Below are 144,179 nucleotides of genomic sequence, written 5' to 3'. Positions count from 1 at the left end.
TTTCGTGACAAAAGGGACCATAGATCTTTGGTCACTTATTTTCTCCTTATGTTTAAGTAAATCCTTTCTATCACGCTTAAGTGCTTTCTCCTTACAACTACGAACGAGTTCGCAAGGGTATTCTTTTTCACAAAACCTTTTGCTATATATGTTAGCCTGTTCCTCAAACTTAGCTACATTCGCACAATTTCTGCGCACACGTATAAATTGAGAATATGGTATATTATTGATCCATTTTTTAAGATGACAACTATTATAATGGACATAGCTATTACTATCAACCTGCTTTATATATGTGCTGGTCTCTATCATTTTATTTTCTTCGGACCATTCAGTAGTGTCAAGTAGCAGATCAAGGAACTCAATCTTATTTTTATTAGTTTTAGAAGTAAATCTAAGATTGTAATTGTTAATGTTAATATCTCTCACAAAGTCATTAAAAATATTTTCATCACCGTCCCACACGATGATGATATCATCTATATAACGATTATATCGAATGATGTTCTTCTTATAGGTCAGGTTAATCTCAGGATTACATTCTTCCCATTGTCCCAAGTATAAGTTAGCGAGGCTGGGAGCATAAGGAGTCCCCATTGCAACCCTGCATAACTGGACATAGTATTCATTTTGGAAGACAAAGGTGTTATTACTCATAACTAGTTTAATACTGTCTAGAATAAATGTACAAAAACCTTCATTTAAAGAGGTGTCATTATCAAGGTAATATTTAATAGCCTGGAGGCCTCCCTCATGGGGAATAGAGGTGTAAAGCGCCTCTACATCTATAGTACACCATCTATAAGTATGTTTCCACTCAAGACCCTCTAGCATCATGAGGATCTGGGTAGAATCCCTAGTATAAGAGCTAAGTTTTATCACATATTTTTGTATATGAAGATCGATATATTCTGACAAAGATGAAGTAGCCGATTTAATCCCAGCAACGATGGGACGTCCAGGGGGTTTGATAAGTCTTTTATGTATTTTTGGCATGTAATAAAACAATGCCATAGGGGGATTATCATTTACAATATATTTGGACTCACTGATGGTAAGGAAACCATTATCAATACCAAATCTTGCAAGAGTCTTTATTTTATCGGTGACAAGAGGGGTGGGATCAGCCTCCAACTTGCGGTAGGTGGTGGAATCATCAAGGAGCCGATAGGCTTCCTCAAGATAGTCCTCGCGGTTAAGGATGACTATCCCACCCCCTAAATGCGTTAGCTCCTAGTATGTTGAGAAATGTTGAAGATCATAAAGAAGGCTGGTTAAAAACTGCTAATGGTTTTTTTCCCTGCAACAAATGCAAGGTGTGTAAATTTGCTGACAAAGAGAGATCCACGTTTTGGAATGCTGAACACACCAAATCCTTTAAGATTAAAAGTAGGATGTCCTGCCTTACCACACACGTTATTTATATGCTTATGTGTAGATGTGGTAAGAAATATATAGGCAAGACAAAAAGGGTTTTAAAATTGCGTATATTGGAGCATACCAGGAGCATTACCAATAAAGTGCTTTCACACAGTGTCCCGAGACACTTTGCTACATGCTGTTCTTCAGATCTTCAACACTTCTCCTTTAAGGCATTAGAACACATAAGCCTAGATGAAAGAGGTGGCGACATCCTGATAAAACTCAGTAAAAGGGAGACATTCTGGATATACACTCTAAATACCATGTCCCCTATGGGTTTGAATGAGGGGGTGGACATTGTACCCTTTCTGCACTAATGGCTGTGTGTTTGGATCTCTTGCACTGGTCCCGTGTTGCTGTTGGGTTGCGGCCCCTTCACGGTACCTATAGTGCTGAGGTCCCGACACTAGGTCTGTGCAGCTCAGTGTACACCTGCCTCATTAACCATTGCTGCTTTATTATTATTATAATCTTTATTGCTGCTAATTGTATGTTTGTATAACTCTATATATAAAGTTATGAAAATTTGCTGCTATGTGATATTTAACAATATCGAAAATGTTACGTTATACTAACATATGTATTCTTTCATTTATTTTTCTCCATCATAGTTTGCCTCTTATCTCCGCTATTAGTAATCATCCAGTCATTTTTTAATATGTATTTTTGTATCTTATGTGGATATAGTATACGCATTTATTCGTGTATATATATCTCCTATATATTTGGCTACATCTGTCACTCAAAGTGGGTGTCTGTGTCTATAACGCTCTGTTCCTGGACTTTCCTCTTAATGTGTGATTGCCTTCATCTGTGCTGAACACCTTTCTGAGAAATTAACCTGTTTAAAACAGGTGATGGCAATCATACATTAAGGGGAAGTCTAGAAACAGAGCATTGTGTCCCTCCTGGAGAGGGTCATGTTGGGAGGTATGTGACCGAGAACCAGCCCAGTGAGCCCACAGACAGTGCCAGACACCCACTGCCTTCCCATGTTGCCCAGCACTGCTACTCCACAGCCACCAGGTGAGCGCCCCCCTCCCGCGATTTGCGGCAAAACCTCCCCCCCCCCGCGCGCCCCTCCCGCGATTCGCGGCAAAAACACCCGCTCCCCCGCGACCCCCCCCCTACCGCGATTCACAGCAAAAACACCCCCGCGACCCCCCCTCCCGCGATTCGCTGCAAAAAGAACCCCCCCACGACCCCTCCCGCAATTCGCGGCATAACCACCACCCCGCGACCCCCCCCTCCCGCGAATCGCGGCAAACCTTCCCCTGTGACCCCCCCCCGATTCTCGGCAAAAAACACCCCCCCCGTGACCTCCCTCCCGCGATTCGCGGCAAAAAGAACCCCCCCGCGACCCCCCCTTGCACGATTGGCGGCACCTCCCCTGCGACCCCCCTCCCGCGATTCGCGGCACCCCCCCCCCCGCAATTCGCAGCAGCCCCAGGATTAAATGGCACATGCAAAACACTCACATGGCTATGGTCGACAATGAAAAAGGTTGACATGAGTTTTTGAAGATTTATTTTTAATTTTTTTAATTTTTTCATATTCATTGTCATGTGTCGACATGGACACCAATGAAGTGGCACACTTATGTCAACATTTACATGTGTTGACCTTTCTGTGTTGATTTTTTCTTGTGGCGATTCGCGTCACACCCCCCCCACCCACAACTCCCACTCCCGCGGTTCACGGCACACACACCTCCCCCTCGATTCTCGGCACCCCACCCCGTGACCCCCCCTCCCGTGATTCACGGCACCCCCCGTGACCCCCCACCTCCCGCAATTCGCGGCAACCCCCCACCGAAACCCCTGTGAACCCCGCCCTCCCGCGATTCGCGGCACCCACCCCCGCTCCAGAATTAAATTGCACATGGAAAACACTGACATGGCTATGGTCGACAATGAAAAAGGTTGACATGAGTTTTTGATGTTTTTTGTCATTTTTTGAATATTTTCATATTCATTCTCATGTGTCGACATGGACACCAATGAAGTGCCACACTTATGTCAACATTTACATGTGTTGACCTTTCTGTGTTGATTTTTTTCTTGTGGCGATTCGCGTCACACCCCCCGCAACCCCCCCTCTGGCGATTCGCGGCACCCCGGCACCCCCCCCCCCCCCCACGACCCCCCCCCTCCCGCAATTCGCGGCAACCCCCCACCGGAACCCCCATGAACCCCGCTCTCCCGCGATTCGCGGCACCCACCCCCCGCAACCCCCCCCCTCCCGCAAATCGCGGCACCCCCCGCGATTCGCGGCAGCCCCAGGATTAAATGGCACATGCAAAACACTGGCACGGCTATGGTCGACAATGAAAAAGGTTGACATGAGTTTTTGAAGATTTATTTCATTTTTTGAATGTTTTCATATTCATTGTCATGTGTCAACATGGACACCAATGAAGTGGCACACTTATGTCAACATTTACATGTGTTGACCTTTCTGTGTTGATTTTTTCTTGTGGCGATTCGCGTCACACCCCCCTGCAACCCCCCCTCCCGCGATTCGCGACACCCCCCGTGACCCCCCACCTCCCGCAATTCGCGGCAACCCCCCACCGGAACCCCGGTGAACCCCCCCCCTCCCGCAATTCGCGGCACCCCCCGTGATTCGCGGCAGCTCCAGAATTAAATTGCACATGGAAAACACTGACATGGCTATGGTCGACAATGAAAAAGGTTGACATGAGTTTTTGAAGTTTTTTTTTTTTCATTTTTTGAATATTTTCATATTCATTCTCATGTGTCGACATGGACACCAATGAAGTGCCACACTTATGTCAACATTTACATGTGTTGACCTTTCTGTGTTGATTTTTTTCTTGTGGTGATTTGCGTCACACCCCCCCCCACCCCCCCTCCCCCCCACAACCCCCACTCCCGCAATTCACGGCACACACACACACACCTCCCCCCGCGATTCTCGGCACCCCACCCCGTGACCCCCCCCTCCTGTGATTCACGGCACACCCCCGCGACCCCCCCTCCCATGATTCGCCGCAACCCCCGCCCCGTAACCCCCTCTCCCACGATTTGCGGCACCCACCCCCGCGACCCCCCCTCCCGCAATTCGCGGCACCCCCCCGCGATTCGCGGCAGCTCCAGAATTAAATTGCACATGGAAAACACTGACATGGCTATGGTCGACAATGAAAAAGGTTGACATGAGTTTTTGAATTTTTTTTTTTTCATTTTTTGAATGTTTTCATATTCATTCTCATGTGTCGACATGGACACCAATGAAGTGCCACACTTATGTCAACATTTACATGTGTTGACCTTTCTGTGTTGATTTTTTCTTGTGGCGATTCGCGTCACACCCCCCCTGCAACCCCCACTCCCGCGATTCACAGCACACACACACCCCCCCGCGATTCTCGGCACCCCACCCCGTGACCCCCCCTCCCGTGATTCACGGCACACCCCCCGCGACCCCCCTACCATGATTCGCCGCAACCCCTGCCCCCGTAACCCCCCTCCCGCGATTTGCGGCAACCCACCCCGCGACCCCCCTCCCGCGATTCTCTGCAATCCCTCCCCTCCCCCGATTCGCAGCATCCACCCCCCCACAACCCCCCCTCCTGCAATTCGCGGCACCCCCGCGACCCCCCCTCCTGCAATTCGCGGCACCCTCCGCGACCCCCCCTCCCGCGATTCGCGGACACCTAAGTTGCAATACAGGGCATCTTTCATACAATTCTAACCATATTTCTCATATACAAACGTTCACAAATTAAGGGGGCGCAGCCCCTTACGACGGTGTGAAGAGCGCCCGTAGGGCGCGATGAATCACCTAGTATATAGATATATTTTTAACTATAAATATTTTAATTGTCTTTATATCTTTTGTACTTTGTATATTTTTTGTACATGTCTTTTTTCATATTGTATATTTATGATTAAATAATATTATTGTTTAATGAAATGTATGTAACTCCAACTGGGGCGTATATTTGTTTTTGCTGCCAGTTTGGATACTGTTAATTTTATGTGCCTTCACTCTGTCTCTCCTTGTGCATGAATATTACGTGCAATTAGTATCAGCTGTTTGCTTTTTATTGATTGAGCCGGCGTAGATAAAAACCCCTACCATACGTACCTTAGACACGCCTCCTGACGAAGTCATCAGTGACGAAACGCGTTGGGGCGTGGTCACACGACGTATCAGATTCTGATCTTGTGTTACCTGTCCGTCTTGAGTCCGTGTGCCGAGAACGCCGCCGCCGCTGTGTCCATCTTGCCGGTCTTCTGGATGTCCTCTGGGGTCCGCGCTATCCGACGATGTATTGACGGTGATTCCCGTATATGCTGACTATTGTTTTCTATCATGTACGTGAGCCTGCACTTTTCCCAGTAAACACTGTTTCATATCTTGCTCACCTGTGCGCTCCTCTTTTTTCTTCTGTTACATGTGTTCTTACTGAGGCCGTGACAAAGCCTCGAAGAGTGAGCTGCACTACTAATTGAAGACAGGTTCCACAGTTATAAGTATTACTTTGCGCATTTCCTATTGTGTTTGTGTATATATATATATATATATATATATATATATATTCAGTACGCAATCCCAATTTTTTTTTAAATGTATGTCTATTATGTATATATTGCTTAAGCTAATTAGTCATACTTATATGACGTATGATGAGGCGGTTCTCTACTGGCTATTTGTGGCATAGTGCACTCAATATCACCCATTAGATATTGTGGCATTGCGTGTGTTTGATTATAAAACCTTTTTTGCTAAATATACATTTTTGTAGCCTTTGACCCTAATTATTCCGATATTTAGCGGAGGTTTGCGTTCCATTATTGTGGAACGCATCACACTTCCTGTTATCTGTGCTCCGTTTTTTTCATATATTTATGTGTTCGTTTTCTTGATTGGCGCTTGCCTGTTAGGGCTCTGACAGGCAGCATGCCTCTCTAGTATTCCCTTAGTAGCGTTTTTTGGCTAACTTTTGCCGTTTTTCGGCGGGTGCGTGCGTTCCAGGGCTCTGGAATGCATGACACTTCCTGATTATACCTGTAATTCTTCTCAGCGCCTAAGGCGCCCGTCACTTCTGGGGCTGGCGTGCGTTCCAGGGCTCTGGACTGCACAATACTTCCGGTATTGCGCTAGCTGACTAATTGCTGTTTTTTTATCTGGTTTTTAAGCACACGATGCTGCAATTTTCTTGAGATACTAATCGCCACTGTAACTGGCGACACACATATGATTACACTAGGCCAATTGATTATTTATGGTGTTTTTGGCCACTTCCTGCATTCAGCCTTAGCAGGAAGTGGGAGTGTTTGCCAATTAGCACCTGTGTGCTATAAATGGCCAGTGGAGAAGCTGTCTGGTCACACTGCCTTGTGCCTCCAGTCCTTTGGATATTTATTGTCTTGACAAAGGTCCCTGTTGAGGATCGAAACGTCGACTCCAGCTATGACTGAATAAAAGTTTTTTGCTTCAACCCTGAAAAATTGCCTATGGTGAGTGCCTGCTTCTACAAAATTATCGTTATATTTGGGACTTAATTGCCTCTAAAAGTGGAGCACCGCCGAGTTGAACCAGAGTGTTTTGAGTGCGGTATCCCACACCTGCTATATATATATATATATATATATATATATATATATATATATATATATATATATATATATATATATGCAGGGTTTTTGGGCGGCACTCTACGGTTTTTACAGAGAAATCAAACACCTGGACACAGGTACGTTCAGTTCAACGTTTCAATCCTTCCGGATTTTTATGAAGAACACCGGAAGGATTGAAAACGTTGAACTGAACGTACCTGGGTCCAGGTGTTTGATTTCTCTGTAAAAACTGTAGAGTGCCGCCCAAAAACCCTGCATATTGTTGGTGGAGATTTGTCCCTACCTGGGAAGGCACCAGGGTGAGTTCAATTGTCTTATGTGGAGTGCCGACCCGACGACAGATATATATATATATATATTCAGTACGCAATCCCAGCGGTCAAAATACCGACACCGGAATCCTGACCGCCAAAATACCGACGAGGGGGGGGCTATGGATCGCCCACCTTGCGGGCTCGCTGCGCTCGCCTCGCAGCAGGCCTGGTGCCACGCTACACTCAGCACACTATTTTATTCTCCCTCTATGGGTGTCGAGAGGGATAAATTGCCGGCATTGCGGCGGTCGGGATTCCGGCGTCGGTATTTCGCCCGCCGGGATTTGGGCTCCATCCGATATATCTTAATTTGCACAGGCATACAAAAAAAATTGTAGCAAAAGGCATGTACCAAATATAGCATGTTCAAGTTCTGTTTCATTCAATATATTAGCATACAGTCAACGTATTGACCCTCAAGGGGCCTTTTTTCAAGACAAAGACAATGGGAATGTCAGTACATTAGGCAGGCTAGAGGTATACTGCTCAGCCTATCCCCAAATATACCCACAGTGATTAGAGTGTACAAGTTGACAAAAAACAACTGTGCTGAGAACAATTAGCACTAGCGTCCTACCAATGGAACGCATACTTTAATGTTATAGTTTAAAAATGGCAGGAAGCTGCACTTACACATTAGCCAAACTATTGTATAGGGCATGTAATATAGATAAATATAGGAGCCTCCAGTGGAGTGTTTATCCAGAAAAGGCCTCGATAAAGGTTCATAATGAACAAAAAGTTGGCATCGAAAAGTGGCATGCAGAAAAGAAGAGCATAGAGATCACTGCGCTGCTTATCCTCTCACAATATTAATTGACAACGGTACTGTCCCAGTATTACGTTTCAATGTGGTTCTCAATGTGATGACACTTCTTTAGTTTTGGTAAGCACTTTCTCTTCATACATGAAAAAGAGAAGACAACAACAAAAGAAGACCATCAGGCATGATTTCTCACATGTGTAATAAAAAAATGGTTTAGAGCAGTGGTTCCCAAACTTTTTTGCATCACGGCACACTAGATTATCAGAATATTTGTCACGGCGGATTCAGTATTGAATCCCGGCGGTCGGGATCCCGGCGTTCAGAATCCCGACGCCGGAATCCCGACAGCCGAAATGCCTACAAGGGGGGGACGTGGATCGCCCCCCCCCCCTTGCGGGCTCGCTGCGCTCGCCACGCAGCGGGCCCGGTGCCTCGCTACGCTCGGCACACTAATTTATTCTCCCTCCAGGGGTGTCGTGGACACCCCAGGAGGGAGAATGTGCATTTCGGCTGTCGGGATTCCGGCGTTGGGATTCTGAACGCCGGGATCCCGACCGCCGGGATGGTAACTGCATCCCGTCACGGCACCCCTAGATGCAAAGTTTGCCAAAAAATTGCGTAGAATCGCATCTGATTGTATGCCTTAAGGTAAGGCATACAATAACAAAATCGGGCGCCCAGATACTACATAAGTACCTTTTTTTTTTAATGTGCAAGCTATATATATTTATAGATAACGTAGGCTGACGGCACTCTTAGGTATTTCTACTTGAAAAAAACACTCTGTATAGGCTGCCTGGATAGCCACCAGCCTATGTTATATATTTCTACTTTATGGATGAAAGCTGAACTATTGCATGGAGTGCATGATATACACACCCACATATATTGTATATACAAACACACACACACACACATATACGTCTGACCCAGCACTCTAACCTTCTACCCCCTCCCCGCGTCATACCCCCACTCCTCATATCTCATTCTAGCAGACTACTAGGGGCCCTTTAAAAATGTTGCTATGAGGCCCACAAAAGTCTAGTCATGCCCCTGTGTATGGCAGTCTCCGTGCTGCCTGAAGGGATGTTTGGGAGTGTAACGCATGCTGTGAGGAAGCTGGAAGCCAGAAAGAGCATACAATCCCCATGGGTTTCACGGGGGTGAGACGCCCGGGGGATATATATATATATATATATATATATATATATATATATATATATATAGCGCTTAATAGCTCAGGATTGTGCTAATCATTGTTGTTTTGGTTTATCAGACGTTTTTTCCTGATCATCACCCCTAATATTCATATTGTGGAGAGTGCTTTTGTGTTACCTCACAGTAAGACTTTTTTGTTTATATATATATATATATATATATATATATATATATATATATATATATATAAATAAATAAATAAAACAAAGGGGGGGTTTGTGGCCTTTTTTCTGTGCTAGTGTGGGGGCAGCACTTCTATAGTGCCTCGCTGTTAATAAAGGCACAACAGATACAGATAGAAGCAAGAAAAGGAATAGGAGTGTGCCCAATACAGTTTTTTCACCACAACAATTGCACACTGTTAAAAATCTGTATTTATTACAGTCATTAATACATAAAAACTTTCAATTTAATAATATGACTAAACATAAAAATTTGATCAGTAGATCCAACAAGATGATCCAACATCAGAATGAAGCTTGTACAGATATGACCCTACGCGTTTCGTCCGTTAGGACTTCCTCAGGGGTGATCTGGATCAGGGATCACAATCAATGTTGGGCGGAGAAGCAGACACTCATTGGTGAATGTGAACAATCGATATAGAGTGTATAATCTCCAGGCCAATTCTCAATGATATAATTCAGTGAGCCAGATGTATCCCCAGTCAGACTACAGTATAGCTATGATTTCTCTTTACCTTTATATAGAAGAATCTAAAAAAGGGATTTTTGTAAGAACTTACCGTTCGAATCCCTTTCTCTGATATGGTCCTGGTGACACAGCTCAACACTGGGATGTAGGAGGGTCCGAAGGAGCCAGGCACCTATCCTAAAGCTTTAGAGGGTAGGCTCCTCCCCTACTGCATCCCTGGACTCTTCAGTTCAATCTTTCAAAGCCACTGGAATACATTAACTCAGTACAAACGCCTGCACATATTAAATGCACATCTTATAACAGTAACTGTTAACTTTTAACCATTTTAACATGAACATCATGAAAATTCTGGCATACTTACTGAGCGTAAGGGAGGGATCGCTGTGTCACCAGGACCATATCAGAGAAAGGGATTCGAACGGTAAGTTCTTACAAAAATCCCTTTTTCTCTTTCAATGGTCCTGGTGACACAGCTCAACACTGGGACGTTCCAGAGCCGGTCCTTTGGGAGGGTACGCTCAGGTCTGCAGCTCTCAGCACTGCTCGCCCAAATGATGCGTCCTCCGACGCAAACTCATGGAATCTATAGAATTTGGCAAATGTGTGAACAGATGACCAAGTGGCAGCTCTGCAAACCTGCTCAGCTGTGGCCCCATGTCGAACCGCCCAAGAGGTGGCAACAGACCTGGTGGTATGCGCATTAATTCTGGCCGGTACAGGCCTACCCGCTTTGGTGTATGCAAATGCTATCACAGATCGCAACCACCTAGCAATAGTCTGCTTAGATGCAGGCCAACCAATTTTATGTACGTCATACAGTACCAACAATGTGTCAGTCTTTCTGACACTCTTCACTCTGTCCACATATATGCGTAAAGCACGCACAACATCCAAAGTTTTCAACTTGTCCCTTTTCTTAGAACCCTCTGGGGGTCGAAACACAGGTAGAACTATCTCCTGATTTAAATGGAAGGCAGAGACTACCTTCGGTAAAAACTGAGGCACTGTTCTCAGAACAGCCCTGTCATCATGAAAAATTAAGAAGGGAGATTTGCATGACAAGGCTCCCAACTCTGACACTCTTTTAGCAGATGCTACTGCTAACAAAAAAACTAGTTTCCACGTGAGAAACTTAAAGTCCGCCGACCTTAAAGGCTCAAAAGGTGCCTTCTGAAGGCAATCCAAAACCAGTGACAGGTCCCAAGGCGCTACTGGTTGCTTGTAAGGGGGTTTCAATCTAGATACCCCTTGTAAAAAGGTTTGAATCTCCGGCAAAATGGCTATCCTTTTTTGGAAATAGATGGACAAGGCCGAAATCTGTACCTTCAATGATTGAAGGCTTAGGCCTGATGAAAAACCATCTTGTAAGAACTCCAACATTCTTGCTAACTTAAAGTGAGATGTGTGAGCCTTTCGCCTCTCACACCATCTGATGTACGTTTTCCAGACTCTATAATAATTTGCCGAGGATACAGCCTTCCTGGCTTTAATCATAGTCTGTACTACTGCCTCAGAAAATCCTTTTCTTTTCAAAATGGCGGCTTCAATAGCCAGGCCGTCAAAATCAATCGATCGGAATCCAGGTGATTGAATGGGCCCTGTCTTAGCAGATCTGGTCTCAGAGGCAGACGCCACGAGTCCACAGACAACCTCTGAAGCCTGGAGTACCAGGACCTCCTTGGCCAATCTGGGGCCACAAGAATCACCGGAACCTTCTGGTCCTGTATTCTTTTCAAAAGTCTTGCTAACATTGGTACTGGAGGAAATGCATAAAGAAGATCCCCCTGCCATTGAGAAGTCATGGCATCCACTGCCTCCGCTAGTGGATCCCTCATTCTGGAATAGAACCTGGGCACCTGATGATTGAACCTGGATGCCATCAGGTCCACATCCGGGGTTCCCCATTTCCAAGTGATCTGTTGAAACACCTGCGGGTGTAGGCTCCCTTCCCCTTCCTTGAGCTCCTCCCTGCTCAGGAAGTCGGCTTCTATATTCTCTACTCCTGGAATGAATATAGCCGATACAGCTGGAACATTCTGTTCCGCCCATAGGAAGATTCTGGAGACCTCCCACATGGCCAATTTGCTGCGTGTACCTCCCTGGTGATTCAGATACGCCACAGCTGTGGCATTGTCGGTCTGAATCCTCAAAGGGAGGTTCCTTAATCTGTCTCCTGCCAAGGAAATCACTTTCCAGACAGCTCTCAGCTCCAAGATGTTGATTGGTAACGCTGATTCCTCTGCCGTCCACAGGCCCTGCAGCCTGAGATCCAGGACTACTGCTCCCCATCCCCTGAGGCTGGCATCGGTAGTTACTACCAACCAGTCCCAGGTCTGTAATGACCGACCCCACTGAAGAGAGTCTACTTCTGTCCACCATTTCAAGGAGTCTCGAGTGTCCGAAGACAGCACTATCATCTCGGACTTCATGGTCAGAGTGTTTCCTGACCATGCTGACAAAATGTTCCATTGGAACTTCCGAGAGTGGAACCTGGCAAATTGAAGCGTCTCGAATGACGCCACCATCTTTCCCAGGAGCTTGAGGCACCTCCAAACCGAAATGCTCCGAGCCCTGAGAATCTCCTGGACTAAGGTGACCAGGTCCCTGGCCTTTTCCTCCAGGAGAAATACCCGATGTAGATGGGTATCCAGTATGACTCCCAAGAATTGGAGCCTCTGTGACGGAACTAACTGAGATTTTTGCAAATTTAAAATCCAGCCGTGAGCCTGCAAAAAATTGATGGCCTCTGTCAAGTGCCTCTGAAGCATGGCAGCTGACTCTGCTTTGAACAGGAGATCGTCCAAATAGGGTATTACTGTGATTCCCCTGAGCCTCAGCCCCGCCGCCATTACTGACATTATCTTTGTGAATACCCTTGGTGCGGTTGCTAGCCCAAAGGGTAACGCCCGGAATTGTAAATGCAGGTCTCCTATGGCAAACCTCAGCAAGGTCTGATGTTCCGGATGTATAGGAACGTGCAGATATGCGTCCTGGACATCCATGGACGCCAAAAATTCCCCCTGGTCCAGACTCAGTAGTACTGACCGTAAGGACTCCATTTTGAAGTGGTCTACCCAAAGATGAACATTTAGGGATTTCAAATTTAGTATTGGTCTGAAAGACCCGTCTGGTTTGGGCACCAGGAACAGCGTGGAGTAAAAGCCTTTTTTCCACTCTGCCCTGGGGACTGGAGTAACCACCCCTTTTTCCAACAGGGAATGAGCCGCTCTCATAAGAGCTGTGCGAAGAAGCGCCAGCTTTGGCAAGGATGTGGGGATGAACCTCTTCGGAGGCGGCCCTCTGAAAGGGATTTTGTAACCCTGTGTTATAATATCTAACACCCAGGCATCCTGGCCTAGAGAAGCCCAAGCGTCCCTGAAGAGTGTGAGACGCCCCCCCACTTTTATCACTGTCGGGCATATCCCCTGACAGTCATGCGGAGGGCTTGTCCTCTCCTTTTGTGGCAGGCTTCTTGTGAAAAGAGCCAAATTTGGACTTTTGTGTCTTGCCTCTAGAGGACTGAAACCTTCCCCTGAAAGACTGTCCTCGAAAGGACGCACCACCTCTAGGGGAGGGCCGAAAGGACGGCCTAAAAGCAGAAAATCTAGACGTCTGCTTTGCTGAGGAGGCCGGCAGAAATGTACTTTTGCCGCCCGTGGCCTGTTTTATAATCTCCTCTAATTCAGTACCAAAGAGTACCTTTCCTTTGAAGGCTAATGTTTCCAGAGCCTTCTTGGACTCATTGTCTGCTTCCCAGGCTTTAAGCCAAAGCACTCTCCTGGCATTAATGGAGACTGTGGACACTCTGGTCGCCATTTTAATAGCTTCCTCCTCTGCTTCCACTGCATATTCTGCAGCTGCCTTAATCTTTTCTGCAAGCAGTAACGCACCAGGATCAGCCTGCAGCATGGTGCATAAATCACCAGCCCACTCTATCATGGCCTTAGAGACCCAGGCTGAAGCAATAGGGGCCGTAAGGTAAACCCCACCCCTTCAAAGATAGCCTTGAGGTTACCCTCCAGCTTTTTATCCACAGAATCTTTAAAAGCTGCACCGCCCTGTACTGGTAATACAGTAGCCTTGGACAAACGTGCCACTGAAGCGTCCACAACTGGGACCTTTTCCCAGAGCTCCGCATGAGACTCTGGCATGGGGTACAGACTAAGGAATCGCTTAGGCATCTGTAGCCTCTTATCAGGAGTTTTCCAAGCCCCTTCTAACAATTCCTGTAACCCCTCATCTGAAGGAAAAGTAACAGCCTCCTTCCGCTGTCGCTTAAAAACACCTTTAACAGGAGCCTTATCCTCCACAGACAGCTTTAAAGCCTGCTTCACAGCTACAATGAGATCCTCTATACCAGCAGCAGAGGTCTCTTCCAAATCATCACCCTGATCCCAGGGGATGTCAGTATACTCTCCCTCCTCCTCATCTACCACAGTAGGCATAGCATAAGACCTTCTAGGGGTCCCTGCAACATCATCCATTTTGTCCAGCATTTCACTGAACCTGTTGATCCCCTTAGCAGTATCCTGCATCACCTGAATCAGCGCAGGATCTGCCTGGGTAAGAGGCAAGGAGCCAGACGACTGCTGAGATGATGGCATAGGTCTCTGTGATTCTACCAGCCCATCACTCTGCCTGTCCAAAAGCTGCACCAAAGCGTTTACTGACCTGCCTAGGGCCCTGGCCCACGCAGGTTCCATCTGCTCTGCCCTTTGGGGTTCACTGCCCATGGGTCTCACATCAGCGCAAGTAATACATAAGCCCCCCTTGGCCATCTGCTCAGGGACAATTTTTTGTGTGCAAACATTGCACGCGCTCAGTGCACTAAGGGCTCCCTCCCCCAAAACCACAGCCTGATGCTCAGACATGATGTAAGTGATAAATGTATATCTATCAGTATACACAGTGCAAACAATGTACAAGCGTTTATACAGAGGCAATGCACCCAGTCATTTAGCTGTCTGTTGGTTTCAACTGCGGGGAAGCGATGCCCAGGAAATCCAAGTCACTCTGCCAGGATCAGTAAGCCAGCTCAGCTCCGCTGCAAGCGTTCTGAAAGGCGCCAAAGTCAGAGTGAAGGAAGAGACCACAAGTCCCTGCTGCTGCGGGGTCCGTGACCTTTTGGCGCCAACCACCCCCAGCCAGCCGCTCCTTAGTTAGGATTTCCTAGTTCCAGTGTCTCCCCCTCGACTGGGGATCACTTGGAACATGCCTGTCACAACGCTGCTGTCCTCTCATATAGGAGCTCAGCGTGTAAGCTCTGCATAAAATGGCCGCCGCCATCACGGAGCGCCTGTCCCCCATGATCCCCACCTAAATGTGGAGCCGGTTTCAGGGTACTCCGGAGCCCAGGCAGCCTCTTAGAAGAGGCTGTAAGCGCTGCACAGGGAGACCAGACAGCGTCTCCCCTGTGCACAGTGAGCTGACAGGACGCGCTTCTGTCAGCTCCTGCTGCGCTAGCAGTGTGAGGATTCACTATGAGAATCCTCACACTGTGCCTACCTAGCTAGGGTAAAAGTTAATAAAACAATAAAAATTCCCTAACTACTCTAATTCTTCGGCTGCTCCTGCAGCCCTTTAGAATAGCACCCACTCCAGTGGGCACCTAACACGAACTGAAGAGTCCAGGGATGCAGTAGGGGAGGAGCCTACCCTCTAAAGCTTTAGGATAGGTGCCTGGCTCCTTCGGACCCTCCTACATCCCAGTGTTGAGCTGTGTCACCAGGACCATTGAAAGAGAAAATAAGGGAACTCCCAAGGAGGACAAGAAGAGAAAATGATAGAACAAGACGGTGAAAATAAGATGTGAACTGGTGATGATCCTTCTAGAGAAAGTGAAAAAGAATGGAATAATGTGTAGTGATTTTTTTTTTTTATATAGTGGTATTATATATTCCATAAACTACTATCTATGTACCTTATGACCATAAATTATTAGGATCCGTAGAACATTTCCTTCCTTTTTATTATATAAAGATGTCTTCCAGGGTTTTTATTATAAGGACATGAAGTTCTTTGAACATTTAACCCCTTCCTGACGCAGCATGTTTTTGCCTTCCTGACAGAGCCCTTTTTTTCAAATCTGACATGTATCACTTAAGTGGGGATAACTTTTTTTTTGCTTTTACTTATCCCAGTGATTTTGAGATTGTTTTCTCGTGACACATTGTACTTCAAGTTAGTGGTAAATTTGGGTCGATACAGTCTGTGTTTTTTTGTGAAAAATACCAAAATGTCGTAAAAAAATGGAAAAATTAGCAATTTTCAAAATGTTAAATTTTCTGCTTGTGAGACAAATAATCATACCACTCTAAATAGTTAATAACTAACATAGACCATATGTCTACTTTATGTTTCCATCATTATTTCAACCTCCTTTTCATTTTTTTGGACACTAGGAGGCTTAAAATATGAATAGCAAATTCTCAAATTTTCAAGAAAATTTCAAACACTGATTTTTTTAGGGACCAGTTCAGTTCTGATGTGACTTTGAGGGACTTGTATGTTAGACACCCCCATAAATGATGCCATTTCAAAAACTGCACCCCTCACAGTATTCAAAACAGCATTTTGGAAGTTTGTTAACCTTTTAGGTGTTTCACAGGAATTAAAACAAAGTGTAGGTGAAATTTCAAAATTTCATTTTTTTTGCAGATTTGCAATTTTAATACATTTTTCTAAGGAACACAGTAGATTTTACTAGAGAAATGTGACTAAAAATTGATTCCCCCAATTCTTTTGTTTTCATAAATATCCTATATGTGGCCCTAGTGTGCACGTTGACCAAACTACAGGCTTCATTATAGAAGGAGCACCTACTTGATTTTGGAGCCTCCTTTTTATGAGATTATTTTTTAGGCACCATGTAGGTTTCTAGGCACCATAAGATGCTAAAAGTTAGGAACCCCCCCACAAGTGACCCCATTTTGCAAACTACACCCCTCAGGGAATTCATCTAGGGGTATAGTGTACATTTCAAACCCCCAGGGGTTTCACCAATTGTGGTACAACTGGGCAGTGAAAATTAAAAATTAATTTTTTTACACAAAAATGCAGTTCTGGCTCCAAATTTTTCATTTTCACAAGGAATGAAGGAGACAAAGCACCCCAAAATATGTGCCCCAATTTCTCCCGAGTACGGCAATGCCTCACATGTGACCAAAAAATACCATTTGGGTGCATGGCAGGACTCAGAAGGGAAGGAGTGATTTTTGGATTTTGCAGCTCAGATTCTGGTGCAATGTTGGTGGGTGCTATGTCGCATTAGCAAGACCCCCGAAGCACCAATACAGTGGAACCCCCCCACAAGTGACCCCATTTTGCAAACTACACCCCTCAGGGAATTCATCTAGGGGTATAGTGTACATTTCAAACCCCCAGGGGTTTCACCAATTGTGGTACAACTGGGCAGTGAAAATGAAAAATAAAATTTTTTACACAAAAATGCAGTTCTGGCTCAAAATTTTTCATTTTCACAAGGAATGAAGGAGACAAAGCACCCCAAAATCTGTGCCCCAATTTCTCCCGAGTACGGCAATGCCTCACATGTGACCAAAAAATACCATTTGGGTGCATGGCAGGACTCAGAAGGGAAGGAGTGATTTTTGGATTTTGCAGCACAGATTCTGATGGAATGTTGGTGGGTGCTATGTCGCATTAGCAAGACCCCCGAAGCACCAATACAGTGGAACCCCCCCACAAGTGACCCCATTTTGCAAACTACACCCCTCAGGGAATTCATCTAGGGGTATAGTGTACATTTCAAACCCCCAGGGGTTTCACCAATTGTGGTACAACTGGGCAGTGAAAATGAAAAATTAAATTTTTTACACAAAAATGCAGTTCTGGCTCAAAATTTTTCATTTTCACAAGGAATGAAGGAGACAAAGCACCCCAAAATCTGTGCCCCAATTTCTCCCGAGTACGGCAATGCCTCACATGTGACCAAAAAATACCATTTGGGTGCATGGCAGGACTCAGAAGGGAAGGAGTGATTTTTGGATTTTGCAGCTCAGATTCTGGTGGAATGTTGGTGGGTGCTATGTCGCATTAGCAAGACCCCCGAAGCACCAATACAGTGGAACCCCCCCACAAGTGACCCCATTTTGCAAACTACACCCCTCAGGGAATTCATCTAGGGGTATAGTGTACATTTCAAACCCCCAGGGGTTTCACCAATTGTGGTACAACTGGGCAGTGAAAATGAAAAATTAAATTTTTTACACAAAAATGCAGTTCTGGCTCTAAATTTTTCATTTTCACAAGGAATGAAGGAGACAAAGCACCCCAAAATCTGTGCCCCAATTTCTCCCGAGTACGGCAATGCCTCACATGTGACCAAAAAATACCATTTGGGTGCATGGCAGGACTCAGAAGGGAAGGAGTGATTTTTGGATTTTGCAGCACAGATTCTGGTGGAATGTTGGTGGGTGCTATGTCGCATTAGCAAGACCCCCGAAGCACCAATACAGTGGAACCCCCCCACAAGTGACCCCATTTTGCAAACTACACCCCTCAGGGAATTCATCTAGGGGTATAGTGTACATTTCAAACCCCCAGGGGTTTCACCAATTGTGGTACAACTGGGCAGTGAAAATGAAAAATTTAATTTTTTACACAAAAATGCAGTTCTGGCTCAAAATTTTTTATTTTCACAAGGAATGAAGGAGACAAAGCACCCCAAAATCTGTGCCCCAATTTCTCCCGAGTACGGCAATGCCTCATGTGTGACCAAAAAATGGCAGGACTCAGAAGGGAAGGAGTGATTTTTGGATTTTGCAGCACAGATTCTGGTGGAATGTTGGTGGGTGCTATGTCGTATTAGCAAGACCCCCGAAGCACCAATACAGTGGAACCCCCCCACAAGTGACCCCATTTTGCAAACTACACCCCTCAGGGAATTCATCTAGGGGTATAGTGTACATTTCAAACCCCCAGGGGTTTCACCAATTGTGGTACAACTGGGCAGTGAAAATGAAAAATTAAATTTTTTACACAAAAATGCAGTTCTGGCTCAAAATTTTTCATTTTCACAAGAAATGAAGGAGACAAAGCACCCCAAAATCTGTGCCCCAATTTCTCCCGAGTACGGCAATGCCTCACATGTGACCAAAAAATACCATTTGGGTGCATGGCAGGACTCAGAAGGGAAGGAGTGATTTTTGGATTTTGCAGCTCAGATTCTGGTGGAATGTTGGTGGGTGCTATGTCGCATTAGCAAGACCCCCGAAGCACCAATACAGTGGAACCCCCCCACAAGTGACCCCATTTTGCAAACTACACCCCTCAGGGAATTCATCTAGGGGTATAGTGTACATTTCAAACCCCCAGGGGTTTCACCAATTGTGGTACAACTGGGCAGTGAAAATGAAAAATTTAATTTTTTACACAAAAATGCAGTTCTGGCTCAAAATTTTTCATTTTCACAAGGAATGAAGGAGACAAAGCACCCCAAAATCTATGCCCCAATTTCTCCCGAGTACGGCAATGCCTCACATGTGACCAAAAAATACCATTTGGGTGCATGGCAGGACTCAGAAGGGAAGGAGTGATTTTTGGATTTTGCAGCACAGATTCTAGTGGAATGTTGGTGGGTGCTATGTCGCATTAGCAAGACCCCCGAAGCACCAATACAGTGGAACCCCCCCACAAGTGACCCCATTTTGCAAACTACACCCCTCAGGGAATTCATCTAGGGGTATAGTGTACATTTCAAACCCCCAGGGGTTTCACCAATTGTGGTACAACTGGGCAGTGAAAATGAAAAATTAAATTTTTTACACAAAAATGCAGTTCTGGCTCAAAATTTTTCATTTTCACAAGGAATGAAGGAGACAAAGCACCCCAAAATCTGTGCCCCAATTTCTCCCGAGTACGGCAATGCCTCATGTGTGACCAAAAAATGGCAGGACTCAGAAGGGAAGGAGTGATATTTGGATTTTGCAGCACAGATTCTGGTGGAATGTTGGTGGGTGCTATGTCGCATTAGCAAGACCCCCAAAGCACCAATACAGTGGAACCCCCCCACAAGTGACCCCATTTTGCAAACTAAACCCCTCAGGGAATTAATCTAGGGGTATAGTGTACATTTCAAACCCCCAGGGGTTTCACCAATTTTGATACAACTGGGCTGTGCAAATGAAAAATTACATTTTTTTACACAGAAATGCAGTTCTGGCTCAAAATTTTTCATTTTCATAAGGTATGAAGGAGAAAAAGCACCCCAAAATCTGTGCCCCATTTTCTCCCGAGTATGGCAATGCCTCATATGTGACCAAAAAATACCAGTTGGGTGCATGGCAGGACTCAGAAGGGAAGGAGTGATTTTTGGGTTTTGCAGCACAGATTCTGGTGGAATGAATGGTGGGTGCTATGTGGCATTAGCAAGACCCCCGAAGCACGGTGAAATGATGAACCTAATAATCCATAGATGTGTGGTATATTTTAAAACACTCCTTTATACATAGGCCGGGTTTGTCGGGGCAAGTTTCACAGTGGAAAATAGTATCCTTTCTTATTCCCTTTTTATAGCAAACTTTGCACCTTTTTTGTGTCCTGCCCTTTCTTGCAGTGGAGGGGATTTCGTTAGGAAAATGCTGCCCTGGTACAATACGGGGGCCAGTACTAGAAGTACTGGGGCCCTCTGCCTGCTGGTTCCCAAATATTAGGCCCTTTATGACTTCCTCTTGAAAGTGCATAAATGTCCCCCTCTGGCTGGTAGAACGGAATAGCACGTAAGCGTTATACAGTGCCATCTGGATGATATACACGGCCAGCTTCTTGTACCAGATTTTTGTTTTCCGCAGGGGACTGTACGGCTTCAGTACCTGATCTGAAAGATCCACTCCGCCCATGTACTTATTGTAATCTAGGATACAATTAGGTTTTGAGGTGTGGGTACTGGTACCTCGTACAGGGATGGAGGTGGTACTGTCTCCATGAATTGTTGTCAGTATAAGGACATCCCTCTTGTCCTTATATTTGACCAACAACATATTTTCGGTGGATTGTGCCCTGCTTTCACCCCTTCTCAGTACTTGGGCAATGTGCGTTTTTGGGAGGCCTCTTTGGTTCTTGCGCACAGTACCGCAAGCTGCTGTACCTCTTGAACCAAGGGCCTTAAACAGGGGGATGCTAGTGTAAAAGTTATCCACATAGAGGTGATAACCTTTATCCAGGAAGGGGTGCACTAAATCCCAGACAATTTTTCCACTAACACCTACGAGGGAGGGGGGGGGGCATTCTGGCGGTTCAATTCTTGAATCCTTCCCTTCATATACCCTAAACCTGTGGGTGTACCCTGAGGTGCTTTCACACAGTTTATACATTTTTATGCCATACCTTGCCCTCTTACTGGGAAGGTACTGGCGGAATTTAACCCTTCCTTTAAAATGTATAAGGGACTCGTCGATACAAATAAATTTTTCAGGGATGTACATCTCTGCAAATTTGGCACTGAAATGATCAATGACCGGCCTGACTTTGAATAGCCGGTCAAAGGTGGGATCATCTCTGGGTGGGCACTGTGCATTATCGGTGTAATGTAAAAATTTAAGGATTGTCTCAAAACGAGTCTGAGTCATGGCCATACGGTAAAATGGGGTGCTGTACAGAACATCTGTACTCCAATATTGCCTAATTTCTGGCTTTTTTACTATGCCCATATGTAACACCAGACCCCAAAACGTCATCATCTCTACTGCATCTACAGGGGTCCACCTAGCAAATGATGACGTGGGGTTTTGAGCAATAAACTGCTGGGCATATAAATTACTTTGGTCCACCATTAAATTTATAAAATCATCAGAGAAAAATAATTTGAAAAAGTCAATTTCTCTGAGACCTGTTGAATCAAATTGGATTCCTGGGATGGCCAAAAACTCAGGAACCTGGGGCTCAAAATTGTCTGGTGGTGGGGTCCATACGGGATCAATCATTTGGGGGGGGGGGGGGTCTCAGCTGCTCTACGGGGGCGTCTTTGAGGGGGTCCCTCATCACTAGAGGAGGAAGAGGAGCTTAAGACGAATCCTTCAAATTCCCCGCTTGCATTACTGGCTGTGTCAGAGTCAGAGGCAAGCATGGCATATGCCTCCTCCGCTGAATACATTCTTCTGGATGACTGGGATGACATTTGGGATGACATTTGGGATGCCATTTTTATTTTTGTGTTTCTGTAAGTGTAATGTTTCAACACGTGTATAGTGTAGGGGGGTATGTAGTGTGTAGTGTGTATGTAGTGCAGAAAAAAAAATACTTTATACAGGAATTTGATCCCAATAATAAAAAAAAAAATTGAAGGGGTTAAAAAAAAAAAAAAAAGGTCCTGCGCCAAAAATTGAGCACAGATGTTGGTCAGTAACGTCCGTCACTGAACAGCTCTCAAAGGCAACAGGACACCCACAAAAGCAACGTGGGTGTAAAAACAATTAAAAAAAAATAAACCACAGCACTCTCCAAAAAAAAAACAATTTAAAAAAACTGCAGAAAAAAAATTATATCAACCCTGTGCCTAAAATTCTGTTCAGTGATGTACGACACTGATCAGCGGCCACAGGACACCCACAAAAGCAACGTGGGTGTAATAAACCACAGCACTCTCCAAAAAAAAAAACAATTTAAAAAAACTGCAGAAAAAAAATTATATCAACCCTGTGCCAAAAATGCTGTTCAGTGATGTACGTCACTGATCAGCGGCCACAGGACACCCACAAAAGCAACGTGGGTGTAAAAACAAAACCCCACTGCACTCTCCAAAAAAACAACAACAACTGCAGATCAGTGATGCAGTGATGCAACACTGATTAGCAGTGAGGGGCAGCAGGCACACAACTGTGGGTGCAACCTGACAGGGTATATATATAAAAAAAAAAAACCTGGACCCCCAAAAAGTTGCTGATCTAAATTAATTTAAACTGATCAGCACAAAAGGGGGGGCAGCAGTCAGTTGCACAGGCAGCACAACCTTTGGTGCAACTGACAGGTATATATATAAAAAAAAAAAAAAAAAAAAAAAGTTGCTGATCAGCACAGATATACTGATCAGCACAAAAGGGGTGCAGCAGACACAAAATATAGCACTCTCTATCACTCTCTGTCACTCTCTGTCACTATCTCTCACGATCTGTGACTCTATGACACTGCAGCAGCAGCACACAGGAAGTCACAAGATCCAGGAAGCATCCAGCTGCTGGCAGCACGCTACCAGCGGTGATCAGGTAAGTATCAGGCAAGGATCAGGTCAGTATATTATGACAGATTGGCCGGTGACCGCTCTGCACGCAATTCCAGACCGGAATGGCGTCTGCAGCGCAGTCACCGTTAGTTTAAATGACGCGCCTTGGCTGTGATTGGTCCGTCGGTCCGACGGACCAATCACAGCCTTGGGGGCAGGTGGGGTGAGGTGGGGTGAGGTCATCACCGGTGACCCCCTCATGCCCCCTCACACCCGACGGTGATTGACACCTGTGTTACCGAGCGTCTGATTCGCCGGTAACACAGGAAAACGCTGCGACTGGCTGTTCACATTGAACAGCCAATCACAGCGATCGCCGACGGGGGGGAGGCATCGCCGCCCCCCCTGGGCATGCAGGGACATGTCTGCTGTCAGGGACAGCAGACATGTATAAACTGTCACCGCGTCTATAGACGCGGGGACAGTTTAAAGTCATGACGTATATATACGTCATGTGTCGGGAAGTACATCCCGGCCATGACGTATATATACGTCAAATGTCGGGAAGGGGTTAAGGATTTATAATATAATTACTGTGATTTAGTGAAATAGTTAAGTGGTATAATAGTGTTCATCCTTTAATTTTACATACCTATATTGGGAATGAACACGAACATCGGTTATTTGATTTAGAGTGTGCCAATTATTGTGGCCTGTGAATAAATAATTATTCTGTGATTACTTCATTTTCTATTAAAGTGACTAAAGTGCAATATAGTTAAAGTTTGTTAACCTAACTATAGCATAACAGGTCTTATTTTCCTGTTAGCCTCCTCTATAACGGAGTTTAAAAGGTTCACCTAATAATGAAAAAATTTGCATAATTTGTATTAATGCCCAACTTTTATATTACATAATATGGCCAGGCAACAAAATATTAGTACCTTACCTAAAATGCGGATGATGATCCTTCATCCAATAAAAATATGCAACTGAATCTAAAATAATAATAAATAAAATATACTAAGTATTACATAGGTTATCTGTTTCCCAAATTACCATAGAACAAATATATTTAGTTTTTCTGTCTATGGGCAGTATTCAATGAGAAAAATTCTCCGTGTTTTATGGAGAATTTTTGCTTTTTTCGCCTTGGACGGAGCATTTTGCTCTCCAAAAGTGAACCACCCTATTCAATGTGAAATATTCGCCGTCTTTCTGAAGTGATTTTCGCCGTCTCTCTCCGTGTAGAAATTCTCCATCTTTTGATGGAGAGCTGGAATGTGAACTAAAAGGTTTTTTTTTTTTAATTTTGGTGTCAAAAAATCAGGTTTTTTTTCTGTGAAGGGGCATGTTATTTTTATTCATGTGCTTATAGCACATGAATATATATTTAATAAAAAAACAAAACAGTGCAGCCAGCAGGGGGCCGGAGCGCTCGAGCCGCTCATTAGATATTCATATATACACTGCACCCGATCGTTAATATGCACGAACGGGTGCAGTGAATACTGGGTCCCCCGCTGGCTATAGGAAAGGGGGCAGCCTGTGCTGCCTGGGTCCCGGGGGGGCCCCCTACCCTCCACATATGTTCTGGGGCATCCAGGGAGACTTTAATCTCCCTGGATGCCACCGTCCCACGGCTCCCTGTCAGCTCCCTGCCGCGGACGCTCGTCCGCTGCAGGGGTTAAGACTCGCCGCGAGTGGCGGCGAGTCTTAAATACGTTGAATAGTGGGAGCAGGAGGCTCCGGAACACGGAGAGTGCATGGCGAGAGAAAAAATCTCTCGCCATGCACAGAGAATTTTCCTCATTGAATACTGGCCTATGTTGGGGTTTCCACCCCTGGTTGTTACCTCCAATGTGACTTCTGATTGCTTCAGAGGGGCTAACAGAATGAAGGCTTACTGGGCCTGATCCCTATTTATAAGGGTATGGGAGTGACATCACTTCCTCCCATATTCTATTGGATGGTGATCTAACTTATATTTCTCTTATTGTATGGCCTGTTTTTCCCTAATTAAATATACAATTTAGTTAACCTATGGAGGTCTGTGTATATAAATGTGTTTTTTTACTTATATAAACTGGTCTAATAGCTTAATTATGGATTTACCCATAGTGCCTTACCCTTACCCATAATGCTGTGTGTCCCTCTGAGTACCCGATTTTGGGGCAAATATGTGAGTTTTTAAACAATCTCTTTCTTTATTGCAGCGCATTATAACCATTGGTGGTAGTGGGTTAAAGGGCCACTCTTTGATTGCGGCCTCCTCCATTGATTAATACTCTCCCGGGACACGCCGTTTTTTATGTTAGGCAGGGGCCCCACTGCACTGCTTTGCCCTGGGGCCCGTAATGCTGTTAAGATGGCCCTGTGCACATGTGCAGACCCTGGATTTTATTGACTGCAGCCCACAGAGGCATCCCAGAGGGAGGGAACACCTCCCAATGGGACTGCCTTGGGTGACTGGCAGATCGAACTTCCAATTGGAAGTCAGTGCCAGTCACAGTTAAGCCAGTGCAGTCTGACAGACTGCATTACAGTGGCGGATTTTACCTGGGGGGGTAAAAACCGCCACTGGAGATTGTGAATGTGGCACCTAGACGCGTGGGTGGGTACTGCTACATCTGAGAGGAATCTTTTAAAATGAAATATCCAAATGTAGATGAGCCCCAAAGCAGCTAGTAAGAGCTACTATACGTCCTGGGAAATGGTGCTGATGACTCAATGTAAATGTATCTAGCTCTCATTCTTTTTTTTCCCAAAAATGTAACAGTGTAATGCGGGCTAGGTGTAATGAGGGAGATTGCTAGACTAATGAGGGAGACTGCTGCTATTTCAAGGAGTCTCCTGCAGAATGCAGGAGGGTAGGTAACTATGGTTCAGAGTCGAGGATGACCCCTAGGCAACGAGCTTGTGGGGTAGGGTAGATTATTTAGTTGTCAACAGTTATGGAGATATCAGGATGGTAACTGTTCTTAGCTCATGGGAATATAAGTAATTCAGTTTTGGAATTATTGAGTTTGAGGTGGCAAAAAGACATCCAGGATGAGATGGTAGAGAGAGGCATTCAGAGAATCGGCCCAAGACCACTGGTGACAACTCTAGAGTTGATAGATAGATTTGAGCATCATCCGCATACAAGTGATACTGAAATCCGAAAGAGCTTATGAGTTTGCCAAGAGATGAGGTATAGATTAAGAAAAGCAGAGGACCTAAGACTGAGCCTTGCGGAACTGACAGAGGTAGTGAAGAGGAGGTAGAGTCTGAGAAGCGAACACTGAAAGAGAAGATCCATACAAGTAGGGAGGCCAATCCTGGGGCATTTTTTCAATCCCGGGATTCGGGATTGAAAAATGCTCAATCCCGGGATTCCGGGAATCCCGGGATTGGCCTCCCTAATAAAAAAAAAAAATGACCCGCCCCCAATTATCAATATAAATGCCCACTTTCTCCTCCCCGCCCGCCACTCTTCCCCATCCCCCTGCCCTTACAGAGGTAGTGGTGACAGGCAGCAGCAGGAGCGATGTCCATCCATTCAGTGGCCGGGCGGGCAGGCGGTAGCAGTACAGCGGGCATGTGGCTGAGCGAGTGTGCTTGTTCTGAAGTGCACTGACAGGCATGGCGACAGACGGGCTGCGCAGCGTGGCGTGATGTCAGGGGCGACAGTCTGGGCGCCGTCATGCCTGTCTTTACAGAGCACCTGCACACAGTGACAGCGGACCAATCGGCCACATGGGGTCCCGCCTCAGTACGCAGCAGACAGCCGGGCAGCATCTGAGCCATTCTAAAGTGCTCAGCGCTGCCGGGTTTTGTGAAAAAAAAAAAGTAAATTTAGCACTGGGATACTAATCCCGAAATCCCGGGATTGAAAGGTTCAATCCCGGGATTCAAATCCTGACGATTTTAGGCCTAAATCCCGGGATCCCGCCAATCCCGATCCCGGGATTGGCCTCCCTACATACAAGCAAGGGCGTAATTACCATAGGTGCAAGGGGTGCAGCTGCTATGGGGCCAAGAGCTGGAGGGGGCCCATCTTTGTTGTCTAGTAATATGTTTTACATATTTATCACCATCAGTTGCTAAATAAAGGGGGCCCTTACAAACTTTTGCTATGGGGCCCACGAATATATAGGTGGTACACCTCTGCATACAAGTCATTACTACTGGGAGTGACAAACTCAGTAATGTACGGTGTAATAACCAGAAATGTTACTGTAATACAAATGCCAATTGTGTCTCTCCAAACTGCAGGGAAACACAGTAGTGCGGTGTCCCCTCCCCGCCTAGTAACACGGTGTAACAGTAATGTACTGTATGTGTGGTGGGGAGAATGAATAGGTTAATTATTCCACTTGCCTGTGTCTTGTCCTCCTCCCTCCCACTCCCCGCCTGCTGCCATCACTAATTCCCGTTACGTTACACATACAGCAGCAGCACCCAGGCAGCCTGCATACACTGCACGGGGTGTAACACCCTCCAGACAGGCAGCAGCAGCGGTCTGCTATACACAGGCAGCAGGGCCGGGGCTGAGACACACATCCCCGCACAGAACTGACTGAGCAGTTAGAGCGGGAGCCCCTGAGAGCGGCCAGTGGGGGGAGGGGATAGAGGAAAGTAGGAGAGAGCGGGTGCTGGGGGCACAACCAAACAAGGAATAGGAGGGAGACGGCGAGGAGCAGCAGGACGGAGTGACGGGCGCCGGGAGCAGCAGCAGCAGCATGTCTCTGTCTGTGCCGCAGAATGGGCTGCAGGAGGACAAAGACAATCTTATAGAACTCTTTGTCAAGGTAAGTGCTGGTAATAAACGGCTGTGCGGAGATTCCGCTGCTCCCTCCTCTTGTGCTGTCTGGAAAGTTCTCCTGGCTGGAGTATGAGGGGGGCAGCACCGGGATAACTTTCCATCCCTGGCTGGCACATGGCCCCGCATTCTTTTCCCCATCCGCTGCGGTGATGGAGTCCTATAGCCGGCAGTGGGCCGCTTATACAACGCTAATCTCCTCCTCAGCAGCCGCGACTGCTCTGTGCCCCGATCTCCTGCTAATCCGGCACGTACATACATAGCAGGTATGGGACAAAGCATCACTTCTCTCCGTTGGCGGCATCATGCCCCGTATTGCAGCATGTCAGTAGGCGGCCGCCTGTCACTCAGTCACCCCTCCCCTGGTGCCGCTGCGCTTGCCGTCATGTGTCCTGAGCCCTGATGCGATGGGAGAGGATGGACCCTTACATCCCCACCAAAGCCAAACCTGACCCCACGTCCTGTGCATACAGCACAGACTGTAGGGCAGCATTACCTGGTACCTTCATATACTGTACTAGTGACAGAAGACTTGTTTCAGAACAAGCTGGCAGAAACCGCACTGAGTGAGAATGCAGAAAGTGAGAGATTTGGTAAGAAATCGCCAGTTGTTTTTTTTAAAGCGGCAATCATTTACACTGCAAAAGTAGTTTAATTTTGAAGTGTAAAAGATTGCCACTTTAAATAAAAATCTGGATATTTCTTACCAAATCTCTTACTTTCTGAATCTCTCCTATTAAATTTCACTCAATGTGTCGGTTTCATCACTTGTTGTGTATAGTGTTTGTGTAGGCATGCACCCGGTATTGTGTATGCCATGGTGGTGTGGAAGGGTAGAACAGTCTGGAACTGGAAAGGGTTTGTTAAAAGCTCATATAGACTCCAGTACCATTTACTAGGGGATACATACGGATGACCGGCGGTCAGAATACAGACATCGGCATTCTGACAGGTACATATACTGACCTCCCTGCCCCCACCCCCATAATCATCTATCCCTGTAGCCTAACTCGAAGTACCCCCACTATTGCCTATACTTAAATTTGCCCTCGCCCCATGCTGCACGCTTGTGCTGTCCACATAGTATCTGTTCAACAGATGGATGTCTAGATCGACAATGACATGGTCGACCACAACTAATCAGGCGTCGAAAAATGGCCAGCATACACTAGATCGACAATGACAGAAGGTTGACATAAGTAAATGTCAACATGAACATGGTTGACACACAAGATCAACACAAGTTTTTCATGATTAAAAAAAAAAAAAAAAAACCTGACTTGTTCATACTTTACCATACCGGTGGACATAGAGGGCGGATACAATAGTGAGCTTAGCGCAACGAGACACCATGCCTGCGACCTGACGAGAGCAGCAGTACACTTATACGGTGTCCATGTTGACCCATGTCGACAGACACCAAAAAAGTATGACAAACTTGTGTCTAACTTTTCACCGTCGACCATGATCCTGTCAATGATTTTCTATTACTGTCTAGGTGCTGGCGATTATTTTTGTGTGTCTTAACTAGTTGCTAGTAGACATCACCGATCTTCTTTACCATAACTGTCCACATACTTACTGTTCAGCATTATCATCCCTTTGCTAGAGCTCCTATGCATTGTTGTTGGTCTGATGACTGCGTGCACATACATACCTTTTGATTTTCAGATATGACATGCCACATACGCAATGACTTTGGGATCAGCTGTGAGACCTAGGGGCCTCTTAGTTAACATATATTTGTGACAGGTGCCCTAAAAACACCTGTTTTACCCATAACTAAGTATATTCCTAAAGGTGCATACACACTTGGTGTTTTTGCCCAGTGTGTATGCACAGTGATGATGGTGAAAATCACTGGGCTGTAAACTGTTCATACAAAATTATCGATTTTCACCTGTCCAAGTGATTTTCGTGGGGGTGGACGGCTTTCCATTGCAGGACGTTATTGAAAGCCATCCACTTGGCTGGTAATACCAGCAGATTGGCGGTGGCACGCATCAGTACTCATCGCCGGGCCATACACACTGGGCGGCTATTGAGCTGATAGCAGTTCAAATGGTAAAGGTGAGCTGCTTTCAGCTCAAAATTGCCCAGTGTGTATGGGCCTTAAGACTTACAATGGAGTGGCTGCAGCAGATATATACATTATATGCCTCAGTTCCTCCATTTCCAGCAGAGAGCGAAGCGTCCATCGGTTTTTAAGGGGGGTGCTGTGCTGCCAGATTGATCAAGCTCCACCTCTAACGATCCTTGTATTGTATTTTTGTGGGGAAAGGGATTCATCCCGGGTAAATCTGGCTCAAGCACAGTAGCACAGTGGAGGAGTGTTGGTCTCAGTGACAGTGGCAAATCCTAGCAAATAAAAATTCCTTATTGTAGCAAATTATGCCTCCTAGTGTATACATTGGTCAGAATTTAAACCTATTACAGGTGTTTGTAGTAAGCAAATGTAAAATGGCCACATACATTGTAACTCCAAAGCAAACATCTGATAATTATTGAACAGTCTGGTAATTGTGGTAGGTAGGTGACTACCGTGTGTGCATTCATCATTTCAATTTAAAGTCAAATTGGACACTGACCCTGTCGCTTGGTGTGCAGACAGTGAGGCAGGACCAGCCCATGTGCCTGGTGACCATGAGAAAAGCTTCCTACTTGCTTTACGCATAAGGTGATAAATATAAGGTAACATCTTTCTGCATAATAAGGTCACGTTCAGGATGGGGAGTCACTGTTTAGCTGCTGGCAAGTTCTCTCCTCTCCTCTGCCTTTAAAGCCATGTACACATGGGACTCATCCCCATGTGTATCAGGATGTAGTTAAGCCTTCAAAGAGAAGGCTAACTACATCCCGCCTGCCCCAGGAGCTGAGGCCAAATATACAGTGTAGCAAGAATATTCTTGCCTGCACTGACTATTTGGCCGGGCGTTAGCGATGCGGTGCATACATCTGTCGTCCACTGTGGGCAAACCTTCTAAGCGATTTTCATGTAGTCAAAATCACTTAGAAGAATTGCCCCGTATGTACACCCCTTAACCACTCAAGTGCCAAGCGAAGTTGTCAACAGAAGTGTGAAAAGTGGCAAGCAAATATTTTGTTTTCATCACAATGACCTGTAATGTTTATCATATATAGGAAATATCTTGTTTTTTATTTGAATTTATATTACAAATGTAAACGACGATGGCCTTTTTAGCCGATATTTTGAACATCTCTACGGAGATGTTGGCACTCAAAGGGTTAAGAAGCAGTTTATTATTCTAGTCCTTGACCCAGATTCAAAATGTAGTAATTTAGTCTTGCTGTAAATAGTCATGCCTAATGTCCAATCACTTGGTAAACTTTATACTCCTTTGGGGCTATTTACTAGTTTCCAGATCAGTGAATTTATTAGAAGTGGCCATTGTCTATAAATCCATCTGGAGTTTAATATTTTCTTTGCAGCAACAACACATTGTCCCATTTTCAGAAGACAAAGCATTACATTCTGCTGTGGTGGTACAAATAAAGCTGCAGTAGATTGATGGCTTTCTCTGACCTAATATTACTCTTCTTTTGTCCTTAGTTATTTATTCAGACTGCACACTGGGAGTATGCTCTGGGGGGATCTGTGTCCTAATTTTATCTTCTTGCTGGAGAAATACAGTGTTTCTGTAAACCAATGGTTTGCTTTAATACAATGGTCTTATAAATTGAATGCCACTAATTCTGCGGCACCTTCCTGTTAACATTCCCAGCACCAACACTTGCCAACCTGATTGTAAATGTGTTTGGAACACAGATCCTACTGTATGTTATCTGTGTGTACAGATGGATCCGATACGAATTCCCGGCGGTCGGGATCCCGGCGGTCGGAATCCCGACACTGGAATCCCGACCGCCGAAATCCCGACAAGGGGGGGACATGGATCGCCCCCCCCTTGCGGGCTCGCTGCGCTCGCCACGCAGCGGGCCCGGTGCCTCGCTACGCTCGGCACGCTATTTTATTCTCCCTCTATGGGTGTCGTGGACACCCACGGAGGGAGAAAGTTTCGGGATTTCGGCGGTCGGGATTCCAGTGTCGGGATTCCGACCGCCGGGATCCCGACCGCCGGCAAATCAACTGCATCCCGTACAGATTACCCCTCTAGCAGCCACCATAATTGAGGCTAATATATTCTTTTATTGGTATACGATATTGACTGATCTTTAGAGGGCTTGGCTGGCCCATAAGGTCTGGGTGGACCACCTAGTGGCTTTCAAATTTAGGCTTTTGACTAAATCGATGTCAATGTTTTGTGTCGCTTAAGGTGCATACACACTGGACATTTTTGCCCAGCGTGTCTGCAGACCAATGATGGGGAAAATCGCTCAGCGCATACACATTTTTCGTCCGTCCAATCGATTTTCACGCGGTTTGATGGCTCTCCATAGCAGGACGCTATAACAGCAGATGAGCAGTGGCGGCCATCGATGATGCGAGAGCACACATGCATGCTCACCTTATGCCATACACACTGGGCGCCTTCTGAGCTGAAAGAAGCTCAGACGGTAGAAGTGAGCTGCTTTCAGCTCAAAATCATCCAGTGTGTATGGGCCTTAAGTTTAAAAAAAAAGAAAAAAAAAAAAGAATAAATTAAGGGCCTGATTTCTGGGCTTACCGAGTTCTAGAGTGCCAGCCCCGCTGACACTCTAGAGACTAACTGACTTATATTTGCAGGGCTCCGGGATGAAGACAGGACAGGCGGCTGCGTGGGCACGCCCAACGTGGGCATGGGGATGCCCATGAAACACTAGTCGTTCCCATGTCCCAGCGCCACCCCTTGTATGCAGTAAATTAAACTCACAGGGAAAGCAGTAGCAATAATTTCTGTCCCTGCTATTTACTCCCCCAGCATATTAGAGGAGTCTTTTAGATTGCTAGAATCCAACATTGCACATGTGCTCAGTGCTGGTGGGAGGCTGCAGGATAGGAGATCTCTCTCCTGAACATATTCCTCTGTATTCATAAACTGAAGAATTGGAGTAACCATTTGGACCAAACTATAAAAAGCATGTCTTTTCTGATATTGGTACAAAGAGGTCAGTTTGTAGACCCTATTGAAACTAAAATCTGCAGTGTTAATCAGCTATCTGGAATGTTCCTGCAATAGGCTGTTAGCTCATAGATTTAATTAATTGTAGCTAAGATGTAACATGGAGCCTCATGGCCTCATGGCATCTTGAGCAGGTTCAAGTCATGGTGTCATCCACCCTAATATACACACAACAGGAATCAATTACCCCTATTAAACCATTGCCCCAAGAACCTATCAATCCCTTACATCAGAACCCATTCATTTTATTCCTCTTCATTCCTTAATCAGTTCACCCCCAATCTACCACTTTTATCCACTCAATCAGCTCCTATGAAGATTTTCCAGACACATCAACCTATTCACCCATTAGCACTCCTGGTCAGCACCTAATAATTCCCCCACACAGCATTGACATTGATTAACCTATTTACCAATCATTTTACCTTCCCAAGGAACCATTAACACATTCTCTCACCCTGGCAGCACTCATTACCCCCTCACCAAAAAGTCGGCGGTTATTTTTGGTGCAACATGCTCAATATGCATTTTCACCCGAACAACAATTGAATTGTGACAATAGGACATCTAATCTGTCCTGATTAGACAGGAAAATAAGATGCTCAAAACATTTGAATTTTCCACTGATAGTGCTTTAATGTGTAACTAATTCAGAAATAGAACTGGTTACTATTCAGATGTGTCCTCGTACATCTAAAATCATTACACATTGCAGCACAATTATATTGTTTATCCTAAACTATCACAATCCTCTGGGGGTGTGGGATATATGCTCTTGTGTCAAAGTAAAGAACATAGGTCCTTATTCGGATCTGATCGCAGTACAAATTTGTTCGCAAAATGGGCAAAACCATGTGCACTGCAGGTGGGGCAGATGTAACATGTGCAGAGAGTTATAGTGTGTATGACGATAGATGTTGACGATACATCGTGCAGTTCACTCTTTGTGACAAAATCCTCTTAGATGGACAAGATGCACTGTAGGTGGGGCAGATTTTACTTGTGAAGAGAGAATTAGATTTGGGTGGGGTTTTACTTCAAAGTGAGATCTATATTGCAGTGTAAAAATAAAGCAGAATTTTCCCTGCACAGAAACTAAATAACTCACCCAAATCTATTTCTCTCTGCACATGTTACATCTGCCCCCCTGCAGTGCACATTGTTTTGTCCATCTAAGAAGGATTTTGTCAGAAAGAGTGAACTAGAATAAGGCCCTTTGGGAGCTGAAGGAAAGTTGCGGTTTTTAGGGGGACATCGCAGGTTTATGTGAAGGGTAAAGGTGCCGACCAGGAGCCGGGTGAGTTTTTGGGGTATCGCATGCCATACTTCCCAATAGTGGAATAGGGCATTTAGACTTAGCCACTTTATTTGGCTAAACCCAAGCTCGATAACTAATGGGTGCCCAAAAACTTGAATTGCTCTGTCAGGCGACATTCATAAAAGCCGCAATAAAAACAATTGTAGGTACTTGTTTCCTAGCACGGCGCCCGTTGCAGGTGATCACATACCTTAACTTAAGGTATGCGATGGACGCGACCGACGCAATTTCAGGGCTATTTTTAGCCTTTTCCCCCAACAATTAAAAAATCGCGTCCATCGCATGCCTTAAGTTAAGGGATGCGATGGACGCAATTTTACATAGGGAACAATGTTAAATGGACCAGATTTTTCATTGTTTACCCACCCTTATGGGTATTTTACATGTGAAATCCCCCCCCCCCATTAACACCACCCCACGATGAATGCCAACCCGAAGCGTGGCGAGCGCAGCGGTACGCGTCCTCCGACCTTCTCATACCCCCACTATCCACGTCGGCGTGGAATTGACTTTATATAGTGTGGCGAGCCACCGAGCCCAAAGCGTGGCGAGAAGACGCATAATACGTGTGAAGGAATGCGCGTCCCCTCGCGGGGCTCGCAACGCTTTGAGCTCACTATATAACAACAACTCCACGCCAACGTGGATAGTGGGATAGTGCGCTCGCCATGCTTCGGGTTGGCGTTCATCGTGGGGTGGCGTTAACAATGGGGGGCATTTGACCCATCAGGGTGGGTATACAATGAAAATTGGGGTCTGGGGCCCAATGTAAAATCTAGTCTCAGCGACCATTTTTCATTGGTTCTGATGTAAAAATCGCGTCCATCGCATGCAACCAAAATCGCATGCGATTCAGTTGCATGGGATGCGATCAACGTGATTTTTTTTTTTTGTACCCGATGGATACAATCAAAATCGCAGGCGCCATGCTAGGAAACAAGTACACAGTTGTATTCTCTCCGGAGTCAGCACTAAAAACAAAGGGTAAAATATCCAACTTATTTTATGAACTTGTTTAACCTCAAACTAACTATTTGCACGTGTAAGCATGAAAAAGCCATTCCTGCAAAGATATTGACCCTGCAACCTTTGTCTAAAATGTAAATACCGTTTTAATGCATCACTGGCTGCTCACCTACAGTAAGAGAATATCAAGAGTTAAATTCACCCAAAGTTCCTTTTTTTTTTTTTACTCAGAAGGCACATACAATTGAGTAACATATTTAAATGGTAATGTTACTTTTTAGAGGAGCTTTGTTTTAACAAAGTGACACTTATAGAAATGTTGGTACTTGTGAGTTATCTGGGCGCCCGATTTTTGATCGTATACGCATCGCATCGCGTCGCATCGTGTGTTAACCAAATGGCATGCGATGCGACGCGACGAGATCACCACCCGAACCCGATTTTACATCGGGTACCATCTAATCTGATCACGTCGCATCGCATGTTAACCACATGGCATGCGATGCGATGCGACAGCACCCGATTTTAGCAGGGCAAAACCCCCAAAAAGTGACACAATGTCAATCCCATCCCCATTGTTAACGCCACTCCACTATCAATGTGAACCCGAAGCGTGGCGAGCGCAGCGGTACGCGTCCTCCGACCTTTTCATGCCCTACTATCCACTAGGGCGTGGAGCGAGAATAGAATAGTGTGGCGAGCGCAGCGAGCCACCGAGCCCGAAGCGTGGCGAGCGGACACGGATACCTTCACAGGTGAGCGCATACTTTCATGGGCTTCACAGATATCCGTGTCCCCTCGCGGGGCTCGCCACGCTTCGGGCTCGGTGGCTCGCTGCGCTCGCCACACTATTCTATTCTCACTCCACGCCCTAGTGGATAGTAGGGCATGAAAAGGTCGGAGGACGCGTACCGCCGCCCCTCGCGGGCTCGCTGCGCTCGCCACGCTTCGGGTTCACATTGATAGTGGAGTGGTTGTGAACATCCAATATCATTCATCAATATCATTCATATCTGACACATTAAGGACAACTGAATTTAAGGGAATAACTGTGTAATTAACATATCTCAGAAATAAATTATAATAACAATCAACACATAGCACACAATAATTAATCACCGTAATTATTTATCTAGCAAAGTGAGCGCATGTAGAATGCGGTTAAATGCGCTGTCTCCCGCCAGGCACTTTCGCCACACAAACTCCTGCATATAAGAGTCCAGGTGATGGCGGGCTGTGCCCCGCTGGCGTTTGTTCCGCCATTTTGCACAACCCCACAGTCTTTCGATGTTTTGGGTGTGTGCACCAGTGTCTGGGTCCACAAAATTGTAGCGATGGTTGACTCTCAAGTGACTGTAACCAGCCCGCTCCAGTTCTGGAGTTTTGTATGCCCGCCAGCAATCGCTGACAATTGTGCTTCCAGGCGCGATGTGCTCCACAATTGCATTGATCAGAGTTGTCGCATCTCGCTTCGCAACTGGTAGCATAAAACAGTCCCCTGTTTCCCGGCACACTCCTCCAAACACCCACTGCTGTGGGAGAACTCTGCCGACATTGGCTTGTCTTTTCACAAAGAGTGTCTCATCCACTTCCACTATTTTCCCTGGTCCACCAATCTGGCGTTGAGGCTGGGACATCAGGTCGCATTAACATGCCTCTCGCATCAATGCATTATAAAAGATTGTACTTTTATTACAGATTTTCAAATTCTTTGTACAAAACTCTATAGAAGTGAGTTCATCACACCAACAGTATATGAAGCGCAGTATTGTCATAAACGGCAGCCTGCATCCGGGATAGAATAGCGAGGCCCGCAGACTCTGCTTTTTCCCGCAACTTTTTATGTAGCAGCGCCATTTGCGCTCTTTTATAGACAGGCGCATAGGGTGGCCATTTGGACATGTGGCTGTGGATGGAAGCAGCCCTTTGTCCTGCAGGAATTGAACTGTATCTTCTTCAGTTTTAGGGAGGCTGAAGATACCGTCCACCAAAGCCATATTGGGAAATAGGGTGTAAGGGGCAAAATGGGGCAATATTGGGGCAAATGTCAGAAATTTCACCTCACAAATAGTCTGAGACACACCAACACTGGAAATCACTTGTTCTCTCCTCTCAAAACTACCTCACACTGATTTTCTGCCAGATGTGGCAGAGGGCGGGTTTAAAAATGGGCGGGAAGTGTTAAAATCGCGTCGCATCCCATTGTATACCATACAATAAGCATACGATGCGACGCGATGTAAAAATCGCGTCGCATCGTATGCTTATTGTAATGACATTCAATTACCACATCGGGCGCCCGGATAACTCACAAGTACCGAAATGTTTATTTCTATAGTTTAATTTTCAAGTAGGGTTCATCTAAAGTCACCCATCTGTGAACTGAAGTGATCTTTGCGCTCTGTGCATGAATACATTATCTTGTGGGAGGAAGCTAATGTTTGGGAAAATGCTGATGAAATCCCAGGACATGTGCCAGAGGACAATGACACATCTTGTAACAAAATTGGGTAGCTTGTATTAAAGTGTCTTATCCTATTGAGTGGAAAGTGTCACTCGCTGATAGGTCTGTTTTTGTTATATAGATGCCAGCTGCCTTTCTCTTCCTTTGTCCTGTGCTGTTTTATCACACATCTGCAGACAGTGATTACAGGAGCTGCTAGCTACATCTGAAGTTAAAACCCACCTTCAATAGCCAGCACATACATTAAATAAAAGAATGTTGTAAATATGGCTAGAATTGTATGTACCATTCCCTAATCCTGACTGCATAAAAAAGCATCCTCTTGCAGAACTGCTGATTCTAATCTCTTTAGGTTAGTGAATAGACCCCCCCCCCCCCCTTTTTTTTTTTTTTTTCGGTACTTGTTTCCTAGAACGGCCACAACGATTTAGATCGTTGTGGTCGTAAGATAAAAAATCGGATTGATCGCATCGCATGCGATTTGGTCGCATACGATGCGACCGATCCGATCGACCGATTTTTCACCCGATTTTTTTTTTTTTTTCACCAGATTTGTTTCAATTGCCCCCCCAAATGTTAATAAGTGTGCTAGACCCCACGATAGACGTGAACCCGAAGCGTGGCGAGCGCAGCGAGCCCGCGAGGGGCGGCGGTGCGCGTCCTCCGACCTTTTCATTCCCCTACTATCCACTAGGGCGTGGAGTGAGAATATAATAGTGTGGCGAGCGCAGCGAGCCACCGAGCCCGAAGCGTGGCGAGCGCAGCGAGCCCCGCGAGGGGACGCGTCTAACTTCACAGGTATACGCGTCCCCTCGCGGGGCTCGCTGCGCTCGCCACGCTTCGGGCTCGGTGGCTCGCTGCGCTCGCCACACTATTATATTCTCACTCCACGCCCTAGTGGATAGTAGGGGAATGAAAAGGTTGGAGGACGCGCACCGCCGCCCCTCGCGGGCTCGCTGCGCTCGCCACGCTTCGGGTTCACGTCTATCGTGGGGTCATGGCGGGCACATAAAAAATGTGAAATGGGTCATATTGGCCCATTTCACCTTTTTTATCATTTTTCCCTATGTGAGATGGACTTAATCAAGTCCATCTCATCTTGTGCCATTATAATGGCACAAGACCGACCGATTTCAATGTTAAAAGATTTTTTAACATTGAAGTCTATGGAAAAATCGGGTCAATCGGTCGGTCGCATCGCGGCCGATTTTAATTGGTCGCGACCGACCGATTGACCCGATTTCTGTCAATCAAAGTGAAAAAATTGTAAAAAATCGGCCACATCGTGAGGATCGTGTCCCTTAATTAAGAGCCACGATCACTCACGATTGTGGCCGTTCTAGGAAACAAGTACCTTTTTTTCTTTTCTGAATTATCTAATGTTTATTTCGGTACTTGTTTCCTAGCATGGCGCCCATAAGCCTTACAATGGTATGCGATGCGATGTTACTCTATGGCACCCGATGTTATACAATTTAAAATCTTATACCATTGTATATGGCATACAATGCGATGGTATACGATTTTAAATTGTATAAGCACCCTAATGGGTGTTTTCAATGTAAAATGGCCCCCTATAAGATTATTAATTGTATAAGCACCGTAATGGGTGCTTACAATGTTAAAAGCACCCCCACACCAACCCGAATCGTGGCGGCGGTACGCGTCCTCCGACTTTTTCATACCTCCACTATCCACGTTGGCGTGAAGTTGTTTTTAGATAGTGTGGCGAAGCGTGGCGAGCGGACGCGGAATACATGTAAAGTAATACGCGTCCCCTCGCGGGGCTGGCTGCGTTCGCCACACTATAGTGGGGGTAGGAAAAGGTCGGAGGATGCGTACCGCCGCCCATCGCAGGCTCGCTGCGCTCGCCATGCTTCGGGTTGGCGTTCATAGTGGCGTGCATTTAATATTGTAAGCAGCCATTGGATTGCTTATACAATTTCAAATCGCGGCTAGATGGCATGCGATTCGATGCAATGCATAAGATGCCATACGATTGAAAATCGTGGGCGCCGTGCTAGGAAACAAGTTATTTCATACCAGATTTCTTATAAAGTATTTCAGTTTGATTTAATGAGGGTTATTCTGGTACTTGTTTCCTAGCACGGCGCCCATTACATACCATAAGGCATACGATGGTATGCAATGCGATACAATGTTAGCCGATGTTATACAATTTTAAATTGTATACCATCGAATTGTATGGCATATACAATGGTATACGATTTTAAATTGTATAAGCACCCTAATGGGTGTTTTCAATGTTAAATGTGCCCCCTGTAAGATAAATAATTGTATAAGCACCGTAATAGATGCTTGCAATGTTAAAAGCACCCCCACGCCACCCGTACTATCAACGCCAACCCGAAGCGTGGCGAGCGCACGTGGAATACATGTGAAGTAATGCGCATGCGCTCGCCACACTATGTAAAATCAACTCCATGCCGACGTGGATAGTGGGGGTATGAAAAGGTCAGAGGACGCGTACCGCCGCCGCTCGCCACGTTTTGGGTTGGCGTTGATAGTTGCAGTGGCGTGGGGGTGCATTTAACATTGTAAGCACCAATTAAGGTGCTTATACAATTAAAAATTGTATATACAATTTAAAATCGCATTGCATTGTATGCCATATACAATTGTATACAATTTTAAATTGAATACAATGCCATACGACTGAATATCGTGGGCGCCTGCTAGGAAACAAGTACCGGTATTCTAATTCAATTGGTCCGGGACAGATTGTTTGCGACTGTGCATGCACATTGGTTTTTATGTGCATGTGCAGCACTTGTGTGCGAGCAATTTGCCTATGGGAACACTCAGCGTTTCATGGGCGTTCCCATGGTAATTCCCACATGGGACGGGCAGCTGACGTCAGCGGATGTCAGCTGACCACCTTGTCCTGAAGAAATAATTTGATGGTCGTCGAATCTCCCCCTCATATTGTAATGTTTCAGCAATACGGTAAGAGTCCTGCTACATATATAAACTCATTTTTATTTAATTACTTTGCTATCTATGCCATGAGTGCCTTCAATAATTTAGGTTGCTTTGTGTCACCCAGTATAGAGCAATCTTGCATCATTTACAGTAAATATGACTTATTTCAGCCTTCTTTTCCACTTAATATGCTTCATTGCTGAAAAAAATGTGTATGAAAATGAAATAATTAAGATACAGAGGGCTGGATGTACTAAGCTTGAAAAGTGATAAACCACCAGCCAATCAGCTCCTACCTGTCATTTTTCAAACCGCCTGTGACATGGCAGGTAGGAGCTGATTGGCTGGGGCTTCATTACTCTCCATTTTATCACTTTTCAAGCTTAGTGCATCTGGCCCAGAGTGTGATTATAAACTGCTCTGCAGCATCCAGTCAGAATTGCTCTGTTCCAGTGATTCAGAGGAGACTGCTGCTCTAATAATGAACCCTAGACTGCCACTACTCGAAGGATTGGTTGCCAAGGAAAATGCAACTCTAGGGATGACATCTTTTCATATTAACCCTTGCTTGATTGGCTGTTGGGTGTGGTGGTTGTCAGTCAATGAAAATATGTTCTGAAGTAACAACTGACACGAGAGTATGATTATTGATTTGTGTCTACTTTTTAAAAGACTGCAGTACAGCATATCACTGAGGTATACGGTCATTTTGTCGACACATATTAGGTTGACCTGCATTGGATCAACCACTGAAGACCGACATGGCTTAGGTCAACACATGAAATGGGTTGTCATGGCTTAGGTCGACAGGGTTGGAAGGTTGACACAAGCATTAGAATGACAATGGCAAGGTCGACGGTCAAAAGGCCGACGTGTTCACTTTTTTGAGGGGGCAGCCAACATGTGCCGACAGGCGGCACTTCATTCTCTACTATCCAGTAAGGCATGGTGAGAGAATAGAATAGTGTGGCCAAGGCATGACAAGCAGATGCGGTACACGTTCAGTGTCCATGTTGACATTCAGGGCAATTGTCATAAAACTCATGTCGACCTTGCCATTGTCGACCTAATGCTTGTCAGCCTTCCAACCCTGTTGATCTAAGTCATGTCAGCCTTCAGTGGGTCGACCTAATGGACGTATACCTCAGTGAATAGTAGATGGTTATTTACATGTACTCTATTTTGTTTTTGCTAACAATAGACATTTCTGCAAATCGTTAATTTACTTAATTAAACAGCAAATGTAATTTCATCTTAAACCACTTTTTTGCTTCCCCCAATAACTTCTTTGAAAGTGAACAATTGCTAATGGCTGCCTGACCTGTTGATTCCCTTTTTGTTATGTAGGGCTTCTTGTATATTTACTAGTGACATAATATTCTCCATAGATTCTTTTTTTTATACCACCCCTTCCCCCTTCAATGTTCTTTTCATTCTTTCTTAGACCATCCAGTTTTCCGCCTCTGCCCCCTCCTCTCTCACGCTCTCTTGACTTCTGTTCTCAATCCTTCTGTTGCCTCTCCCTCCCTCCATCTCCTGTCTCTCCCTCCCTCTTTAGGAGCTTGCTATGTAGATATTGGTTCTTCTACAACTGCACAGCTCTGAATGTAAGTGCTATTCTCTTAGGAAAGACATGGTACCTATACTGGGACAGTTGTCTGCATCATGCCCAAAGGAGTAGCTGAAAGAAAACAATTTTTGTAGTCGGGTGCATGGATTTATATATTTTATTTAAGACCCTCATAACTGACAGGTTTGGATGTAAAATCTACAGTATCTAGGTCTATAGACCAAGTAGACAAAAAGTCTACATGCGCTACGGTGACACTGACCAGGTCATCACATAAAAAGTTTGAAATTAGTTTTTCAGGGGTTTGTTATGTTAATGTCGACACCTGTAGAAATGGACCCAAAATAGTGTACACTCGCTTTGTTTGCATGCTTCGGACTTTACCATTCCCAATCGTAGCCCACATAAACCGTAATGCATGGAAAAAGTCCAAAAAACGTGAAACTCAAGTTGACCTTTCCATGTGTCAACCATTGCCATTTGAACTTTTTGCTTTTGTTGACTTTTTTTGTTAATGTCGACCTAGACACTGTATATCTATGAACCGGAAACTAGAACTGATTTGCCCTACCCTGAATTAACCTGTTGTTTGCTTAGAATGAAACAAAACATTGTTTCTCAGCTGTTTGGAACTGGGCAATTAAATCTTAGGTACTTGTGTAGTATCACGGCTCCCACGATGGGCATCGTATAGGAAAAAATTGCATGCGATTCGATGCCATTTTTCACAGAAATCATTGACGTGTTAAAATCATGTGAAATGCACCCCAAAGGGCATTTGTTACTGTACCACCCCCACTATGAACGCCAACCCGAAGCGTGGCGAGCACGGCGGTACGCGTCCTACGACCTTTTCATACCCCCACTATCCACGTCGGCGTGGAGTTGAGAATAGAAAGTGTGGCAAGCGCAGCGAGCCACCGAGCCCGAAGCGTTGCGAGCGGACATGGATAGCTGTGAATCCCGCAAGGGGACACGGATACCTGTGAAGGTATCCGCGCCACCTCGCGGGGCTCGCTGTGCTCGCCATGCTTCGGGTTGGCGTTCATAGTGGTGGTGGTACAGTGTGAAAAAAGACATTTGGGGTGCATTTAACATGTTTGCTAATAATTTAAATGCATTTGATCAAAATCGCATGCCATTGCATAGCTTCGCATCGCATGGCATGCGATGGCATGCGATTTTTACATCAAATGCATAAAAAACCCGGCAAAATCGCATCGCATGCCACTACATATGGCATGCGATGGGAGCCGTGATAGTATACAAGTACCAAATCTTATATAATTCTTGTTTCTAGCACTGAACTATATCTACTTTTATTTAGCAGAAAATATATTTTCAATACATTTTATGTTTGGAGCATCGGTTGTAAGATAAGCACTGTGTATGTGTGACTCCTTTATATTATATCCCTATAGATTGTAAGCGTGCAGCAGGGCCCTCCTACCTCCAAGTCTGTCTGTTGTTACCCAGTTTGTTTTATCACTACTATTGTAAAGCGCAACGGAATCTGCTGCGCTATTTAAGAAACTGTAAATAAATGAGTGCAAAATTCAGATCCTCCTCTATAACAGTACTTGTGGCTTGTGCAGGCATATGGCCACTCGTGCATCACACATTGCATCGGACCTGCTGTCAGTCACCAGCAATTTGGGTTATTTTCCTGTGATTGCTGCGATCACAAAAAAAAAAAAAAAAAAAACTAAAACAAATTTAAGGTAAATTGCCCAGAGTATGGGGGCCTTAAAAGATGGAGGTGACATGCCTCCTTTTTGGAAAACATTTCCCATTGCCACCTCCATAAGCTTGGGGGTACAGCATCCGATGACACAAGATCCATTATGTACTTGTGTTCTCCTGAAATCATTGGAAATGTACATAAATCATCAGTTTGCTTATGTCTCTGAATCAGGACTTATGTCGACTTAAGCAATTATACCTAAATGATCTTTTCCATTGACCATTTCCTTTAATAGAAACACCTCCAACCTCTCTTTGCACTACGCAAAGGGGTAATAGACACAAAACATACCTGGCATCCTGGTGCCTCCCTGCTAATTACCCAGCCTTCAGGTGCTGAAGAATTTCAGCAGTTTGGGGTAATTCAGTTGTTTTTCCTCACCACTAGATGGTGCCCAAAAGACCAATTCAACTGTTGCTTTTTCCGGTTAGAGACACACCTCAGACACACACCTCAGATTGCAGTTTTGTGGGGGTGTCAGAGCACTTCAATTGTTACACTGATTGTGCGTCTTTTACTGTTGACACTCCTAAAAGCCCCAGGTTTAGGTTTTGCATAAGGTTGACACATGTTGTTTGGTGTCAATTTGTAGATTTCTTAACATGTTCTCCAAATTAGTGTACCGCTTCACTCGCCATTCTCCAGGTTAGGTGCATCGCTCTGCTGCACTGTGCACACTTTACCGTTCTGAGTTGGCGTCCACGTGAATAGTAGGAAAAATTTCAGAAATAAGAAACAAAATTCCCCCCAAAATTCATGTCCACTTTCTCAAGGACCATTGCCATGTTGACTTTTTGCTTGGGATAACCTTTTTTCTGTTGACATTTGGCGTTGACCTATTGACTGTCGACTTATTAACCCCTTGAGTGGTGGGTTTTGCTGCGGCAGAACAAACCTACCAGGGCAGGTTTATCCTGCCCCAGCAAAACCCACCACAGAGCGGGAACATCCCCGAGCCTGCCACCTGCCCCCTGCTACTAATGGTGGCAGGGGCAGCAAAAGGGGAGCTCCGGTGTACGATCGCCGAAGATGTGAGGAGGGGCGAGGGGATGGGGGGTGCCCGGACAGGTGGTGCGCCAGTGGTGCACAGCTGCAGGCACCACTGGCGTACACCTTCAATATGGTGGTATGCCCAGAAATTTTCTGGGACAGCCTGCTGCAGCAATGCAGCTGAGCCCGGAAAATTTCCGGGCATACCACTCAAGTTGTTAACCAGGTACCATTTTGAAATAAGGCTTATTCCAACTTCAGTTACTGTACATTTGTTGTGACGCCTCCCTATAGAAGCCTGTGGGCTTTTCTTTGTGGTGATGAGTGAGAGATCTGACAATAATTCCTCCCACAGTGCCCCTGCCCGCTGGCGTCACTCTGCGCATGCACAGAAGGAGTCCAGAGTCACAGACCCAGCAGTCAAGGCACCATCGCTAATTGCAGAGGGTAACTCTTATCGGAAGAGCTGCTCTTTGCATAGCTAATCAGAGTATCGAGATCCCACGTATTTGGCAGGGCTCATGTGAACTAGCCAGTCTTGTGTATGTCTGAAAGGCACCAACCTGGGGACAAGTACCCAGGCCGGTGCTCTTCTATTGACCAGGGTTTTTCTTTCAGGACTATCACCGCAGATAGGAAATGCGGCTTAAGTCTGAGTCTGAATAAATCGACCCAATAATTTACTCCTGGGTTGCAGGTTTTTTTTATTGGAACTTAGAGTTACAAGGAAGGGGCGGACCTACTGCTGCAGTGTGTATTAGAAGCAGCTGACACTGCCTGTTGTGGAGAGGTCTGATGGCAGGTGTGTGTGTGTGTGTGTGTGTGTGTGTGTGTGTAAATAACATGTCTGTTAACCTGGGAATTTTCCATGTCTCCGGTATAGTGTGAAAGCAGGGTTTTGAAGAAAACCCTGGGAATGAGCAGTGAAATTCCCAGGTCATATGTCTAAAAAACCTCTCAGACATGTGATCCGGGACTTTGACGGGTCTAGTCAGATGGCACATTCCCAGCTCTCTGTTCCATGACCCTGGTTACTTTCACACATAGAAAATTCCCAGATTGATTACATGTAAAAACCTGGGATATGGATGCACGTGTGAAAGAGGTATGGGAAAGGTATTTATTTGGCCTTCTCATTGCACATTGATGATTTCTGATCACTCTCCGTTTTTATTATTCTGCTTTGAACAGGTGATAGTTCGCCATGATCCACATATACCATTTTCCGACATGCAACCCAGCAATTATTGGGCATTTTTAATAACCGGATGCACACCTCAAATTACCGTTTAAAAAAATTTGCTGAATTACACTGCTATTTCTTCAGTGTGACAGGGTCAACCCGGGTCAGCAACCCGGGATTTAAGAATTCAGTTGACCCTTTCACACTAATCAAATGACCAGGTTTAACTGCTTCACCCTGTAATTTGGTGTTGTGTGAAAGGAATAAAGCTGCCCATACAAGCTGCTAAGCGTGCTGAGCCAATGTGTGCTTTGAGGTGCGCGCTCCCACGCACCTCATCGCACAGTACAAAAAGTATGTGCTTGCACATACTTTTTGTACTTTGGTTTCATCAAATTGCATCGCATTGCATGCACAACGCATGCACATGCAATGCAATGTGATCCCTGCTATTGTAGCCCACAACGCACGCCCGCATCGGGACGTGTATGGGCTGCTTTATGCACAGGTGTTACAGAAATCGCAGCAGAATATGCTGTGCTATAGAAGAAACTTAAATAATGTATCGACTGTTCTGCTTTGGAAAGTGTTTGGTGTAGGGTGGTATTGTTATGGTGTGTAGTAGAAAACCGTAATTAATTAGAAAGTAAGCACTTGCTAATTATTTTCTGAATATATTCACTAAAATGTACAGTATACCTATTCTGGAAACAATAGTCAAATGCTAATAAAATACTTTACACACACCCCTCCCCCCCTGAAGCAGCTGTAATGCTCAAATATTGTAATGCTGCAAGAGGAATCTGGTGTAAAGTACTGTAGTCCTGCATGTTTGTGTGGTCCACTGCCACAGCAGAGGCTGAAGCGACAGATCACCTTTGACGCTATTGACTAGCTAAGTAATCTAAGTGGCAAAGCCGAAAACATCCCTACCAAAACGTCTAGTGCACTAGATTTGCAGGGGATCAGCAAAATACAACATATTTCTCATCCTTGGCTCACCTACACTGACATTTTTATTTATAAAAATGACATCATGACACAAACAACCCCTTAAGGGTGCTGCAAGGAAGGCAGCAGAGATTTTATTTCCTGGTTGTAAGGTTCTAAACCATGATCGAAAGAGGAAAGAAGCAGTGGGACTAGCCACTTAGAAGACTACAAAGAAAGGAGAGAGAGTGGATGGGAATGAACTGCGACATCCAAAGCTCTCAAACTTTGTTCAATTTTCAAGGAGTTGTGAAATATTTTTGTCATATATTCCTTCTGAAGAACATGTCAGACTCCATCTAGGACTAATTGCAAGGGTTGAGGAGATGTCCAACACCAGTGGTCAGCACTCTGGCATGTAGTAGCTGAAATGATTATAATGAGAGAATTTGTGTTTATGCCTGGTGGTTACGGTAATGTTTATCAGAAGTAGGAGAAACTGGAGAGAGGTGAACACTGTGGCTCTAAAGCTGCAATACTACAAACAGGAAGGAAGCCTTAAGTTTCTAAAAGTTTGAACTTTGTTAAAGGTAAACAGCATTTTTAAATATTGGACTGCCAGGATGGAAAAACTTTTATTAAATATATGGATGGGTATAAGGGTTTATCGGTGTACAGAACATCACCACATCAAAATATAAGTATTTATATAGTTCAATTGATCTGTCTTAAGCTGCGTACACACAGGCAAAAATCACTGGCAATATGGCCGCCATTTCAAGGTGTTGACCTAGTCACTGTCTACTATTATTTACCTAGTGACTGTCGAGAGTGTCTACCATTTATACTGTAACTGAGGCCAGCACCCCGCTGGGTCCCTGCCGACATTAATATAGGCGTCGGCGGAGACTCTTGTGTGCATGGGGTATTATGCATTAATCTTGCTGCATAAGGCTTTCAAATGACAATTACGTGCTCACAGGTGCTACAACAAAGCAGGCTCATGTAACTTGTTTATTTGCAAGCACTTTACTAAGGTTAGTTTCTAACCTGTAGGAAAGTCTCAGTGTTGGCCACGCTCTGCCCTCTGTTTTCCTACCGGAAGCATTTTCCCTTAAACCACCACTTAATTTTTGATGGAGTTGCTTTCTTTGCTTGCCACTTTGTATAATTGCTATTGCATGGTCATATGCTTTATTTATTACCTGCAGGAAAGTAAGCACACTGACATGAGCGTGTGTTTTTCAGTACACATTAATTTTGAGCCTTTGAGCTACAACCACAAAACTTAGGGCCAAATGTAATCGGATGTGTTTTTTTTTTTTAAGAGCGTTTACCCATTTATTTATTTTTTAAAGCAGCAAACGCTCCTAAAATCTCTCACTTTCTGGTTCTTACACCCTATTACATTCGGACCTTAGTGTGTCTAGAAATGTTTCTTTTTGAAGCATATGATGGTAAAGCAGGAGTAGTTGTATATAAATAGATGTGGCTTCTTATATCCTTAAATATGACTGGTGACTTAGAGGCATTACACCTGTAGAAGTGTCCTTTTCCTGAGCACCAAGCAAAGAAAACTATCGCCAGTTTGACTTACAATTGTTCGGCCTAATGCTCCTTCGGGGTACTATTAGAAGGTGCTTAAATTATTTCACCACATGGCTGTCACTAAGTGGCGCCTAATGGAGAAATTCAATTGTTGCTTTCATTTAGGTGTGAATAGTCACCGGGGAACGCTTCGGCTTACATTCTCCTGAGATGAGAGCTGAAATGTGCAAAAAAAGCTGCACTTTGGGCACCCAGACTTTATGTGGCTAAACCCGAAATTAATGGATGCACACACTCGCACCAAATTGAATTGCTCCATTACATTTGGGTATCCAAAAAGAAAATATTTGTATACCTGTACCACCTTCTGGTGTTGGATGATGACTGCAAACAGTCGTCCTCGTTTAATTACATATTCCATTACTTCAGATAAATATCTGAAACTTCTGAATCAGGGGTATTCAGTGGGTATGATACAATGTGAACATTCCTTATTTACATACTGATGAAATGTGGCCCTGTTAGAATATAGTCATGTTGTCAGTAGTGAAGACTAACCACCTCAGCTCAGCTTTTCATCACATGACTTCTGAGTCAGAGCTGCGATCTTCCAGTGTTTTGGTATTTCATACCTATCAACATTATGAATGTCCTTTTGAATACATCACAATTTCAACCTGCCGAACCCCAGCTTCTGTGGAATCGCATCTCCTGGCATACACTGCATGACTCTTGCTATTCATGTATGCTGGTATATGTAGTTTACAGCAGCTTCAGGGCCATATGTTGAATATCCATGTGTTATATGTAGCTTTGGAGTGGGTTTTATGTTCTTTGTGGTCTGCTTCAGAATGTGTATTGCCTACACTGGAGAAGATCTCTCTATAGGCTTAGTATTTTCTAAATTCCCAATAATTTAGCTTTGTCCAATTTGCACTGTTTAGGCTTCTGTATATTAATATACAATAATTTATCTCAAACACCAAAGCACCCAGCATTTCCAGTTACTTTGCAAAAGGTTAAACAGCTTAAGGATAAGTAAATTATGGTGTTACTATGTCAAGGCAGTAATTTGGTTCTCAAGAGACCCTGCCTCTCCCCCCTGCATGATAAACCAATAGACTTGATCCTGCTGTAAGTTTAGGAAGCTACTTGCACATCTACCCATTTAGAGGTGTGTATGTATGTATGTATGTATGTATGTGTGTGTGTGTATGTATATATATATATATATATATAATTTGCATTTTTCCAAAACAAGACCTATATAGGTTATGAAAAAAGTGGTTAAAAGGTCCAAGATTTCGTGAATCCCATTACACAAATCAAGTAAAACAGGAATGACCTACAGATAGTGTAGAGCAAGGGATGTGTTCTAGCAAGTTGAGTCCAGAGACCCAGTCAAGCTAATGGGTGGGTTAGGGCTCGTGAGCCTAGATAAATTGGAAGCTGCATTGCGGTTACAATACTTTGTGTAGAACCTGGGTATATACACATCATAATAAACTGAAATGGCTTACTTTGAACGGAATCAGTTCTCATACATACAACATGTCAAATGCAGTTTTGTTTGCTGGACAGGCTCCCATTACTTTAAATGGCAAATTACCAAAATGTCAAGTCTATTTGGGGTATGAGCAATGGTAGACTTTGTAAACTGGTTCCTTAATATAAGCAAAGATCAAGCTGGACACTGCCTTCTATATATTGATGGGATGGGCGGAGGTCCGAAGAAGTATCTGAACAGCATATCATATACTGAATAAATAAATCATGCCACCTTCAAGGGGATAAGTAAGTCCACATTTGTGGGGAGGGGATCGAAAAAAGGGCCTAATTCAGGTTGGCTTGTAAAATCTCATGGACAAAACAATGAGCACTGCAGGTGGGACAGGGATAAAATGTACAAGGAGTGTTACGTAGGTGGGGTGAGTTTAAACTGAAATCTAAATTATGTGTAAGAATAAAGCAGCAAAAATTTACTCTGCACAGAAACAAAATAACTCCACCAAATCTCACTCTCTGCACGTTACATTTGTCCCACCTACGGTGCACATGAGTTTGTCCATTAAGAAGGAGTTTGCTTTTGCAAACCAACCTGAATCACCCCCAAAGTGTCTAATCAGAACTATTCAGGGAGCTTTAAAAGCGGTAAGGAAAAACTGTTTTGGGTAGAATGGGTTGGGACCAAATGTGGTCTCTGACAGGTGGGTAATAGGATTTCTATGTAGAGTGTCTGATGCACTGCCAAAAAGGGGTGGACCCACATGGAGACTGCACCTGAGCCCTGTTTTTTTTAAACTAGTGTCTGTATGAGTTTCCTAATTATTCTTTCGCCATTTATTTCCATTTACCAAAGTAAATTCTAGGAAAAGTCTACGATGACATTAACAGATTATGAAAGTATTTGATTATTGCCAGATTTTTCGACCAGTTGAAAAATAGTCACGTGCGTTGAATAGGGCAAATCCATTTCGCCTTATTCAATGCCCTTGACGTTTTTATTGTGTTTTTTTTTTTCTCGATTAGTCGATTTTAAATCTGGTATTATCAAAAGCTGATTCGCGCCTAATAAAAAGTTAAGGTATGGGCGAAAATGTACTCCATGCCAAAAACGCCCGCAATTAAATACTGAGTTGCCGAATTAGTGCTGTTTTTTCAGCTAACCGAAAAAATGGCACTAATTGAATATTCCTTTTTAACATGCATTTTCAACTACATTTCCAGAAAATGATTGATTAAAGCAAAACAAAACTAGCTTGCCTTAAATGTCAAATGTTTGTATTCTGATGAATATATTAATGGGAACTTCATTTATAGAAACAAGTTAGTGAGTCCCTTTTTTTTTTTTTTATGGTTAAGGTTAAACCTACGATATATGATTTCAGTATATTAAATGGCAATACAAATTTAGATTAAGAACTGAGGGCAGGAGAAAAAGATGTCAAGTAAAATTACCAGGACAAAAAAACTTAAGTATTTTATCCCTAAAGGGTATGTGCTTGTAGGTGGCCATAGTGTGAATGAATATTAAACCTTTGAGTGCCAACATCTGTGAGAGATGTTGAATATATCTGCTAAAAATGCCAGCGTCACTCACATCTATTATATAAATTTAAAAAAAAATGTTGTGTAAAAAAAAAAAAAAAAAAAATTATATTTCCTGTTTATGGTAAATATTATTGCCTCTTTAAATCCAGCAGCCAAATATCCCCCATAGGAACTAGACCATGTAAAAGTTGTACAAAGTACTAGAAATGGGATACAATTCTTTGTACATCTATGCAATAATTATATTAAAATAAACCTGTAGTTTTTCTTTTGATATGTAGCTTTTAACTATGCTGGTATATTTATGCTGTTTTATTCATCTTCATAGAGGAGTACCAACTTTATGGAACTCATTTCCCCGCACAGTTCGAGAGGCCCCTACTCTAGAATCCTTCAAAAAGAAACGCAAGACTTTCCTGTTTACTCAAGCATTTCCATAATGTCCCCTTAGTATCTCCATGCTCTCTGTATTTTATGAATTTTTTTGTTATTTCATTGTTTTTGTACTATATTATGTTGATTCTATCTGTTAAGCGCCTAATACCTATTGGAGAAAGAGCGCTATATAAATAAAATAATTATTATTATTACCAATGATTTTGGAACCCTATGGGCCATGTTCATATTTTTTTCCGGTATCAGCCACTAGAGGGCACCCAACAGTTTCAAATGTAGCCCCGTTTGGGCGCATCTGCCTGCCAGTGCCAGCATTTTGGTTTGCACCCCCAGGGGTGACTAGCTGCAATCCATGAAAAGTCCCTAGTGACTTTTTCCAGTATGCCCATTAGTTTGGTCAGGTTTTGCTACCATACCAGGCTAAACTCAACCTTTACAAGCACGCTATTCACAAAAATGTAATTGCATAATGCCCCTTGATCTCCCTTCGCTTTAGACTAGAGACCGGGTGCGATATAACATTTGAATACGGCACTACATGTTTTTGTAGTAATACGTAATACTTTCTTTTTTTAATATAACTCTTTGGTACTTGTGTATTATCAGGGTGCCCGCAAAATCGGCCGCAAATAGCATGCAAAAATCGGATGCGATTTAGCGGCCGAGTTTGGGCCGATTTTCTGCGTTTTCCGGACGATTTACATGCTATTCCATCATTGCACACCCCCCACTATCCAAGTCAGCCCGATGCGTGGCGAGCGGACGTGGTACGCGTCCTCCCGACCGGTTCATACCCCCACTATCCACATCGGTGTGGAGTTGATTTTACAAAGTGTGGCGAGCGCAGCGAGCCCGAAGAGTGGCGAGCGGATACGGAGTACTTGACGTGTATTCCGCGTCCCCTCCCCACGCTTCGGGATCTTTTTCCGCATCTGCTCGCCCGTGCGGGGATAGCTGCGCTCGCCACGCTTCGGGCTCGGTGGCTCGCTGCGCTCACCACACTATCTACAATCAACTCCACGCGGACGTGGATAGTGGGGGTATGAAAAGGTCAGAGGACGTGTACCTCCGCGGGCTCGCTGCGCTCGCCAAGCTTCGGGTTGGCGTTGACAATGGGGGTGCATTTAACATTGTAAGCACCCATCAGCGAGCTTGTACAATTTAAAAATCGAAATGCATCACATCACATGCCACTTGCTGTCATGCAATGCTATGCGATATTTAATTTTACAACCGGGCATTTTCCCGAACATCGCATATGTTATGCGATGGGCGCCATGCTAGGAAACAAGTACCTGGGTGTGTGCAAGGATGGAATAGCGTGCAAATCGGCAGGAAATGGCCGAAAATCGACAAAAAATTGGCCGTTAAATCGCATCTCGGATCGAATCGGCCGCAAATCGCCTGTAAAATCGTATGCTATTTACATTAAATCGGGTGCCCAGATAATACACAAGTACCAACTCTTTAATATTTCGTAGACCATTTTTCAGGTTTTTTAAAGCACAATTATCGTGTGTTTATATTCATACAAAACTGCTTGGTTATGTTCATCTTTGTACACAGATCACTGCCTTATTTTATAGTTTGTCTTGCACACAGGCACTATATAAGTATGTAAGCTTGGAAAATAAATGACATCTGGAAGACTCGCCAACAGAACTATGGAGAATAGTCTCTTTCAGGCGCATCGGGTTCCTGTTTAGTTTTGGCCCGTAGAAAACAGTACAAAGTCTCAAAGCCAGATGCAAAATACAGATCTTCTGTTGTGAGCCAATCTGTGCTGGAGCTGCAGTGCAATAATAATAAAAGAAACCTATCATATCTGTTATGATTATCTTTATAGCTTAGAAATGTCTTAAGTTTACAAAAAATATTGGGAAAGAAGTATCTAGGGAATCTGGCTCGTCACTCCCTATAAGGTCGGAGTAATTGTATATAAATTGGCTATATAGGGAGTTAGGCATCTGCGTAGATACAGTAAGTGTAATGTCAGCGTGTGAATGTGCTTAGTCCTTTTTATAGCTTGTGGCCTAAAAGTTAGACCAGATAAGAACACTTCTACCAAGTGCAGGAATTACTGCTGTATGCAGGGGCTACTTTCATGTTTAGACCTTCAGAAAGATAAACATTGCAGGCTCTGCAATATATTGTTCTTCATAACCAGTTGAGGCATATCACACCATAACCAGTCATTAGGTTATTTCAGGGTCCTGTTACATACAATCAGTGTTATTTTATGCACAGGTAATGGATATATGTGTAGTAAGTGTAGATGAAGCAAAGCTTGTATCAGCAGGGATCGGAGATCCATGCTGCAGTCTCTCCTACATACATTTGGGGAATTAACTGCAAATATGATACTGGGCTGGGTAGAGCGCTAAAGTACCAAGCAATCAGCACTTAACTTTTTTTTTTTTTTTTAAACACCGCTTGTAACATAGCGGTAGCTGATTGGCTGGTGCTTTATCACTTACATCTTCCCCTTTTCTGTGAAACGACTGCACACAAGTAAAATGTCTTGATTATGTACTAGGCAAAGTGTATTCTCACTGTAGCTTTAAGAAGAAACAGAAAAGAAAAAGATACCTAATATGCCATGTCATACTAACCTTAATTGAAGGATGACAAACGTTGGCAGGCATGTTATCCACACACGTGCTTGGTTGGATTTCTGTCATTCTCATTTTTTATTTATCAGGCAACGGAATACTGATTGACTTCTATACTCAAAATAATTAATGTGTTAAAGGGAAAGTTTGCGCAGGCAAAAATGCAGTTGAAAAATACAGCCGATAAACATGCGGTTTAATGTTTGAAAATAAATCCAAATATCCTGGTTCTTTGCCCTTTTAAAATTGGAATCTTCTTTCAAAACTGAGAATGTGCCGCAGCAGCCACACTAATAATATTAGCAGTATTAAAAAGAAGGGCTCATGATGTGTTCAGCCACCTATAAGCAATCTTTACACGTTTTCACCAGTTGGGGTGAAAAATCTGCAAGTTAACCATTTTCCAACACTTGTGCCTGGTCTGGGGGAACATGCTGTAACTGTACTTGGACTATGCTGACATATCCCATCACTCCCATGTCCCACACTCTGCATTAGACACATACGCAACCAAATCATAATATTGACATCATATACAGTTCTAGGGCCAGATGCACTAAGCTTCAAAAAGTGGTAAAATGGAGAGTGATCAACAACCAACCAATAAGGGTGGCCAATCCCAGGATCGGTGGGATTCGGCCCAAAACATGCCGGGATTTGAATCCCGGGATTGAACCTTCCAATCCCGGGATTAGCTGTGCGTGCATAAATCTAATGCCGGGCAGCGTCTGAGCACCCGCTCAGACGCTGTCCTGGTGTTTCCGATCCCAGGACTGCAGCCTGGAGAGTCACGCTGCGCAGGCCGCACCACCCATATCTGCTCCAGAGTCCTGCAGCTTCAGCCACCCACCCTCTGCCTCTGCACCCTCCGGCTCTGCTATCCGCCCGCTGCTGAGGCTCTGGTATCTGCCCGCTGCTGAGGCACCGCTGCTGTCTGCCTGCCCACTCATGTAAGTAAATGAGCAGGGGGGGGTTGCCCTTGCTCACCGTGTGTACCGCATAGAGATGTCAATCCTGGGAATCCCGGGATTGAGCATTTTTCAATCCTGATTCCCCGGATTGAAAAAATGCGCCGGGATTGTCATCCCTACAACCAATCATCTCCCGCCTGACATTTTTCAAACTTCTATTTTGGTTGCCGGAGGACTCACCATCAGCAGGGATTCCGACAGTCATTACCCCAACGTCGGAATTCCGACTGCTAAAAGCCCGACACACGGGTGGCGGCTATTCTTCCTCGTGGGGGTCCACGACCCCTATAGAAGGAGAACAAAATAGGTAGCGAGCCACTGTGCCCGCGGCGAGCACAGCAAGCCCGCAAGGGGCTTTGTTGTGCTCCCCGCTGTCTGAGTCCCCGCAGTCGGGATATTATACCACACCCCTCCATTTTATCACTTTTTAAAGCTAAGTGAATCTGGCCCTAGTGGTGAAGCACGGCTGCTAATAGGATATCCTGCTACTACTACTACTGGCAGAGTTGGAACAATGCGTTAGCTCATTAGACTTGCAGTTCCAATTTTTGAGTAAAAAAAATTAGTACTTTAATGTTCAGTTATATATTGACTAGTTGATATGTAGAAAATAACACTACTAATTTACATTGGTGTGGGTAATAAACTCTCTTATTTGCTTCTGTGCGCTAAGTGTGTTTTTTTCTTTTCTTTCCAGGCTGGCAGTGATGGGGAAAGTGTCGGGAACTGTCCCTTCTCACAGAGGCTTTTCATGATCCTGTGGCTAAAAGGAGTGGTGTTCAATGTGACAACAGTTGATTTAAAGAGGTATCACTGATTACTGGGATAGAGAGCACAGAACCATGGGTGAATGAATGTCCAACTGTTCCTGTCTTTGCTTGTGAGTGTGTCTGCTGGGTGTTCTGTAGGAAGTTATTGAGCTACACACAAAGTGGATATTGCATTGATTATTCATGCTGTTATGTTAAGAAGAACAATTTGGCCCAGTAATGAGAAGGTCTGAAATATACTTTTCTTCCTGGGTTATAGGCAATAAAAAATGTATTCAAAGGCATTTGTGCATTGGCAGGATGGGGCCCAGGAGGTTTTGGTCACTCTTCGTTCTAATAGCTAGAAAGTATTACAGAGCATCCAGTGAGTGCAGAGAGAGGGGAGGTGAGAATCTCTAGACAAGGGTGGCAATGCCTGGTACAAGGTTTTTCAGTTCATGGGAAGCACGGCCCTTCAAAGATAAAATGTTATTAATCAGAAAGTTTTGTGACCTAAAATATGAGCTAAACTTACTACTTCAGTTGCACATCATATTAAAAGGAATGGCTTCAATTTAATGACCACATTTAACCACTTAATTGGTTAATATTCCACAAATGGCTACCTGTAAAAGTTGCCATCATCCATATTGTCATGCTGTTTCCCAAACCCTGTTTGCTCCCCTCTAATAGCTCATTCTGCTTATGTGCCTTCAGAACACTTCTCCTACAGCAGCCGTAGTGGAGGTGCATCCGAGATGCATATGTCTCTGACTTGCTCACAGTGATTAGTTTGGCTATGGTATAAGTGCAACCCTGAATCATGCTCGCTGGGCAGCAGGAACGCATGCGATTCATCACAATTTTTTGCCCGACTCGCTGCCTGGAGGGTGGTCTCAGGTTGGGATGTCAGACTGCCAGCAGGTCCAACCACTGACTCAGGAGGACCGATGCGCACTGACCTGAGGGGATATCAAACTGACCCAATTTGATTGCCCAAATGGTCAGAATTGGCCCAAATTGGCTCAGTGTATGGGCACCTTAATAGTTTGTACACCCAGTGCGATTTTGCTTGCGATTTGCTAGCTATTCGATTGTGATCTAATGGAACGGTACACAAAATGCTTCCGATTTAGCTATATAGTACAGATCTGTACTATATATTCTTGCCTGCAAAGTCTATTTTACTGTTCGATTTACACTACACGGGAGCACATTTCGGGATTGAATCTGCATCGAATAAGGCTGTTATTTCCATTTGATTTTGACTAATCAAAATCAAATACATAATCTCACCATGTTGACACCGGATAAGACTTCTTATATTATCGTTTCAAAAAAATGCTTTTATAGTTTTTACTATTTTTGCTGTACTCCTAACTGTGTTGTGGCTGCACTTTTACTGTTCTATTTTTATGGCTATAGGAGTTTGAGACCTTGTACTACAATTTTGCACTCAAGCAACACTTCATTAAGGAAAAAAAAAGGCAAATTTCATCCTCCCAACTATATTATGCTGTAGCTGCTCTGTGGATGCTTGTTAACATTGCACAGATATCCCCTAAACCACGGGTGTCAAACTCAAGGCCCGCGGGCCGAATCCGGCCCGCCGGACCTCTTCAAGTGGCCCCCTGCCTCCGCCCAGCCCCCCCCCCCTCGCCGCTGCCCATCCGCCCCCGCTGCCCGCCCCCCCGCGCCTCTCCGTCCTTGCACACAGAATGTTCAGTGTCTGACAGGAAGCACAGCTCTGCGACTTCCTGGTGACGTGCAGAGCTGCTCTTCCTGTCAGACGCTGAACATTCTGTGCGCAGGTAAAGGCAGCAGTAACTGTGGGGTGGGTGGGCAAGCACATATTAACCCCTGGCAACGGACATTAACCCCTGGGCAACGAGCTGAAACCCCTGGCAACGGACATTAACCCCTTGGCAACGAGCTGGAACCCCTGGTAATGGACATTAACCCCATGGCAATTAGCAAGAACCCCTGGCAACAGACATTAACCCCCCCTTGGCAACGAGCAAGAACCCCTGAAAATGTACATTAACCCCTTGGCAACGAGCTGGAATCCCTGGCAACAGACATTAACCCCTGGCAGCCAAAAAGAAAAATCGTGCAGGAGACAGTTTGAAGAGCAGCTCTCCCTCTCCCCATCCTGGTTGGACACAGGTAGGCAGCCTACTACTCACCATGATACTTGTAGTAGTACACATTCGGAAAGGGGACGTGGTAACGCCCTTTTTGCCCATGGCCACTCCCATTTGTTCATGGCCACGCCCCCTTTCTGAATGTGTACCGGCCCTTTGCGGGTGACCAATGTGCTGATGCGGCCCCCGATGAATTTGAGTTTGACACCCCTGCCCTAAACAGTGCCCTACTGTATTTCACTATAAGCTATGTTTCCATGGATAAGTGCTGAAATCTACTTGACAATTATAACTGTTATAAGGAAGTAGGGCTAAATATAGTGGTGTACAGAGAGGAAAGCTTGTTAAGTGTTGAGCTAAAAATGAGCAAGGACAGAGGGTGAATGAGTACACTGTACGGATTTCTCTTGCCGGATTGGACGGCTCATATGCAGCAGCAGAGTTTCTGGGAGATGCTCACTGAGGTTATGAAACAATGTTCTTTGGAGGCTTGATATTGTGTGTAATGGAATTGCTTTAGATACATAAAGCTATATGCATGTCAATTGTCATTTTAAGGTGCTTTTTAATCCATTCACAAGTATACACTTTTATACAACAAAGCAATGAAATTAATTGCACAATGCAATGATGAAATGGTATAAAAGCTATAAGCAAGCTAAACCATAACTTGCACCATTTTCTTTACTTGGATGCACTTTGGAATGACTTGCAAGCCAACAAAACGCCGCCCACACAAACTTGCATGCCAGATATGACTAGGTATATTCCATCGGGTGCCGAGTGATGTTCCAACAGGGGGATCCCGACAGTCAGTATCCTGACGTCGGAATCCCGGGCTACTTTGCACTCGCCACCCTGACGGAGCACCGGCAGTCGGGATTCTGATGTCTGGATACTGACCATCGGGATCCCCCCTGTCGGAGCGCCATACCACGCCCATTCCATCTGAGAGATCAGTAGTAGTCATTGGATAAACACTCAACTCTACTTCATGAATTCATGATCTGTCTAGTGTTTAAAGTCCATGTGGCTGATTAATACCATCACAATTTTGCAGGGTTTGTTTTCCATAATATGGAAATGTTTGATCTGTGCCTGTGCAGAGGTCACATTACAGTATGATTTGACAACAGCGATGGACTGGGCCGTTGAATAGGCCCAGGCATTTGTGCATGCGCGAGACCTTTGTTGCCCGCATGCACACGATGGGCACTGCCTCTCCCAGCTTGCAGGAGAGAGGGGAATGCCTCCTCTCTACTGGACCTCAGCAGCGCAGAGAGAGCCGTCTGACCCTCCGTGAGTCCAGCTGCTCTCTGTGCACCAATCAGGAGGCAGAGCCTCCACCTTGCACAAAGAGATCGGCCCCTCTGGCATTTGCCAGAAGTGCCAGATGGCCAGTCAGGACCTAATTGACATACTGCGAATTTTGCAACCTTGCAAGCCAACAAAACGCCGCCCACACAAACGCCTGCACCCCCCCCCTCGTTACGGCGAATATCCCCAGGGCCAAAATCATTCATTTAATAGTCGCCGACCATCAAATGATTTCTTAAGCTATTGCAAATCTAAGCCGCTGAATATTTTTTTTTTTACTATGTAAATAAAATTATTATTATTGTGTGCAATCTGTGTGTAGCCCAGGACTTGCTCAGTTGCTGTAACAGAGGCAGGCTGATCGGGGCTGGAGCTTATGTCACATGACTTCCCCTAAAAGGGCAGGGCACCGCTGTTGCCCCTGAAACTCCAGAGAATGGCCAGTTACCACTCACAAACCCACAATCAACTGACGAATGGCCAGTGGTTAAAAAAAAGTAGCAGGATTTTATTACAGGATGGCATCGCGCATGTGCAGTCTACCGATATTCACCTGGCCTGCGAATTTGTCAGGTCTGAATTAGGCCCTAGTGTTAGATGGCTGCAAATTTGATCCAATCCATGTCTTAGGAAGCAGCACTTGGATCTGTGATGCTGCTAGAACAGTGGTTCCCAAACTGTGTGCCGCGGCTCCCTGGGGTGCCTCGGGACACTTGCAGGGGTGCCGCGGGTTGGTCGTCCAGGACCAATTCAAATTATTTATGATCAATTATTTCTGGACAAAACCAGTGCTGGTGGCTGCCAATCATAAAATGTCTACAACCAGAACCAAATCCTGCCCCTTACCACATAATTGATCCTAAGAAGCACATATAAACACAATCTACTTAATTTGATATATATTCATTTGGGGGCCTAGGGGTGCTGTGGAAAAAATTCTGATACTCTAGGGTGCCGTGATTAGAAAAAGATTGGGAACCCCTGCACTAGAAAGCTTCTTTATTCTATAATGCCTCCTGTGTGAGCTGCTACTGCTCACTGTGAGTCTATGAATCAGTCCCTGTACCATCAGTGCTGACAGCAGTGTTCAGTGATCTTATTGATAACTATTCTGAAGTAGTGTCTGTTAGTGTAGGAGAGTCTTATGTGCATATAGGCAAAAATTATTTTATTATACAGCTGTTGCATTTGGATTGTTTGGTTTCAACAGAGTTTAGAAATCAAACAAACTATGGCACTCCTTGGTGAGCTGCTTTTACTTGTTTTTGTGGTAAAGGACCCTACATGTTCTATCCATTGTAGTGGTCACTGTATGATTTTTTTTTTTAGAGCAGTATGCTGACCACCTTCAATCGGGAGGGCACATTTTACATTAGAAATTTACGTTAGAAAAAAAAAACATACATAAATTGCACACTGCGCCAGGATTACGCCCACTGTGAAACCAAACGGCAGGACAGCTTTAGAAGTAATAAAAACGGGCAGGGCACGGCACCCTGTAAAATAAGGCTAGAGTGACCTACATTCAGATTCATACTGGTGCATGTTTAACCCCTTCCTGACACAGCCAGTTTTTGCCTTCCTGACAGAGCCCTTTTTTTCAAATCTGACATGTATCACTTAAGTGGGGCTAACTTTTTTTTGCTTTTACTTATCCCAGTGATTTTGAGATTGTTTTTTCGTGACACATTGTACTTCAAATTAGTGGTAAATTTGGGTCGATACAGTCTGTGTTTTTTTGTGAAAAATAACAAAATGTCGTAAAAAAATTGGAAATTTAGCAATTTGCAAAATGTTAAATTTTCTGCTTGTGAGACAAATAATCATACCACTCAAAATAGTTAATAACTAACATAGACCATATGTCTACTTTATGTTTCCATCATTATTTCAACTTCCTTTTAATTTTTTTGGACACTAGGAGGCTTACAATATGAATAGCAAATTCTCAAATTTTCAAGAAAATTTCAAACACTGATTTTTTTAGGGACCAGTTCAGTTCTGATGTGACTTTGAGGGACTTGTATGTGAGAGACCCCCATAAATGATGCCATTTCAAAAACTGCACCCCTCACAGTATTCAAAACAGCATTTTGGAAGTTTGTTAACCCTTTAGGTGTTTCACAGGAATTAAAACAAAGTGTAGGTGAAATTTCAAAATTTCATTTTTTTTGCAGATTTGCAATTTTAATACATTTTTCTAAGTAACACAGTAGATTTTACTAGAGAAATGTGACTAAAAATTGATTCCCCCAATTCTTTTGTTTTCATAAATATCCTACATGTGGCCCTAGTGTGCACGTTGACCAAACCACAGGCTTCATAATAGAAGGAGCACCTACTTGATTTTGGAGCCTCCTTTTTATGAGATTATTTTTTAGGCACCATGTAGGTTTCTAGGCACCATAAGATGCTAAAATTTAGGAACCCCCCCACAAGTGACCCCATTTTGCAAACTACACCCCTCAGGGAATTCATCTAGGGGTATAGTGTACATTTCAAACCCCCAGGGGTTTCACCAATTGTGGTACAACTGGGCAGTGAAAATGAAAAATTAAATTTTTTACACAAAAATGCAGTTCTGGCTCAAAATTTTTCATTTTCACAAGGAATGAAGGAGACAAAGCACCCCAAAATCTGTGCTACATTTTCTCCCGAGTACGGCAATGCCTCACATGTGACCAAAAAATACCATTTGGGTGCATGGCAGGACTCAGAAGGGAAGGAGTGATTTTTGGATTTTGCAGCTCAGATTCTGGTGGAATGTTGGTGGGTGCTATGTCGCATTAGCAAGACCCCCCAAGCACCAATACAGTGGAACCCCCCCACAAGTGACCCCATTTTGCAAACTACACCCCTCAGGGAATTCATCTAGGGGTATAGTGTACATTTCAAACCCCCAGGGGTTTCACCAATTGTGGTACAACTGGGCAGTGAAAATGAAAAATTAAATTTTTTACACAAAAAATGCAGTTCTGGCTCAAAATTTTTCATTTTCCCAAGGAAGGAAGGAGACAAAGCACCCCAAAATCTGTGCCCCAATTTCTCCCGAGTACGGCAATGCCTCATGTGTGACCAAAAAGTGGCAGGACTCAGAAGGGAAGGAGTGATATTTGGATTTTGCAGCACAGATTCTGGTGGAATGTTGGTGGGTGCTATGTCGCATTAGCAAGACCCCCAAAGCACCAATACAGTGGAACCCCCCCACAAGTGACCCCATTTTGCAAACTACACCCCTCAGGGAATTCATCTAGGGGTATAGTGTACATTTCAAACCCCCAGGGGTTTCACCAATTTTGATACAACTGGGCAGTGAAAATGAAAAATTACATTTTTTTACACAAAAATGCAGTTCTGGCTCAAAATTTTTCATTTTCAGAAGGTATGAAGGAGAAAAAGCACCCCAAAATCTGTGCCCCAATTTCTCCCGAGTATGGCAATGCCTCATATGTGACCAAAAAATACCAGTTGGGTGCATGGCAGGACTCAGAAGGGAAGGAGTGATTTTTGGATTTTGCAGCTCAGATTCTGGTGGAATGAATGGTGGGTGCTATGTCGCATTAGCAAGACCCCCGAAGCACGGTGAAATGATGAACCTAATAATCCATAGATGTGTGGTATATTTTAAAACACTCCTTTATACATAGGCCGGGTTTGTCGGGGCAAGTTTCACAGTGGAAAATAGTTTCCTTTCTTATTCCCTTTTTATAGCAAACTTTGCACCTTTTTTGTGTCCTGCCCTTTCTTGCAGTGGAGGGGATTTCGTTAGGAAAATGCTGCCCTGGTACAATACGGGGGCCAGTACTAGAAGTACTGGGGCCCTCTGCCTGCTGGTTCCCAAATATTAGGCCCTTTATGACTTCCTCTTGAAAGTGCATAAATGTCCCCCTCTGGCTGGTAGAACGGAATAGCACGTAAGCGTTATACAGTGCCATCTGGATGATATACACGGCCAGCTTCTTGTACTAGATTTTTGTTTTCCGCAGGGCACTGTACGGCTTCAGTACCTGATCTGAAAGATCCACTCCGCCCATGTACCTATTGTAATCTAGGATACAATTAGGTTTTGAGGTGTGGGTACTGGTACCTCGTACAGGGATGGAGGTGGTACTGTCTCCATGAATTGTTGTCAGTATAAGGACATCCCTCTTGTCCTTATATTTGACCAACAACATATTTTCGGTGCATATTCCCCTGCTTTCACCCCTTCTCATTACTTGGGCAATGTGCGTTTTTGGGAGGCCTCTTTGGTTCTTGCGCACAGTACCGCAAGCTGCTGTACCTCTTGAAGCAAGGGCCTTAAACAGGGGGATGCTGGTGTAAAAGTTATCCACATAGAGGTGATAACCTTTATCCAGGAAGGGGTGCACTAAATCCCAGACAATTTTTCCACTAACACCTACGAGGGAGGGGGGGGCATTCTGGCGGTTCAATTCTTGAATCCTTCCCTTCATATACCCTAAACCCGTGGGTGTACCCTGAGGTGCTTTCACACAGCTTATACATTTTTATGCCATACCTTGCCCTCTTACTGGAAAGGTACTGGCGGAATTTAACCCTTCCTTTAAAATGTATAAGGGACTCGTCAATACAAATAAATTTTTTAGGGATGTACATCTCTGCAAATTTGGCACTGAAATGATCAATGACCGGCCTGACTTTGAATAGCCGGTCAAAGGTGGGATCATCTCTGGGTGGGCACAGTGTATTATCGGTGTAATGTAAAAATTTAAGGATTATCTCAAAACGAGTCCGGGTCATGGCCATACGGTAAAGTGGGGTGCTGTACAGAACATCTGTACTCCAATATTGCCTAATTTCTGGCTTTTTTACTATGCCCATATGAAACACCAGACCCCAAAACGTCATCATCTCTACTGCATCTACAGGGGTCCACCTAGCAAATGATGACGTGGGGTTTTGAGCAATAAACTGCTGGGCATATAAATTAGTCTGGTCCACCATTAAATTTATAAAATCATCAGAGAAAAATAATTTGAAAGTCAATTTCTCTGAGACCTGTGGAATCCAATTGGATTCCTGGGATGGCCAAAAACTCAGGAACCTGGGGCTCAAAATTGTCTGGTGGTGGGGTCCATACGGGATCAATCATTTGGGGGGGGGGTCTCAGCTGCTCTACGGGGGCGTCTTTGAGGGGGTCCCTCATCAGCAGAGGAGGAAGAGGAGCTTAAGGCGAATCCTTCAAATTCCCCGCTTGCATCACTGGCTGTGTCAGAGTCAGAGGCAAGCATGGCATATGCCTCCTCCGCTGAATACATTCTTCTGGATGACTGGGATGACATTTGGGATGACATTTGGGATGCCATTTTTATTTTTGTGTTTCTGTAAGTGTAATGTTTCAACACGTGTATAGTGTAGGGGGGTACAAACTTTATTTCTTAGTGTGTAAACTTTATATGTAGTGTGTATGTAGTGCAGAAAAAAAAAATACTTTATACAGGAATTTCATCCCAATAAAAAAAAAAAAAAAAAAATTGAAGGGGTTAAAAAAAAAAAAAAAAAAGGTCCTGCGCCAAAAATTGAGCACAGATGTTGGTCAGTAACGTCCGTCACTGAACAGCGCTCAAAGGCAACAGGACACCCACAAAAACAACGTGGGTGTAAAAACAAAAAAAAACAATTTAAAAAAAACTGCAGAAAAAAAATCACTGATCAGCGGCCACAGGACACCCACAAAAGCAACGTGGGTGTAAAAACAATTTAAAAAAAATTTCCACAGCACTCTCCAAAAAAAAAAACAATTTAAAAAAACTGCAGAAAAAAAATGATATCAACCCTGTGCCAAAAATGCTGTTCAGTGATTGTACGTCACTGATCAGCGCTCAGCGGCCACAGGACACCCACACAAGCAACGTGGGTGTAAAAACAAAACCCCACTGCACTCTCCAAAAAAAAAAAAAACTGCAGATCAGTGATGCAACACTGATTAGCAGTGAGGGGCAGCAGACACACAACCTGACAGGGTATATATATATATATAAAAAAAAAACCTGGACCCCCAAAAAGTTGCTGATTAATTTAAACTGACCAGCACAAAAGGGGGGGCAGCAGTCCGTTGCACACGCAGCACAACCTTTGGTGCAACTGACAGGTGTATATATATAAAAAAAAAAACCTGGACCCCCAAAAAGTTGCTGATCAGTTAATTAATCAGCACAATCAGCACAAAAGGGGGGGCAGCAGGGGGGGGCAGCAGTCCGTTGCACACGCAGCACAACCTTTGCTGCAACTGACAGGTATATATATATAAAAAAAAAACCTCTGCACCCCCAAAAAGTTGCTGATCACCTCAGATATAGTGATCAGCACAAAAGGGGGTGCAGCAGACACAAAATATAGCACTCTCTATCACTCTCTGTCACTATCTGTCCCTATCTCTCACGATCTGTGACTCTATGACACTGCAGCAGCAGCACACACAGAAGTCACAAGATCCAGGAAGTATCCAGCTGCTGGCAGCACGCTACCAGCGGTGATCAGCGGTGATCAGGTAAGTTTCAGGCAAGGATCAGGTATGTATCACGACAGATTGGCACGGTGACCGCTCTGCACGCAATTCCAGACCGGAATGGCGTCTGCAGTGCAGTCACCGTTAGTTTAAATCACGCGCCTTGGCTGTGATTGGTCCGTGGGTCCCACGGACCAATCACAGCCTTGGGGGCAGGTGGGGTGAGGTGTCCTCGTCACCGATGACCCCCTCATGCCCCCTGACGCCCGGCGGTGATTGACACCTGTGTTACCGAGCGTCTGATTCGCCGGTAACACAGGAAAACGCTGTGAATGGCTGTTCACACTGAACAGCCAATCACCGCGATCGCCGACGGGGGGGCGGCATCGCAGCCCCCCCTGGGCATGCAGGGACATGTCTGCTGTCAGGGACAGCAGACATCGTCCCTCTGTCCCCACGTCTATAGACGCGGGGACAGTTTAAAGTCCTGACGTATATATACGTCATGTGTCGGGATGTACATCCCGGCCATGACGTATATATACGTCAAATGTCGGGAAGGGGTTAATTAACAGGTCAGCAAATGTGGGACAACTTTTACTTTTCCCCTAAACTTAATTGCATCAAGATTTCCCTGAGCTTCTGAAAAGCTCATGGAATTTGTTCTGCAAGTGACGAACCATGTTATGTGCTCCAACCAGCTTCATTTGTAATGATGAACCTTTCCCTGTGGACTGACACCTGTCACCAAGTCATTGCTTGATGTAGGAAAATCTGTGTTTATAGAGCATAGGAGCTTCACTTAAGTTTTGTAGCTCTCCTGTAGCTTGTTCATTAGACTTTCCCTGCTTAGAGGCCTCAGCCACATGTTACTACTGGTGGTTGTCTGGGATCACCACTCTCCTTACAACTGTAGAATAACTTTTGATGTTCCGTTCTAACTTCCCAAACCAAATTTGGTCAAAATGTTACTGAAGCTTTTTCCAAATACATAGCACATACGCTTGCTTTAAATATAGTTCTCCGTATTTTACAGCACTATTGATGGACAGGCATCTGTTGGCTCTATGTAAGGAACAGTAGTAATAAGGGGTTGTCTAATGGGAAACAATCTTATAAGCTGAAATGAATGAGCTGGCTAAAATGATTGTAGAATAGAGTGGTGTCTTCTTCCTTTTCACCATCCATGCTTCTAATATGACTGGCAGTATGGATGGTGTAATGGTTAGCATTACTGCCTCACAGCACAGAGATTTCCACCATGGCCCTAACTGTGCAGCGTTTGTATATTCTCCCCGCACTTGCATGGGTTTCCTCCGGGTACTCCGGTTTCCTCCCACAACCCAAAAATATACTGGTAGGCTAATTGGCTCCCAACAAATTAACCCTAGAATGTCTGTGTGTGCGTGTACATGTGGTAGGGAATATAGATTGTAAGCTCCACTGGGGCAGGGACTGATGTGAATGTTCAAATATTCTCTGTACAGTGCTGCGGAATATGTGTGCGCTATATAAGAAGCTGTTAATAAATATGACACAAGTACATGGTTAAGGTATAAGAGATAGACAATGTTTAAGTTGACCACTAATGGTTGACATACCATTTCATTGGTTGACACTGACAGAATTTTGACACAAGCTTAGGGTCGACAGGGGCATGGTTGATAACCACGACACTATTTTTCACGTTTTTTGTTATCTGTCGACTTATAATGTACAGTATGTCTGTCGACGTGTAACGCGTCCCCTCAAATGGCTCATTGCGCTCTCCATTCTTCGGGCATGATACTTTGCTGCGCTGTGCACACTATTATGGTCTCGCTCTATGCTTACTTGGATTGTAAAGTATGAACCATACTGAAGATTTAACAAAAGATCCATAGGAATGCAGATGGGATCTTAGAGAAACCTTTGTTAAGATGTGCGCTTGCCTGAATTATTTTGTCCAGGATGGACGGAAGATTCCAAGGCTTAATTTATCAGCATATCTTAAGATCGCTGATGTGTGGGGCACCTTTTAGTTGCAGTGCATGCCTCTTTACTGCACAGTCCTTAGTATTGGTGTTTCCCTACACATTTACAAGCAGTGTATGAACTAAAAAATAGTCTCCAAGTGTTTCCTGTGCATTGCTTTGACTGAGAATGAAGTTCACCAAAATGGGACATGAGCTGGTTGAGCACAAGTGTATTATGCTGACGAGGAATGTCAGGGGATGGGAGAAACACTCTGGCATCCAAGTGAGTTCCTGCAGTTGTTCTGAGCAAAGCCTTGAATGTTAATTGCATAAAATCTCCTAATATGCCTCTTTGGTTCAGCTCATTGAACTGTACTTATTGCGGAATGTACATATGAAATCATTGAGTCTTTGTTGTGATATGTCCCCATGAACTGGTAACCTCCCTCTTCCTGGCCTCATCCATGACATTCACACATCGGGGAGATGTTGCAGAGTGATACTAGACCGCTAAGATCGCTCTGCACAGTGATGTTACAGTGATGTTTGCTCAGCGACCTGCTAGGGCCAGTGTTCTCCAGTAAGAACATTAGACCTGACCGGCAATCTAACTAGATTTATCCCGCATGCTGGATCTTAATCGCGGGGCCATGCATCACTATGGGCATCTACACACGGAGTGATGTAGGGGCATTTTCTATGAGATCTGGTCAGATCGCTTAGAAAATGCTTTGTGTGTGGGTCCTATTACTGCTGTAAACTATCTTTATTAAAGTAACTTACTGTGGATGAATTGTTTTTATTGATGGATTTTACTGTTTATCTTTATAATAGAAAACCAGCTGATTTACAGAATCTTGCCCCCGGAACACATCCGCCATTTATAACCTACAACCATGAGGTGAAGACCGATGTAAATAAGATAGAGGAGTTCCTAGAAGATGTGCTTTGCCCTCCAAAGTGAGTACAAGAACAAATGCTGACAATAGTAGTACAGATAGCTAGGTGAGAGTAGCTGGCAGTGAGATCTAGTCTGCATTGTGTAATGAATGTCACCTCTTTCCATTCTCACGTTTCCCTGTTGTAGTGCCAAATGTATAAAAATTAAGGGCTCATTTAGGAATAGTAGCAACCCATCCTCCACTTGCAGCAATTCCAGCAATTCTACTATTAACCCTTTCGTGCATAAATAACGTAATGCAATTTTTTTTCTTCTGGATTCAAAAATCTTTTTTTTTTTTTTTTTAAACTCATTCATGTGGAAGGTACTCTTGACTCATTTGGTTATGAATCCATCCTTGTTAATCACGTACACCATACATGCTGATTGTCTTCCCGGGGTATCGCATTTGAGTTACACATATGATATCTTGTAGTGTTTGTGGGCCTTTATGTAATCCAGACCTACTGTAAACATTTACAAAAATAAGACCTGCAAAGTCCCTGGTTCGAATGTAATGAATCTTCTTTAGTGGATGATAAACATGATATAAGCAGGGAGGGGGAACTTTGGAGTCTTTTTTTTTTTTAAAGATTAACGTAATGTGAAATGTTCAGTTTTAGTGTCTCTCTGTAAAGCAAGAGCGATAACCTATGTAATGCAGCAGTACTGCAAAACAAGGGGGGGGGGGGGGGAGATAAGGCTTTGTAATAAACAATTACCATTATAATGTATAATATATATAGCTTTTTGACAATGGTAGACAATGTATTTGAATTCCTCAGATGAGTGATTTACTTTAAATTATTCCATTAATTGATCATTTCAGGTACCGCAAATTAGCAGCAAAGCACCCAGAATCAAACACAGCCGGTATGGACATATTTGCAAAGTTTTCAGCGTACATCAAGAACTCAAAGCCTGACGCCAATGAAGGTATTTCCTCCACTGTAAGGTCTCCTTTTCCTGCTGTATGACTAGCCTGTAGGGTGTGCTATAATTACCCGAAAGTCATTAGTCAGACGTCGGAATCCCGACTGCACAGCGTGGGGAGCGCAATGAAGCCCCTTGCGGGCGGTGGCGAGCTGCGCTCTCCACCTATTTTATTCTCCCTCTATGGGGGTCGTGGACCCCCACGAGGGAGCAGTCGGGATTCCGACATCGGAGGAATGACTGTCGGAATCCTGACTGTCGGGGAGCCGTCCGGCACCCAGCCTGTAATGCTTTCCTGGGTCTCCAAGGTGTAACCACCTCTATTTGACACAAACACTTTTGGTGGAGGAGGAGTTGTTCATGCATGGCGTAAATTGCTAACACATGGTACTCCCATCCCCTATTTACCTGAAATTTAAAGCATGATCACTCAAAAATATGCATACATTGGGTTTATTAGTGTACTGAAAGCCGTCCATAGCTTGCAAAAGAAAATCCGTTTGTAGTTTTGCCAATAAATTGGACAAATGTTGCCCACAAATGTGCATCTACTGTAACTTTAGACTGGTTCCTTAAAGACCTGTTGTACAGCTGTGGACTTGGCTATAGACTCAAATGTGAGTAACCACTTAGCTTCTGGCAGTAGTGTATGGGCACCTTTATACTATTTGCTTAAATCAATAACTGGTTAAATCATTATATGTACTGATATGGCATTGGAGTGTTTAAAACATAAAAAATAGCACCTACCTGCATATATTGAGAGACATATATAAAAAATGTTTTTTGCATTTATAAGTGAAATCATAAGTAGCACTATCTCTGCCAGTGGCGTAAATATAGCCCTGCAGCCCGTGTGGCTAGATTTTAATGTAAAAAATGTATTGAACACGTAGTGCCCCAGCAAAGAGTTTTTTTTTTTTTTCTCTCTCTTTCCATTGATACGGTATAACCTATGACTCTGGGGAACACCACCAACTATTACCCCTTTCACACCAACCTAAATTCCCGTGTTGGGCCTGGGAGCTAGCGCTGGTTTGTAAGGTTCCCGGGATTTCAATCCTGCTATGGAGCACGGTTGTTCCCAGATTCCTGGCCAGTGTGAAAGGGGTATGGGGTACTCACCCAGGTTGCCGGTCCTCGGTGCATACGGTCAGGCCGGGGATCCACACTGGCAGCAGGCACAGATGACAGGACAGGCGGCGGATGAAGATGACGCAGCTCTCCAGCACCCTCACTGCTTCCAGAGATCTGCGTCATCTGCTCCTGCTGTCTGACCTGCCGCCTGTGTGGATCACCGGCCTGCACCGAGGACCAGCATCCCAGGGTGAGTACTGTTCACCAGCCTCCTCCCCGCCTCTTTCCCACATATGAAAATGCATTGACTTTTCTGGTGTGAAAGGGGCCAACCTGGGAATGCCCCGGCATGATCCCTGGGCTGAATTCCCGGGTGGGTCCCTACATTTTCTGGTGTAAAAGGGGTATAAGTAATTACAACTGATGCCTACCGTTAATTGAAATACTTTATGTTGGTTCAACTTATCTGTTGCTATTAGATCCATTGGATCAAGTCAGTGCATGGTCCCCTCTGTTTTCAATTGTTTCTTGTCTGGGGACAACATCTGTAATAGTCCTTTTATAGATAAGTATACTCACAAGATTGTAAAGGTCACTTTATCAGTGTACAGCCTGTTGATTTGTTATAGATACTTTCTTATAGCACAGATAGAAACACAAAAGAAGTTAGTAAATACAAGATACGCTGTAAATTAAAACTACAGTACAATGTTTTGGATGGGAGTTTCAACCCACTCGTGGAGTAATACATTATATAATGGACATCACAGATGTTGTACTGGTTAGCATTACTGCCTCACAGCACAGAGGTCATGGGTTTGATTCCCACCATGGCCCTAACTGTGCAGAGTTTGTATATTCTCCCTGTGCTTGCGTGGGTTTCCGACCATCCCTCCAAAAAGCTGGTAGGTTAATTGGCTCCCAACAAAAAAAATTAACTGTAGAATCTGTGTGTGTGTGTGTGTGTGTGTGTGTGTACATGTGGTAGGAATTATAGATTGTAAACTCCACTGGGGCAGGGACTGAATCTTCTCTGTAAAGCGCTGCGTAATATGTTTGCGCTATATAAATAACTGATAATTAAAGCAATAATGGGATATAAATACCCTAATGCAGGTATACAAGAACCTCGTAGGTTCTGTGCATCTGCTGCACACTGCTGCCCTCTGCTGCTGCTGGTTTGCAACAACAGCTACATAATCACAACGTTGATGTTTATGATGTAGTTGGGACCAACACTGATCTGGCCCTGTGCTTCCATACTACTTGCAGCACAAATATAAGACAAGTAAATGTCATGCTATGAAAATATATTAGAGGATATTATGTAAGCATTTCATATCTGACCACTGAGCCCACCCCCTTTCGATTTGGCCTTTGCTTTCCATTCGATTTCACATTTGATCTGCACTTTAGCATTCAATATCGATTTCGATATCGAATTCTATTTGCATTCAAGGAACATTGTACACATTTAATTTACTAGATCGAATTTGATATTTCCTTGCCTGTGCAGTCTATTTTTATTTTCGATATAGAGAAACCGAGAGCGCGCATCGAATTGAATGCAGATCGATAACATCTAAAAAAAAAAAATTCGATTTGATTTTGCTTCTATAAGCAAAATCGAAAACTTGTCAAAATCGAAGCATGTGTACACACCTTAAGCCAAATATCGCTCTCTGCCAGTAGCTTATAGAGCTCAGGAAAAGTGGAGCTACAAATCCCAGATGGGCCTTCGCGACAGGAGGCATTGGGTGTATGTACCTAAAGGACCATTGTTTTCTCTCAGTTGTATAAAATATAGTTCAAGATACAAAGTAGCACATGTGGCAGCACACTCCTGTTTCTACACAAGAAAGAAGCCACTGAAGGGCTGACTTACAACAATGCGGCTGGGGCCTGGAGGCAGGATCATAACAATGTAGGGGTGGAATATGTGGTGGCTTTAAGAGAAGGGAGGGGAGTGTCAGCAATATTGGGATATCATCACTACTGGCGCCCATGCTCTGCCCTGAAGTTCTCACTCTGCCCTACTGAAAGCAGAGTTGGTGGCACATGAGGCATGAATGGTATTGCTAGAGAGGTCCGGTGATGCATTACTCTGTCACTAGCTGGAGATACTCATTAATCATGTGTGTTGTGTTGTGAGGCAAATGGGCAGAGCAGTGTCTCTCCATCCCCAGACTTCCCCTGTCCCCGCTTTTACTGGTAAAGACACCTGGCATGAAAGAACGGGGCAGGTGACGAATAGTCCTGCTAATAGCTTGTAATAGGCTAATATGCTGTTTAGCCTACTACAAGCTACTCTAGATCCCCCAGAGATTGTGAATGCTGTTAGCATTGGGTGTTGCACGATGCCTGGGAATTCTCATAAACGAGTGTAGTGTTAAAGTGTGTGTGAGAAAAACAAGAACCTTGGCGCTTCTTTCTGAAGTTTTGCTGTCTGCCTATGTCCAAAATGGAGACTATTCCTTAAAGTCCCGATTTAAGTAATATAGATAAAAAAAGGGGGGATTTTGGTAATTGCGTGGCGCTACTTCAGGTTAATCATAGATTTCTTAATCCTTATCTTTTTTGATGATGTGGGGTGGTCTCTCCTCTCCTCTTTTGTTTTTCGGTCTCACAGATTGATATAGAGGGGGTAAAAGATAGGACTTTTTTTAGCGTAAGAATATTATTAGATGGTTGTCTCAAAAAAATTTCTATCAAGAAAGATTTCGTCCCAGTTTGTAGGTATTCCTACCTCACTTACACATCAATGTAGTGAGGGTAAGCCTATCCGGGTTTCTTTATACTCAACGGATCGTGAGCCCCCGTGGATTTGTACCTTACTTACGTAAGAACGATTAAAACCTCTCGCATCAAGGTATCTTTTCAATATACAGGTACTTCACATCAATGTATTTCTCCAAATGTGTATAAATGCGTACCAATACTCACAATGGTATTCGTATGATCCCTCTTATAAAGGTTTCTTTTCCAGTATGTCAGTTTAAAGGATTTTATTTAAGACATAATAAAAACTTAAAAAAAAAAAAATTCTTGGTCAGCTGGTGGAGGGGTAGCTCCGTTCCTCCTAGAGAAGGCAGGGCATGGGTACAGGGCTGCAGACCAGTAAAACAGACTCTGTACAGTAAAAAACCTCTGTCCTACCTTACTTCCAGGAGGGAGACGGTTCACTGCCAAAAAAACAAACCTCCAGCGGAAAATGACATCAAATGAAATGGCAAGTTCTCCTGCCAACGCGTTTCGAGATCCACATCTCTTTATCAAGGCATCCTTGTGTAGTGTTAAGTCTGTCTCTGTGGACTCCTATTGACCAGGGGTTGCGCTTAACATTGCCGTAGCTTATACTGATTCTTGGCCAACACTGGCAATCTCTGGGGGATTGTTCTATGGCGTATATTATCCCCCCCAACTACTTGGCTGGCGCTGGAGCCACCTCTGGTTAGAGAGTAATAATCCTCAATTATTGCCCTTGTCCTAACAACATAAACTGATAAGGAGACCTAAAGACATTATCGTAACTATGAAGAATACAGAAAATGCAACTGCTGTCTCATGTCTCTGTCACCCCTCTCCGGTCCCATTTGTTCTGTTCTGCTCCCTCTGTACAGGCCTGGTCACCTCTGTCCTTTTCCACTATCCTGTTATGTCCCTGCTCCACCTGTTCTGCTCCTTACACCTTTATTCTAGCCCTGTGCAGGTCACTTGTGTCTTGGCCCTGTCATTCCTTTCTCCTGTCCACTCAGGGCAGATGCCCTGCAAAGCCCCCACTGCGATATTTCTCCAAGTACTTGCAAACATCTTAGAATGCCATTTATCCTGGAGTGCTCAAAGGATATATGCTTTATTAGAGTAAATGTTTTTTTGTTTTTAATTACACTTTTTGTTGATTTTGGTACTGGAAGCAGAAAAACATGACGCTGAGTTCCTACTCATGTGTATATGTAGTAACAATAGGCTGTGCTGGCGATGGGTAAGGCTAATTACTGCTGCCAGCCAGTGTCACCAGGGAACATCACTCAGCCACCCCGGTCACTTTTTGATAAATTGCCCAAACCCAGCTTTCTAGAAAATCTTCCATTCTAAGAGGGGATATTGAGCAATGAACCTTATTAGTTTAATGTCCATGGTACAGGGTGATAGCAGCATTGTTACTGTGGTAAATATGTTTTGCAATACATGACAGAGCAGCCACCTACAGGAAGTGGTTACTTAGGGCCTGACTCATGTTTGTATAGAAAAGCCTGTGATATTTCAGGCTATGATGTGCTAATCAACTCAAGGAAGCTGTCGCTGAGAAAAGAATATAAGCTCCCCACAGTAGCCATTGCAAAGTCCTCACGCATACCCATGCACAGCATAAATCATATCATGAGAATCATCAACTCCCCAAGTGAGTCTGTGGTTACTGTAGTGACGCTGGCACAATGTTTCACTATGTATAGTACATGCACAACTGAAGGCAAATACACACACCAAAAATGTACACAACATGCCTGTGTTTTAGCCATAACACCCTGTTCCTTCCTGTCAATTTTGAACATCTACATTGTGTACATTGTTTACCCTTTAACAAATGAGAGCCGAAGTGAACCACAGCATAGGGGGAATCAGCTGATTCCCCCTATGCTGTGGTTCACTGCGGCTCTCATTTGACTTGTGTTGCATGATCAAAACTCTAAAGCTCCTTGATAAAGGTCCGTATCTAAGGGCCGAAACGTCGGGGCCTGTTTTGTTATTTTCATAATGGCTTATTTACCTATATGTTGATCACTTCAATGGAATAAACTACAAAGTGAATTTACAACACTGGATTGAATAGTCCATTTCACTGATTCAATTATCAGGTTTTTAGAAGAGCATTCTTTTGTCCACTTTCAAAATAAGATGTAGACTCCAGTCATATATAATTCTTTATTCCTAAAATCAACCCTTTGAGGTTGGGTTGACTGGAGTCTACATCTTATTTTGAAAGTGGACAAAAGAATGCTCTTCTAAAAACCTGATAATTGAATCAGTGAAATGGACTAACTTCTGTTAATTGGCTAGGTGGTACTTGCTTTAGCGCAGTCCGATAACCCCCATTTGCAATTGTTGTACAGCCCAGGCTCTCACTAACAGGAGAACCAGCTGTTCAGTTTTAGGAATTAGCACGCTATGGAGGTTAGCCCATTTGTTAGATATATATCTATATAGATATATATAAATATAGATAGCAGGAAACAGAGTGCACCCCTGATACGAAATTCCACCTCCAAATCCAATATAAAGAACGTAGTGACAATGCACGAATCACTGTTCAACAGTTTTAATATATTTTTTTTTAAAAACAAGATATAAAACCAATTTTTCATCTGTATGGAGTTAATAATTTGGTTCAACAAATGCAAGGAAAAAACCATCGCTTTTCGTCGAAAACGACTTCCTCAGGGGTAACATTCCATAGGCATATAGACTGTGAGTACAAATGTTAACTCCAGATGTCAACCTTTCAGGGACGATGTACAGGATGTATAAATGGATCCTTTGGAGATCCTAATATGTAGATGCACACCCGCATCAATTTCCATATAGGTCCTTATTTTAAAACCACAAGTTCTGAGGGGATTCTTTCGAACACAATCCTCAAAGTGAATATCTCAGCAGGTGGAGAGTAGACCAAACTGCAGCCAAACTGTTCAGTTTTAGGAATCAGCACGCTACGGAGGTTAACCTATTTGTTTTATATATGTGTGTGTGTGTGTGTGTGTGTGTGTGTGTGTGTGTGTGTGTGTGTGTGTGCAGAAAAGATAGATAGGGACAGCACTTTTTACTTGAGTTTTGACTTTAAAAAAATTATTAGAATAATACATTTTTATATACCGTATTTGCCGGCGTATAAGGCGACCCCCCCAACATTACCACTCAAAATATAGAGTTTGTTATATAAGTGCACCCGGCGTATGGACCCTCCCATTCGCCAGCAAATACAGTATATTTTTGTATTTTTCGTATTCTTTATATAGTCAAAATTTGGGCTTTTACTGCAGAATGACCAGAAAGGCTCTGCCTCTCCTCACCGCACAGCACTGATGCATTCTATGTACCAATGTGTCACACATTTGTTTCTCTCAGGATTGGAGCGGACACTGCTGAAAACGCTGCAGAAACTGGATGATTATCTGAACTCTCCACTTCCAGATGAGATTGATGAGAATAGTATGGATGACATTACCGTTTCCAACCGTAAATTCTTAGACGGCGATGATATGACTTTAGCAGACTGCAACCTTTTGCCGAAGCTTCATATCGTCAAGGTAAATTTAAATAAGTGTTGGAGAATCATTGCTTTGGTGTAGTGAGGCCATGCCTAATTATTACTTGTCTTACATTTGTGCAGGTGGTTACCAAAAAATACAAAAATTTTGACATCCCAAAATCCATGAGTGGGATCTGGAGATATCTGAGCAATGCCTACTGCAGAGACGAATTCACCAACACTTGCCCGGGAGATCGTGAGATAGAAATAGCATACGCAGATGTGGCCAAAAAGCTCACCAAGTAACCCTTTGTGATGGAAACCAGACGAGGCCTTAATCTTACCAAATCTTCTCTGCAGTATCGTGGGACAAAACCTCCAATTTACTTTTTATTTTATTTTCAAAATTTCTTTTGTTCCTCTCTAAAACTGAACACAGAGCAAAATGAGGCCTATAGTAGTCCCATAAATATGTTTGTTTCTTATTTACATCCCATTTAAAAATAAGTGTATTTGTTTGTGATTTATTTATTCGGATACAAAAAAATGGCTGCCAAGTATAGTGTTAGAATGCCGAATTTTGACACCCTTGCCAAGAAACTAATGATCTCTTGGATAGGGTTATAAAATTATTTATTTTCGTTCTGTTCTTGAATTATTTTCCGTCCATGTAAATGAGATGCTGTGCCATACTTACACCCAAATAGTGACAGTGACATACCATTGTCTGATAACGTGAGGTGTAATCATTGCTAGAATTAGTTATTACATTATATACACATATATATATCTAGAAATCTATTTATCCTGCAACTACTCCTATATGCCTTAGTAAAAGAAGTATTAACAGTGTTAAATTGCTTATTTATATCATACAGTGAAATAAATTCTAACCTAAACTTTATTAATCTCACACAAGTTTCACCCCAGCTGTGGCTATATGCAAAGGGTACTCAAAGGATTTATATATAACAGAGTTTGCATACAGGTTGTACCTGTGCTTCAGGAAGCATTACTCTTCTGCTGGCCTCTTGTCAAGTTTTCTTTTTCCTTTGTAGTTTTGCAGCTATTAACTAGCTGTACGTTTATCCTTTTTTGTAATCTGTAATATGTTGCATAGAAATGAGAACAATGCACTATGTGGCCACTGGGACATCAGACCTTTATGTGCTTGCAGTATAGTTCATTACAAAGCCATGGGCAATAATATGGTGTTTGACCCCTCTCTCTTCTTAGAAGGCTTCCACTAAATGTGGAACATGGCTGCGTGGGTTCACATGCATTCAGTCACCAGAGCACTTGTGAGGTTGGGCGCTGATGTCTGGGTCTAAGGCCTGGCTCTTAAATCAGCATTCAACTTTATTCCAGACGTGATCAGTGATGAAGCTTTATGCATGCCAGTCAGATTTTTTCACAATAGAATTCAGAAACCATATTTTGATGCACCTCCCTTTTTTATTAAATTATATTATCACTAAGTTGGAACCACACAGTTCTTTAGAACTTTCTTATAATATAATTTCCTTTCACTGAAACTAAGGGTCCAGGACCAAATCATGAGGTAAAGCTCCAGACCATTATTACTCCGCCACCAAACGTTAAGGTTGGCTGTGTGCGTTTAGCCAGGAAGCTCTATCAGACTTGCCATATCAAGTGTAATGCATCACTCCAGAGAAAACATTTGCACTGCTGTGTGCTTTACACCACTCCCAGTTTGGTATTGCAAATGATGATTGGAGGCTTGTGTGCAGCTGCTAAACCACCAGTCTATGAAGCCCCAATGAGCAGTTTTTGCTGCCCTTTCGTTCAAAAGTACCTTTTAACTCGGTCGTGAATGTCGCAATAAAGCATAGTCCTCAAACTCTGTCCTCATGACTCTTAACCGTTCTTGTTTTCCAGACCATTTAGCTAGTATACTGTAATATTTATTGCTGGTACATTGCAAAAGAACTACAGGTTTTGAAAACATAAACTGTTAAAGGTCCCAAAGACTTAAGTTTAAGAAACACTGTACTACACACTTCAGGACTTGGTGGTCCCAAGTTGTCACCTTGTAGCTCAGATTCAGGCGCTCATAGATGTTGCAACCTCACAATAACATTTTATTGTAGACTTGGACAGCTATAGCAGGGCAGAAATGTGACAGACTGGCATGTTGAATAGGTGACATCCTATGATGGTGCGGTGCTGAAACTTACTGAGCGCCTCAGTATGACCCATTCCACTCCTAATGTTTGGCTAAGGACCTTGCATGACTTTATGCTGGCGTATGAATCTGTTAATGATGTATGTTCTGAAAAGTCATACTTTGGTCAGGTAGAGTAGTTGTGCATTCAACCAATATGGACCTTTATTTGAAATTGTAATTTAGCCACAGAGACTTATTTTGACATTATATGTGAATGACTGGCTCCTGCTACGGGTTTGCAATTTATGGCGCTACTTATCTGAAATGCATTCCATAAAAGAGCAAGTAATAAAAAGTATATATAGTTAAAATATATATTTCAGCTCATTGTGCCTGAGACATTTAACCGATTGCTTAAATAATTAAAAAGAAAAAACTAAATGAAGATAGTCCTCATTAGCTACCATGTGGAACAAAATATAGTTTTTATTGTGTTAATTTATCTTTGCAGTTAATTAGAATTAAAATGCCTTATTCTACTTTTACATGTGATGAGGCCTTTTTTGAATGTTACAATTACTATATGACAGTAATATGCTAATGCTGGCCACCCATCACACCAACTTTCCTCCAATCATCCAACTTGGATGCAGTTACAATCCCGACCGCCGAAATCCCAACACTTTCTCCCTCTGTGGGTGTCCACGACACCCATAGAGGTAGAAGAAATTAGTGTGCACGTCCCCCCCCTTGTCGGGATTTCGGCGGTCAGTATTCCGGTGTCAGGATTTTGAACACCGGGATTCCGACCGCCGGGATTTAGAACCACTCCCATCCAACTAGATGGTTGGTTGGACTGAAAATCTGGTACTAAATGAGGGTAGATGCCGATAACCAATTTTCTCACAAACTCGGGAGAATGGATAAAAACATTCAGTGAAATTGTTTAAATCCAAAGGGTCCAACTACATTACATTGTCTGATTGACATTTGTTCTCCATTTTCAGATTTGGCAAACCAATGACTTAATTAGAAATTACATTTGCTCCTGTCCAGTACCAGGTTTTTATTCTATCCAACCAACTAGTTGAATGGTTGGAGGAAAGTTGGTCTGATGTGTGGGCAGCATAAGAGACTACAAGCACTGTGATAATAAAAATCACCCTAAACAAATCAAACTAGTAATTGCAAAACAAAAAGTAGCATTTGTATTTAATGTAAAAAAAAAGGCAACATCCACCAACATTCTTTCATTCCAATTTTGTTTTGATTTTACTAAATCTATAGAGATATATAGATCTCAATCTGTCTGGTTAATTGATTTTGTAATTATTAGAGCTGTCAACCTGCCAATTAATATCACCATTCTACATGGCCATCTGTACTTTTTTTTATACACTACTATTCTGTGCTTTATCTCTTCAGGTATTCATTGAGGTTTTTTTTGTAAAATGGTCTTTTACAAAAAAAAAAAACTTGACAAATCATTATTCTCATTTATTTTTTTATTATTTTACTGACTTTATAATGTATTTTTACAAGCAATATTGTTGAAGACCTTTAAAGATATATACTTTACTTTTAAATGTTTGATAATGCACTGTTTCCTAATAATATACAGTTTTATGACTTCTACTTAAATAACATGGTTTATAGTTGGAGATAAATTTGATTACTCATGATGTATATAAAATCAATGGATTTTCAACTTTTTTTATTGAGAAGTGTTGTTTTTTTACAGAACCAATTTTGTAACTATTTTATTTGCATTGGACTATGTATGCCTTATGGTTCATTTAAAGTTAATCTGGTCAGATCAGGAAGAAAAGTTGTGACATATATCAGTCTATGGGGGATATCCTGTACTTGTTTAGTTCCACGGCGGCTGATATATCAACCGATCCGATGCAATTTTTTTACCTGTTTATAACCCTACTATCCACTACGCACTGAGTTGATTTTATATAGTGTGGCGAGTGCAGCGAGGCGAGCAGACGCGGATTACTGTGCTCGCCACACTATATAAAGTCTACTCCATGCGTAGTGCATAGGAACAGGTAAAAAATCACATTGGCGGCCAATATCGCATCCCATATATCGGCTGCCATGAACTAAACAAGTACCGGATATCCTATCTGCAGCAGTACTGAAAGTTTGTCAGTGAGTAGTGCCAGTGTACTTATATCTTGATTCAGGAACTTATCTGGTAGTAATCAGTTGCCGGTGCCAGGATAACACATGGGTTTGGCAAGTTATCCTGGATTTTAAGTAAAGAACAATGAGTATAAATTGCGCTCGAGGAAGCTGCTTTTTGTTAAATAGGTACAGTTTTGAATAAGAATTAAAAAGCGCTTGGGGTGTTTGGTAACAAATATATTAAAAACAAATAAGTAAAAGTTCTTAGCCGCTCAAAAGATAAGGAGAGAGTAAAAACAATGTTTACAGCCCTTTCCTGGTGGGTGGGGTTGCTGGTCCGTGCTGAGGCAGTGATAGTGTGGCACTATTTGCGGAGACCTGGTAGCCCTATCTGTCCCTAAGCTTACCTAGGTCTTCTGGCCTTCTATCTTCCTCCACGCCGTGTTCCGGACCTCCGCGAGTGTGCCGCGCTCGGCCGGAAGTTCGGGTTTAATGACTTCCGGTATCGGCAGCGGTGTGCGGACTCCCAAGCCTGGGGAAGAAGCGAGTCTGCACACCGCCGCCGATACTGGATACCGCAAATAGTGCCCTTAACACATGTGTATATTTATTGCGGACGGCAAGCCCCTGATTATACGGTGAGCAGGGCCGGTAGCTCACCATCAGAGTATTCAACGGCTTCCCTTAACTCGCTGTTTCCACCTTGCCTGTTCTCTGAGGCGAGGTGGAAATCGCTAGTATGGCCATAAAAAACCGGTGCAAAACACTGTAAACATTGAATACGGTTGGACGGTGCGGATGACTTTTCCTCACCAAGAAATGCCATCCTCGCCATACAAACCCCCCTCTGCTGCTCGCCGCCCGCATTGAATATACCTCCGTGATAAACCCCTGTGTGCACTATTGTGAGTAATCTGCTGTCTTTCTACATACATCATTCATCACAAATTCTATTTATGTTATGTTTATTCAATCACAGATGGTAAAGAGTAACATTTTCTGTATTAAGGTTGTTAATCCAAGAGTAAATGTGAGTTGCAACAAAAGTAAATATTGTATGTTACATGTCACTTCTCTGATGCGTTCATATGCTTGCCAGAAATATAGTACTTACAGAAGGGTTACAGCTGACTGTAAAGTTAGGGGCAATTCTGCAGATTATATGGTACGTTTACACATGATAAAGTTTTTGTTTTGTCATTTTATTTTTTGTTACTTACTGGGGTTTTGTAACAAGTGGAAAATTAATGTGTGAAAACCTTTTTCTTTTGTGTTATTTACTACTCATATTAACAATAAAGTTTTATGTTTTTGACTGTTAACTGAGTAAGCGTAACATTACTTCTACACTCATCTTGGCATTAAAATGTGTATCCTTGTGCAGCTAACACTTGAGTTCTGAGTTATACACAACTCGAATGGCATAATGGGCAGCGCTCATTGATTTAAATTGAATAAACAAATGTATAGTAATGGTCACATACATGAACTGATGTTTTGAGGCCCTAAGCCTCTTTTTCACGGTGTGAACCATTCACACCTTGAAAAAAAGGCTTAGGGCCTCGAAACGTCAGTTCATGTATGTGACCATTACATTTGTTGGTACTTGTGTAGTTTCACGGCGTCAGCATAGGTCTGTGTCCAGCTGCAGGGATGTAAACTCCATCGCAACGCGTATAGTTCGTACCCCCACTATCCACATTGAGTTGATTTTAGATAGCGTGGCGAGCCACCGAGCCCGTAGCGTGGCCGAGCGCATCAAGCCCCGCAAGGGGACACTGTCTCACCGCGCCATGCTTTCTCCGTGAAAATACACAAGTACCTATTTGTTTAATCCATGGTGCCTTCAACATTAGGGGTTAAGGTGCGTACACACGGGGCAATATGATCGCTGGCAATATATTGCTCAGCAATCATATTGCTCAGTGTACCGTTTTCATCTGCGACCAGAGATGGTCGCAGATGAAAATGTCACAATGCCGGGAGAAGAGGTAGTAGAAGTTGCTGGTCGGAGGAGCATGCTCCTCTGACCAGCGAACATTCAGGGGCTGAAAACGGCAGTGCGCACCCGGCGATCAGCGACCATATTTCCAGCGATATTTGCTATAATCGCCCCCGTGTGTACGCCCCATTAATTCCTCCAATTATTGGGGTGAATGCGTAAGCTGTTGTTCTAATGGTGTGAAAACACTCCCAACAGCCCCACAACTGAAGTTATGCTCTAAACGTTTTACATGTACAAATGATCAGTGCTCAGAACAAATTTTGTGGCCTTTCTGAAGTACTTGTAAAATTGTTAATGCTTATGTTGGTTAAACTTAATTTCATGGGTTTGGTACAGTATGAGAGATCGTTAGCCACAAGCTCTACAGTAAGTACATTTTTATGAGGAATTCTGGTTCTCTACACACTAAGGAAGTGAGGAGATTGATGGACTAACAAGATCCCAGCGCCTTTACACATCTTTTCTTCATCTTTGCAACGCAATAATGTAGACATCTGGATCCGACACAGGTATAATTAACGTTATATCCATGGGGCTCATTCAGACCTGTTAGCATTGGCTGAAATTTTTGTAGATGTACAAAACTATTCTGCACTGCAGGTGGGGCAGATGTAACATGTGCAGAGAAAGTTTGATTTGGGTGAGGTGTGTTGAAACTGAAATCTATAGAGCAGTGTAAGAATAAAACAAAAATGGCAACTAAATAGATAGTAAACAGCTTTAAATTTTATATATGGAGTCCCAGAAGGGGCAGCCCTGTGGGGAGAAGTAGTCTTACTAAATTCACTGTTGAAGTGGGGTGATATGAGGTCTGGAAAGAAAAGTTCCCAAAGAAATGTAAATTTTCATGTTATTCGCCTACGTTTAATAATTTTTCAAGAATTTATATGATTTTTTCCTCCTAGAGATCTACTCAACAACATATCAGTAATTGAGTAATTAATACAGTAATACAAACCTCGTGGTATCTCGGAACACTCCCCCTTGGTATTAACAATGGATCCAGAGCCTTGCCGAGGTCAGCGGTGTAGCTAGGTGACATGGTGCCCGGAGCAAGGGCATATTTCGCGCCCCCCCCCCCCTCCCCTCCCGGGAATGAATTGGGGGCGTGGCTAACGTGTTAGCATGTTACATTTGAAATATATAAGACACTGTAACGGAATCTGCTGCGCTATATAACACACTGTAATGGAGTCTGATGCGCTATATTACACACTGTAACGGAATCTGCTGAGCTATATAAGACACTAACGGAATCTGCTGAGCTATATAAGACACTGTAACGGAATCTGCTGCGCTATATAAGACACTGTAACGGAATCTGCTGCGCTATATAAGACACTGACGGAATCTGCTGCGCTATATAACACACTGTAACGGAATCTGCTGCGCTATATAACACACTGTAACGGAATCTGCTGCGCTATATAAGACACTGTAACGGAATCTGCTGCGCTATATAAGACACTGTAACGGAATCTGCTGCGCTATATAAGACACTGTAACGGAATCTGCTGCGCTATATAACACACTGTAACAGAGTCTGATGCGCTATATTACACACTGTAACGGAATCTGCTGAGCTATATAAGACACTAACGGAATCTGCTGAGCTATATAAGACACTGTAACGGAATCTGCTGCGCTATATAAGACACTGTAACGGAATCTGCTGCGCTATATAAGACACTGACGGAATCTGCTGCGCTATATAACACACTGTAACGGAATCTGCTGCGCTATATAACACACTGTAACGGAATCTGCTGCGCTATATAAGACACTGTAACGGAATCTGCTGCGCTATATAAGACGCTGTAACTGAATCTGCTGCGCTATATAAGACGCTGTAATGGAATCTGATGCGCTATATAAGACACACTAACAGAATCTGCTGCGCTATATAAGACACTGTAACAGAATCTGCTGCGCTATATAAGACACTAACGGAATCTGCTGCACTATATAACACACTGTAACGGAATCTGCTGCGCTATATAACACACTGTAACGGAATCTGCTGCGCTATATAAGACACTAACGTAATCTGATGCACTATATAACACACTGTAATGGAATCTGCTGCGCTATATAAGACACTGTAACGGAATCTGCTGCGCTATATAAGACACTGTAACTGAATCTGCTGCGCTATATAAGACGCTGTAATGAAATCTGATGCGCTATATAAGACACTGTAACAGAATCTGCTGCGCTATATAAGACACTAACGGAATCTGCTGCGCTATATAAGACACTGTAACGGAATCTGCTGCGCTATATAAGACACTGTAACGGAATCTGCTGCGCTATATAAGACGCTGTAACGGAATCTACCAACACGCATAATGCCCCCCCTTAGTACCACACACATAATGCCCCCCCATAGTGCCACACGCATAATGCCCCCCATAGTGCCACATGCATAATGCCCCCATAGTGTCAAATGCATAATGCCCCTGTAGTGCTACATACATAATGCCCCCTCAGTATTGCCACATACACATATGCCCCCATAGTGCCACCTACACACATGCACCAATATGCCCCCCCCCCTATTGCTAGATGCATAATGTCCCCCCATTGTGCCACATGCATTATGCCCCCAGTTACCTGGAGTCAGCAGAGGGTGGGACTGATGTGCTGGGCAGAGGGGGCCTAGCTGCTGTAGTGGACGAAGCTGGCAGGTATTTCCTAAATCACATGCAGGGCCGTGGACGGAGGCAGCTGCCGGGCTGATTGGGCGGAGCTTCCACTGCTAGGCAGAGGAAGGACGGAGCTCCCGTCCTCCTGCTGCCGCAGACGAACACGTGGGGGACAGAGCTCTGTTTTTATGCTGGGAGCTTGCAGCCGGCTGCCGCAGCACTATACATTTAAAAAAAAAAAAACAGCTGCATCCGTGCGAGCGGCAGCGGGCGCCATTAACTCCTCAGGCACCGGCAGTATCATTTGCGGAGGGGGGGGGGGCGGCGGCGCCATTCCACCAATCTCCACCCTCCCTACGCCTCTGGCCGAGGTTACCAATACTGGAGGCTCCAACCAGAATGGTTGCCCCAGCTTTCTTGGAACATATATCGACTCTGCTAAACCACTAAACCTTGGGAATCTTTCAAAGCCTTTTTAAGGGGTATAATGATTAAGAGAATTGCCCAGGTTAGGGGCACACTCCAAAAAACAGCATTGGTGCTAGAGGTAAAAATGATGAATTTAGAACAACATTTTTTATTAAATCAGATCGAACCAAGTATGCAAGAATGGTTGGTCGCACAACGTGCCTGGGTGGCACAGCTACCAGAAATGGCAAAATGCAGTCTATTGAAGGAGTTCCATAAGAACTATCTAAACTCAGATAGAGCAGGAAAGTTGATGGCGTATATTGCTAGAGTTGGCTGCATCTGCCTCGGGACCTTCCGTCTGCGATGCGGCTCTCCGTCTCCCTGCTCTCCCGACTCCTGCTGTCATAAAAAACATGTCACTCAGAAAATGGCTGCCCCTGTACAGCAGACCGTTTTTAAGGATGCGAGAGGAGGCCTCCGCCTCCTCTCGCATCCTCAAAATGGTCTGCATTATGGGGGCAGCCATTTTCTGTGTTTCACATTTTTTATTGCAGAAGGAGCCGGGAGAGAAGGGAGAAGAAGAGCCACAGCGCAGACTGATTCGCCAGGCGAAAGGTCCCGGGGCAGACGCAGGTGGTAACAATAGCCCCGCAGGCTCCCCCGGCCCCCTTACCTTCCAAGCTCCTCCCCGCCACCGCGGGGGCTGTGGGGCGATAGTTACGCCACTGGCAGTTTTGCTATTAGTTAGTAACATAACCAGAGCTGCAATTACAGTATTGTTATTAGTAACATATAACCAAAGCTGCAGGCGCAGTATTGTTTTAGATAGTAATCTTTAAACAGAGCTGTATGCGCATTATTGTTATTAGATAGTAGCATAACCAGACCTGCATTCACAGTATTGTTATTAGGTAGTAACATATAACCAGAGCTTCATGCGCAGTATTATTATTAGTAAGTAATATGCCACCAGAGCTGTATGTGCAGTATTGTTATTAGTAACATAACCAGAGCTGTATGTGCAGTATTGTTATTAGTTATTAACATAACCACAGCTGCATGTGCAGTATTGTTACAATATGACATCACAAGTAGTATGACATCACAAAGCCATTATAAGTGCCTCTCATGCACAGGCTACTCATTTGCAGATAAGTGCATACAAGGTAAAGTTTGAATCCTGAGCTCTGTTCATGCAACATTATTCTATATTTATTATATGATTATATTTATTTAGTAACATGTAATCAGAGAGTTGCAGGTGCATTTCTTAATAACAATAAGTATAATATTATTATATAATATCGCCAGCCCGCGCCAGCGGCCGGCGAATCTATCTCCAGCTCCCGCCAACGGCTGGTTCTGGCCAGGGGCGCGCGCGCACGAGATGCGTGCATGCCCCGTGGCTGCAAAGCTTTCTCTGCCCCTCGTAGCCCCGACGTCCCTCCAATCCCTGCCCATCTCCTTGAAGTGGAGATGGGCAGGGACCTGCAGCGGTGCCGTCCAGAAACTGGGATGCATGTGCGTCTGAGATGCACGCACATCCCAGTGAGATGGAGCGCCTCTGCGCTGGCGATCCCCGGGCAAGAACTAGAGGCGCTCCATCTGTATAACTGGAGCTGCATATGCAGTATTGTTATTAGTTAGTATCATATAACTAGAACTACATGCGCCGTATTGTTATTATTAAGTAACATATAACCAGAGCTGCATGCACAGTATTGTTGTTAGTAAGTAACATATAACCAGAGCTGCATGCAGTATTGTTATTAGTTAGTAACATGGCACCAGAACTGCATGTGCAGTATTGTTAGGTACTTATGTAGTATCTGGGCTGCCGATTTTTTGATTGTATGCCTTAAGTTAAGGCATACAATCAGATGCGATGCGATATCGCATCGCATCTCATCGCATCCGATATCGGATGCGATGACCCGATTTTTCCATAGGAATCAATGTTAAAATGATTCCTATGGAAAAATGGGTCCTTTTCATACCCCTACTATCCAAGTGGGCATGGAGTTGGATATAAACCTGTGGCGAGCGTAGCGAGCCACCGAGCCCAAAGCGTGGCGAGCGAAGCGAGCCCCGCGAGGGGACGGTATTCGTCCCCTCGCGGGGCTCGCTTCGCTCGTCACGCTTCGGGCTCGGTGGCTCGCTACGCTCGCCACAGGTTTATATCCAACTCCATGCCCACTTGGATAGTAGGGGTATGAAAAGGACCCATTTTTCCCATTGAATTCCATGTTAAAATGGACTCAGTCCATTTTAACATTGATTCCTATGGAAAAATCGGGTCATCGCATCGCATCGAATCGCATGGTCGCATGCGATGCGATGCGATCTCCCGATCCGACCCGATTTAGAAATCGGCAGCCCAGATACTACATAAGTACCTATTGTTAATAGTTAGTAACATGGCACCAGAGCGGCATGCGCAGTATTATTATTAGATCGTAATATATAACCAGAGCTGTATACACAGTATTGTTATGAGTTCGTAACATGTAACCAGAGCTGAATGCGCAGTATTGATATTATTTAGTAATATATAACCAGAGCTGCATGTGGGGTGTTGTTATTAGTAAGTAACATGCCACCAGAGCTGCATGCGCAGTATTGTTATTAGTTCGTAAAATATAACTGGAATTGTATGTGCAGTATTGTTATAAGTTAGTAACATAACCAGAGATGCATGTGCAGTATTGTTATAAAATTATTTGAAAAAAAGTATTGTGACATCACAATCGTTGTGACATCACGAAGCCTTTATAAGTGCCTCCCATGCACAGGCCACTCATTTGCAGATAAGTGGATACAAGGTAAAGTATGAATCCTGAGCTCTGTGCATGCAACATTTTATTTATTATATGATCATATTTATTTAGTAACATGTAACCAGAGAGATACAGGTGCATTTCTTAATAACAATAACTATAATATTATTTGTAATATTTAGTAACGTATAACCAGCGAGATGCAGATACATTTCTTATTAATATTACTATTCCAATAATTATTGTTATTACTAATTATTATATTTATTTAATATTGTATAACTAGCATTCTGCAAGCACATGTATGCTGATTATATTTGATACATTATTATAATTATTTAGTAACATATAACCAAAGCTGCATGCACAGTATTGTTATTATTAAGTAACATATAACAAGAGCTTCATGCACAGTATTGATATTAGTTACAACATATAATGAGACCTGCATGCACAGTATTGTTATTAGTAAAATATAAACAGAGCTTCATGCACAGTATTGATATTAGTTAGCAACATATAATGAGACCTGCATGCACAGTATTGTTATTAGTAAAATATAAACAGAGCTGCATGCACAGTATTGTTATTAGTTAGTAACATACAGTATAACAATTGCTGCATGCGCAGAGTTGTTATTAGTAACATATATCCAGAGCTGCAGCCACAATATTGTTATTAATTCATAATATATAACCAGAGCTATATGCGTAGTATTGTTATTAGTAACATATAACCAAAGCTGCAGGAGCAGTATTGTTATTAGTAATATTTAACCGGAGCTGTATGCGCATTATTGTTATTAGATAGTAACAACCAGAGCTGCAGGCGCAATATTGTTATTAGTTAGTAACACATAAACAGAGCGGCATGCACAGTATTGGATTTTGTTAGTAACATGTAACCAGAGCTGCATACGCAGTATTGTTATTAATTAGTTAATTAATTAGTAATTAGTAACATATAACCAGAGCTGCATGTACAGCATGGGCAGTAATGTTATTAGTTAGTAACATGTCACCAGATCTGCATGCGCAATATTGTTATAAGTTAGTAACATAACCAGAGATGCATGTGCAGTATTGTTATAAAAATATTTTAAAAAAATGTAATATGACATCACAAGAAGTATTGTGACATCACAATCATTGTGACATCACAAGTATTGTGACATCACAAAGCCCTTATAAGTGCCTCCCATGCACAGGCCACTCATTTGCAGATAAGTGGATACAAGGTAAAGTATGAATCCTGAGCTCTGTGCATGCAACATTTTATTTATTATATGATCATATTTTTTTAGTAACATGTAACCAGAGAGATGCAAGTGCATTTCTTAATAACAATAACTATAATATTATTTGTAATATTTAGTAATGTATAACCAGCGAGATGCAGATACATTTCTTATTATTATTACTATTCCAATTATTATTGTTATTAATAATTATTATATTTATTTAATATTGTATAACTAGCATTCTGCAAGCACATGTATGCTGATTATATTTTATACATTATTATAATTATTTATTTAGTAACATATAACCAGAGCTGCATGCGCAGTATTGTTATTATTAAGTAACATATAACAAGAGCTTCACGCACAGTATTGTTATTAGTGAAATATAAACAGAGCTGCATGCACAGTATTGTTATTAGTTAGTAACATACAGTATAACAAGAGCTGAATGCGCAGAGTTGTTATTAGTAACATATAACCAGAGCTGCAGCCACAATATTGTTATTAATTCATAATATATAACCAGAGCTATATGCGTAGTATTGTTATTAGTAACATATAACCAAATCTGCAGGAGCAGTATTGTTATTAGGGATTCAGAACTGAATCCCGGCGGTCGGGATCCCGGCATTCAGAATCCCGACGCCGGAATCCCGACAGCCAAAATCCCGACAAGGTGGGACGTGGATCGCCCCCCCTTGCGGGCTCGCTGCGTTTGCCACGCAGCGGGCCCGGTGCCTCGCTACGCTCGGCACACTAATTTATTCTCCCTCCAGGGGTGTCGTGGACACCCACGGAGGGAGAATGTGTCGGGATTTCGGCGGTCGGGATTCCGGCGTCGGGATTCTAAATGCATCCCGTTATTAGTAATATTTAACCGGAGCTTTATGCGCATTATTGTTATTAGATAGTAACAACCAGAGCTGCAGGCGCAATATTGTTAATAGTAACACATAAACAGAGCTGCATGCACAGTATTGGTTTTAGTTACTGTAGTAACATGTAACCAGAGCTGCGTGCGCAGTATTGTTATTAATTAGTTATTAATTAATAATTAGTAACATATAACCAGAGCTGCATGTACAGCATGGGCAGTAATGGTATTAGTTAGTAACATGCCACCAGATCTGCATGCGCAGTATTGTTATTAGTTAGGGTACTTGTGTATTATCTGGGCGCCCGATTTTTTAATCTCATGCCACTACTTAAGGCATGCGATGTGATGAGATTTTTCATTGTAAAGATCCGATTTTTAATTGTATAGTCACCCATGGGTGATTTCATACCCCCACTATCCAACTACGCATGGAGTTGATTTTATATAGTGTGGCAAGCGCAGTGAGCCACCGAGCCCGAAGCGTGGCGAGCGGATGCAGAATATATGTAAAGTAATCCGTGTCCGCTCGCCATGCTTCGAGCTAGGTGGCTCGTTGCACTCCCCACACTATATAAAATCAACTCCATGCGTAGTTGGATAGTAGGGGTATGAAATCACCCATTGTATGGCACTATATTGCATGTGATGCAATGCGTTGCAATGCGATGCAATGCGGTGTGATGCAATACAGTAAAAAAATCAGGCACCCAGATATTACACAAGTACCTTAGTTAGTAACATGCCACCAGAGCTGCATGTACATTATTTTTTATTAGTTAGTAACATATAATCAGAGCTGTATGTGCAGTATTGTTATTAGTTACAACATATAACCAGAGCTGTATGCACAGTATTGTTATTAGTTAGTAACAAATAACCAGAGCTGCATGACCAATATTGTTATTAGTTAGTAACGTATAATTGTTTTATCTTAATTAATGTGTCACTGATTTATATATCTTTTATTTCTATAGTATCGGTAAACACACTGAGGAGCCCATATAACACAGAGGCTGACACGGTCCCCAGGGCCATCTTATTGGTCATAGCTGGCTATGGCCAATTCAAAGATACCGAAGATGAAGCCACGAGTAAGATCGGTGCCACAAGACCCAGTGATAGGGAGGATGCCAGTCCCAAGACCATTATCTGACAGGCAGTACAATCCCCCATCCCGCATCCCCGTGCTGATGTCGTCTTTGCCTCAAATATCAACTGAGAGGGTGTGCTCTCCACCATCGCGCATACCAGTGAGGAAGCCAAGACAAAAACATGGCAAACAGCAAGTGCCTCAAATACAGATGGCACCCGGGAGGCTGCAACAATCACCAATTGAGAGGGTCGACGTTCCCCCATCGCGCATCCCTGTGAGGAGGACATCAGTGATGAAAATAAAAGCTGTGATGGCACCCACAGCAAACACCAGTGCTGAGGCTCCCAATGGACCTTCTACAATCACTAGTGGTCCAGTCAGATGGAACATCACAATCATCATGGAGCAAACCAGCAGGCCCCTTATGACAAGCATTGAGGAAGGCACCAGCACTCCCATCGAGTCAAGCAATACTGATGTTGCCAATGCCCAGAGCACAGGGGAGGCCAATAGCGCACATACAAACAACTGCGCCCCCAGAAATACCATCAAAGGGGCCATAAAATTATTCTTTAAGAGGGCCATCAGAGACCTCTCGCCCCTGCAGAATAACAACTGTCATCTCAGCATATTTGGGATGTGGTGCGGTGAACAACTAACCGCACCAAGCTTATAAAATGGAGATCTCCACCGAAGCTACGATGAAGATTATATACACCACTGTCACTACAGGAGCCATCACCACTCCTCAGTCATCATCACTGGAAACTGACACCACCATAACATTTGGTAAAGGTAATTGCTGTAATGCCAGTTGTGCCTTTACCAAAGGTAATGGTGGTTTCAGTTTCCAGTGATGATGACTGAGGAGTGGTGATGGCTCCTGTAGTGACTGTGTTGTCAATAATTATTATTGTAGCATAGTTCCATAATAAAGCATTCTGCACCTATTCTACCTGTGTTCTTGTGTTTTACATACTCTGTAAATATACTTCCAAAATATAAAGGTTATCATTACATGTAATGTGGCATAATACACAGCTTTTTTTTTTTTTTTTTTTGATCTTTATTAAAGTTTCAATTTAATATACAAAACATTAAACATAGACGGGACAATAACAATAAAAAAATGAAAAAGCGAATAAAAAGAAAGGAAAAAAAAAAAAAAATCTTTACATACTAGATGTTGGACACAAGTCATAAATAAAAACAGTGGATTAGACTACTATGGACAATCCTCCGATATACACCTAAGGAACATTGAGTGGCTGCGTTTTGGCTATAGTACGTCACATTGCCTTACGAGTAATTAAGACAATAAATGGTGCCTTGAAGGATACGCTACAGCTCTAGGCGGTTAGACCAACAGGTACTACAGCGTAAGTGCCAGTCCATTGCTGATAGCAACATTATGTCGATTACAGTCAAACAGGAGAATTACAAATAAATACAGTTATTAAGCTAATCCCGGTAACAGCAATTAACTAGGTTTTAAAGAAGTGATTTGTATATTTCTTATTATTTTTTTTTTTTTTGGTGAGTATATCTATTAGTGTATCTATTACAATTATAATGTTGAAAAATACAGATATTTAAAAGATAGAAATTTAATGTACACAAGAATGAGTGAGGTTTTTTTTTTTTAAATCTGTTGGAATTCTCCAATCATGTGTTAGGATATATTAAAATTAATGTAAATTAGTGATTCACAATCTATGTTTGTGGTTATTTACAATATCTTAAGGCTAACCAGCCACTCCATATTCTATAATAATTAGTTAAAGTGCTTCTAGTCATAAAAATAAATTTTTCCTGTTTGACTGTATAATTGACAAGGGCTATCCATTCTTGGATTTCCGGGCCTTTTTTGGCCATCCAGGTTCTTGCGATTATAACCTTAGCCAAAGAACAGAGTCCAATAACATAGCCTCGAAGAGCTGAGTCGATAGTATCCTTACTAATTATATTTAAGACACAGCCCTTTATAGTTAGTATTTCCCTGGGTATCCCTGTTTCAACCATGATCTGTATTACCTTTTCCCAATACTCGTTAACAATTTGGCAGTCCCAAAGTAGATGGAAAAATGTGCCTAGGGTTGTTTTGCACTTGGGGCATCTTCCTGAGGCCCTGCCCCCAAATTTTGATACTCTGGTTGCCGAGAGATATGCTCGGTGAAAGATAAAAAGCTGGATTTGTTGTACTCGTAATGCATTAGTAGACATTGTTATTGAAGACATGGCTATCTTCCAATCCTCCTCCCCCAGCTCACCCACCTCCGATTCCCATTTTGACCTAAGGTTTTCTAGCTGGTCATGGGATTTTTCTTTATCTAAAGTTTTATATATCCTAGATATTATCTTCTTTTTAACAGGTTGTTTTAGAATTTTTTTAAATGTAGATTCTCCAAACAGAGGAGGTGTTCCCCGGAATTGTCTCTCCAGTGCACTCCTCATCTGCAGATAGCGGAAAAAATATGTGCGTGGGAGGTCATATTCTTCTTGTAGTTGAGAGAAGGATTTGACTCTTCCCGCCTCATACATTTGGCCCAGCTTTGTAACACCCATGGTTGTCCAAGTTTCTCTAAGTTGCAATTCTTTTAGTTCCCCTAACATCAGTCGATCTCCTAATGGATGATCGGGGTCTATATATTCGTATTTGCTAATTTTATTAGCTTCTTTCCATAATTTTATGGCCTGTATAATCAGGGGGGGGTCTTTGGTGCTAGTACGTCCCTGAAGTATTCTGGACAATGGGTCAGAGCGGAGATTAACTCGCTGCCCTGTCCTTCAACTATCCATGACCTCATCTGTGCCAACTGAGTTGAGAGATAATATCCCCTAAAGTCGGGGAGTCCAAGGCCTCCCTCTCCCTTTTCGCGCATAAGAGTTTTAAGCTGGATCTTTGGTCGAGCACTGTTCCAAATAAATGTTGATAATATGCTATTAAGTTTCCTGAAAAGTGAATCCGGTAAGTATACCGGGGATTGCTGCATAACATATGTAAATTTAGGTAAAATTGTCATTTTTAATAAGTTAACTCGACCAGTCACAGTCAATGGTAACTTATTTCAGGTTTTGAGTTTTTTACGTAAATATTCCATTAGTGGATCTATATTAAGGGAAATAAATTCTCTTGGATCACATGAGATCCAAATCCCTAAATATTTGAAGGTTGTTACCCATTTAAGGGAAGATGGATGTGCTGAGGGAGAAACACCTGGATTTTTTACTGAAAGGATGTGTGATTTCTTCCAATTAATTTTGATCCCTGAGTAGTTTCCAAATTCTTCGATTAATGTTAATACCAGAGGGAGGGATGTAGCATATTCAGACAAATATACCAATAAATCGTCAGCAAACAAAGAGACTACATCTCTTTTGTTGCCCAGTTCGAAACCTGCGATCTTTGGATGCTGCCTCAATATGCATGCGAGTGGCTCTATTGCCAGGGCAAACAAGACTGGGGACAAAGGGCACCCCTGTCTTGTCCCTCTTGTCAGTTCGAATGCCGGAGAGGTCCAGCCGTTTACAGAGACCCGGGCTCTTGGGTTAGTATAAAGAAGTCGGATCCATTTTATCAGATTAGGACCCAGTCCAAAAGCTTTTAAAACGGACCATAGGTAGGGCCACTCGACCGCGTCAAACGCTTTGATCGCGTCAAGGGAGACCACCACTGGATCTAAATAAATGTCAGTTGGCAACTGTAGATGGGAGAACAGCTTACGTAAATTTAGGCTGGTTGACTTCCCTGGCATGAATCCGGATTGATCCGGATGTATTAATTTAAAGATATATTTATTTATTCTAGCGGCGAGGATTTTAGCCAGGACTTTTGCCTCAGGAGCCAGAAGCGAGATAGGTCTATACGAGTCTCTCTCGGTGCTGTCTTTGTCTGACTTTAATATAAGTATTATTTTAGCCTCTGTAGTTGAGGGCGGGAGGGTGTTTTCCTCGAAACAGGATTCTAACATTTCCAATAGCATGGGGGCAAGGGTATCCGTATGGTTTTTATATATTTCCGCCGGGATTCCGTCTATACCTGTCGCTTTTCCTCCCGGGAGAGCTTTAATTGCCTCCCTCACCTCCTCTATGGTTATTGGACCTTCTATGCTATCTGATTCGGAGGGGTCAAGGGATGGCAACTCTATTCCACCTATATAGTCATTAATTTCAGGCTGACTATACTCCAGTCTTGAGGAGTATAGTTGGCTGAAATATTTTAAAAATTCCTCTCTGATCTGAGAAGCAGTGCTTACTAGATTACCTGCCTCATCATAGATAGTATTAATTGTGTTTGGGGGTTTTTCTGTCTGCGCCAGGTATGCCAGGTATTTGCCAGGTCTGTCCGAGTGCTGATAACTTAACTGCTTACTTTTAAACATTAACCTTGCGTTCTCATCTCTCAATAAATCCAGCCAGGCCTCCTGAGCAGCTAACCATTCTTGTCTACATGCCTCAGTTCTTGCTATTTGGTATTTTAGTTCCAATGTGACACTTATTTCTTCCTTTTCTAGGATTTTATTTCTACTCTCTCTTTTAATCTCGCCAATACACTTCTTAAGGGTTCCCCTAATAAATGCCTTAAGGGCATCCCAGATTATTGCGCTACTAGTGGAGCCCCGGTTTTGTTCCCAGAATTCATTCCATTGGGCCGGAAATGATTCGGCCTGGGTTGTCATGTATTGGAGCCAGCCTGGGTTGAATGACCAAAAGCCCTGCCCTCTATCTTGGGTTACAGAAAATTCCATTAGTATTGGGGAGTGGTCTGATATACCTCTAGGTTTATAATTAATCCCCTCGATCTGCATCGAGAAGTTCCTAGACACTAGTATAAGGTCAATTCTCGAAAAGGCTTGGTGTGACATGGAATAGCATGAGAACTGAGCTGTGTTGGGATTACGCATTCTCCAGATATCAAGCCACCCCAAGTCATGTATGAAGTTCATAAAATCTTTCTTTACCCTTGGTGGACCCGATACCGAGCTTCTCCATCTGTCTATCTGGGGATCCAACACATTGTTGAAATCACCCAGGCAGATGATGGGTGCATGAGGTTGCTTGGCTGCAAATTCAGATGCCTTAATGAGAATTTCGAACGAGAAAGGCGGTGGTATATATACTGCCATCAATAAGAGTTGTCTATCGTTGATAGTACAATCTATAAACACGTAGCGTCCACCCGGGTCTATTAACACTGTATTACAATGGAATTGTAAAGATTTTCTAACCAAGACCGAGACCCCTCTTGAGGAGGATGTGTATGGTGCATGGTAGGCATTACCCACCCACGATTTCTTTAATGACATTAGTTTCCCACCCACCAAGTGGGTTTCCATCAGGCAGGCAATATCGATCTTAGAGTGTCTCAGTTGATTCAGGACTAGAGAACGCTTAATTTTATCGTTAATGCCCCTAACGTTCCAGGTTAGTAAGTTAATCATTTATAATCGTGCACTTTTATATTTTTAAACTTCATGCACCATACACAATCCTCACAACCGCCGCCACTCCTCTCAGTTAAGTTTGGAGGTTGCCACCATTGTAAATCATTGAACATCACTGATTCTAACATTTCCAGTGTATCTGACTTGTCACTAAATCGGTAAAGTAAAAGACAAATTACAAAAAACAGCAAAAAAGACCACATAGACCACGTAAACAACTTCCCCTTACAATTACCCAACCCCCTCCCTGTATACCACCCCTCTTCAGGCATACTTTAAGCCACCCCAATCCCAGACAAGAACAAAAAAAAAAAAGCCTATCTTCTTCTATTGGGCTTTTAAAAATATATAAATATATATATATATATATATATATATATATATATATAAGGACCACCAATATGAGGAGAGCTCCCTAGCGGTTACTGACTATAGATTGTTTTTCGACTCCAATTTACATAATTATGTTTTATCTTTGGCTGACATTTGACGGCCACACGGGGCGTGTTTGTCAGCCCAAGCTGCTGCGTCCTCTGGGGATGAAAAGAACTGGGTCTCCCCATTGTAGATGACCCTTAATTTTGCAGGGTAGACCATTGAATATTTTATGTTGTTCTCACGCAACCTCCTTTTGACTGCTAAATATTTTGCTCTGTCTCTCTGCACTTCCAATGCAAAGTCGGGAAAGATTGAAATTTTATTTCCATTGTATTCCATCGGGCCCTTAATACGCAGCTCACGAAGAATAGTATATCTGTCTTGAAAGTTGAGAAATTTTGCAATTAGAGTCCGGGGAGGAGCCCCCGGTGGAAGGGGTCTGGTTGGAACACGATGGGCCCTTTCAACAGCAAATTGGTTGGAAAAGATATTGGCCCCTAATTTTTCAGTAACCAGTCTTTCCAAAAACTTTGCAGCATCTCGGCCCTCCTCATGCTCTGGCAGGCCTACAAAACGTAAATTGTTTCTCCTCAGCCTTCCTTCAACATCCGATATTTTCAACCTCATTTCCGACATCTGCTGGGCCAGAGTGGAAATTTTTTTGAACCATTGTGAATTGGTATCTTCTAATGATGAAATACGATTCTCTGCTTCTTTTATTCTTTCGTTGGTCTCTTTAATTTCGGTTTTAATCGATAGGATTTCTGTTTGCACTCCGTTGATTTTTTCCGAAAGTCGTTGTTCGCTATTATTTATTGCCTCCAGTACCTGCTGAAGCGTTATGTCCGAGGATCTTTGCGGACTTTGTGTACTTTTTGAAGGGGTGGTCTGGGGTGTGGAGGTTGGTGTCTGTGTGGAGTTGCCAGTTTGTGTTCGAGCGTATCGCTCCAGTCGCGCTGCAGCAGAGGAGGTATTACCAGTTTTACCCATGATTTCACTGATGCAGGTAAAAACAGGACTTTATACCGCTGATGTGTTAGTGGCAGAGAGTTTAACCAGTTATTTTCAGGTTCAAATATTTATAGAGGACCGGAGGGTTATCCGACCGTTAACACTCAATCAGAGCCTGGAACCATTTATCAAACACAGCAGCAACCAGTCCAAGTTGAACTGCGTAACCCACAGTGCAATTAGCCAACATAAGCTTGCTCTGAAGTTTCACTAATTTCAGGCATATACCCCGTAGCCGAAAGCCCGTTAAGATTAGGCCAGCAAGTAAGGGGGTTTAGGAGGGTATACTATACGTTCCCCTGGCCACAGCTGGGGTTGTTTTATAGCAAATTGACTGAATGGTAGAACTGGTCAAATTTAATACAATCTGGATCCATAAACCAAACAGCTCATGACGCTGTTAGGCCCTCACCTTTTTTTTTTTTTTCTTCAGTCCCAGTGAGAATTAAAAATAGCTTTTACCATGTAAATTCTACACTACATTCATTAAGTGGTTAAACAGAGACTTTCGGGCTGTTCGTTTTGTTAACCCAGTGTGGTCAAATATGGTCCACCAGTGTCTAGCTTTTTAACAGTATTTAATCTCAGGCCAAGTCAATTTCCTATTACAATGAGTATAATAGTGTTGAGTACACAGCCCTTAAAGGGAATTTATGAGCCTGGCATGGGCAGAGTTATCAATTAGTGAACTCTAGTCTGTTTGCTCAGGGTAACAGTTTTACTGTGTATATTGCAAGACAAGTTATTGCTGGTATATAAAAAACTGTAAATAATACTGCACCAGTCACTGGATGTCTGCCAAATTTGGTCCTGGTTACATGCACTGGGTCCTCAATCCACTTCACCCATCATTTTTTTTTTTTCCTGCACTATTCTCCTGTGCTGACTGGTCACAGCACCCAGGCTTCAGATGCTCGATTTCTCGCCTGCCACGGGAAGTGCAGCCCTGGTTGCTCTGTGCTTTTTCCCAACACTGCTGGTGTGACTCCGTTGGACGGTGTGTAGCTTGCGCAGCGTCTCCCCTCTCACCAGGGACGCTGCGGCTGGGATCAGTCACGGCACAGCAGTACTGGGTCCCCACTGCGCGTGTACAGCCGGCGCCTCTCCTTCCTCCTCTCTCCCGGAGCGCTGCGGCTGCTGCTCAGACACGTGGGTCGCCTCAGACCTGTGCTTCCGGGTTCAGCGTGAGATCAGCCTCGGGTAAGCGGGTTAGATGGCGGGGAGATATTGGAGTCACTACCGCACGGATGTCCCAGCCAGGGAGCTCACACTAACACGCTCAGTCCCTCACAGCCGTGGTCCCGCCCCCTGTGGAATATAATACACAGCTTTTTAAGTGTACAGTACAATGGGGTCCGCTGACATCGGAAATAGAACATAGCAGGTAGAAGCGCAATAGATGTAAATTAAATCACAACTCCCTATCACACTCTACATTAAACCCAGGCTGGGTCTCATCCTAGCCTTCTATTTATGGTCACCGCTACCCCTTCTGTGTTTTACTGTCTATCTGGGGCAGTGGTGGATTACCCACGGGGTGACAGGGGCGGTCACCCCAGGGCCCCCACACATTCGGGGCCCCCGCACATTCGGGGCCCCCACACCTGCCACCCCACTGCTGTGGGGGTGGCGGGTGGGTGGCAGGCAGGGCTGTCTTTCCCATTAAGCTTAATGTGCAGTTGCCCAGGGACCCAAGGATTCTAGGAGCCCACCCCAATGGGGAAGATGACCCTCCCCTGGGGAATAGCGGTGGGGATCCGGGCAGCAGGGGGGCTGGGAGCGATGCAGCAATCCGGGCGGAGGCAGGTCCTGGGTGGCATATGGAGGCAGGTCCCAGGCGGTGTGTGGAGGCAGGTGCCGAATGGCGGCTCTCAGCTGCCTCCGTGAAGGCTGCGGTGACTAAGACCTTGATGTAGTGCTATTTGCCCAGAAGCGGCAAATAGCTGCTTTGAAAAGAAGCTGATTGGCCGGACGCTTAGCCAATCAGCATCTGGCCAGTCTTTTCAAAATCTTCAGCACTTCCCGCCCGGTGGCAAATAGCGCTACATCAAGGTCTCTGAGTCGCCACTGCCTGGACTGACCCTGTCACTCAGCGTTGCCCGCAGTGCTATATCAAGCTCCCAGCCCCCTGCTGCTTCTGCACAGGTGGGTGGAGGGTGGTTGTAAGGAGGAGGGGGGCTCAAATAATTTTGCCATGGGGCCCACTGTATTGTTAAGATGGCCCTGGTGGCAGGGGCAGGCAGAGCGAGGCAGGCAGGGGGTCCGTGTTGGAGGTGTGAAGTCAGCAGCAGGGTCCCTGTGGCGGATGGGAAGTTAGTAGGACCCCTCTTTCTCCCCAGTGCTGCATGGACCATGCTGCCCAGAACCCCGCCCTGCCCAGGTACCAGGGGGGGAGGAACCTTCCACCATCTGGGGAGGGTTGTGGAACCTTCCTCCATCCGGGGGGGACAGGACAGGACGGGACCTGCCTCCATCCTACAGACCTTAATCCGGCCCTGATCTGGGGTGACAGAGAAGTTCAATCACTCATTAATTTTCTGATTTCTTCCTATATAAGAATTAAGAGGGTGAGAGGGATAGGGGCAGGCAGTGCTGGGGGTGGTGAGAGGGCTAGGGCAAGCAATGCTGGGGGCAGGTAAGGGATAAGAGTGGATATTGCTGGGGCAGTGCTGGTGGTGGGGAGGGGAAAATAAGTATATATCAGCTGGGGAAGTACTGGGGTAAGGAGGGGTATAGGGGCAGGCAGTGCTGGGAGTAGGGAAAAGAGTACAGTGATTGTGCCTAGTGACAACAAAAGTGGAACCCTTCACTTACATAAATTGGGGTCCTTCCTGACCTGAGTCCAAACAGAGTGATGGTTCTTAATATCATTCCTTTCACACACCGCCCCACCTCACATACAAGGCATCCTTCCCCAAACCCCAGCCTGCACATACCCGGCCTCCTTCCCAAAATCCAATACTTAAGGTGCTTGAGGCCAGTGATGAGCTGCAGCCGGGCGTTGACATCCTTGGCATATAATAGAAAAGGTGCGCATGCTGGCCAGGTCGTAATGGGTTCCAGGGGACGCACACATCCTGGAAAAGTGAATCTCTGGTATTCATTGTCAGGTAAATACGTGCTATAGCGTGTATTTGCAATCACTGTAGTAAAAAGCCTTGTAGATAGGTGAAACACGTGTCGGACCCGCAATCCCTCAGACCTGTGTTGTTACCTATAAATTATGCAAATTAACTATATGTAAACCACAGTTGTACAAATGTAATAGGAATGTGTATTAGCGTCTAGGTGAACAGATATCCATCAGCAATCCCTCATTGGAGGTAAAGCTAGCCACAAGCATTAGTACAATTAGGGGTACCAAGGGCAAAAATTAGTACTAAGGTGCGGCTAAGCAAGGACTTCTGTTAAAGGAGTCACACAGACTTTAATATCAAAGCATAATTTCTATGCATACAGTGCTTCTGGATGTATTGACATCCCCCCTGTTTTTGTATAAGGGAAACCAGCTGTAAGCACTAGTCAGGAGTAACAAGGACAGATACTAAGCCCCCCCTGACATCATAGTATCAAAACTGGTTAAAATCAAGACTGCCTGCTGAAGGATTAAAACATTTAGCCAAAAATATAAACCTCAGTAATAATATATCTAAATCTCCAGGGGAATTAACACCTACCAACAACTGGGAGAGTTAGCTGGGAGTACGGACACAATCAGGGGTGATAAGGGCAGAAATTAAGCCCCCCTTAAAAAACACCAAATTGACAATACCCACTGAAATAAGAAATAATTACCACTGGAGGAATCTAACACCTAGATTGTAACATCTTGATACACATTCCATAGATGTGAGAAGTCTGGGATTTGTACCAGACAAAAGAGCTACAATTTGGCAACATAGCCTGAAAGCTCAATATCGAATCATAGAGCTATAAAAGCTGCAGAACAGCAATACAATTATTTATAGCTCTTTGTCACATCTGGATCATATCCAGGGTACAACACAGGTTCTGTAATTTTAACACACTACTTTATCACAGTCGTTCCAAAAATTATCCTACACACAATATATGTTATATGTGATATCAGTATGTCCTTTTAATTCTTTATTTCACCATGTCTAATTGTTTAATCCCCCGGAGTTTCTGAGAATAAAAGAAAAACTAAGGGACATTTTTTTATAAAACGTTGTTAAACACGAAAGTTGATTCTTAAAAAAAAAAACCAGGTGTGCATCGAATCTCGCAACCACTTTTCATCTACTTTTTTCTTGTATACATCAATGGTTGTAAAGATAGCACCAAAATACCCATACATAAGGGTTTAATAGCTGGAGTGCAGATCTACCCTTCTTCCCAAAGAAACGTAAATTTTCATGTTATTCGCCTACGTTTAATAATTTTTTAAGAATTTATATGATTTTCTCCTCCTAGAGGTCTACTCAATAAAATATCAGTAATTGAGTAATTAATACAGTAATACAAACCTTGTGGTATCTCAGACCACTCCCCCTTGGTATTACAAATGGATCCAGAGCCTTGCCGAGGTTACCAATACTGGAGGCTCCAACCAGAATGGTTGCCCCAGCTTGGAGATTTAAGCGATGTAAAAATGGAAATTGACGGTTTCTTTGGAACAAATATCGACTCCACTAAACCTGCTAAACCACTAGAGGTTGGGAATCTGGGGGCGTGGCCACGGCAGGGCGCGAGTAAGGGCGCGAATCTGATACTCCCCCGTGCCTGCTGCAATATTATAGAGCTCTCCCCCACAAGCGTTGACCGAGGCTGAGGTACTTACAGCTGGAGATTGCTGGCCGGGAGCGGAGCATGGATCGGGTTGGGGGATTTCCCCTAAGGTGGCGTTGTCCATCTTGTGTGGCGGTGGTGGAGGAGTGGGCACTGTGGCCTGGTGCTGGAGCGACTGTCAAGTCGGAGGAGGAGCGGCAGCCGGTTGGCGGCTGGATGCGCCCATCTGGATCTGTCCTCCCACGGTTCTGGGCGCAGAGGAGTGACGTGTGCCGTGTGGAGAGACGCGGCTCTGGCTTTCTTTGCAGGCTGAACGGGGCACCAGGGACGCTGCTGATTTGATGCTGACGGTGCCGCTGGACACGGAGGGTATACCTACTTGCCATACATACGTCTGGATAAGGTAGAACCAGTCGCTATAAATCAAAATTGATTATTGTGAGCCAAAAGCCTGCTTAATGACTATTGAAGTGCCGACCCTAGTGGAAGGTTGAGTGTGAGAGACTCATACAGGCTGGGAGGCAATATCAGCAGCCCTGTGATCCCAGTGGAGGCTGAGTGTGAGAGACCAGCGTTGCCCGGGAGATAATATTTGCAGTCCCCTGACCCTGGTGGAAGGCTGAGGGAGAGAGACTCGTGTTGACTGGGTGACAATCTCAGCAGACCCTTGAAAAAAAAATTTTTTTGTACATACAAATAAGTAAATAAAGAAAAAAAAGGCAAAAAAAGAATAGGGGGTCAGGACCATAGTCACACACAAAGCTCCGTGACAGTGTGGTGCGTCCCACGGATGGTTGTCTGTGGCATACAGCGGTATACAATCTATCCATTTAACTTAGACAATAGTCAGCCACAATGGGGAAAACAAGCCAAAACTCTGCGGCTGCCCGTTTAGAGAAGTACGCCTGGCACCAGGCGAGTAATAACTCGCAGACAAGTACCCCGCTCACCACCCCGGTGAAAGAGAATAAAAACCCACATCCCCAGGAAGTCACATTACAACAATTGTTGGAGGCCATTAATTCATGTGAATCCCGAATGCTAGAGCAAACAAATAAAATTCAAAGTGACATTATGTTGCTAAGGGATGACGTGCAGAAGATCCGTGACCGGGTCACAGAGCTTGAAAATACGGTGTCTGCTGTAGAAGACAGGGTAACACCCTTGCAAAATCAGGTCAAAATTATGTCCGGCCAACTGTTAGATTTACGCCAAAAAATGGTGGACATTGAAGGAAGGCTTAGGCGTAACAATCTGCGCTTTGTGGGGTTTGAGGAGAAAGCGGAAGGGAACACCCCAGAGAAATTTGTAGAGGACTGGCTGATACAAAATTTTGGCAGACAAACCTTTACCGCGCAGTTTGCAATTGAAAGGGCACATCGTATCCCTGGTCGCCCATCGATTCCTGGGGGCCCCCCACGTACTTTAATTGCAAAATTTTTGCATTTCAAGGACCGGGACTTGATACTTAGGTTGGCAAGGGAAAAAACTGATCTTTTACACAACGGCAAAAGAATCTCCGTGTACCCCGATTATGCCATCAATGTTCAGAAAGATTGTGCTAAATTTCGGGACATCAAGTCACGTCTGAGAGAACTGGGCCTACAATACTCAATGGTCTTTCCGGCAAAGCTGCGGGTGATAGTGGATGGCGCTGTGCAGTTTTTCCTTTCGCCAGGAGAGGCTGCACAGTGGTTGGACGGTAATCACCCCGGCAGGAAACAAATGTCTATGAATATGAATAGTTGAACATAGCTTGCGCATAGTATTGCTGTCAGCATGGGTTAACGTGAAGTGGGAGAGAGTACTCCGGCATATGGGATTTGTATGATTACAGCAGGGCTTAGGCACGGGGGGGGGGTAAGGGCAGGCTCTGGTAGTGGCTATTTTGTTTAGAGCCGGTAGGGTTAGAGTGGTAGATAGTGGGGGCAGTGGGTAAGGTATGCCTAGGGGTATAGGACATACAGGGTGGGGGAGGGGGAGGGTAAATGTGCGTGTGTGTTTATGTTTTGGTTTTTTTATGTTAAGTATGTACTAAGAATGAAGACCATAATCCAAGAAATATATATGTTCTATATGAGGAGATTCCTCCCTGTAGTTGAAATCCTAGGAATCATGCTAAAGGGTGCCCATGGTTAAGATTGTGTCGTGGAATACCAGGGGTCTAAATGATAAAGTTAAAAGGGCCTTGGTGCTTAAACAATATAAAGCATATAATGCCGACATCTTTTGCTTGCAGGAGACACATTTGTGCAAGGACCGGATAATATCATTAAGTCGACCCTGGTTAGGTTACTCATACCATGCCTTTCTTTCCCCTAACTCAAGGGGGGTGTCCGTTTTAGTTAGACCTCACACGGTCAAAATAGACACCGGGGGGGGAAACAAAACGGGGAAATTGTTAGCAAACATGTCCAAACCTTGGAAACGGCGATCTTTCATAAAAGCTTTAAGAGATGATTCTACCTCCAAAACACTAACTTCCACGACTGATATACTACACACTTTCCATGACTACTTTTCCGACCTCTATAGTCCAATACCCCCACAGGAACCTCTCCATCAAGAGATTCTATCCAACATCACCCTTCCAAAACTAACACAAGCTCAAAGGGAGATTTTGGATAAAGACATCACTGAGGAGTAAATAAGAGAAGTAATCTCGGGATTACAATCAAATAAGGCCCCAGGACCGGACGGATTTACCGGGTCCTATTACAAAATGCTAAAGACGGAAATGATCCCAACCTTGTTAGAATTATATAACACACTTTACAAAGACACCCCTGAATTCCCAACATTTAATCAGGCATACATGACCTTAATCCCCAAGCCAGATAAGGACCCCCTGCTAGTAGAATCATATAGACCAATTACCCTCTTGAACTCAGATTTTAAGATTTTAGCCAAAATCATGGCCAACAGAATGCAATTATTCTTTCAGATATATTAACACAACATCAGCTAGGCTTCGTCAGGGATCGCCACTCTGTTAAAGCAATTAGGATAACTGTCGCAGCCACTATAGCCTCTAACCAAGTCTAGATACTCACAAGGCGTTCGACACAGTCAGTTGGCATCACTTGTTCACAATACTTGAAACAAGGGATTTTAATAACAAGTTTACAGGACTCATAAAATATCTTTACACACGCCCCACGACAACCTTGTTAATAAATGGCAAAAAGGGAGCCCCCATACTCATGCAAAGAGGTACATGACAGGGATGCCCCCTGTCCCCACTCCTCTTCAATTTATCTATAGATCCGCTATTTAGACTTCTGCAAACCACCCAAATCTTCAAAGGGATAAAGATAGGTGGGGAAGAAATAAAATTGTCAGCATTTGCAGATGATGTCCTATTATACATAAATAATCCCAAGGACTCCTTGGAGGGAATCCTCGAACTGCTCAAAAATTTTGGACACATCTCGGGATTTCAGGTGAACTTTGGTAAATCAAGAGGGCTATACCTCAAACCTGGAATAACTAAACCACGATGGGGAGGGCAATTACCATTTACCTGGGCAAAATCTTCTATAACCTATTTAGGGATCAAACTAACTAAATACCCAACGGAGCTATGTAAAACAAATATTCAAGAAACAATCCGTTCCATGACAAATGACTTAGAAACCTGGAAACACCTGTCTCTATCATATCTAGGTAGAGTCAATCTAATAAAAATGTCCACCTTCCCGAAATTGCTGTATATTTTACAATCCCTACCCATCCTACTTAGCAACTCAGATATAAACCGCATAAATAATCTCTTTAGAAACTTTATATGGAAAGGAAAGAGATCTAGAATAGCGCTGAGAAAGTTACAGCAGGCAAAATTTAATGGTGGTATAGGTTGCCCTAATGTACGGGCTTACAATCATGCCAGCTTGTTTAGATTTCTTAGGGATTGGCTTAAGAACACTGAAATATATACAAATACCACTCTGGAAACAGGTTTTCTTGAAAAAGGAAACTTGATCTCCTTTCTCCACGAGTTAGAAGCAGAAATCGATATAAAACATAAAGAAAACCCCTTATTATGGTCAGTATATCGTTTATGGCACATCCTCCGTAAAAACTATGCACTACACTCCCATAAAAGCTTGTTTCTGACTTTTCTGAACAATAAGGATTTCCAGCATGGGGAGGCGGGCTTCCCTTTCACACTAAAAAAAAGGTTCGACAAGTGAATGGTTGCGCCCGGAACTGCTGCTGTGTGTAAATTCTGTGGGTCACTACACTCCCACCAATAGAATACAATGCAAAAAAAAAAAAAAAAATGAAAATACACTTCAGCGCTGTCCCATAGATATATTAGCAGAATTTGACTTGCTAATAGGTATTTGAGGTTGATAGTAGTCCTCAGTTATCTTTGTGAAAAGTTGGGGTCTCCTACTGACCTCCGTGGGGGTCCCTATGTGCACATAAAGGTATCTTTATGTGGCTTCAAGGATAGTAGTCCTTCTGCAACCTCCTGCCTCTTCAATGCTTAAATACAGGTGTTACTGACCTGATAAATAGGCCCTATTTTCACGTAAAGGTATCTTTGAAACGGGATCCTAATCCTCCAGCATATATCACGACACTTTGTATCCAATCACCAAAACATCACATCAAACGCCTGATAGACAGACACTCACCTCAAGCTGAGGCCCTATGTGCGTATAGCAGTTTCTTTGTTTTTCCTCCAGGTAAGGATGTTCTCCACAACCAGTATACTCCGTAAAAAATATATTTATTCCATGGATATACACATAAAACAGACGATAAAAAATGTATTAAAAACAATGTCACACTCTATAAGTGTGAGACCAAAAAACCCTCTTCCTGCATCCGGAACAGGTTGAGGTGAATTTGCTAGATGGAAAATAGCAGTGGGTCTCACCATAGAGTGTCTCTCCTTCCTCTCACCGACGCGTTTCGGGCTATGGCATCAGCCCTTTTTCAAGGTGTGAGGGGTTCAAGATCTGGGAAGGTTTTTATACCTCTCCCTTAGATTGCCATCTGATCAAAATCTCCAAAACCTGGGCCGGAGCGGAAGGTACCCACATCCCTTTAACCCACCTAAATACCTGTCTAGTACAACATGGCAACCTGGCTATATTGTTATTACACAGTACATATACACATAATAAAAGCACTTATATTAAATGAATGTATAAATAGCTGCGTTGTGGAACATTTTTAAACTCCTGTCCTGGAGTGGTGTCCATTTCTTATTTTTCTCCGCCACGCACCTGTGCATGTTATTGTTGAAACGTAGCGTCATTTCCGGTGTACCGGACGTGACTTCCGGTTTCCGAAAAGAAACAACGCGTCCATACATGTGGTTCCCGTCTAACTCGCAGGTGTCTATTTCCTGCTTCCTGCGTGACGGACCTTCTCCTTCCTCTGTATGGAACGCAAATGTCTATGAGCTTCTCTTCCGGATATCGCGGTCGCCATCTTTGATGTTACATTCTCATAGAGATAGATGTTATCGCTTTTTGTCCTTTCTCTATGCTACCATATTGTAGCCATAAACGAAGATAGCTCAATTGGAATTTTTAGGGACAAAACAACAGAAAAAAGAAGGATATTAGTAACAATTACATCACAAAAAGCACTTTACTTCAAATGCTACATTTAGCCCATTGGGCTCTATTGTTTTATGTGAGTAAATTTTTTTCATCTCAGTACATGCAAGTCGTTTTTCCCTGTCATTGATCCTCCAGTTCTCCTTAACCACAGTTATCCCACAAAAAGACAATAAATGCTTAGTGTCACTGTTGTGTGTGTTTTTAAAGTGCATAGAAACGTTATGAGTCTCAGTGCCTTTCTTTATGTTTCTCACATGTTCAGCCATGCGAGTTTTAAGCATTCTAATGGTCTTTCCAATATATTGCTTATGGCATGAGCACTCAATGATGTATACACAGTACTTAGTGCTGCAGGTGATAAAATCCTCGATCGTATGCCACTCATTCGTTTGTACCGATTTATATTGATTTATCACTCTGCTGTCACTTTTACATGTTCTACACATTGAACACGTACCGCACCGGTAAAACCCTTTTGATTTAATCGGGTTTGGAGGAGCCGGTGTGTTAATGGCACTTGTGACAATGAGATTTTTTAAATTGTTGGCCCTCCTGTAGATAAAGTGGGGGCTTTCATCAATGAATGGTTCTAGGATAGGGTCACTCTTCAAAAGGCCCCAGTGCTTCCTAATAATTTTCTCAATCTGCTTCGATTGACTGGTGAATTGGGTGATAAAGTTGACTCCCCTTTTGTTGTTTTTCTCTATGTTACATTCGGGGGCCACTGATGTCAACGCAACCACATTCTGCACTGATTTACGGCCTTTCTCCCTCGCCTTTGAGATGTCTCTTTCATGATACCCTTTATTAATGAACTGCTTCTCCATTTTATCCGCATGAACTTCATATGTTTCGAGTTCAGTGCAGTTCCTACCTATTCTTTGGAACTGTCCATTAGGTATGCTGCGCAACCAGTTGGCATGATGGTTGCTATTATAATTGATAAAGGAGTTGCAGTCAGTACTTTTTTGGTAATTACGGGTTTTCACTTTACCTCCCTCTACATAAATGCAGAGGTCCAAAAAATTAACCATAACTTGACTTTTATCAAAAGTTAACTTTATGTTAATCCCATTTTTGTTGAGTCCCTCACAAAAATTATTTAAAGAAATATCATCACCATTCCAAATAAACAAAATGTCATCAATGTACCGCTTCCAGGACACTAGGCTGGCGCCAAGCTGCAAGTTGTTAAAAATGCACTCCTCCTCCCACTTTGCCATAAATAAATTGGCATAGCTTGGCGCCAGCCTAGTGCCCATCGCGGTACCTGTAAGCTGCAAATAAAAATCCCCATTGAACCAAAAATAATTATTGTTCAAAATCAAAGCAATACCCTCCAGTATGAAGTTTTTTTCTTCCACTGGGGTACCTTCCTTGTCCAAAAAATGTGGCGGAGAAAAATAAGAAATGGACACCACTCCAGGACAGGAGTTTAAAAATGTTCCACAACGCAGCTATTTATACATTCATTTAATATAAGTGCTTTTATTATGTGTATATGTACTGTGTAATAACAATATAGCCAGGTTGCCATGTTGTACTAGACAGGTATTTAGGTGGGTTAAAGGGATGTGGGTACCTTCCGCTCCGGCCCAGGTTTTGGAGATTTTGATCAGATGGCAATCTAAGGGAGAGGTATAAAAACCTTCCCAGATCTTGAACCCCTCACACCTTGAAAAAGGGCTGATGCCATAGCCCGAAACGCGTCGGTGAGAGGAAGGAGAGACACTCTATGGTGAGACCCACTGCTATTTTCCATCTAGCAAATTCACCTCAACCTGTTCCGGATGCAGGAAGAGGGTTTTTTGGTCTCACACTTATAGAGTGTGACATTGTTTTTAATACATTTTTTATCGTCTGTTTTATGTGTATATCCATGGAATAAATATATTTTTTACGGAGTATACTGGTTGTGGAGAACATCCTTACCTGGAGGAAAAACAAAGAAACTGCTATACGCACATAGGGCCTCAGCTTGAGGTGAGTGTCTGTCTATCAGGCGTTTGATGTGATGTTTTGGTGATTGGATACAAAGTGTCGTGATATATGCTGGAGGATTAGGATCCCGTTTCAAAGATACCTTTACGTGAAAATAGGGCCTATTTATCAGGTCAGTAACACCTGTATTTAAGCATTGAAGAGGCAGGAGGTTGCAGAAGGACTACTATCCTTGAAGCCACATAAAGATACCTTTATGTGCACATAGGGACCCCCACGGAGGTCAGTAGGAGACCCCAACTTTTCACAAAGATAACTGAGGACTACTATCAACCTCAAATACCTATTAGCAAGTCAAATTCTGCTAATATATCTATGGGACAGCGCTGAAGTGTATTTTCATTTTTTTTTTTTTTTTTTTGCATTGTATTCTATTGGTGGGAGTGTAGTGACCCACAGAATTTACACACAGCAGCAGTTCCGGGCGCAACCATTCACTTGTCGAACCTTTTTTTCGTATCGTCCTATCACTAATAGACGGGTGAACGGTTTGCGACCTTGACCAATAAAACGTTTGCCCATAGAGGTCGTCGTAATATACATGCGAAAGAAACCTTCCAGAGGGAAAGTAATGATGATATTGTATGTACTACTGATGAGGATATGGAAACGGCTATGCTCAAACTAGAGAAAGCACTAATACGAGAGGGAAAGGTATGGTGGGAACTAACTACGTTAGAAACCTATTGTGCTGAAAAAATTGTCCCACGAGGTTTGAGACTTGAGAAAATCCCCTCGTTTGGTAACGAGTCTAAGGAATTCATGGATTCCTGGTTTAAAATCCTAGATGATTGTTCAATAAAACTAATGCAATTAATTATTGACCAAAAGAAGGAGGAATTACATAAACTAGAGGGGGAAATAGCCATATACAAATCTCTGATAGAACCCTATTCAAAGTCTAAAGAATATAAGGACCTAGAAGAAATTGTAACAACTAAAGTAGAAAGGAATGAAAGGGATCTAATGGCTAAAAAAAAGAAAAAATTTTGGAGGGATAAAGATGACTACAAAAAGGGTAATCAACATCTCATAACGAATAAAGAAAAACGTATGCCCAGAATAGATGTAGTAAAGCATGTGGAGGAGGATAAATCACCGAAAAGAAAAATCCCAAATTATACTTCCAAATATAGACTAAGAAGGAAACCTCTAAATAATTATGATAATACCCCACGACCCAATCAAAATTGGAATCTCCCACCTAGAAATAGAGGTGAAGGAGATCAAGAGAGATGGGAGGAAAATAGATGGGAGGAAAATAGTTGGGAAAGACCCAAAGAAAAAAGATGGAGGAGAAAAAATTATAGTCAAAATCATAATTGGAGGGAAAATAAACCATCTTGGGAATCCACCAATTGTCCCGATGAAAATAGAACCAATGACCATCATTTTTTAGATCAGAGACCCACAACTCCCAGATACAGGTAGACAGCCAAGATCATAATCGGAAAAGGGGAAAAAGGGGTAAGGGGCTAAATAGGGTAAAACGCAGAAAGGAAAAACCTATGGGAACTACTGTAGAGGAGACATGTAATGATGGGGAAATTAATCCCACTCCGGTTGAGGATCACAAAACTAAAATTGTGAACTTGAGTAGTTATCAGCTCACAAAAGATGAAAGTTCCCTGCTGGAAAAAGGTTTAAAGTTTGCCCCGTCTAACAAAATGGACAAATTCGAGGTATATGTTGACCTCCAAAAATTTGTGAGGAAGCTTTCGCTCAAACGTTTCTTTGATGAAAAAAAGTTAGGGGGAGGGACTGCTAGTGCCAGTGAGGAAACCCCCACTGAAACCTTCTCCATCTTTAAGAAAAAGTCCACCTTCTACCCTGCACATAAGAAGGGGTGTTTGGTGGAGACTTTTGAAAAATTAGTTAGAGATGACCTTGATAAAATGCAGATCAAACCTCCGAAAAACTTAAATTTAACAAAAGGAGAAAGGAGCGCAATCAAAACCCTTAAGGATAATGATAACATAATAGTGAAGCCGGCAGACAAAGGGGGCAGTATTGTTGTTTTAAACACAGAAGACTACAATAAAGAAATTTATAGGCAGCTGTTGGATAATAAAACCTATAAAAAGTTAAGAGGAAATCCAACAGGGACAATAAGTAAAAAGTTGGAGGTCTTTTTAAACTTATACACCCTAAAAGGAGTACTTGAAGAAAAAACTAAGGAATATATCACTATTGAAACACCCTCTATTCCTGTGGTATACATTCTGCCTAAAATACATAAGAGTATGGTAGACCCCCCGGGACGTCCTATTGTAGCCGGAACCAACTCAGTGCTTTCAAATTTGTCTCATTATCTTGACACATTGTTGCAACCCCTGGTCCAAAAGAATGCATCATATCTTAAAGACACCCCGGCCACCTTGGATGTGTTAAGTAGTGTACAGTGGGAAACAGGATATACGCTGGTGACGTCGGATGTGACCTCACTGTACACTATAATCGACCATACGGTGGGCCTAAGGGCTGTTGAACATTTTTTGGACAAGGAAGGTACCCCAGTGGAAGAAAAAAACTTCATACTGGAGGGTATTGCTTTGATTTTGAACAATAATTATTTTTGGTTCAATGGGGATTTTTATTTGCAGCTTACAGGTACCGCGATGGGCACTAGGCTGGCGCCAAGCTATGCCAATTTATTTATGGCAAAGTGGGAGGAGGAGTGCATTTTTAACAACTTGCAGCTTGGCGCCAGCCTAGTGTCCTGGAAGCGGTACATTGATGACATTTTGTTTATTTGGAATGGTGATGATATTTCTTCAAATAATTTTTGTGAGGGACTCAACAAAAATGGGATTAACATAAAGTTAACTTTTGATAAAAGTCAAGTTATGGTTAATTTTTTGGACCTCTGCATTTATGTAGAGGGAGGTAAAGTGAAAACCCGTAATTACCAAAAAAGTACTGACTGCAACTCCTTTATCAATTATAATAGCAACCATCATGCCAACTGGTTGCGCAGCATACCTAATGGACAGTTCCAAAGAATAGGTAGGAACTGCACTGAACTCGAAACATATGAAGTTCATGCGGATAAAATGGAGAAGCAGTTCATTAATAAAGGGTATCATGAAAGAGACATCTCAAAGGCGAGGGAGAAAGGCCGTAAATCAGTGCAGAATGTGGTTGCGTTGACATCAGTGGCCCCCGAATGTAACATAGAGAAAAACAACAAAAGGGGAGTCAACTTTATCACCCAATTCACCAGTCAATCGAAGCAGATTGAGAAAATTATTAGGAAGCACTGGGGCCTTTTGAAGAGTGACCCTATCCTAGAACCATTCATTGATGAAAGCCCCCACTTTATCTACAGGAGGGCCAACAATTTAAAAAATCTCATTGTCAAAAGTGCCATTAACACACCGGCTCCTCCAAACCCGATTAAATCAAAAGGGTTTTACCGGTGCGGTACGTGTTCAATGTGTAGAACATGTAAAAGTGACAGCAGAGTGATAAATCAATATAAATCGGTACAAACGAATGAGTGGCATACGATCGAGGATTTTATCACCTGCAGCACTAAGTACTGTGTATACATCATTGAGTGCTCATGCCATAAGCAATATATTGGAAAGACCATTAGAATGCTTAAAACTCGCATGGCTGAACATGTGAGAAACATAAAGAAAGGCACTGAGACTCATAACGTTTCTATGCACTTTAAAAACACACACAACAGTGACACTAAGCATTTATTGTCTTTTTGTGGGATAACTGTGGTTAAGGAGAACTGGAGGATCAATGACAGGGAAAAACGACTTGCATGTACTGAGATGAAAAAAATGGTACTTGTTTCCTAGCACGGCCACAATCGTAACTAATCGTGTCCCTTAATTAAGGGACACGATTAGCCCGATGGACCCGATTTCCTTTGAAATCAGGTCCATTTTGCCGGCTAGGAAACAAAAATCGGGGGCATCGCGTCGGTCGGGACCATTAACATTGGTCCCGACGCGACCGACGCGATGCCCCCGATATTTGCATTGACTTCAATGTTAAAAAAAATTTTAACATTGAAATCTTGTCGGGAACTGTAAAATATCGGGGGCATCGCGTCGGTCGGGACCATTAACATTGGTCCCGACGCGATGCGACGCGATGCACCCGATTTTTACATAGGATTCAATGTTAAAAAAAATTTTAACATTGAAATGGTGTAAAAATGTTAAAAAATGTGAAATGGGTCAATATGACCCATTTCACATTAAAAATGTCCCCGTCGTCGCCCCACGATAGACGGCAACCCGAAGCGTGGCGAGCGCAGCGAGCCCGCGAGGGGCGGCGGTACGCGTCCTCCGACCTTTTCATGCCCTACTATCCACTAGGGCGTGGAGTGAGAATAGAATAGTGTGGCGAGCGCAGCGAGCCACCGAGCCCGAAGCGTGGCGAGCGCAGCGAGCCCCGCGAGGGGACGCGGATACCTTCACAGGTAAACGCGTCCCTTCGCGGGCTTCACAGGTGTCCGTGGCGACGCCGACAACTGTGAAGCCCGCGAAGGGACGCGATTACCTGTGAAGGTATCCGCGTCCCCTCGCGGGGCTCGCTGCGCTCGCCACGCTTCGGGCTCGGTGGCTCGCTGCGCTCGCCACACTATTCTATTCTCACTCCACGCCCTAGTGGATAGTAGGGCATGAAAAGGTCGGAGGACGCGTACCGCCGCCCCTCGCGGGCTCGCTGCGCTCGCCACGCTTCGGGTTGCCGTCTATCGTGGGGCGCTGTGTACACGCTTCAATTTGGGGGGGTTTGGAATTTTTTTCATTAAATCCAATGTAAAATTGGGTCCCAGGGACCCAATTTACATTGGATTTAATGAAAAAATCGGGTCAAAAATCGGTCGGATCGGTCGGTCGCATCGCATGCGACCAAATCGCATGCGATGCGACCGACCGATTTTTTTCAGCACGACCACCCCGATCTTAATCGGTGTGGCCGTGCTAGGAAACAAGTACCAAAAAAATTTACTCACATAAAACAATAGAGCCCAATGGGCTAAATGTAGCATTTGAAGTAAAGTGCTTTTTGTGATGTAATTGTTACTAATATCCTTCTTTTTTCTGTTGTTTTGTCCCTAAAAATTCCAATTGAGCTATCTTCGTTTATGGCTACAATATGGTAGCATAGAGAAAGGACAAAAAGCGATAACATCTATCTCTATGAGAATGTAACATCAAAGATGGCGACCGCGATATCCGGAAGAGAAGCTCATAGACATTTGCGTTCCATACAGAGGAAGGAGAAGGTCCGTCACGCAGGAAGCAGGAAATAGACACCTGCGAGTTAGACGGGAACCACATGTATGGACGCGTTGTTTCTTTTCGGAAACCGGAAGTCACGTCCGGTACACCGGAAATGACGCTACGTTTCAACAATAACATGCACAGGTGCGTGGCGGAGAAAAATAAGAAATGGACACCACTCCAGGACAGGAGTTTAAAAATGTTCCACAACGCAGCTATTTATACATTCATTTAATATAAGTGCTTTTATTATGTGTATATGTACTGTGTAATAACAATATAGCCAGGTTGCCATGTTGTACTAGACAGGTATTTAGGTGGGTTAAAGGGATGTGGGTACCTTCCGCTCCGGCCCAGGTTTTGGAGATTTTGATCAGATGGCAATCTAAGGGAGAGGTATAAAAACCTTCCCAGATCTTGAACCCCTCACACCTTGAAAAAGGGCTGATGCCATAGCCCGAAACGCGTCGGTGAGAGGAAGGAGAGACACTCTATGGTGAGACCCACTGCTATTTTCCATCTAGCAAATTCACCTCAACCTGTTCCGGATGCAGGAAGAGGGTTTTTTGGTCTCACACTTATAGAGTGTGACATTGTTTTTAATACATTTTTTATCGTCTGTTTTATGTGTATATCCATGGAATAAATATATTTTTTACGGAGTATACTGGTTGTGGAGAACATCCTTACCTGGAGGAAAAACAAAGAAACTGCTATACGCACATAGGGCCTCAGCTTGAGGTGAGTGTCTGTCTATCAGGCGTTTGATGTGATGTTTTGGTGATTGGATACAAAGTGTCGTGATATATGCTGGAGGATTAGGATCCCGTTTCAAAGATACCTTTACGTGAAAATAGGGCCTATTTATCAGGTCAGTAACACCTGTATTTAAGCATTGAAGAGGCAGGAGGTTGCAGAAGGACTACTATCCTTGAAGCCACATAAAGATACCTTTATGTGCACATAGGGACCCCCACGGAGGTCAGTAGGAGACCCCAACTTTTCACAAAGATAACTGAGGACTACTATCAACCTCAAATACCTATTAGCAAGTCAAATTCTGCTAATATATCTATGGGACAGCGCTGAAGTGTATTTTCATTTTTTTTTTTTTTTTTTTTTTTTTTTTTTTCCTTTCACACTGTTTGACAGAGAGGGCATAAAGAATGTAGAGAACCTCATAGATTTTGCAAATGACAAACCAATGACATTTGCGAAAGCGTGCCAGACTTTTCCTGTACTCAAGGATTTTCCCTTAGCATTTCTTCAAATGCAACACTATGTAAGCGAGGTAATGAGAAAACTGTCAGCCACAGACCTGTCTAATGTTTTGGATGGTGTACTAAAGGCCTCTCCGGCCACCAAAAAAGCTATTTCGATTCACTATAAAATTTTTAACTCCCCAATTGACCACTCGACTATAAAAACCGGCATGTCACAATGGTTTCCTGGTCTCCCAACGCTAACCTGTGAGACACTTTTGAAATCTTTGATTACATCTTGCAAATACTTACCGGCAGCACAGTATCAGGAGATGTTTTTTAACATCGTCCATCGAGCATACTACTCGCCCAAACGACAGTATCTGGCAGGTATGTCGGATACCAGCGAATGCCCCAAATGCCGCACTTCCCAGGCGGACCTAATTCATTGCTTTTGGGCTTGTCCTATGCTCCGTGGATTCTGGCAACAGGTCAGAACATTCACAACTACGCATCTAATAAATTATTTACCCTTTACTGTGGAGTGGGCAATCTTTGGAATTCTTCCAGAGTCCCAGAGAATAACTAAAGGATGCAAAAAATTGGTCACAGCAATAAGTGCAGCGGCACGTAAAGCTATTTTACAGTCATGGATAGCTCCAAACCCACCTACCTTAGATTTGTTTAAAACTAAGCTACAACACATATTCTTTATGGATTGGTTGGAAACAACAATACATAAAACTCAGCTAACGACTGGCTTCTTTGCAACTTGGGAGACCTATATTGGTACCCTTCCTAGCGACTTCCAGGGCAGAATCAAAACCTCTCTCCAAAATACAGAATACTATGAGACAAGAATGCTCATGGGAGATCCCCCAATTACATAAATTATTGCTGCCTGGGGCCTGTATTTGGTGAGGGACTTGTGCGTGGCCGGGGCCCTCCCATGTATCCATGTCTCCATTCCATTATGTGTCAGCCATCGCCTAACACCATGCTCTAAACACAAGGATGCAGCATTAATAGAACCCAACATATTGTAGCTTAGATATATCTTCATGTAATCGTATTAGTACTTGCCATGTTTTCTGCTACATGTTATGACTAACTATACCATACCTGATGATACAAGAACCGCAGAGACCCATCTTAATGTATATACGATTTTCTCTGTAATTACTCACTGTGTTTCTTTTTATAACTTACAACTACTGTCTGTTTACTATTTGCTGTGAAGTGATGCTTCAATAATAAAATAAAAAATAAAAAATAAAAAATAGACACCGGGGGCAGATACATCTTTATAAATTGTAGTATTGATCACACACGTATATGCCTCCTAACAGTGTATCTTCCCCCCCTTTTTTTGTTTGAGGTAATTAGGGCCGCAGTTGAGTTTGCTGCATCATACCCAGACAGCCTGGTGATATGTCTGGGCGATTTTAACAATGTGCTCTCACCAAGACTGGATAGGTGGCATAAATTAGCGAAGGACACGGGTGGAGAGGGGAGCAGGTTCGCTGAATTTATGTCAGAGATTGGTTGGAAAGACCCATGGCGGATAAGATATCCAGACCGCCAGCAATTCTCATGCTATTCCCCTTCCCACAATGTATTCTCTAGAATAGACATGGTTTTTGTTTCGGAGAAATTGCTTCATAAGATTACCCAAATTGAATATAAGGCCCGAGGGATCTCAGACCACTCCCCCCTGGTTATTCATTTTGATCTAGAGGCACCAGCAGGCCTCAGGCCCTGAAAACTGCAGCCATATTAGCTGGAACAAATGGGAGATCAAACTGAATTTGAAAAACTGCTAAACACTGAGATAAATGAGGATTCGGCACAACTGGGATATGTGTGGGATGCCTGCAAAGCTTTTTTGAGAGGGGCATTTATAAAAAAGATTGCCTTTCTGAAAAAGGCACACAGACAAAGGGTGGCAGAGTTGGATTGTAAAATGTTAGATTTAGAAAACCTCTATTTAAAACAGGTAACAGACGAGGCCAGAGCGAACTGGGTTAAGGCGCAGGATGAATGGACCGAATATTTAAAGGACATGACTTGCCGTAGGTTGAATCATGGGTCCTATAAATGGTATGCAGAGTCGGACCGAGCAGGGAAGATAATGTCATTTTTGATAAGGCAGGACAGACCCCCTAATACCATTCCCCTGATTAAGCTTGATTCGGGAGATATTTGTCTAGAAACCCCAAAAATTGTGGCAGAATTCGCACTATACTTCGAGGAAATTTACAAATCCAAGCTCATGTATAAAGATGATGAAATAGAGAGATATTTGAGTAAAATCGATATGCCTAAGTTGTCTGCTGAGGCAAGGGAATCCCTAGAACTGCCGATTAGGTTAGAGGAGGTAGTTGCTGCTATAAAATCGCTTAAGGGGGGCAAAGCGCCCGGGTTAGACTCGTTTAGACCTATCTCCCTTATAGCCTCAGATGCAAAAATATACGCAAATATCCTGGCGAATAGATTTAATAAAGTGCTGGATCAAATTATACATCAGGACCAGACTGGATTCTTGAAAACCTACCATGATAAACCTGCGGAGGGTCTTTGTGTATATTCAATGCATGGAGTGATGTTCGATAAACTCAATAATTGCGTCATTTGACGCAAATAAAGCATTTGATTCAGTGGAGTGGAGATTTCTATGGGCCGCACTAAAAGCATTTGAGATAGGGGAGGGATTTATTAAGTTAGTATCCTTACTCTATCAGAATCCAACTGCACGGATTTCAATCAATGGCTATTTGTCCTCTCCCTTCCCTCTGATGAGGGGTACGCGCCAGGGGTGTCCGTTGTCACCGCTGCTTTTTGCGGTGGCAATGGAGCCCCTGGCATGTATGTTAAGATCGGCGTTGGGAGATGGTTCTGACAAAAGTCTGATTTCCCTGTACGCTGACGATCTTCTGATAGGGATGGCTGAGCCACAGAAGTATCTCCCGGTGGTAATAGAAATAATACAAAAATATGGGGGTTATTCGGGCCTGTCAATGAATTGGTCTAAGTCTAATATCCTGCAAATGGGAGGTAGGAGTAATCTAGTTCTACCCCGGAATATACCACTCGGGGTAGTTGATAAATTTAAATATCTTGGGGTCGTTGTGACGAACTCAGCTGCGAGCTTCATCCAGGATAATATCAACCCTCTAATAGATGATGTTAGGAGGAAATTCCGATGTTGGTCTAAACTACCAATTGTCCAAATAGGACGGGTAAATCTGATAAAAATGGCCATCCTGCCTAAATTTACCTATATTATGCAACAGTCCCCGGTGTTTATAAAGGACGACACTTTTAATAAAATAAACAGTTTGTTTATCTCCTTCGTGTGCCGCAATAAGAGACCGAGGATTAGATTAGAAGTTTTGTGTCGAGATAGAGACAAGGGGGGCCTAGCTCTGCCGGATCTTAAGGCATATTACATGGCGACACAATTGGCCCATATATGTACTTGGACCCGACAGGATGAAGGGATTAAGGAAATGATCCAACTTATTGAATTAACAGACCCGGGTATTACACCTATTCAGAGACTGATGGTGAAGGGGTTGCACGGGAACCTTCCCCCGATTACCGTCCAAGCAATCAAAGGGCCTTATTCTGGTTGGAGCGGCCGGGCCGTACGCGTACGTCACGGGCTTTTTTATGATCTGCGCATGCGTACATTCGCTAATGCGCAGGCGCGAACACCCCAAAACGCTTACGGACGGGCCTCAACGTGCGAAAAAACCTATACGCGAGTGTACGGGCATTGGGGGCGGCATAGGGGCGTGAAGAGGGGAGCGGCCGAAATAATGAGGGAAAATGGGCGTAAATATGGGCGTACACGGGGGTGTGCACCAAAAATGAGCGGTGCTACTACCGCACGATCGACTAAGGCACCGTTCATTTCGGACACAAAACAGGCGGCCGCCAACCGCCATCTCAAACCACCCCTACAGATACCGCATGCCAGCGTGCGCCTGGATATGCTAATTTACGCTGATTACTACCAAACACATACACCTGAATGTAATAACCAATGCTGCAGTCTATTAAGTCCAAACCATGATTTCACTACCTGCAAGCCACACACAGCACTCAAACACATTGGAAGCTTATCTTTCTATACTTCTCTACATTTAAAGGTTTGTTTAATTTAAGGTAAGAATCTTTTTAAGACCTGCTTATATATGCTAAGGTAGGTATTTGCTAAACAGTTATACACATTCACTACGTGCTTTCATAGACTTTACACAGTAGCACACTCAATCTACACAAGTCGACATGTGTCAACGTGTTCACTCTAATACAAACATAGGTTTTGTATTTAGGATACAATAACATAAACCACATCTAACACCTACAAAGGATGTTTCAGCAATGTTTTAAGCCCATGCCCACTATTTTGCACATTAATTAATTCAATCAATTAATTAATTTTCATAATTATAGTTGAAAGGCAAGATTTGCAGGTCCATATATGTGAAGGGTATGTCAGCGTACACGGACGTACGCTCACTCTCACGAGCGGTGACATAAGCTGACTTTTCTATTGAAAACAATAGGGACCCGTCCTTGCAAGCTGGCGTACGCTCAGATAGCCGCAAGAAGTCGGTGGGAAGACGGCCGAGAGACGTCCGTAAACGGTGGTGTACGCTCAATTGTACGCCAGTTGTCGGAGTGTAAGGGCTGGCCCGTCCGTGTACGTTGGCGTACGCACATTTGTACGCCACTCCCCTTCGACGTTGTTTCTGCCCGTACGTATGCGGCTGAGTTGTGGGTGGACTTAACCCCAACGGCCGCGTACGGATAGCGTACGTTGTTTTGGAACGTACGCACGTTTGGCCGCTCCAACCAGAATAAGGCCCAAAGTGTGGAGATGGGCTAGCAAATTAACTAACTATGAGGAACGGACCCAGATACCGGAATATTTTCTGTATACACAGTAAAAGAAATTGGGGTATCTCAGGGGAGGATGGCATGGTATAGGCAGGGGATCGTAACACTGGGACAAGTCTATCAAGATGGATGTTTGAAATCTTTCCCCCAATTACAAATTGAATTTAATGTCCCTAAGAATATGTTTTTTAACTATATCCAGCTACGCAGTGCTTTGATGAAAGTTAGTAATGGTGAACTGCGTCGGTTGGAGGAGTCCCCATGCAAAAAAATTCTCAAACAGTTAGGCTTGGGCAAAAGACTTTCCAAAATCTATAAATATGTGCACTTGCACAGGCAAAATGAGATTCTCGGGCCGACTAGGGATAAATGGGTAAGGGACATTCCCCAAGTAGACGAAGCAAGGTGGCGGGAGGCACTGCGTGCCCCGGCAGCTACGTTAAATTTGATGCGGGTGCAACAAATTCAGTTCAATATCCTCCATAGGACATATATGACTCCCGTAAAACTAAAAATAATCAATGATTCAAGTTCTGAGATTTGCCCTAAATGTGGGGAAGGCGCTGCTACCTTTTGGCATCTTCTGTGGAAATGCCAAAGGGTCAGTAGGTTCTAGGCCAAGGTATGTGAAGTCATGGCTTCAGTGGGAATTCCCCGGTCCTCCTTAAATGAATGCAATCTAACAATGGGGGTATGGAAGGAAGGGATTTTAATACAAGACAAAATCTTACTGGCCCGGAACCTATCGGCTCTGGCAAAGGTGATAATTGCCAGGCATTGGTTAGCAGCAGTTGGTCCTAAGCAGAGGCGTAGGGAGGGCGGAGCCACCGGAGCACACACTCCGGGCGCAGTTGGGGCGCAGGGCGCCGCACCCCCTCCGCAAATGAGTCCTGCTGCCCTGCAATAATTAATTTCATTCACACACGCAGGGCAGCCTGCGCCAGGGGGCTGCCCTGCCCGGCGTACAGACCTGGACGTGGCCGCCGCTTCCCTCTCCCCCCCCCCCCCCCCGGCACTGTCAGACTGTAATTTACTTCCGCCCGGTGGACCCTACATGACGCGGACGGTGATGCGGGCGGCAGTGCTCGCAGCAGAGACATCCCTTCCCTGACCCTGACTGTCCCACTCCAGCCGCCGCGGCGCGTGCTGGGAGTAGGGGAGGAGGGACACTGCATCAGAGCCGCGCAAGCAGCAACTCCTTACTACTGTAATGGTGCAACGACACTGCCTCCCTCTCCAGCGTCTACCAGCCCTGGCCCACCATCATCAGTGCCCCAGTTTATGATTGCAGCCAGCCAGCCAGTGTAAGTTTTGAAGTAAACACTGTCCACTGTATTCTAATATTCTATGATTAACAAGTGGTGTCAGGGATCTGTCTGTGTGACGATATTATATGTATGTATGTATGTGTGTGTGTGTGTATATATATATATATATATATATATATATATATATATATATATATACAAAAAATTGCAACGCAATCAGCGGCACGCCACAAATTTAAACAGTGATTTATTTTAAGGTGTCTGACGTTTCGGGGATTGAATACCCCTTCTTCAAGGTGTACAAAAGCTGGATGGTCTCCATGGTTACATGTCACCTATGACCAGGAGCCCCGGCGGTGACGTGCGGCTCCGTCCACGGACACCCGCCGGGACCGGAAGATGCACTGAGTGAAGCTGGGATGCTCCCCGGGTGGCATTGGTGAGTTTGCACACACTGTCACTATTTAAATGTTTTATATGTCACCATTTTCTTTTGTACACCTTGAAGAAGGGGTTTTCAATCCCTAAAACGTCTCGCACCTTAAAATAAATCACTGTTTAAATTTGTGGAGTGCCGCTGATTGCCTTGCAATTTTTTTCTATACATATTATGTCAGGGGGCACCCACGGAGGCTGTCTACTTAAAGGAGTGCCAGGCGGAACATCCTGCTATATATATATATATATATATATATATATATATATATATATATAAAGCAGGGAGGCGGCAGCACTTGGAATAAATAACCAGCCAATAACGCAGTAATGTGTCGAACGGACCACGTTTTTTAATGGGGGGGGGGGGGCATCAACAAAAATCTTGCCCAGGGCACCAAATTGGATAAGGCCAGCTCTGTGCCCAGCTCACCTGGTCCCGGCCGGCCTGCTGCCGTGACGTGATGGGGTCACGTCACATGTTTCACTCCTCCAGTCCCTAACCAAGCTGCTGCTGCTGCTCGGGCCGGCTCCCGGGCAGCGCTGAGCAGCAGGAATAAGGAAGTCCCCTGCCTCTACACAGAGGCCCTTATTCACATTGACACGTTCGCATGTGAATTCGCATGTATCACCCAACTGCTCCCATTGCGCATGTGCAGTGTACGCAATGTGCATGTGCAAACTGCGAAATTCCTATTCGCAAGCAATCTTCCAAGCGGTTTCTGTCGTCCGAGCGAAGGTTTAGTCAGTAGGCGTGATGTGGACGTTTGTATGGGCGCGTCCAGCAGTGGCGTAAGTTCGTCCCAGGTGCCCGGAGGCAAGATGAATGTTGGTGCCCCCCCATACACACACACTTTATTATATATAATGCAATATGCTACGGTGCCACTGACTTCAGCATATATTTATGGTTTAACTTACTCTTACTCCCTCCTTCCTTGCTCCTCTACCTCCATCTGTCACCCCTCCGCCTCACCATCGACTGTTCAACCCTACACCTGTCACTCTGTCCACCTCTTTGTCCCCATTTCCACTGCACCTCTTACTCTTTCCTTCCCTGCACCTTTCTGCCCCCCTGTCACCTCTCATTCCCTCCTCCCCTGCACCTGTCCTTCCGTCTGTCACCCCCACATCTCCTTTGACCTCTCACTCCTTGCACGGCATGAAGCACAGTAGCGGTGCCTTGCCTATGTGTGCGCTTGTTGCATACCCGATCCGCAGCTTGCTGTGGGGACTCTGCCAGGACATCTCCTTTGCGCTCCTCTGCCGTGGCTTCTGTCTCTGGTCCCGGCAGGTGAGTGTGCATCAGGGCGGAGTGGAGCCGTCCAGCTCCTGGTGCAGCAACCTCTCCTCGCTGCAGTGGCATAACTAGAAATTTTTCTCCCCCTGCCAAAAAAAATTCCAGCGCGCCCCCTATTTTTTGGTAAAGCAGCACAATTAAACTAAAAATAAAAACAGTACCTGCTTTATTCTGTCAGTCGGGCCTGGGACGTGCATCCTGACATGCAGCAGGCGAAGGAATTCAGCAGCAGGCGCCACACTACTGTTTCAGGTTTTTCAGGTTTTGTATGCTGGGTGCAGACTCTACAGCGCACACAGAGCTCCTGCCACCTGCTCCATGAGAGCACTGTGAGCAGGGGCGGTTCCCTACAAAAAACAGGGGGGCACCATGAATAGGGATGATATGGTTGCAGAGGGAGTTAGATTGTGGCACCGTTCTCTGGGCACCATGGCACAGTGGTAGCGCTCAGTGAAAACATGTGTGGGTACCAGAGACCCCTCATCTTATATAAATTGGGGTCCCACACATTATTCTTTTGAGCTTATTTTTCGTGAAAAAAGAGGGAATTAGAGAAAGAGATAGAGGTGTGAGAGACATGTCAGATAGAGAAAAGGGAATGAACAAGAGAGGGAGGAGTGCGAGACTAGGGCAGAGAGAGATAAAGAGATAGGTAAGATGGAGGGACAGTGAGAGAAGGAGTAGGGGGAGGGGAGTATGGGAGAGAGAGAGATTGGGCCAGATGTACTAAGCTTCAAAAGTGATAAAATGGAAAGTGATAAACCACCAGCCAATCATCTCTTAACTGCCATACTCCATGCTGTGTTTCAAAAATGAAAGGTAGGAGCTGATTGGTTGGTGGTTTTTCACTCTCCATTTTATCACTTTTCAAGGCTTAGTACATCTCGCCCAGAGAGAGAGAAAGAGGAGAAACTGCCAGGCAGATAGAGGGTGATAGAGATGCGGTGGGAGAGAGAGAGCAAAGGAGAGAGAAAAGGTGATGGAGAGGAAAGAGAAAGCGTGGGGGGGGGGGGGGGATAGAGAGATGGAGACAGGTGAGAGAGAGAGAGAGAGGTGAGATGAAGGGATGGGGGAGGTAAGTGGAGAAGGTGAGAGCTGGTGATGTGACAGGCTTAGACAAGAGGGGGTGAAGCGACAGGCTTAGGCGAGAGGGAGTGAGGTGATGGGCTGAGACGAGAGGGGACAGGGCAAGACGACTGACTAAGATGAGAGGGGTTGAGACAATGTACTATGGTGAGAGGGGGAGAGGTGATGGGCTGCGGTAAGAAGGGGGGGTGATGGGCTGCGAAAAGAAGGGGCGAGGTGATGGGCTGCGAAAAGAAGGGGCGAGGTGATGGGCTGTGGTAAGAAGGGCCGAATTGACATGCTGTGGTAAGAAGGGGCGAGGTGACGGGCTGCCGTGAGAAGGGGCGAGGTGACGGGCTGCCGTGAGAAGGGACAAGGTGACGGGTTGCGGTGAGAAGGCTCGAGGTGAAGGGCTGCGGTAAAAAGGGACGAGGTGACGGGTTGAGGTGAGAAGGGGCAAGGTGATGGGCTGAGGTGAGAAAGGATGAGGTGAGAAGGGGCGAGCTGATGGGCTGAGGTAAGAAGGGGCGAGGTGACGGGCTGAGGTGAGAAGGGGCGAGGTGGCGGGCTGAGGCGAGAAGGGGCGAGGTGGCAGGATGAGGTGAGAAGGGGCAGGATGAGGTGAGAAGGGGCGAGATGAAGTGAGAAGGGGCGAGATGAAGTGAGAAGGGGCGAGGTGGCGGTATAAAGCGAGGTGATGGGCTGAGTTGAGAAGGGGCGAGGTAGCGGGATGAGGTGAGAAGAGGGTGAGGTGGCGGGATGAGGAGATGGGCTGAGGCAAGAAGGGGAAGAGGGGCATGCTGACAGGGGGTGAGGTCACAGTGATGAAATGGGGCAAGGTGGCAGAGGGTGAGTCGAGAGGGGTACAGGAGAAGGTAGGAAGAGGAAGCAGATCTATTCCCACTAGCATTGGGTGGCTTACAGGGGCCAGCCTCTGCTGGCTGTCGCTGCTCACCTCATACTAGCCTTTGGCTACCGCTTCTCATGTGGTCCTGGTCGCCGCTGCCCTTATCATGGTCCCCGGCTGCTGGCTGCCGCAATGCTGTTAATAACCTGCTCCCACCAGCGCCTACGTTCCCGGCCACTCCTGCTCCCTGCCTCTGCTGCTATTCTCACTGTGCCCGGCCTCCGGCACTGCTGCTACTCTCCTGCTCCCCGGCGCCAGGGACTGGACCGGACACGTCCAACATTTCCACCTCCACACGGCGCACGGGGACTGAGGAGGAGAGAAGCACCTGCCGCCAGAGCTCATCAGCCTCTTCCTGCAGCAGCAGCTGCGCGCAGCGAGGTATACTGATAATAAAAAAAAAAAACTGAAAATGACAGGGATGACCCTGCCGCTCCCCCCGCACCATCTTTGTTGGGGGGGGGGGGGGGGGGGGCACTTTGTCTTACAGGGGCTCAGGCGTCTCCGGCTGGACTCCCAGGAGGCAATGGAGCCAGTGCCCCCTTTAAGGCTGGCGCCCGGCGGCAGATGACTCCATTGCCTCCGGGAGTTCCGCCACTGGCGTCCAGTATAATGAGCAAAACCGGGCGTACACATGGGCGTACACGTGGGCGTTCACTTCGAGTGGTGGGTTTGCTTTCGCATGACTGCAACAGGGATTGTTCCCACACAAACTCCAAAACTTTCGCAAGCTCAAAGCAGGTTTTCAGTTTCGCACACCATACTTCTTGTGAACTGCTCATTCGTACGCTTAAAAGACAGTAGCGAAATGGGGAAAACAATAGCACCTGAACACCATTGTGACCAATTATTGGTTGATTGTGACAATCATTTAACTCTGCTCCACTTCAGTTTGCATCACAAAACCAAACAAGTGTTAGCAGACACATTTAAATTATTATGGTAAGGTGAATTGTAGGCCACAAATGCAAATGCACTTAACACATTTATTAATTGCCCTTATATAACATACCTTTATGTACATTTTCACTCTGCCATGTGTAGCATGTTTGCACTGTCAACATTAGTCGACATGTGTCAACTCACATATGCAACATATATATTACGGACAAGAGCATGTTCGCACGCACACTGTGGTGCGTGTGCGTGTGAAAATGTGTTGGCGCGTGCAAGCAGTTTTAATTGCACGCAATGAAAGGCCACACCCTTTTTAGTATGGGTGCGAACGCATGAGTTCGCAAGCCCTATAGGCATGACTCTGCAAGATGTGTATGTGCTGTTATAAAGTGTAACACTGCGTGCGTGTGTGCATGCGAACGAATGAACCTGAATAAGGGCCAGAATGTCTGTGCTGTACTCCTCAAGGTAGATTTTTTTTTTAATAAAGATAAAGAATTAAGGGAATAATCATGGGGTCTGGGGGTTTGGTGGGGTCCGGGGGGGGGGGGGGGATGGGGGTCTCTCTGGTTTATGCTGCCATCCTGCTCTTTTCAAGGTGGATTTTATTTTTTTACTAAAGATAAATAATTATGCGAGTAATCATGGGGTTTGAGGGATTTGTGGGGGTGGGTGGTTAATCTCTCTTATATGTGTCTTATATAGCGCAGGAGATTCCGTTACAGTGTCTTATATAGCGCAGCAGATTCCGTTACAGTGTCTTATATATAGCGCAGCAGATTCTGTTACAGTTACTTATATAGCGCAGCAGATTCCGTTACAGTGTCTTATATAGCGCAGCACATTCCGTTACAGTGTCTTATATAGCGCAGCAGATTCCGTTACAGCGTCTTATATAGCGCAGCGTATTCCGTTACAGTGTCTTATATAGCGCAGCAGATTCCATTACAGTGTCTTATATAGCGCAGCAGATTCCATTACAGTGTCTTATATAGCGCAGCAGATTCCATTACAGTGTCTTATATAGCGCAGCGTATTCCGTTACAGTGTCTTATATAGCGCAGCAGGTTCCGTTACAACGTCTTATATAGCGCAGCAGATTCCATTACAGTGTCTTATATAGCGCAGCGTATTCCGTTACAGTGTCTTATATAGCGCAGCGTATTCCGTTACAGTGTCTTATATAGCGCAGCAGATTCCGTTACAGTGTCTTATATAGCGCAGCAGATTCCGTTACAGTGTCTTATATAGCGCAGCAGATTCCGTTACAGTGTCTTATATAGCGCAGCAGATTCCGTTACAGTGTCTTATATAGCGCAGCAGATTCCGTTACAGCGTCTTATATAGCGCAGCAGATTCTGCCACAGCGTCATATATTTCAAATGTAACATGCCAACACATGTTAGCCACGCCCCCAATTCATTTCCGGGGGGGGGGGGGGGGATTATGACCTTGCTCCGGGCACCATGGCACCTAGCTACACCGCTGGTCTTAAGGTCGATGAATGGATTAATTTGGTAAATTATACCTTTGATCATGAAAGATTTATATATGCCTCACGAGGAAAGCAACCCAAATTCCAGAAGGTATGGGGGATCTGGTCACAATCAAGCTACTATAAGGTGATACATAGAAAATGAGATTGGAAATAAAATGGAGGGTAGGGCGGTTAGATATGTATTTCATTTAATTTACACCTATAGATTCTATAAATACCACGACACAGTTCACGTAATTATCTTTACAGATGAGTGACAATGTACTATATTGTAATTTTTTTTTCTTATTTTATTCTTTTTGAAATTAATGAGTGTATGTACTCTGTTTATTAATGCACGGAATCACTTTGATATTTTAAGTATATATGCATAGATGGGCAAATATAACTGTGGTTACACAGCATACACGTAATTGATAATTAGTATCAGTGAAGTAATTAACCACGAATATAGTAGTAGTCTTCACGTTACTGGGGGTGACACGAAAGGGCATAATTATTTGCTCAATTTATATCCGTTTAGAGAAGTTGATTGTAGTGGATAGGAATAAAGTAGAGGCAAGGAATCTGAAAAGGCATGATTTAATAAGAAGGTTATGTTTGTTCATAGAAACCCATTAAGGACAGTATTTCAGGGAAAAAAAAAAAATCCTGATCAAAGTTGGACCCTAAAAGAGCCCTGACTACTAGGACGGGGATAGGCATGGATCTGTTGGGATTACGTTAGATGATGTATGGGATGGTCTTCTTTTCTGCTTTTTTTTTTATTTTCTCTTTCTGTCTTCAGTCGTGTGTATATGTATGTATTTATGTATGTATTTATGTATGTTTATGAATGTATGTTTGTAATGAATTTTTTCTATAAATAAAGACTCAATTAAAAAAAAAAAAACACTAGAGGTTGCTAGAGTTGATAAACCCCTGGCTGCATCTGCCTCGGGACCTTCCGTCTGCGATGCGGCTCTCCGTCTCCCTGCTCACCCGGCTCCTGCTGTCATAAATAAAATCATGTCATTCAGAAAATGGCTGCCCCCGTACAGCAGACCGTTTTTAAGGATGCGAGAGGAGGCCTCCGCCTCGTCTCGCATCCTCAAAACGGTCTGCATTATGGGGGAAGCCATTTTCTGTGTTTCACATTTTTTATTGCAGCCGGGAGAGAAGGGAGAAGAAGAGCCACAGCGCAGACTGATTCGCCGGGCGAAAGGTCCCGCGGCAGACGAAGGGGGTAACAATAGTCCCACAGACCCCCCTCCCCCCGGCCCCCTTATCTTCCAAGCTCCTCCCCTCCACCGTGGGGGCTGCGGGGCGATAGTTACGCCACTGGCAGTATTGCTATTAGTTAGTAACATAACCAGAGCTGCGATTACAGTATTGTTATTAGTAACATATAACCAAAGCTGCAGGCGCAGTATTGTTATCAGTTAGTAATATTTAAACAGAGCTGTATGCACATTATTATTATTAGTAAGTAATATGCCACCAGAGCTGTATGTGCAGTATTGTTATTAGTTAGTAACATAACCAGAGCTGTATCTGCAGTATTGTTACAATATGACATCACAACTAGTATGACATCACAAAGCCATTATAAGTGCCTCTCATGCACAGGCTACTCATTTGCAGATAAGTGCATACAAGGTAAAGTATCAATCCTGTGCTCTGTTCATGCAACATTATACTATATTTATTATATGATTATATTTATTTAGTAACATGTAACCAGAGAGTTGCAGGTGCATTTCTTAATAACAATAATTATAATATTATTATATAATATCACCAGCCTCCGCCAGCGGCCGGTTCTGGCAAGGGGTGCGCATGCACGAGATGCTCGTGTGCCACGTGGCTACAAAGCTTTCTCCGCCGCCCACCGCCTCCCCCGCTGCCCCTCGTAGCCCCGACGTCCCCCCTGAACTGGAAACGTAGAGGGACCTGCAGTGGTGCCGCCCAGAAACTGGGACGCGTGTGAGACGCACGCACATCCCAGTGAGATGGAGCGCCTCTGCGCTGGCGATCCCCAGGCAAGAACTAGAGGCGCTCCATCTGTATAACTGGAGATGCATATGATAGTATTGTTATTAGTTAGTATCATATAACTAGAATTACATGCGCAGTATTGTTATTATTAAGTAACATATAACCAGAGCTGCATGCTCAGTATTGTTATTAGTTAGTAACATATAACCAGAGCTGCATGCACAGTATTGTTATTAGTTAGTAACATAACCAGTGCTGCATCTGCAGTATTGTTATTAGTTAGTAACATAACCAGAGCTGCATCTGCAGTATTGTTATTAGTTAGTAACATAACCACAGCTGCATGTGCAGTATTGTTATAATATGACACAAGTATTATGACATCACAAAACCATTATAAGTGCCTCTCATGCACAGGCTACTAATTTGCAGATAAGTGCATACAAGGTAAAGTTTGAATCCTGAGCTCTGTTCATGCAACATTATTCTATATTTATTATATGATTATATTTATTTAGTAACATGTAATCAGAGAGTTGCAGGTGCATTTCTTAATAACAATAAGTATAATATTATTATATAATATCGCCAGCCCGCGCCAGTGGCCGGCGAATCTATCACCAGCCCCCGCCAACGGCCGGTTCTGGCCAGGGGCGCGCGTGCACGAGATGCTCGCATGCCCCGTGGCTGCAAAGCTTTCTCTGCCCCTCGTAGCCCCGACGTCCCTCCAATCCCTGCCCATCTCCCTGAAGTGGAGACGGGCACTGACCTGCAGCGGTGCCGTCCAGAAACTGGGACGCGTGTGCGTGTGAGACGCACGCACATCCCAGTGAGATGGAGCGCCTCTGCGCTGGCGATCCCCGGGCAAGAACTAGAGGCGCTCCATCTGTATAACTGGAGCTGCATATGCAGTATTGTTATTAGTTAGTATCATATAACTAGAACTACATGCTCAGTATTGTTATTAGTTAGTAACATGTTACCAGAGCTGCATGCTCAGTATTGTTATTAGTAACAAAACCAGAGCGGCATGCGCAGTATTATTATTAGATCGTAATATATAACCAGAGCTGTATACACAGTATTGTTATGAGTTCGTAACATGTAACCAGAGCTGAATGCGCAGTATTGATATTATTTAGTAATATATAACCAGAGCTGCATGTGGGGTGTTGTTATTAGTAAGTAACATGCCACCAGAGCTGCATGCACAGTATTGTTATTAGTTAGTAAAATATAACTGAAATTGTATGTGCAGTATTGTTATAAGTTAGTAACATAACCAGAGATGCATGTGCAGTATTGTTATAAAATTATTTGAAAAAAAGTATTGTGACATCACAATCATTGTGACATCGCAATCATTGTGACATCACAAAGCCTTTATAAGTGCCTCCCATGCACAGGCCACTCATTTGCAGATAAGTGGATACAAGGTAAAGTATGAATCCTGAGCTCTATGCATGCAACATTTTATTTATTATATGATCATATTTATTTAGTAACATGTAACCAGAGAGATGCAGGTGCATTTCTTAACACCAATAACTATAATATTATTTGTAATATTTAGTAATGTATAACCAGCGAGATGCAGATACATTTCTTATTAATATTACTATTCCAATAATTATTGTTATTACCAATTATTATATTTATTTAATATTGTATAACTAGCATTCTGCAAGCACATGTATGCTGATTATATTTTATACATTATTATAATTATTTATTTAGTAACATATAACCAAAGCTGCATGTGCAGTATTGTTATTATTAAGTAACATATAACAAGAGCTTCATGCACAGTATTGATATTAGTTAGCAACATATAACGAGAGCTGCATGCACAGTATTGTTATTAGTTAGTAACATACAGTATAACAAGAGCTGCATGCGCAGAATTGTTATTAGTAACATATAACCAGAGCTGCAGCCACAATATTGTTATTAATTCATAATATATAACCAGAGCTATATGCGTAGTATTGTTATTAGTAATATTTAAACGGAGCTGTATGCGCATTATTGTTATTAGATAGTAACAACCAGAGCTGCAGGCGCAATATTGTTATTAGTTAGTAACACATAAACAGAGCTGCATGCACAGTATTGGTTTTTGTTAGTAACATGTAACCAGAGCTGCATACGCACTATTGTTATTAATTAGTTAATTAATTAGTAATTAGTAACATACTGTATAACCAGAGCTGCATGTACAGCATGGGCAGTAATGTTATTAGTTAGTAACATGCCACCAGATCTGCATGTGCAGTATTGTTATTAGTTAGTAACAAATAACCAGAGCTGCATGCGCAATATTGTTATAAGTTAGTAACATAACCAGGGATGCATGTGCAGTATTGTTATAAAAATATTTGAAAAAAATGTAATATGACATCACAATCGTTGTGACATCACAATCGTTGTGACATCACAAGTATTGTGACATCACAAGTATTGTGACATCACAAGTATTGTGACATCACAAAGCCCTTATAAGTGCCTCCCATGCACAGGCTACTCATTTGCAGATAAGTGGATACAAGGTAAAGTATGAATTCTGAGCTCTGTGCATGCAACATTTTATTTATTATATGATCATATTAATTTAGTAACATGTAACCAGAGAGATACAGGTGCATTTCTTAATAACAATAACTATAATATTATTTGTAATATTTAGTAATGTATAACCAGCGAGATGCAGATACATTTCTTATTAATATTACTATTCCAATAATTATTGTTATTACTAATTATTATATTTATTTATTTAATATTGTATAACTAGCATTCTGCAAGCACATGTATGCTGATTATATTTTATACATTATTATAATTATTTATTTAGTAACATATAACCAAAGCTGCATGTGCAGTATTGTTATTATTAAGTAATATATAACAAGAGCTTCACGCACAGTATTGTTATTAGTGAAATATAAACAGAGCTGCATGCACAGTATTGTTATTAGTTAGTAACATACAGTATAACAAGAGCTGCATGCGCAGTATTGTTATTAGTAACATATAACCAGAGCTGCAGCCACAATATTGTTATTAATTCATAATATATAACCAGAGCTATATGCGTAGTATTGTTATTAGTAACATATAACCAAAGCTGCAGGAGCAGTATTGTTATTAGTAATATTTAACCGGAGCAGTATGCGCATTATTGTTATTAGATAGTAACAACCAGAGCTGCAGGCGCAATATTGCTAATAGTTAGTAACACATAAACAGAGCTGCATGCACAGTATTGGTTTTAGTTACTGTAGTAACATGTAACCAGAGCTGCGTGCGCAGTATTGTTATTAATTAGTTATTAATTAGTAATTAGTAACAAATAACCAGAGCTGCATGTACAGCATGGGCAGTAATGGTATTAGTTAGTAACATGCCACCAGATCTGCATGCGCAGTATTGTTATTAGTTAGGGTACTTGTGTATTATCTGGGCGCCCGATTTTTTAATCTCATGCCACTACTTAAGGCATGCGATGTGATGGGATTTTTCATTGTAAAGACCCGATTTTTAATTGTATAGTCACCCATGGGTGATTTAATACCCCCACTATCCAACTACGCATGGAGTTGATTTTATATAGTGTGGCAAGCGCAGCAAGCCACCGAGCCCGAAGCGTGGCGAGCGGATGCAGAATATATGTAAAGTAATCCGTGTCCGCACGCCACGCTTCGAGCTCGGTGGCTCGTTGCGCTCCCCACACTATATAAAATCAACTCCATGCATAGTTGGATAGTAGGGGTATGAAATCACCCATGGGTGACTATACAATTAAAAATCTGGTCTTTACAATGAAAAATCGCATCCCATGAATTGTATGGCACTATATTGCATGCGATGCGATGCAATACCGTAAAAAAATCGGGCGCCCAGATATTACACAAGTACCTTAGTTAGTAACAAGCCACCAGAGCTGCATGTACATTATTTTTTATTAGTTAGTAACATATAATCAGAGCTGTATGTGCAGTATTGTTATTAGTTACAACATATAACCAGAGCTGTATGCACAGTGTTGTTATTAGTTAGTAACAAATAACCAGAGCTGCATGACCGATATTGTTATTAGTTAGTAACGTATAATTGTTTTATCTGAATTAATGTGTCACTGATTTATATATCTTTTATTTCTATAGTATCGGTAAACAAACTGAGGAGCCCATATAACACAGAGGCTGACACGGTCCCCAGGGCCATCTTATTGGTCATAGCTGGCTATGGCCAATTCAAAGATACCGAAGATGAAGCCACGAGTAAGATCGGTGCCACAAGACCCAGTGATAGGGAGGATGCCAGTCCCAAGACCATTATCTGACAGGCAGTACAATCCCCCATCCCGCATCCCCGTGCTGATGTCGTCTTTGCCTCAAATATCAACTGAGAGGGTGTGCTCTCCACCATCGCGCATACCAGTGAGGAAGCCAAGACAAAAACATGGCAAACAGCAAGTGCCTCAAATACAGATGGCACCCGGGAGGCTGCAACAATCACCAATTGAGAGGGTCGACGTTCCCCCATCGCGCATCCCTGTGAGGAGGACATCAGTGATGAAAATAAAAGCTGTGATGGCACCCACAGCAAACACCAGTGCTGAGGCTCCCAATGGACCTTCTACAATCACTAGTGGTCCAGTCAGATGGAACATCACAATCATCATGGAGCAAACCAGCAGGCCCCTTATGACAAGCATTGAGGAAGGCACCAGCACTCCCATCGAGTCAAGCAATACTGATGTTGCCAATGCCCAGAGCACAGGGGAGGCCAATAGCGCACATACAAATAACTGCGCCCCCAGAAATACCATCAAAGTGGCCATAAAATCATTCTTTAAGAGGGCCATCAGAGACCTCTCGCCCCTGCAGAATAACAACTGTCATCTCAGCATATTTGGGATGTGGTGCGGTGAACAACTAACCGCACCAAGCTTATAAAATGGAGATCTCCACCGAAGCTACGATGAAGATTATATACACCACTGTCACTGCAGGAGACATCACCACTTCTCAGTCATCATCACTGGAAACTGACACCACCATAACATTTGGTAAAGGTAATTGCTGTAATGCCAGTTGTGCCTTTACCAAAGGTAATGGTGGTGTCAGTTTCCAGTGATGATGACTGAGGGGTAGTGATGGCTCCTGTAGTGACTGTTGTGTCAATAATTAATATTGTAGCATAGTTCCATAATAAAGCATTCTGCACCTATTCTACCTGTGTTCTTGTGTTTTACATACTCTGTAAATATACTTCCAAAATATAAAGGTTACCATTACATGTAATTTGGCATAATACACAGCTTTTTAAGTGTACAGTACAATGGGGTCCGCTGACATCGGAAATAGAACATAGCAGATAGAAGCGCAATAGAGGTAAATTAAATCACAACTCCCTATCACACTCTACATTACACCCAGGCTGGGTCTCATCCTAGCCTTCTGTTTATGTTAATATATTAAAAAGCCGGTTAGGCTTTGAAACATTGATTGAAGAGATGTTACAATAAACCTCTTTTTGCACTTTATAAAGTCCGTGGAGTGCCACCTGGTTTTCTACTAGGAAACAACAGCCTGTTATTTAAATATATATATATATATATATATATATATATATATATATATATATATATATATATAATATATATATATATATATTATCAGCCAAGTTAATTAATTGAAGTTTAGTTAATATTGAACCCAAATAGAACAGTTACTGTGAGCGACACTGGCATTTGTAACCGATATTTTGAGGATCTCTCACAGCAACAGTGGTACTCAAAGAGTTAATAAAAAGGTTTGCTTGGCAATTTTCACACTTATTTTAACAAATTCCCCTGGCACTCAAAGGGTTAAGTCCCAGGATTAAAAAAAAAAAAACTATAGAAGTGAGGATTCTGTGGTACCATAATGAAGTGCAGCACGGTGAGGGAGAAGAGCTGGTTACAGAAGCAGCAATAGACCAGCATCTTGATGAGCAATATATACAAAGAAACAGCGCTGGAGTTACAATGAACACAATTGTGATTGATGGTAAAATACCTTTATAATCAATTAAATTACATTTATTACACAATACACTACATGAATATACAATAAAAATATAATAAAAATAGGTAAAAAATAAGTAAAATAGATCTCACTCTGTGGTTGGATCGAAGAATGGACCTGGGTTAATGTCCAATTTTGTCTGTCCAAATGGTAAGTGCACTTTCCAATAAATGGTCTGCCAAATAGGACTAGATGGAAGTTGGTGGGGTACCGGCTCACTGGTCCTCACTATGTTGCGGAGATCTTACTTGTTGCCATTGGAGGGGTCAGTGAAGGGGATTCCGGATTGGTCCCTGTATCCTGGGCCTTTTGAAGGGTTTTCTGGGAGAATATATGACACTCTGTACTCATGCAATGAGAGTCCCCTGTGTGTGACTTTTTTTGGGGGGGAAGTCACCGTTGTAGCAGTACACGAGTGGGGAAGGCGAGTGTTAGTTCCCAAAATGTGACTTTTATATGGGGATCCTGGACCTCAAACAGGTGGCTATGATGTTGTTGGCTCACCTGGAGGTATGGATGGCTGTTCACCCCGGTCACTTTGATGAATGATGAAGATTTTGGGACCCAATTGTTGGTCCTGTTGGGGAATAAAAACAGTCTCCACAGGTGGCTGGGATGGCAGAGTTCACCTGGAGTTCTGTATCCTGGAAGGTCCCAGAGAACAGGAGGTATAGTTCCCAAACGGCAGAAGATGGTGATCAGGACAATCCAATGTCACAGAGATGAGGGGCAGCACCTGACGCGTTTCGCCACCAGCTTGTGGCTTTTTCAAAGGTGCCTTCTGGTGTGGTAGGTAGTGGTATAAATACCCCCAGTGGTTAGTGGCCAATTGGCATTCAATTAGTGTAATTAACTCTAAAATTCACAATTTTATTATTTGTGTTGAACGGGAGACAGGTAAGTAGGTAAATACTATATAGGGTTCACATTTCATTAATATATACATGGCAAATACAGAAATTTAGAAGAAAAAGCAATAAGACATATTTTAATGTTTCCGGGTCAAAAGGTCATATGTACGATCTTAAATTCATTGTGGGGGCATATATAAACATTTATCTAGCTCTGTTTGGCTTTCCCTGGGTAGTGTGGTTAGTATGTTGATAAATATATACGGAGAAGGGAGAAATGAGTGTTAAAAATCTATTTAAACAATAAATTGCGCAGGTGGAACGCATATGCGTTCCACCTGCCGATAGTCACTTCCTGGTTGCGTCCTGATATTTCCGGAAGTGTTGTATTTCTATTGGTCACAATGCGGATGACCGAGTGGCGCTGTGTGATCGCGTCACGTCGCCCTCTTTATATCTATACACTATATAGTGCTTCCGGAAGTGTCAGGTTCGTCTCCATGGTTATGGAGATGTTTATATGAGCAGGCGGAACCAGGAAGTATGCTCTAGTCTAGAATTATAGACATATCAATCAACTTTATTTGGTCTTTACGTATTTAACATGTAGAAATCTAGCGCAATTGCGCCCTCTTGAGGTCTTAACATATATTGTTCTAAATATAAATCCAGAACAAAATAAAAATAAAAGTATATATATATATAGAAGGAAAGAGAGGTATAGACAGTGAAGTGAGCAGTCTAATGAGCACATTTTGGAATCTTTTTTGTATAATAATATATATACACACAAAAATTGATCCTTAAGGATATATAGAAGCAGATAAATAATGACCCAATTTTCATTATGTAAATAAATAATTAATTATCTCAAGAACTGATATTCCATATGGTATTTTATTTCTTTTTGGTGTTTATTTATTAAAAAATGAATAAACCTAGAGTAATATCTAATAGATATTTACTAAAGGGAAGAGAAGGTAGGTTTTTAAGTTGAATCCTGTATTTCTACAAGAAATTATATATGATATTATTGGGTTGTTATGTAGATTGTGCCTAATACCAGTGCCTAATAACCTTCTAATACCAGTTATTTCCATGTACCAATGATATAAATTATGTAAAAATCTTTTATCTTTTTAAAAAATCTTCTATTATTAAAAAAGCAAAAAAACTAAAATACAAAAAAGAAGAAGAGAAAAGAACAATCTACATAACAACCCAATAATATCATATATAATTTCATGTAGAAATACAGGATTCAACTTAAAAACCTACCTTCTCTTCCCTTTAGTAAATATCTATTAGATATTACTCTAGGTTTATTCATTTTTTTAATAAATAAACACCAAAAATAAATAAAATACCATATGGAATATCAGTTCTTGAGATAATTAATTATTTATTTACATAATGAAAATTGGGTCATTATTTATCTGCTTCTATATATCCTTAAGGATCAATTTTTGTGTGTATATATATTATTATACAAAAAAGATTCCAAAATGTCCTCATTAGACTGCTCACTTCACTGTCTATACCTCTCTTTCCTTCTATATATATATATATACTTTTATTTTTATTTTGTTCTGGATTTATATTTAGAACAATATATGTTAAGACCTCAAGAGGGCGCAATTGCGCTAGATTTCTACATGTTAAATACGTAAAGAACAAATAAAGTTGATTGATATGTCTATAATTCTAGACTAGAGCGTACTTTCTGGTTCCGCCTGCTCATATAAACATCTCCATAACCATGGAGACGAACCTGACACTTCCGGAAGCACTATAGAGTGTATAGATATAAAGAGGGCGACGTGACGCGATCACACAGCGCCACTCGGTCATCCGCATTGTGACCAATAGAAATACAACACTTCCGGAAATATCAGGACGCAACCAGGAAGTGACTATCGGCAGGTGGAACGCATATGCGTTCCACCTGCGCAATTTATTGTTTATATATATATATTTTTTTTTTATAATATTTTTATTGGTAGAGTAAGTAGAATAGAAAAATACAACAGAATGACTCATTTTAGCAGATTGAATTATGTCACATCGTAGGTACAAGCGTTAACAAGTATAAATTGACAGGAACAACCGTGTATCAGCTCGTCACAAAAAATACAGTCTGTAAAGAGGAGAGGTGAAGTTTTGGTTAGGAGGGCATCTCGTAACATTGACCATTAATATCTATCAGAAGGGTGGTATTCCCTTTTCTAAGACAGCCATATTATACCAGGTGGAAAGTCTCACAGCCTGTCTGAGATTGTTTTGATCAGTAGCAGGTAAAGTATGGACATAAGGCAGCCAAATATCAAAAAATTTCAAGGCTCTCGTCTCAACATCCAACATACATTCCACCCAGTCCATTTGGTACATATAGGACAGTCTAGGCAAAAAGAGGGTTAGAGATATATTATCAGATTTTATCCATTGTGATAATATGGTTTTCTTAGCCGCAGCTGCGACCTTCGCCAGGAGGAGGCGTGTTCCCTGTGTAAGTTTAGGCATGAGAGACACTGGATAATAGTTCCAAAAAAGCCCAGGGCAAGTTCATTTTAAAAGTAATATTTAGAGTATTGGTGATGTAGGTCTGAATCTTGTCCCAAAAAAGCTGAACAGTGGTACAATACCATAAGCAGTGAGCTATCTCCGCCCCCGGTAAGGAACATTTAAAACAATTAGAGTTGTCAGCTAATCCCGTAATTTGTCTTAGTTTAGGGGTATAATAGGCCCTATGCAGTATCTTATATTGCATTTCAGCGTAAGACGCTGATACTAATTGTTTATTTAGTTTTACTGTCAATTTAACTACGTCAAAAATGCTCAACTCGGGAGTTGTATCTTGCCATTTAGCTAATCCAGTAGTATGCTTTGACAGGTCCAATTTTTTTCGTGTTAGATCATAGAGCAGGGAGGTGGATGTTGATCGGCCTTTGCCTGTAATCATTAAGTTATTTAGTGTGTTAGTTGACTCAGCTTTGGGTAAGGTAGTAAGTAGCTTAGATATATAGCTTCGGGCCTGGAAATATGCAAAGAGTGGGAAGTTAATATTTGGGAATTTTTCCTTTAGGTTTGATAGTGTGAGCACGCTTGAGCGTTCTGTATCTAAGAATTGGTACACATATTTTAAGCCCCCAGCATACCATTCCCCGAACACATTGTCTGGGCTTCCCTCTTGAAAACCTTTATTATCAATTAGCGGTAAAAAGAGAGAGTAATTAGGGGGTAAACTGAAGCGCCTGCGTATCGTGCGCCAGGCTAGATAAGGGGTAAAGAGTAGGGGGTTAGATCGCACTTCCTGCCCCACACTTAACAATGGTACATGCATGAGTGTTACCAGTGACATATTGGACAGGAAAGCTCTGTCTAGCATTAGATTAGCATAGTGACTCGTCCCCCCTACCCAATCCAGAATATAACGTAGATTTGAAGCTAAAGCATAGTCTTGGATATTTGGTAAATTAATGCCTTCCAGAGACATGGGCTGCTGGAGCTTAAACAAAGCAATACGCGGGCGTTTCCCTGCCCATATAAAATTTGTAATTGCCTTATTTATTGACATGATCTCTTTCTTGTGTAGTAAATATGGTAACATCTGGACCGGATAGAGAAGACGAGGAAAGGAAACCATCTTAAACAATTGACATCTCCCCAGATATGATAATGGGAGGCGCTGCCATCTATCAAAGTCTTTCTTCATTTGAGCTATGAAGTGGGAATAATTCACTAAGTATAAATCGGATATTTGTCTAGGGAAACGTAGACCAAGATAAGTTAAATAGTTTTGTGCCCATCGAAACGGGAATGGTGGTGTCCACCCCTGAGTTAATTAACTAGAAATCCTGAGATTTTGTGGAAGTCCGTTAGGATTTGCTGCACTTTTGGAATGGCTTGTTTGGGATTACTAACATACAATAATAAGTCATCGGCAAAGGCCGAGACCTTTATTTCTGAGCGTCCTAATGAGACACCCTTCCATGCTTCTTCTTTTAGGAATACTCTAATCAAAGGGTCCAGGGCTAAATTAAAAAATAGTGGCGAAAGTGGGTATCCTTGTCGGGTCCCTCTATATAGTGAGAAGCAGGAGGAGTTTATCCCATTGACTGTTACTTGTGCCGTGGGGCAAGAATAAAGCATTTAAAAAATATTTATGAATCCCTCCCCAAATTGTTGTATCTGTAGAACCCTTAGAACATGTGACCAGGAGACTCTATCAAATGCCTTGTCCGCATCGCAACTAACTATGATGGCCTCCTTGTTAGCTTGTTGTTGGAATTTATACAAGGCAGCAGTCATCATACGTACGTTATGGACAGATGTGCGCCCCCGTACAAAACCATTTTGAGCTGGATGTAGTATCCTGGGCAAAATGTCTTGAAGTCTTTGCGCTATTAGTTTAGTAAAGATTTTTAAGTCCTGATTTAACAGGGAAATGGGTCTGTATGACTGAACCTTCTTGGGGTCTTTCCCAGGTTTGGGAAAGACCACAAT

The 144,179-nt window shown here is 43.4% G+C and overlaps 1 protein-coding gene across 1 annotated transcript; it reads left to right on the top strand.

Moving 5' to 3' along the window:
- The first annotated feature begins 27,567 nt into the window (after window positions 1-27,567).
- CLIC4 (CLIC family member 4) lies at window positions 27,568-83,148 on the top strand. Its single transcript, XM_083173621.1, has 6 exons — window positions 27,568-27,953; window positions 56,429-56,538; window positions 69,200-69,325; window positions 70,135-70,241; window positions 77,439-77,620; window positions 77,704-83,148. The coding sequence occupies exons 1-6, from the start codon at window positions 27,885-27,887 to the stop codon at window positions 77,866-77,868; spliced, it is 759 nt and encodes a 252-aa protein (XP_083029747.1). The 5' UTR covers window positions 27,568-27,884; the 3' UTR covers window positions 77,869-83,148.
- Window positions 83,149-144,179: the final 61,031 nt, after the last annotated feature.

Source organism: Crinia signifera, chromosome 2 (assembly GCF_055691185.1).
Source record: "Crinia signifera chromosome 2, ASM5569118v1, whole genome shotgun sequence".
NCBI classification, from domain to species: Eukaryota; Metazoa; Chordata; class Amphibia; order Anura; family Myobatrachidae; genus Crinia; species Crinia signifera.
The sequence above is the reverse complement of the archived record's forward strand: the minus strand, read 5'-3'. Positions and strand labels throughout refer to the sequence as shown.

What these genes read in the sequence shown, in the direction of transcription:
- CLIC4 (XM_083173621.1), top strand. Translation starts at nt 27,885, where the DNA reads ATGTCTCTGTCTGTGCCGCAGAATGGGCTGCAGGAGGACAAAGACAAT. An exon ending in TTATAGAACTCTTTGTCAAG is followed by an intron (nt 27,954 to 56,428) that starts GTAAGTGCTGGT and finishes TTTTCTTTCCAG; the next exon opens with GCTGGCAGTGATGGGGAAAG. An exon ending in AAAGCCTGACGCCAATGAAG is followed by an intron (nt 70,242 to 77,438) that starts GTATTTCCTCCA and finishes TGTTTCTCTCAG; the next exon opens with GATTGGAGCGGACACTGCTG.